This window comes from Globicephala melas, chromosome 18, assembly GCF_963455315.2.
Source record: "Globicephala melas chromosome 18, mGloMel1.2, whole genome shotgun sequence".
Lineage (NCBI taxonomy): Eukaryota > Metazoa > Chordata > Mammalia > Artiodactyla > Delphinidae > Globicephala > Globicephala melas.
Window position 1 is genome coordinate 52,782,392 of NC_083331.1, and position 144,179 is coordinate 52,926,570.

The 144,179-nt window shown below is 38.7% G+C and overlaps 1 protein-coding gene across 2 annotated transcripts; it reads left to right on the forward strand.

The window, feature by feature from the left end:
• Positions 1-13,514: 13,514 nt before the first annotated feature.
• On the forward strand, positions 13,515-77,666 carry NDFIP2 (Nedd4 family interacting protein 2). 2 transcript variants are annotated; one of them, XM_030856924.3, is made up of 8 exons: positions 13,515-13,919; positions 49,524-49,689; positions 53,685-53,818; positions 56,755-56,848; positions 64,781-64,905; positions 69,867-69,933; positions 72,629-72,734; positions 73,009-77,666. In XM_030856924.3, the coding sequence occupies exons 1-7, from the start codon at positions 13,599-13,601 to the stop codon at positions 72,730-72,732; spliced, it is 1,011 nt and encodes a 336-aa protein (XP_030712784.1). In that variant the 5' UTR covers positions 13,515-13,598; the 3' UTR covers positions 72,733-72,734; positions 73,009-77,666. The 2 variants fall into 2 exon arrangements, with proteins under 2 accessions (XP_030712784.1, XP_030712782.1); XM_030856922.3 differs by having other exon boundaries at positions 13,516-13,919; positions 74,145-77,666.
• Positions 77,667-144,179: the final 66,513 nt, after the last annotated feature.

Below are 144,179 nucleotides of genomic sequence, written 5' to 3' on the forward strand. Positions count from 1 at the left end.
AAGTATTTTAAAGGATAATATTTGTTAAGTAAGGTGAGTGTAGCCTTTCAATTAATGCAGAAAAGAAAAAAGTGAAATAAAACATGTATATCACACTCACTTATTGCTTTTCTTGCATTTGATCCTTACCATAGATGATTGTGCAGTTCTCAAATGATATTAAGCTTTTATAATATTAGAAAAAAAATTTAATTACTAAAATTTGCATAATTAATTGAATAAAATTTGGGCAAAAACATGTTACTCATAAATTGATACATAACGCAAACATGCTACTTTTGTCAAAAGACATAATACAGCTCTGTTCAACAGAACTTTCTGCGATGATGTAAATGTTCTGTATCAGTTTTTTCCAATATAGTAGCCACTATACATACAGCTATTGAGCTGGTTGGTATGACCAAGTGGCTAGTGCAACTGGGAAATAAAAATTTAAATTTTATTGATTTTCACTCGTATTTTAAGTGCTTTTCATTAGAAGTTCTGACAAATTATATTTGTCAGTGAAGATGTATATGCCTTTGACAAATGAAAAACATCACAAAGTTAGTCCATAAATTAAAAATTGAAGATTAGAAGTCTAATAATATTTGATCTGAAATACTTTATAGATGATGTTAAAATTTAAACTGAGAAAGCATTATAAGTTATCTACAAATAATGTTACGTATTTTAAATTTAGTCAGTTACATCTATCTTGTTTTACAATTATAGTTTTTAGTGTAACATACCAAGGATTTTTAATAGCTAATAATAGGTAACATTTATAGAATCCTTAGCAAATGTGAGGCACTATTATGGCATTTTATATATACCTAATAATTTTCTATATATTCAGTATGTTAAAGATTAACACATTTAATCCTTATACCAAACCTAACAGGTAGGGACACTATTAATAGTTCCTTTTTTTTTTTTTAAGTAACTTACTCAGGTTGATGCTAGCAACTTGTGGGATTGGGATTTGAACCCAGAAATTTGGCTTAAGTTCACATTCTTAATTGCTTTGCTATAGTTCCTCTCCAGAAATAGTTTGCCTAGAAAAGGATTAAGAAAGAATGATTAATTAGTTATTAAAATGTGTTCATAAGGAGTTCTCATCACTTTGGAAAAATCCTATGCAATGTATTGCATTATAAGGTTAAGTGAAAAAGGATATAAAATTGAATACAGAGAATCATTCACTATGTTTATTTCTCCTTGCCCCCATAAAAAACTATGCTTAGGAAAAAAGACCAGAAGTAAATATTTTGTCTATCTTTTTTATATGTTCAAATTTTCTATAATAAGAAAAATGTTTATGGGACTTCCATGGTGGTCCAGCGGTAAAGAATCTGCCTTACAATGCAGGGGACGTGGGTTTGATCCCTGGTCAGGGAACTAAGATCCCACATGGCGCAGGGCAACTAAGCTCATGCGCCACAACTACTGAGCTCGTGTGCCTCAACTAAAGAGCCTGTGTGCCACAAACTACAGAGCCCACACACCCTGGAGCCTGCGCGCCACAACTAGAGAAGCCTGTGCACCACAATGAAAGATTCTGCAATCCTCAGTGAAGATCCTGCGTGCCACAACTAAGACCCGACACAGCCAAAAAATAAATAAAATAATAAATAAATAAAAATAAATCTTAAAAAAAGAAAAATGTTTATGAAAAAAACTTTAGTTATTAAAATTATAAAGCATATTTAAAATTTCTTTTTGGTTAATATTAATATTTGGTATTAGAGGAACTCTAAATTGAGATTGTTATGAACGTTTATTAAAAATTCTCCTGAAAATTTTGGCTATTTATTTTCCCATATGCTCACTCTGAGAATGACTTAGTTGACTCTGAAGATACTTTTATTTCTAATAAGTTATCAAGTCCATATTCCTTAAAGATATGATTTTACTTATTTGTCTGATAAACAAAATGAAACATTTTTTTCCCTGAAGAAACGAGTCATTGGTAGTCCTTAAGACTGAGCTCTTTGAACTGACATTTTAACCTCTCTAAGGCTGGCAAATAGATTGTGGGTGGAATAAAAAGTACATGTTTCACAAATGACTTTTGTCTTCTTTCATTGGTCTGAGTACTTTAGAAACCAAAAATACCTTTTGGATATGCCATATGTATACGACCTAAGATGACTTTTCCATAAAGCAGGGACTACATTGCACACACTAGTCTGGACTTCTCCTGAAATGTATGTAACAGACTTCTTGAATTGCTTACTATCAACATGAATCATTATGCTACCAGCTGCCATTTACTGAACACTGACTATCTTTAAGGCACTACACGAGGTATTTTGTTATCTTATTAAATCCTTACTCCAGTCCAGTGAGCTGGGTAATTTCATTTCCATTTTACAAATGAGAAAATTTATATGCAAAGAGAAAATTCAACATGGCCAAGGTCAGTTGCTATATAAGTGACAGAGCCAGCTTTCAAATTCAGGTCTGCCAGGGGTAGTAACTGTGAAGATTTATAACATATAACGAAATATTATTCAGCCTTAAAAAAGGAAGGAAATTCTGACACGTACTACAACACAGATGAACCTGAGGAAATTATGCTAAATGTAATAAGTCAGACACAAAAGGACAAATAATGTACATTCCACCTGTATGAGGTACTCAGAATAGTCAAATTCATAGAGACAGAAAGTAGAATGGTGGTTGCTAGACACTAGGGGGAGAGGGGAAAGGGAAGTTAAAGTTTAATGGGTAGGGAGTTTCAGTCTGGGATTATGAAGAAGTTCTGGAAATAAATGGTGGTGATGGTAGCACAACAATGTTTGACTGTATTAATGCCACTGAAATGTACAGTTAAAAAGAGTTAAATGGTAAATTTTACGTTATATATATTTTACCATAATTAAAAGTAACTCATGAAAACTCTTTAGCAGAGTTCTAGCCCATTATAGAACAAATACAAGGTTGAGGATCGTAAAAGTCTCTACCTATAATAATAAATGGAAGTGGGAAGGGGAGATCATTAGTGAGATGACATTTAAGTGGTCAGACCTAGTTCTATTTATATTTAGGATAAATGAGGGAAAATTTCATAGAGAACTATTAGATATTTCCTAAACCTCATTTACAAAGTGTGATATTTTGGTTACCTTTTGGCATATTTCCTTGTTGATATCAAAAATTCTTTAAAAAATAAGACAGCATCCTAAGAATGGATGCTATGCATCTATTACATAGCAATGAGATGAAGGCTTGAATCAATTATAGTCAATAAATCAATAATGAGGGCCTACTTTATGCAAGGTCCCATGTTAGGTACTGAAAGTAGACACATCTTATCCTCTACAGCCAGCCTGAAGGCAGGGGAAGTACAAAAAGCTGTAAAACAGAGAGGTGAGCAGGCCAAACGGCTAAAGCCTTTTGAAGGGAGCATTGAAAGGAATAGACAGAGAGATGGCAGCCTGACACTTACAGAGACAAACATGCTCACTCTCACTCTCTGAAACTAAAGGTCAGATATGAAAATATATTCAAATAGACCAGATGATGATGGATAGTTCTACTAAAGGTCAGATATGAAAATATATTCAAATAGACCAGATGATGATGGATAGTTCTGCACCAATTTATTCCTCCTGACCCTATTTTAGAGTATGAGTCCCCCTGTCCCCACCTTTGGCATTTTGAATACACACATAAGAGAAGGAGGCAGAAAGTGAAGGTTTGGTTATGGTATGGTTATGGTTACCCTTTGTATGGGAGTAGAGACAGAAAGTGGGCCAAGGGTATTTCTGGGGTTCTGGAAATATCCCATTTCTTAATGGGTACTGGTAGCATAGGTTCAGTTTATGGAAAATCTTTGTGCTGTACACTTAGGAATTTTACTTTTCTATATGTATGTTTATTTCAATAAAAAAATTGTTAAAAGTGAAATAAAAACCAACCCAGCAAATCCCCTTTCCTTCACTGATTTGTGACCTCTGGTAAATTCCTTAAGATTCTAAGTCTCAGTTTCCTGATATGTAAAATGGTAATAACAATAGCACTTACAGCATATGTTTGCTGTGAAATATAGTGAGATATATATGAAGCACTTAGCAAAAATGGCGGCAGCTTTCAACAAATGTTAGCCATTATTATGATAATTACAATGGCTGACAAATATACTATGGAATAGTTTTATTCCTGGATAACAACAACTGATGTACTTTCTATGGTTACACAGATTGGAGCTATTACTTATTTTATGATGACTCACGTAGAGCATAAGCCCAGTCACTTGGCCTAGTTGGGAGGCCTAACCAGCTTCTGTGTTCTTTTAGGTAGTCTCTATCTTCCCTATATTGTAATATTTATTCCACATTTTAAGTGTAAAAGGTATTAAACATCACTTTTTTTCTGGCAGTCACTGGAAAATGAAAGAAAGGAAAAGGGTCTTCAGAAACAATTACCCTTTTTATTTGTATGGTTACATTTCCTTTGAACTTCAATATAACCTGTGAGACAGATAAGGATCTGATATTAAATATGAGTAAACCAGTAAAAAGGGATGCACTACTGATACACACAATAACAGGATCAATCTCCTAAACTTCTTGCAGAGTGAAAGAAGCTTTGTAGACTATATGCTGTATGATTCTAGAATAGGCAAAGCTCATTCGATGTGAAAAACGAAACAGTATAGCGATCACCTGGTGGGTAGGAATCAACAGGGAAGGGTCATGAGTGAACTTTCTAGGGTGACAGTAATGTTCTTTCCCAGTGGTCAGGAAACTTTCTCTGTAAAGGGCAGAATAGCAAATATTTCAGGCTTTCTGGGCTCTGCCTCAAATACCCAATTCTGCCACTGTAAATGAATGGCATGGCTGTGCTACCACAAGACTTTATTTACAAAACAAGAGTTAGAATGTAGTTTGTTGATCCCTGCTCTATATTTCAAAAGTGGTTTGGGTTACACAGATGTATGTACTTGTCAAAACTCATCTAATTGGCCATGGAAGATTTGTGCATTTCACTATATGTCAATTTTATCCTAAAGGAAAAAAACCATAAAGAAATATTGAACTCTAGGCTGATGATAAGCATGTGGTTGGCAGTGAGGTACACTGATATCTGCAACTTATTTTGAAAGCTCAAAAAATAAGATGGAGGGGCTTCCCTGGTGGCGCAGCAGTTGAGAGTCTGCCTGCCAATGCAGGGGACACGGGGTCGAGCCCTGGTCTGGGAGGATCCCACATGCCGCGGAGCAACTGGGCCCGTGAGCCACAACTACTGAGCCTGCACGTATGGAGCCTGTGCTCTGCAACAAGAGAGGCCACGACAGTGAGAGGCCCGCGCACCGCGATGAAGAGTGGCCCCCGCTCGCTGCAACTGGAGAAAGCCCTCGCACAGAAACGAAGACCCAACACGTCCAAAATAAATAAATTAAATAATTAAAAAAAAAAAAAGATGAGTAAACCAGCTCAGCAGGTTCAGTGACTTACTTAGGAGCCTCATTGCTAAGATATGGCATAGTTGGGACAAAAGCTATTAGAAAATTATGTGGATCATTCAGGACGTAAATGAAGGCGATTAAGGTGAATAATAAGAGAATCTTTGTTTGAGCAATGGTGTCCAATGGAACTTTTAGTGATGATGCAAGTGTTCTTTATCAGCACACTGTCCAACACGGTAGCCACTAAACACCTGTGGCTAGTGTCACTGAGGAACTAAATTTTTAATATTATTAATTTGAATTGAAATGGTCACATGTAGCTAGGGGCCACTGTATGTATGTGCAGCTGTATTGTCTCAGGAATCATGGTAAAATCCCATGGTCAGGGGCTAACTTTATGTGTTTAGGTCATCTTATATCCCAACCTTATATGAATGGACACGTATGTATGTATGGGGTTGGGATTGTTTGGTGTTTAAGCTTGCATGCATACAACTAATGTTAGGTATCTACTCAGCTTTCAAAGACTGTATTTTTGGAGGGTCCATTTATTGTATTTTAAAAAGAAGATATTTTACTTGTTTCCAAAGCAGCAACCCCTGAGAGAATTAGCAACTATTTCAGAATTAATCCTTTTTGGTGGCAGTACATTTGACTATAATATTTCTTCCAAAGAAATTTTGACATGTTGAGTTCCTTTTTTTTTTTTTTTTTGGCTGCATTGGGTCTCCGTTGTGGTGCGCGGGCTTCTCATTGCAGTGGCTTCTCTTGTTGCGGAGCACAGGCTCTGGGTGCGAGGGCTTCAGTAGTTGCAGCAAGCGGGTTCTAGAGCGCAGGCTCAGTAGTTGTGGTGCACCGGCTTCGTTGCTCTGCGGCATGTGGGATCTTCCTGGACCAAAGATTGAATCTGTGTCTCCTGTATTGGCAGGTGGATTCTTAACCACTGCTCCACCAGAGAAGTCCCACATGTTGAGTTCTTGATGTGTCAGAGTTCTAAATTTTTGATTTTTATTTGTACTGTTTTGGATGGCTATTTCTTGCTGGATGTGGTGGGAACAGTCAATGGAGTATTTTGGATTGTTTTATGAGTTACTGCATTTGAACCAAGCTGAAAGTGGAGTGGCAGTTTCGCAGACAGCACTCTAAGGCTGCATTCACCGCTCTGAGCCTCAGTCTCCTTGTTTTCAAAATGAAGCGCTGGTGATCTGGAAGGTCCCTTCAAATGCTAAAGTTTTATGGCTCCATGAAAACAAACATTTGGATTCTCTCTTTTCCAAACAATTGGATTCTAAAGAAATTTCAGGGGCCTATAGTGAGCCAAATCATCTGCCCCATCCAAACCAAAAATAAACTAAACTTGATTTTCTACTCTATGTGCTATATTTATGTGTATGTGTGTGTTTTTGTAACATTGATGCTTTTCTTTTTAAAAGTCAGTATCTGGATGGTATGGTGTGAATGTTTGTGTCCCACCCAAATTCAAATGTTGACAATCTAATGCCCAAGTTGATGGTATTAAGAGGTGGGTCTTTGGGACGTGATTAGGTTCAGAGGTGGAGCCCTCATGAATGGGATTAACGTCCCTATAAAAGAGTCCCTAGAGAGATCCCTCACTGCCCCTGCTGCCCTGTGGGAATACAATGAGAAGTCAGCGGTCTGAAACCTAGAAGAGGGCCCTCACTAGAACCAGATCATACTGCACTCTGATTTTGGACTTCCAGCCCCCAGAACTGTGAGAAATAAATTTTTATTGTTTATAAACCACCCTATCTGTGGTATTCTGTCGTAGCAGCCCAAACAGACTAAGACGCTAGATAAAGAAGATTTGAGCTTGGTGTCTTTACCCTTATTGGGGAAATAATGCCAGATTTCTCAGTGATCATTCTCTATAAGCAGAATTTACAGATATTTCATGGGAACTTTACATATTATTGACAGGTGAAGTGGGATACATTATAAATATTTTATTTATTCTAGGACATAACTTCCAGATATAAAGGGAATTCCACCCCTCCCCTCGCCCCCCTTTTTTTCATTATCTTGGCTTACTTTGGCTCTGTTAGGCCCTTAGTTTCTTCCCCCCCCCGATTTGAATCTTAAGGCCAGGTAATGGCTATGAATTTTTTCCTAGTTCCAGAAAGGCAGCATCTGGTAAGTCACTCTGTCTAATTACTGTCATCATTTTGTCCCTTCAGATGTTGAATGCCCTTTATCCTCAGTACTGAAATCAGGCAACTTTGTTATATGGTGACCCTACTGTTAATGTTGTATTATGTTGTTAATGGTGAAGCAGCATACTGACAGCAGGCTGTTTAACAAATAAGGCCTGGTTCCTCTTATGAAGAAAGCAAGAGCATGATCTTTAACATGTTAAGAACACCTTGATATGTAGGAGCCATTTTTCTTTCCTAGTATTTTTTACTCTCCCACAGCTCCCACACACTTATAGTATTTGTCTTCTTACACGATGATCACACGTTAGTCAAGAGAAACCTGTCATAATAGGCAACATACTCAGTGCCAGCCCTGCGCTTCTGTGACGAAGGTGATTATCAGGCTTTCAGAGAAGAAAAGGAAACAAACAACAACACAAAAATGTCCTGCTTTAGTATGGTCAAAGAACAGCCTTCCGTATTCAAGGTAAAGCAAAGACCATTTTAATAACTTACAACTTAGCCCAATTTAAAATATGTAAAATCCTTAAGGTAAAATGGCTGTCGATTTGCTCACATTTGTTGCTCATGACCACACAAAGGGAAAATGAAAATGCTAAATAAAAATATTGGAGCTTATCGAAATTCAAACCTTTTCTAATTGTTGCCTGGTGGTGCCTCTATACACAACAGTACTTACACAAAAATAAAGCTGATAGGAAATAACAACATGAAAATTTATTTTAATTCTCTAAGCTAACTCTCTGGTACTTCCTCCCTTTCTCTCTTCTGTTCCCCCCCACCCCGTCCTTTATTATACAGAGACAATTTCTGCTTGTAGCATTTAAATAAACATGTGATAGTCAGTTCTCTTTGTAAACTTGGTTAGGCTATAGTCTCAATTATTCAATCAAACACTAATCTAAGCATGATGTGAAGGTATCTTAGAGATATGACTAAAGTCCAAAATAAGTTGATTTTAAGTAAAGGGGATTAGCCTCGATAATCTGGGTGGGCCTGATTCAATCTACTGAAAGGCCTTAAGAGCAGAATTGAGGCTTCTCTGAGGAAGAAGAAGTTCTGCCTGTAGACAGCAGCTTCCAGAATTCCAGTAGCCTGAGTTACAGATTTTGGACTTGCCTAGCAGGTCCCCAAAACAGGGTAAGCCAACTCCTTGCAAACAATCTCTTCATATCTATCTGCTCTTGGTCTGTCTCTGGTTGAACTCTGACTGATAAAGAACGTTAGCTATGGGGCTTCCCTGGTGGCTCAGTGGTTAGGAATCCGCCCGCCAATGCAGGGGACATGGGTTTGGGCCCCGGTCCGGGAAGATCCCACATGCCACGGAGCAACTAAGCCTGTGAGCCACAACTACTGAGCCCACGTGCCACAATTACTGAAGCCCGCGCACCTAGAGCCAGTGCTCTGCAACAAGAGAAGCCACTGCAATGAGAAGCCCACGCACCACAACGAAGAGTACCCCCGCTCACCGCAACTAGAGAAAGCCCACGCGCAGCAATGAAGACCCAACGCAGCCAAAGATAATAAATAAATAAATATATATTTTTAAAAAAGAACATTAGCTATGTTTTAGAGTCTTTCAACATACTGGAGGAGAAAAAAGAGACAAAGGAAGTAGATACCTGATTGTCAAGTTGCTCGCTTTACAAGATTTCCTCTCTAAAATTGTAGAGCTGAACAGATGACAGGAATGTCAGAACCAGTTAAATAAGGAACACCATGTGAAGCTAAAATGAGGTTCGAGCCTACAAACTGCTTAAAAAAATCCACATACATGGTAACAGAGATAAAACTGCAGTAATAATTATGCTTATTTTCATTTACTAAAATGACGATAGTGTCTTGTATTTTCTAAAATCTACTTTAGAATTTAATATACAGAAAATAATGGCTAGTGAATTTTTATTAGGTAGAGATAGAAATCTTCAGACAGAGAATGTGATTTTACCTCTTTTTGATCATTCTCTAGATAAATATACAAAGTCATACATATTCCAAATGCAACGAACTGTTAGGACCTGTGGTCACACTAACCATCAGTAGCTACTTGAGGAGTAGTTCTGTGTTGTAGAGGAAGGGATATAAAAACTAAAAATCACTGAAGAAGTAAGGAAAATTTGGAGCATTTGCCTACCTGTGATTTAGGCCAGTGTAGATGGTCATGTGCAGGCAATGGCATGTCTGCTGCTCTTTTTTTTTTTTTTTTTTGGCAGTACGCCAGCCTCTCACTGTTGTGGCCTCTCCCGTTGCGGAGCACAGGCTCCGGACGCGCAGGATCAGTGGCCATGGCTCACGGGCCCAACCGCTCCGCGGCACGTGGGATCTTCCCGGACCAGGGCACGAACCTGTGTCCCCTGCATCGGCAGGCGGACTCTCAACCACTGCGCCACCAGGGAAGTCCTCTGCTGCTCTTTAATTGGTGGGAATCTCAACAAAAATCCTACACATGTATACACAGTTTAGCATACCTGGTTAGAGGTTCAGAGGATGATAGGGAGGATAAGAAATTGGTTTACTTCTGGAGCGAATGCCTCTGCTTCTGGGAAGGTAAGAGGGATTCCCAGTGGGAAGTATGTCCAGGCAAAGGGGTCCCTGTGACTTGGCTTGACAGCATCACTTTAAAGAACAAAATCAAAGTCATTCTTAACAGGAAGGCTGTAGATACATTGTGTCCACATGAGAAAATGGTAACAATGGAGGGTACTGAGGGTTATTCTGGAGATGAAACATCAATTATGTGAAAGGGCAGTTGTAGTCATTGAACATAATTTTGATAATAACGTTCTATCACTTTATATCTTATAAAAAAAGAGTTGCCTGCCAACATTTCAGTTCTACTACAAGGATCAAGCCATCAGGCACAGCAATTGTCTTCTGACAGTGTGCCCTGAGGGGGATTCAGGATGGAGAAAACCAGAAAACATTCTGTGCTTTGAATATACTGGCCCTTAGATAGTTAAGATGCACATCTAAGGAAAAATTTCAAAGGACCCCAGATTCTTGCATCTTCCCATACGTAGATAAGCGCTAAAATCATTTTAACTTGAGATGTCTGTTCTTTGTGATTAGCAGTAATCTTTTTATGCTTGACTACATGTTTTTCCCAGCAAAAATAGTTCATAGATATCCTGGCTCCGCCCTTGCCTCTTCGGAGCAGTTCCTCAGAGCTATCTGAGAAGCTGTCTCAGAGCTGCAGTCCTCAGAAAGTTCCGAGTAAAACTTAACTCACAACGTTTTGCGTTTTTCTTTCAGTCGACAATATTGGTACTTGTCTAGGTTGGGCTCTCGAGGAAGCAGATGCTGATATGAAGTTATGAGTGCAGGAGCTTTATTGGAGAGTTAACATCTGTGAGAGCAAAAAGGATTGGGTACGGAGAGCTGTCACATCATACTGCAGAGCTGACAAAATCTCAGCTAGTTCAGCAGGGAACTCTGAAGCAGAGATTGCCCCTTAAATGGGTCCAACGTGAGGCAAAAGTGGGGCTAGACTACTGCCTTGTTTAGTAAACAGCAGGGTGCAACCCTGAAGACAGCATGACCTCAAGGTAGAAAGCCAAGCCAAGGAAACATCAACAAAACTAACAGCTGGATGGCGCTAGGCAGAGTGTGCTTTCATGACAGGGACTCCAGCCATCTTATCTCCATGTCTGTCACACTGGCAGTGTGGCACTAGTTAACTTTTTGGTGGCTGTATATTTGGAGATGAATATTGATTAGGCCAGAACAAGACGTGTTAGTGAAGTGTACTCTAATTCTAAAATCCCACTTGAGTTTATAGTGGTAGACCACCACCAATTCCTTAGGTAACTAGACTTGTCATCACCAAAAGATTAAATATCAAATTGTCACCACCAAAAGATTAAATATCAACATCTCAAATGTTGCTTAAGGGCTCTAGAATGATAAGAATATCATTACCCCCATATCTTCCCCAAAAAGTTGCTCCTAGTGGGACAACTCAGGGCCTCTGCTTGTGATGGCCCATTACAGGTCACACTGGCTTCGTGGAGAAATGGGCAAAAGGAGCTCAGAGTAGCTCTTTGGAGAACAATGAGAATCTCTTATTTCATACAGATCAAGGAGGTGGCATTTAAGGAAGTCAGATTGGCTCTTTGTGACACATCACTTTTTTTTTTTTTTTGGGTCTTCTGCAGAAATTTCACAGTAGTGGTGGACAGAAAGAGACAAGACTTGTTTTGTTTGTTTCTTTGTTCGTTTTAAGGGTGTATTATACCATGGTGCCTAATATAGTGGAGGCTCTGGAGTCTGTCACTACTTACGAGTGATTTGGCTTTGGACAAGTGGCTCTCGGTGCCTTAGTTTCCTGATTTGTTAAACCGGGATTGCAATCGTGCCTACATCATGGAACAGTTGTGAGGATGAAATGAGATAACACGTGCAGTTCCTGGCTTGGGAAGGGCTCAATACGTATCAGCCGTTATTCTACTTCTCTTTCCCCTCTTTCTCTTCCTCCTCTTCACTGAAGACCCCCTTTCCTGTTGAATTTTGTCACCTCTCTAGATTAGCAAAACATTTACAAAACTTGGGAGGAGAGTAAAATTGAAAGAATTTGTTACTCTAACAAGATTTAGGATGTTTGCTTTTTGTCAGGACATTGGTTTTCACCGGTATGTTCCCATTACTGTTCGGGTGTGCTAGGTGTAAAGAATGGCCTCTGTCCTGAGCAGCAGTCTATTTGAAAAACAAATGGACATATAAATGATTAATGAAAGTGCAACTGCATATAAAAGTAAGTTCTAAATGAACCGTACAGACCATAAATGGTGTAGGAATCTAATTTCATTTTGCTGAACTGGGGATTGTTTTGATCATTGAAAGGTGATACCATTTGGGGTGAAATTGTGAGAGTGAGCGCTTGTACAGTAACACAATGAAATGTCATGTTTATTATCTTAGAGTCTAAAACACATTAAGTTAGACCTAAAGAAAGTTTAAGGACATTTAAGTATGACAATATCATTGCCTCTTATTGTTAGCCTATTAATTAACACTCTCTAACCACCAAATGTGTCAAGACGGCAAAAATACGAAGAACTGCTCATCTACTTGAATAAAGCAATCAGAGGAAGGCTTACATTTTTTCAGCTGATCTCTCAATGAGTTTCTCTCTTTATTGTATTTTTGCTATTTTAATTAGGTGATCAGGCCCACCCAGTAGCCTTCTTCATTCCAGGAATCTCCTTTGGCGATTAGGAGGGAAGTTAAGTAAAAAAGATAGCTGAGCCAGGTCACGTGGGATCATCGTTTTCAGGGTATAGAAAGCAGGTCTTTGGGTTAAAGAGTACGCTGCCCCATCATACTCTTCTACTTGCTAGAGAAACATGCTTTGCACCCCGTGGGAGATACTCACACATAGTAGGTCATGTGTGGTTAACCGGATACTGAGATCGTCTGACAATGTTAAACACGGAGTAATTCCTTACTGTTAAACCCTTTGGCATTATTGATATGAATATGACCACAAGAGTCCTATATTGTTTCATTATTTTCTTGTATCCTTCCAGCAACCTAGTGCTCTAGAGGCTAGAGGCCTCTTTCCTTGGCGAGATACATGAGTATGGCTGAAGAGTCCCTGTTGGATTCTTAAATCTCTTACTACCAGGAAGGGGACAAACAAAACAAGCTGACAAGACATCCCTTAGCTCACTGATGATTCTGAATAAGAGTTTTAGGAAGGTCCTAGAGACGGATCTCTGTGCCTTGTCCTAGGCTGGGTGAGTAATACGAGGAAGTGTTGGGAAACAGGGTGACCTGTCCTCAGGTGTTCTAGGAATGCGTCCCCGCTCTCCTCGACATCTGTATCTGTGCGCTGTGACTGTGCCTGCGCGAAACCCGTCCAAACAAAAAGACCAATCAAAGACGGTGATGTTTTTTCCCCTGATCCTTTTGCCACCGCCCACTCCGGACAGGCTGACAACCTAGATTGCTCCCTGGGACTTGCCTGACTTTTCCACCTCCACCCACCCAGCTAAACACCGCCCCCCGCCCCCCGCCAACTCGCGACGCGGATGGGACGGCGGAGGACCCAGCGAGCATGCGCGACCATCCCGAGCATGCTCAGTAGCGCTTGCGGTGCCCCGGACCTTCGGCCCAGAGCTGCGGCCGACGCGGAGGTTTCGGCGGCTTCTGCGGCCGTGACGGGAAGTGAGGTGGTGCGGCTGGGCGACCGCGGCGGCACAAACAGAGGCGGAAGGGTCGCTGCGGCGACGACGTCGTCGACCCGGGTGACCGAGGGGGCTGAGCGCCGAGGGCACTCGCCCGCTCGGAAGCCGGATCCCGAGCCAGGCAGGATGGATCATCACCAGCCGGGGACTGGCCGCTACCAGGTGGTGAGTTTCTGGCCCCAGCCCGGGCCTCCTGCGCCGGCGAGGACCCCGGGATTGCCCCCCGCCGTGGCCCCCAGAGTCCCTTTCCTCGGGTTATTCGCGGAATGGAGGACGTGCTGGCTAATTTATTTTTGGCTCTTCTGGCAGGACCTTGCTTCCTTCACACCTCTCGGATGGAGCCTGCCTGTGGCTCCTTTGAGACCTTTCTTTCCACACCCCAGTCTCCTTCGAGGTCCCCATCCCTCCGCTGTTAGATACCCCTACGCCTCCCTTTAAAACTTGTATCTGTTTTATGTCTCACTTTCTCGATCATTTCGTTATGCCCTGACCCAGACACTTCAGAGATATTCCTGCGGATTGTATACTGGAAATGAGTTCACAATACCTGCTGGGAAGGTGTCGCCGTCATAGATGGAGTCGGTGGGGAGGAGGCAGGTGTAAGCCCTACGTAGGGTGGGAAGTGTATTTGGTAAAAAAAAAAAAAAAATGTGGGCTTAAAAATCGTGCAACTGTAGAGAATAGTCGTGGGGCTGAACTTGTTTCTCAGTTCTAGTTAACCTTGTCATTTTGTCCTTTTCTGTTTTGTTAGAATTAAAAGTGATTGCCGTCTGTTTTCTATCACTTTTTTTTTTGGGGTAGGAGGGGAAACAGGAAGTTTTACTTAAAAAATGCTAATCTTGTTTGAAAATTTTTCTTTAAATACAAGGTTTTCCAGCTTAACCGTATAAACCTTTGTATGTTGAAATGAGTGAAAAGTGCCCCTCTACGTTTTCCGTGTCAAATTTTCTAATTTTTTTTTCTCTGATACTAATTCCGGTGGTGTCATTGGAGATTCCTACGTAAACCTTATTTAAAAAATGGACCCAGCAATAGTTGACTGTTTCGTTGCAGCTAGGTAGCATGTTCTTCTGTAAATTTTGAGGTGGAAATTTAGTTAAACCTATTTACTGAGGGAGAGGAGAAAAACATTAATATGGAGAACCGACGATGCAATTTAATAGTACTGTTTGTGAAATTTACAAATATAGATATGTTAGTGCAGATTTCATGTTTCAGATCTATTTGCAAGGAGACACTAAGTTGTGAAGTAAAGAATTTCTATTAATAAGTGTATTTTGACATATGCAAAGGCTACTGAAAGATGAAATCCCAATGTATGTAATTTTGCTTTTTTTTTTTTTAAGATAAAAGCTCAGGAGGCTTCCACTTCATCTGGTTTACATCCGGTAAAACCTCCAAATGATGTATATTCTGAATTCTGTGAAAATTTATCAGTATTTTTGGAATGGTTTGGAAAATATTTCCAGTTTGGGAAGGCATTTTTCAGGTTGTTAGTGTATACACATTTTATTTTTTAAGGCATTCCTATTTTTGCAGATGTTAGTAAAAATAAAATGCAATAGGTAAATATTGAATACCTATTGCATTTACTAGTGGGATTTCTTTTCTCTAATCTCTTTTCTTTCCTGTTGCTATTTGTTTCCCTTAATGGTGTTAACTGATTCGAATTCTTTCTCTTTGGGGGTTTTGCTTATCAGAATCCACCATGTTCACATATGAAAATCACTGCTCAAAACATTTTTTTTTTTTTTCGGTACGCGGGCCTCTCACTGTTGTGGCCTCTCCCGTTGTGGAGCACAGGCTCCGGACGCGAAGGCTCAGAGGCCCTGGTTCACGGACCCAGCCGCTCTGCGGCATGTGGAATCTTCCCGTACCGGGGCACGAACCCGTGTCCCCTGCATCGGCAGGCGGACTCTCAACCACTGTGCCACCAGGGAAGCCCTCAAAACATTTTTAATTGATGTATTTGTGCCTTAAAGTAATTTATTATAGTGTCACATTTGCTTTCAGTAGTTATGATTATTATTTTTAAGAATTCCTAACACCAAAATGTTGGAAATTGCTGTCAGCTTTAAGATATTTTCTTTTTCTCTACAACTCCTTTCAATGTAAGTGGACAGTATCATTTTTTTTCTTTTTTTAATAAATTTATTTATTTATTTTTGGCTGCATTGGGTCTTCGTTCCTTCATGCAGGCTTTCTCTAGTTGCGGCGAGCGGGACTGTTTGTTGTGTGCGGGCTTCTCATTGCAGTGGCTTCTCTTGTTGCAGAGCACGGGCTCTAGGTGCGCGGGGTTCAGTAGTTGTGACTCACCGGCTCTAAAGCACGGGCTCAGTAGCTGTGGTGCACGGGCTTAGTTGCTCCGCAGAATGTGGGATCTTCCCGGACCAGGGCTCGAACCTGTGTCCCCGGCATTGGCAGGCGGATTCTTAACCACTGCGCCACCAGGAAAGTCCCGACAGTATCATATTTTATTGCCTTTTTTTTTCCCCCCAAACTGGAGATGTGTCCCACAGAGACTTTGGATGGGTGGAGGCATTCCTTCAGAGCAGAGGGCAAAAATCTGCCCTTCTAAAGATACTTCTTGCTTCAAGTAGGTAGGACATCAATTTGTTTTCCTTGTAATGTGAAGTGTTTGAAAATCTTAGTACAGTTTACATTCAGATTTTGATTCCAATTCCTGTGTAATTACATGGTAATTTCATCTGTCTAGAATAACTCTTAGTTTTGTTGAGAATGGCCTGATTAGTAACTTTACCTAGGTATATGCCCCCCACCCCAAACTACTGGAGATGTGTCCTACATAGACTTTGAATGGGTGGAGGCATTCCTTCAGAGCAGAGGGCAAAGGAAAAAAAAAAGCATCTGAGTTGGTTTGCAGCAAGCTAGGGACCAATCTACAGCTTACAGCTCTGGCTTGTATAATGAACACAACTGTTGTGTGGCTGACTTTAACTCAATTTTGTTTTTTTTAAAAAACTCTGGAATGATTAATAACAATGGAGCAATAAACAGGTTCAGTTGTTGAATGTTTAGAGCTGACTAAGTAGGAGACAGGAAAACATGCTTGGTGTTGAAATGGTACACGATATTAATTTTCCACTTATTCATAGAGTTCAATTTTAGCTTTCCGTATTGGTAAGTTAATGGTGATGCCTAGGACCATCAGAATGACTTACTACCATTAACCAATTCACAAGCTTTATGTGGAAACTACTTTTTCTGTGATCTCTCCTCCATTGTTAAAAGTGTCCAAATTTTGTTAAGTGATAACAATGTACAGAGCTACAAATACAAAAAGCCTTGACTTGTTACCCTTCTAATTTCAGAGAAAGCCAGGTAGTTCCATTGTGTTATGGGACATTCAATTTTGTCTGGTAGGAAATGGGCAGTGTTGCCAAACTATGAAGTAGGTGACTTGGCTTGGAACTGTTATACCACATTCTAAGTTTGATGTTCTCCCTTTTAAAGGTTTTGTGTATGTGAACCACCAAGCTGACTACTAAGCTTTCAGAGGTATTCTGTGTATAAGTTAAATTGGCACTGTGGATTGCAGCAGTAGTTTCCCAAACTGTGTCATTCAGAATGATGATAATAGATGGTCTTAAAAGATTTATAATATATATTAGCATATAAAGACATACATTTGTACATTTAAAACCATGAGAGCTTCTGCCATAAAGACGGTGATTTGGATTTGTTTAACTTAGCTCTTCCTAAACCTTGACCACAGATTTTTAGAGAAAACTTTGATTATATTAACATTTCCAAAATGTTAGTTTTCTATAAAAATAATGAACTATCCATACTGTGATGATATAGATACTTTGCTGTTATATATGAATTAGAGTTGCCCTTGATAAATCAGCTGGTAAGGAGGTTGACTATTAATAGTTAACAAAAACCCTCACATCTTTTAAAGTTATCTGGGCTTATATTTAGGTTGTGCTGATTACAATTTGTGAGCCCTTGGCTTAGTTACATAGCATTTTGAAGCCTCAGTTTCCTCATATTAGTACCTACCTCATTAGGATTATTATGAGAATTATATAATGTAGTGCAAGTAAAAAATACAGTGTAGAGACTGGTACATGTAAATATTATGAATAATGTAAGGTAAATAAACTATGAAATATTGTATATATTTCAGTTTTTGCTAGTGACTATGTTTTTGTCTCTTGTTTTATTTAACGACATGAATATCAACCAGTTCTTTGTTGTCCATGTCAAGAGCAGTGAAAAGTCTTAAGATCTGATTTTACCGTGTTTACAAGCTGATAGTCTGTTAATTTTTCATGGTTGCTGGCAGAAAAACAGGAGACTCCCAGGTCAGAAACAAATGACATTATTACTCACAGCCCTGCAGACTCATGAACATCAGCATATTTGTGCTGGTTTTCCTTGTAACCAGGTCCCATGAGGGTGATGGGTCTAATGGAAGAACAGAGTGGATCACAGCTAAGGAACTCAGGACCAAGGGTCTAGCACTTTTTTTTTTTTTTTTTTAGCAAGCTGCAAACATTGTAGCAAATAACAAACAAGCTAGTTCACCTCTCTCTGAGAGGCAGTTAAATGCTGTGGTAACCTTGACCTTCTTTCACACTCAGCAAGAATGTGCAGGGACACTCAGGCCCATAGCAGCCTGCCTTACCCAAGAGTACATTTTATGGATGAGATAATATATGGTGATTTTTAGGTGCAGTTGTTTACTTTTGTTTTCCATTTTAAAGAAGTATTTCAGTCTTTTACTTTATGATGCTCCCTAGTTTTGCCTTCCTCTCTTGGCCCAGCTAGATTCCTTTGATCATCACTTGTTTGTTTCCTTTGAACTTATCAATATCCTTTATCTGGTTTACATTCTTACCACACCTCTTTTACATCATCAAGTTCCATTGCTTAATCTATTAGGTACTTTTCAGTTCTCTTCTTGCTTAAGTTCTTTTACGTTGACATTGTGAACGTTCTCCTTGAAACTCCTTCCTCATTCCTGAAATGAAGGAGCTTTCTACTCTTTACTCCCCTGACTTTCCTTCTCTGCATGAACTCACTTTGTACTTACTCCTCAAATGATACTTTCTATGGCATGGACTATTGTAATAGCTTGCTTAGTGCTTTCTTCCTTCATCTGACCATCCTTCTGTGTATTGTTTGCGCTGCATAAATTGTATTTGTAGAATATAAATTTGATTTTCATTTCTTTGCTTAAAAATCTTCAGTGGCCTCTTACTGAATATCCTCCCTTGCCACTTTAACATTAAAACTTTCAGGGAATTCACTGGTGGTCCAGTGGTTAGGACCCTGCACTTTCACCGCAGGGGGCATGGGTTTGATCCCTGGTCTAGGAACTAAGATCCCACAAGCCACACAATGCAGCCAAAAACAAAACAAAAGAAAAAACTTTCAAATATATACAGAAGTTGAAAGAATTGCAGTTAACTTCCATATACCATATACCAGTTGTAGGGTCTACAATTCCCAACATTTTGTTGCATCTGTGTTATCGTATATCTGTCAATCCTTCTTCTTCTTATTATTATTTTTTGAGCTTATTTATTTATTTATTTATTTATGGCTGTGTTGGGTCTTCGTTTCTGTGCGAGGGCTTTCTCCAGTTGCAGCGAGCGGGGGCCACTCTTCATCGCGGTGCGCGGGCCTCTCACTGTCGTGGCCTCTCTTGTTGCAGAGCACAGGCTCCATACGTGCAGGCTCAGTAGTTGTGGCTCACGGGCCCAGTTGCTCCGCGGCATGTGGGATCCTCCCAGACCAGGGCTCGACCCCGTGTCCCCTGCATTGGCAGGCAGACTCTCAACTGCTGCGCCACCAGGGAAGCCCCTCCATCTTATTTTTTGAGCTTTCAAAATAAGTTGCAGATATCAGTGTACCTCACTGTCAACCACATGCTTATCATCAGCCTAGAGTTTAATATTTCTTTATGGTTTTTTTCCTTTAGGATAACATTGACATATAGTGAAATGCACAAATCTTCCATGGCCAATTAGATGAGTTTTGACAAGTACATACATCTGTGTAACCCAAACCACTTTTGAAATATAGAGCAGGGATCAACAAACTACATTCTAACTCTTGTTTTGTAAATAAAGTCTTGTGGTAGCACAGCCATGCCATTCATTTACAGTGGCAGAATTGGGTATTTGAGGCAGAGCCCAGAAAGCCTGAAATATTTGCTATTCTGCCCTTTACAGAGAAAGTTTCCTGACCACTGGGAAAGAACATTACTGTCACCCTAGAAAGTTCACTCATGACCCTTCCCTGCCCACCAGGTGATCACTATACTGTTTCGTTTTTCACATCGAATGAGCTTTGCCTATTCTAGAATCATACAGCATATAGTCTACAAAGCTTCTTTCACTCTGCAAGAAGTTTAGGAGATTGATCCTGTTATTGTGTGTATCAGTAGTGCATCCCTTTTTATTGTTGAATAGTATTTCATTGTATAACTTGTACGAATATAGGACAGTTTGTTTATCCATTGCTCTGTTGATAGACATTTGGGTTGTTTCCGGTTTTTGGCTCTTACGGACAAAGTGGTTAGGAATATTCTTGTGCAAATCATTTTGTGGGCGTACGTTTTCATTTCTCTTTGGTGGAATTACTGGGTAATAGGGTAGGCGTATGCTTAATTTTATGAGAAACCACTAGACTTTTTTCCAAGTCTGTGTACCATTTCCAAGTGTACCACTTTACACTTAGACCAACAATGTATGGAAGCTTTGGCTGCTTCACCACCTTGCCAAAAGTTTGGTGTTTCAGACTTTTTAATTTTAGCCATTCTGGTGGGCTTATTGGATTTTTTTTTATATGAATTTATTTATTTTTGGCTGTGTTGTCTTTGTTGCTGCACGTGGACTTTCTCTAGTTGCAGCGAGCGCGGGCTACTCTTCGTTGCTGTGTGCGGGCCTCTCATTGCAGTGGCTTCTTTTGTTGCAGAGCACAGGATCTAGGTGCACGGGCTTCAGTAGTTGTGGCACATGGGCTCAGTAGTTGTGGCTCACGGGCTTAGTTGCTCCGTGGCATGTGGGATCTTCCCGTAGCAGGGCTCAAACCCATGTACCCTGCATTGGCAGGCGGATTCTTAACCACTGCGCCACCAGAGAAGCCCAGGCTTATTGGATTTTGAAGTATAAATTTCTGTTCTTAACATACAGGTTCCTTGAATGGACCTTTCCGTACCTATACAATGCCTCATCTTAGCAATCCCACCCCCCTCCTCCCCGCCCCCTTGCCTGTCTTAATTTTTATGCACTAACTGCTGGAGTTCAGCAGGGTATACTTATTATTAGCTTCAACCATAATGTCTTCTCTCTTACTTACTTCCCTGCCTTTACATGTGTTTATTTCTCACCTAACGTTCTGTACCACACCCCTGTGGTTTGTTTGCCTTATAAAATCCTGTTCCTAGATGTAAAAACTCCTACGAAATTATAATTGGAAGAGGGAGGCAGGGTGAGTTTCTTGCATCTGTCATCTCTACATCACGGCAGAGGAAAAGTTGAGAATCACAGCATTAGAGAACTTGTTACACTGAATTGTGTTTTTGTGTATCTTTGTGTACCTTCTAGACTGCTGCTTTTCCTCAGAGGTGCTTCAGGGCTCTGTGAATGTCTGATTTTTATTTCATCTTTAATATAGATTTTAAACTTTTAAAATACTGTAACACAGGAAATTCACTCTCAGATGTGTTTAAAACCAAGTTTCCATAGCTTGAAGATTAGTATTATGTTAATTTGTGTTGCCAGGGTAATTTGGTTTTGAATGGACCCCACATGGAAGTTTCTCTGGCTGTTTCTGTGCATGTAGCAATAGTAACTGAGAGTGTGTCATTAGTTTGATTGAGTACAGTTCATTTTAAAAAAATTATACAAACGAGTAAGCTACTTTAGAGCACCTGAACGGTGCTGAGTCAGATGCTAGCCATCACTTAGGCATATTTGAACAGTACATGATCCAGTAATGGTGTAGTATTTGTGCAGTAACAAGTAAATGCATTGGAATTGTATCCTGAAAATAACATATTATAGATAGTTTATGTGTGTATCTTGTGTTTTGAGTGCCTCTTGTCAGATTTATACTTAAGATAAGGTATGGGAGCAGTTTTTAGATATCATTATTTTTTGTTTGTTTGTTTGTTTTTTTTGCGGGTCTGCGGGCCTCTCACTGCTGTGGCCTCTCCCATTGCAGAGCACAAGCTCCGGACACACAGGCTCAGCGGCCATGGCTCACGGGCCCAGCCGCTCCGTGGCATGTGGGATCTTCCCGGACCGGGGCACGAACAGATATCATTATTGATTAACTGTGAAACTGAGGTCCTATATCTCATTTATTCAATATTAATTTATAAAGTATCTCTGTCAGTCAAATTCTGTTTTAGGTGCTGGTGAACAAGACAGTTAAGTTCGTGTCTTATGGCTCATACTTTGGTGGAGGGGAGGCAGATAAATAAGTGAGCATAATTTCAGATAGTAATAGGTGGTTTAAAGAAGGTAAAGCAGGATGATGGTATAAGTAATACATTTTATCGATAATAAAATAGCAATAATAGAATAATAATATCTTTTTGCATTATGTCAGGAATATGCTGAGAGCTCTGCTATGTGCTTTACACACATGAGCACATTTATTCCATAGAATAATTCTGTGAAATAGGTAATGTTATGATCTTCATTTTGCAGATGAAAAAAATGAGACATAAAGAGGTTACATATATACAGGCATGTGTGTGGATCTAGGTGTGATGGATCTGGTATTCAAATCTTGGTGTTTTAGTTTTATATTGCTTTGTAACTAACTACTCAAAACACAAGCATTTTATTATGTTTCAAGATTCCTTGGTTTGGCTCTGATCAGCAGAGCGGTTCTTCTGTTCCATGTGATGTTAGCTGGGGCTCCAACCATCTGGGGACTTGATTGGGTTGGAACCTCCAAGATGACTCATTCCCTTCCCTAGCAGTTGTTGATGACTGTTGACTGGAAGCTCAGCTGGCACTGTTGAATGTTGATCATTTCAGTTCTCCTCTGTGTGTCCTCTTCATGTGCCCTCTCAGTGTGACCTTGACCTTTCACATCACAGAAGGAAGAGGAAGCTGCCATTCCTCTTAAGGCTTCAGCTTAGAACTCCAGAATGTCATTTCAGCTGCATTCTGTTGGTTAAAGCAGCCGTAAATCCAGCCCAGGTTCATAAGGAGGGGAAATAAACTCCATTTCCCAATGAGGGAGAGGCAGTGCACGTACATGGAGGCAAAAAATTGATGGTGGCATCTTTGGAGATGGTATGCCTCACCAGTGGGTTTGACTCCTCAGTGGATTGGAATCAGGATTATTAGGAAACTCTGTCCACTCTGCAGGTGTGACACTCAGGCCAAGACTTGATTGAAATGTTCTAGCTGATGAGTATTTCAGGTGTGATGAGGGCCTGTGGTGCAAATGAGCTTGTTGGTTTAAGAAATAAGAAGAGAGCTGTGTGCCTAGAGCAAGGTGAAGGGGGATGGCTCAGTGGAATGGGACAAAACAAAGAAATCAATTTTATGATAGATTTGATAGAAGAATGGAACTCTCGTTTGTAATTTTTGTTTCGTGAAAGCAGTCAAGTCCGGTTACATACCTTGCAAGGTGCATTGCCAGATGAAAACGTGGGGTCCCGGCCTTGGGTAGGAAAGCCAGTCTCCCCTTCCGAGAGGCCTGCTGTCTTAGCCCACAGCACCCCCAAGGGATTGCAGCCTCCATGCCAGGACTTGCTAGATACTGCTTTACTTGGGAATGTATCATGGTGACGCCAGCCTGGGATGGGCATAGCTACCACCTTGCCGTACTCCTAGTCAAGAGGTGGTGAGTTGAGCTGAGCCAGGGCGTTCAGCTGCCTGAGAATCTTTCCTGGGGAGGCAGACTGCCTGTGAGCCGAGGCACCAGGTCCCTGGCACATGCTTTTTTGTCCCATTGGAGTTCACTTATAAAACTTGGATTCAAAGATAAAATTATTAAGAATTGAAAGGTGACCATAGAGCATTAAACCCCAAGCATGAGGCCCTCCTGAGGCAAGGTTCCACGTGACTGCACTGGCCATGTGTTTGTGAAGAGGGTCCTGAAAGGAATCTCACTATGACGGTGGTAGTGGTGGTGGTGATGATCTAGAACCAGGGGTCAGCAAACTTTCCGGTAAAGGACCAGATAGTAAATATTTTAGGCTTTCCAGGTCATGTGGTCTGTGTCACAGCTGTGTGCCAGATCTGCTGCTTTAGTGCAAAAGTATCCATACTTAATATGTATACAAGTTAACATGGCTGTGTTCTAATAAAACTTCACTTACAGAAACAGATGGTGGGCTGGATTTGGCCTGCTAGCTGTAATTTGCCTACCCCTGGTGTAGATGAAAGAGGAATGCACCTCATAAAGGCCTTAAGTTTGGGCCTGTTGCAGGATGCTTCTGACAAATTTTTATTTCACTGAGTCTTGAAATAAACCCTTAGGAACGTGGTAAAGATTGTTTTGCATCACTTACTTTTTGTACCTGGTAATCAGGCAGGCACTTGGTCTATCACTAGAATTGGTGTGGAGACCCCAGTTAGAGTATAAAATTTCCTATGAGAACAGCAAAGACAAGTTTCTCATGTCTGATGGAATCTTCATTCTGTTGGAGTGGTCACCTCATTGAGGCCATTTAAAATCACAATACCCCCTTCACAGTACTCCCTAGCCCCATTTCCTGCTTCATTTTTCCCATAGTACTTATCACGACCTGATAATTTCAAATCTTTTACGTGTTTAATTCCTACCTCCTTCTTTCCCCTGAGTGTAAGCTTCATGAGGACAAGTATGTTTTGTTCACTGCTGTATGTTCCAGTATCTGGCATATGGTAGGCACTTAGGAAGTATTTGATAAGAATGAGTGAATGAGTGGTGCTAGCTCAAGAGCAATTCCATAGACTCAAAACGTTGCTTATGTTATTTTATTCTCTTATTTTTATAAGAATTCTTTTTTTTTTTTGCTACTGAGACTTGGGCTCTCTCAGATTGTGTGTGTGTGTGTGTGTGTGTGTGTGTGTGTGTGTGTGTGCATGTTTTGCATTACCTTACAGCTTAACAGTATGTTGCTTAGTGTCTGTGTCTCTCTCCTCCTTCCTTCTCTCCCTCTCTCTCTCCACACACACACACACACACACACACACACACACACGCACACATTTTTATAAGAATTCTTTTTTTTTTTTTGCTACTGAGACTTGGGCTCTCTCAGGTTGTTTGTGATATATGATTGGCCCCATAGGGTTGTTCAGTAAGGAACCCATGAAGCCATGTGCAGTGGTCCTGCTTAGTACCTTCATTGACTGTGGAGTTGTGGGTACTGCTTTGATTTTTCTCATCTGCTTTATATTGCCTACTTAGAGACTATTTTCTTTTTATTCTTTCCTTAATGTCACACCTACATGCTAAAACACTGTCTGATTATATGTGTATTAATAATATATTATTTTAGAATTTTATACATATTCTACATGTGTAGGCCTGACTTAAATTTAAATAACTATGGAATACATTCTGCTGACCTTATTAAATGTAAATTTACTCAAAAGATCCTTGTGATTAAGGCTAGCCTATCTACCATTTGGTTATATAAATCATCCTCTATGTTTTCATGCTATGTTGTTGTTATGGTTTCTTCCAAAAGTTTGATCACTTAGCTGGAATTAAGGTGTAGGTAAAATTCTTGTTAAAGACATGCCAAGTGCAAGTTGGGAAATACTGCAAGTAGTCTAAGATTTACTATCAGATTATTTCAAGGTTTTGACTTTTAAGATTTGAATATCAGCAATTTAGTATTTTAAAAGTTTAGAAATGTGCTGTGGTTTAGTTTGTCTATGATGTTTCTCCAGACTTACCCTTTACATTATGTAAAGAAATTGTGCTATTTGGCAGAGGCTTTGAGAATAAGGAAATAAACTGGATAGTTTTACTTCTTTACTAATTTTGAGGCTCGTAGGACTTGTAGCCTGTTGGATGTTAGACTGAAGAAATCCAATAGTTTTTAGAGAACATTTGTTCTCGTTTGGGTAGGGCATTCATTTATATCAGCATGACTTTTTGTGTGATTTCCCCACAAGGGGAAGGATTAACACTGGAAATAACACTTGAGACCCTTTTAAGTTTTTGTTTGTAACCTTAGAGAACAACATGAGCCTCCGCTAACCTCACCTTGCTTACTTTGTTACTGCCCTGCACGCGTGCCGTGTCTTGAACTGTAAACTGTAATACTTTTGTTCTCTTGCCCTGCTCCTCTCCAGGCACCACTCCCGACCATGATCTCCCCTGCCTTCGGACTCTTCTGGCTTTTGAACATGTGATTGCCCTTTTTTCTTTTCGTTCTGCTTCCTCCGGGATGAATTTCTATTCTTTATTCAAATCTGTTCAGATGTTCTTTTCTCCAGAAAACCTTCCCTCACCGTCTCCATTTCCTCCCTTTTTTTTACCAAGTTCAGTGTATTCTTTTAACACTGTGCACTTATCCCTATCATAGTCCTTATTCCATGGTATGTATTTTGTAGGCTCAGTGGGAAGTAGGGCTTAGGTCTATCTTGTTTATAATAGTATACACTGTAGTTCTGGGCCCATTATATAGTGCCTTGTAAATACTTACTGAAGAAATAAATGAATGCCGTTTCTGAATGATTTCAAGTGTATCCATGAGGTTACTGATATATTTATAAAGTGAACAGTTTTCCAGAGTTCTCTTATGTAAAAGTAACAGTATGTTGCCCAGCCCATACAGTGTTGATATTCTGAATATCCATAATTAGGGTATGTACTTTGCTTTTAGAATAGTACCGAGAAACCTGTTTAGATGAATTCTGGTAGTTTTACATAATTCCTCATCTGACTGGTGACTTGCATTTGCCAGATAATTAACCATGGGTAGGTTATTTGGCTTACTTATGGAAAAAGGAAAATAAATTGTTTCCAGATATTGTGGAAGTAGTTAGTGATCATTTTCTTCAACCGTCTCATTTTACAGAAGACTGCCTGAGGGAGGTTCTGCTTAAGGTTATGCAGCAAAGCTTGGAGGACAAATTTTATTCTATTACTTGTAAACATGTCAGCTGAGCTAAAAGGTCCTGGGAAACAGAACTTTCATTATAGTTAACTTTCTTTAATTGACGGCGATGCCAGACATGAGGAGCATGGATGGTATAGGATGAGCCTGGTAGTTTCCAATCTTGGCGTCTCACTTACAAGCACTGTAACCTTGGGCTGATTACTTAACCTCTGTCTGCCATAGCTTCCTCATCTATAAAGTAAGGATAGTATAGGTACTTCCCTCATAGAATTATTGTGAGGATTAAGTGTATGAAAAGCTCCTAATATTTGGTTAAATTGATAATAAGTGTTCACATTTTATGACTTTTATTTCTTTATTGATTTTAAATTTTTAAATTTTTATTGAGGCATAGTTCATTTACCATGTTGTGCTAGTTTCAAGTGTATAGCAAATATATATTGATATATGTATCAGGATATTGAGTATAGTTCCGTGTGCTATACAGTAGGTCCTTGTTGTTTACGTATTTTACATATAGTAGTGTGTGTATGTTAATCCCAAACTCCTAATTTATCCCTCCCCCACCCCCCTTGTGTATCTGTTGTTAATTCTTTGCAGATCCTCTGGTCATTTTTCAGAATTTGCTTTCCAGCTACGTTTTTTTTTTTGCATGGTCACATGCACTGGATAAGTATTAGTTCCTTTATTTTGTTCTTTGAAGACATTCTTCCTAGAGCCCTCCATCCTCCTGTTTCTATCTGTAGTATTTGTTCTCTAGGCCTAGTACACAGCTGTCATACTGAGACTTCCCTTCATCACTTTACTATGTTGGATCGGCTATTTCTTAAATTCATTTGATTTCCATTTATTTGGGATTTTCTTGTATATCTTTTTAAAAATTTCTAATTTAATTTTTTTGTGGTAAGAGACCGCACTCAGTATGGTCTCATTCCTTTTAAATTTATTGAGACTTGTTTTATGGACCAGTATATTATCTTGGTGATGTATTACGTGTACTTGAGAAGAATGTATATTCTTGAGTTGTTGGATATAGTGTTGTATAAATGTCATATCAAGTTGGTTCATAGTATTGTTCTGATCTTGTGTCTTTACTGATTTTTGTTTTTGTTTGTTTGTTGTTGTTGTTGTTTTTGGCCACATCACACGGCTTGCAGGATCTTAGTTCCCTGACCAGAGATTGAACCCAGGGCCCGCCAGTGACAGTGCTGAGTCCTAACCACTGGACTGCCAGGGAATTCCTTGCTGATTTTTGTTTTTGTGTTATTCTACTAGTCTATAAGCAAGGGGGTGTTAAAATCTGCTGTGGTTATGGAGTTGTCTATCTCCCTTTAATTATCTCAATTTCTTGCTTCCTATGTTCTGAGATTGGTGTGAAATGCCCCTCTTTATCTCTGGCAGTGCTCTTTGTCTTCAAGTTTGTTTTATTTGATATTAATATAGCCATTCCTGTCTTTTTTTTTTTTATTTCTCTTCTTATTTTTTTCATGGCATATCTTTTTCTGTTTACTTTCAACCTGAGTTCTTAATGTGTGCCTTTTGTTGGTGGCATATAGTTAGATTTTGCTTTTTTATTCACTCTGACAGCTTCTGCCTTTTAACTGGAGTGTTTGTATCTAATGCAATTATTGGTATGGTTGGTTTACTTCTACTGTTGTATTATTTGCCTTCTGTTTGTCCTCTTTTTTTTTTCCTCTTTTCATATTTTTCTGCTGCCTTTTGGATCATTTGATCAAAATAATTGTTTTAGTTTCCTTTTCAAAATTTCTATTGCTTTTTTAAGCTATTCCTCTTTATATTATTATTATTAATTAACATTAATAATATTATTTATCAATTATTAATGTTAATATTATTATTTTTATTATTTTTGTGCTTGCTCTAAGATTATAATAACCAGTGAAAAGTCAGGTGTATATATATATATATATATATATATATACACATACACATATATGTTTAACATTAATGTCATATGACTTCATGTAAAAAGTAGAACTTTGTGACTGTATACTGTGTACTCCCTTCCCCCTGCCAAACTTGACGCTATAGTTGTCATATGTATTACCTGTACATTCACTGAAATCCCCAACAAACGTTATCATTTTTGTTTTAAATAGTAACACATTTTTTTTTCTTTTAAACGTTGAGCCTTCTTTTAATTTATTTATTTTTATTTTTGGCTGTGTTGGGTCTTCGCTTCTGTGTGAGGGCTTTCTCTAGTTGTGGCAAGCAGGGGCCACTCTTCATCGTGGTGCGCGGGCCTCTCACTGTCGTGGCCTCTCTGGCTGCGGAGCACAGGCTCCAGACGTGCAGGCTCAGTAGTGGCTCAAGGGCCTAGTTGCTCCGCAGCATGTGGGATCTTCCCAGACTATGACTCGAACCCGTGTCCCCTGCATTAGCAGGCAGATTCTCAACCACTGCGCCACCAGGGAAGCCTGTAACACATATTTTATAAAACTTATGAGGAAAAAGAATCTTTTATATGTACTTAGACTTTTACCGTTCCCTATGCTCTCTCTTCATTCCTGAAGAAACAAGTTTTTCTTTACTATCAATTTTTTTTCAGTCTAAAGAACTTCCTTTATCATTCCTTAAAATGCAGATCAACTCTAATCAATTTTCTTTCTTTTATTCGAAACGTCTATTTTACCTTCATTCCTGAAGTATTAGATTTTTTGTTTTGTGGGGCAGTACTGTGCTCCGTAGCTTTGGGATCTCAGTTCCCCTACCAGGGATTGAACCCAGGCCGCGGCAGTGAAAGCGTGGAATCCTAACCATTAGGCCACCAGGGATCTCCCCTATAGATACATATTTTGGGTGTAGAATTCTTGGCCGAGTTTTTTTTCTTTCAGCCCTCTAAGGTTTTGTTCCATTTTCTTATGATGACCATGATTTCTGATGAGGAATCTGTAGTTATTTGAATCATTGTTTCTCTGTATGTAATATATTGGTTTTTCAGGCTGCTCCAATAACTTTTCTTTATCTTGATTTTTAGAAGTTCTATTATTATGATGTGTCTAGGTGTAGTTTTCTTTGAATTTGTTCTGTTTTAGCCTCACTGAGGTTGAATTTGTAAATTTACTCCTTTCACTACTTTGAAGAGTTATGGACATTATTTCTTCAGTTTTTTTTTTTTTCCTGCTGCAGTCTGTTATTTCCTTTGAGTCTCAAATGACATGTTTTCTAGACCTTTTAAAGGTTTAGAGTCCCTGTGGCTCTATTTGTTTGTTAGTTTATTTATTTTTTCAATCCTTTTTCTTTTCTCTTCTTTAGAATGGATAAATTCTGTCAATTTAAGTTCACTGTCTCTTTCCTCTATCTTCATTGTGCTATGGATCCCACCCAGTGAATTTTTTATTTCATGTATTTTATTTTTCCAGTCTAAAGTTTTTATTTGGTTCAATTTTTTGTTTTCTATTTACCTGCTGAGATTCCCTGCCATTTCATTGATTTCAAGGTAATATTGCTTTACTTCCCAGAACATAGTTGTAATAGCAGCTTTAAAATCTTTGTATGGTAACAGTAATCTGAATCATCCTAGAACTGGCATCTCTTGATTGCCTTTTCCCTGTGGAGTGATTTATATTTCCTAGTATTTTGTATTTCTGGTAATTTTGGATTTATACTGGATATTCTGAGTGTTTTGCTATGGTACTCTGGAAAATGTAAATACTGTCTCCCATTCTGTGTGCAGTGGTTCAGATCTAAGCTTAATTCCTTAGGCCTTTACTCGTCTGTTTTAGTTCAGTCCTACACATGCACGGTTCAAGGGGTAGTGATTTCCCCTCACTTTCTGGCCTGCCTGGGCTCCATTTGTTGCATGCTTCCTCCGGCTAGAAATAGCAAGGGTTCTACTGAGGTTTTAGTAGCCCAAGACAAGGTTCCTCTCCACAACTATGGTTCTGCCTTGCAGCAAAGCTGCAAAAAGAACAAAAAGGGAAAACTCTTTGTGCAGGTTGCTTCTCCAAGGCTTAATTTCCCTCCAAATCCCTATTTTCCTTAATGTTCAGAATGCTCAGATAGTTGTTTTTCATATTTTGTTCAAGGTTATAGTGGCTGTCAGCGGGAGGGTTGGACTGTTGGGGACTTATACTGCCATGCTGAAACTTGAGCCAACTAAAGATTTTTGAGGTTTTTGTTTTTCTACTCCCTGTATTAACTTTCCTTCTAATATTTTTGTTTTGTTTTTCTTTCATGTTGGAGGTTTTCTTTAAATTTGAGTGTTCTTTCTTTGCTTATTTATATTCTATAAGCTGTGTTTGTGTGTTTTTGACTTGTTAATCAAGGCTTGTGTCACTTCTTGGTGAGCCAGCCTTTTCATTGGGGACCTCCCATATGTCAGGGTCTGCCATTTAGTTAGGAAGCTATGGCAATAGTTAGGTAAGCAATAATGGTGGCTTGGATTAGATAATTAGTGGCATTAAAGAGAAGTAGATGGGTGAATTCAAAGGTGTGTGTAGTGTATGTGTGTGTGTGTACTTGAATCAGCATCAGAAATACTCATAAGGGTAATCCTGTGGAAGGGTAGATTACTACCTGTGAATTTTTTTTGGAGGCATCTTGACATAGAAAGAGTCTGAATTTAGAGACAGTAAAATCTGAAATTGAATCCTGTCTTTGCCCCTAACTAGGTGTGTCAGTTCAGTTATTTAAAGTTTTTCCGCCATACTCACCTCAGAGGATTGTTGTAGGAACTAGAGTAGATGCTATACATAAAGTGTCTTTGTTTTGTTTTTTTAAAGTAACATTTATTGGGCCTTTACTATGTCAGGCATTATTCTAAGTATTTACAGGTGTTATTTTTTGTAATCCTTGTGAAAGCCCTGTAAGAAAATAGACTCCATTTTGTAGATGATAAAAATGAGGTCCAAGCAGGTCACAGAGTTGGTAAGTGCTGGAGTCTAGATTTGAGTCTTAAAAAGTTGATTCCGAAGCCTTTGTACTTAACCAGTATGCTTCATATCCTTAGTCCAACGTAGGTGGTTGAGGATAGTCTCAGAACTGTTCGTGCCAGTATTTTGTTAGTTTGCTTATTGGTACATGATATATTCCTACGTAGTGCTTTTCATTGACTTATTAATTAAAAGCAAAAATTACTGTAGTATGTAATGCAATATTTTTAAGTCCTCTTTTATCAATGTTTAGCATGCTAAAACATTAAGCATACTAACATTTATCAGTGTTTTAGTATGCTAAAACATTTAAGGCTTCTCTTTAAAGGAGAATCCAGTCTTTCAAAAGATAAAGTTAAAAACTTAGTTTACCAGAGTTTCTACCCCTCCAAAACTATTTGGTAAATTCGTTTTATTATGTGTGCTGAGATGGGTTTGCTGACAGTTGGAATTTGAGTACCATAAAGAACCACCTATGCAGTTTCTCTCTGGATAGTATTTTCGCTCTGGTTTCTTCAAAGGCACAAGTTGTAACATATTTTTGTCTTGTGCATCTTTGCTCCTAGTGTAAATCCATGCAGTAATGAATTCACGTGTGTGTAAATTTTTACTAGAAAAAGTCATGTCAAGTGTTGTGGAAAATCTTGGTGTAACAGTGTTTTTTTTTTCTTTTTTTTTATTGATAAAATACCTTTAGAAATATGGCATTATAGTGATCATTGTAACATGAGAATAAGTATACAGAAATAAAGAAATCAGTTTAGGGACACATAAATGTCAACTTTTTGAGAGAGAGAGTGTGTGTGTATTTGTATGTGTATTTAGCTTTTGATATTATGAAATTATTCAGATTATGTATTTACTTTTATCAGCCAGTTTTTGAGGCTTTGCTTTGGCATGTAACACTTTGATGGATGAACCCTCTAACTATTGCTGCCAATGGCATCTTGGCATTTTCTGTGCTTCCTGGGTGACTAATCAACAACAGCATGTCTTGGTAATTGATTTTACTGTATTTAGTTTTGCTTGAGGATTCCGTTCTTAGCTTCTCTCTGTTTGCTGAGGAAAGAACAAAACTAACTCTGAAGAAGGTTCGTATTTCAGGCCTGGTCCTTGCTGGTGTTGGCTCCCTGGTTTACCTGTGATACAGTATGCAAACTTTAATTTTCTTTATTCCCCCTGTTGCCACTCTAGTCATACTGTATTATGCCCTTGCCTCAGAACTCCTAGTTGTTAGAATTTAGAAGTTCTAGGGACTGATGGGTTGGGATTTGCACCTATTTCCTGCACCCATGCTGTATTAGGCATTTAGTAACCATTGGTTGAGCGACTGATAACTGGCTGACTGACTGAAAATGAATGAATTGCAGAAAGAAGATGAGGCTCGAAGACTCAGTCAGAGTTATACAGGAGGTGGTATATCTAGAACTCAAATTTAGATTTTTTGGCATCAAACTATCTTCTATTCATTTAGCAACTACTTGATTATCTTAAAGAATGTGAAATCAAACTAGACAGTACACTATAGTAATTTTTTAAACGACAAATGAATGCTTGTGATAGTAACTTTAACAGTATTACATGGGATTAGTTGTCTTATGCCTTTGCAAATGAAACTAAATCAAACTAATTAATGACGTAGACTGGAGCTTCAGTGTACTCTCTGTGTAAGAGGCAGTATCCACAGCTCTGGATTCAGTTTTTGCTAAGACTCTTTAAAGTTGGCAGAGGAAAGTAAGGACCCCTACAAAAGAAACAATGAATAGTCAAAGGTAGGAGGAAAACCAGGGACTTCCTTGGTGGTCCAGTGGTAAAGAATCCTTCTTACAATGTAGGGGACGCGGTTTTGATTCCTGGTCAGGGAACTAAGATCCCCCATGCCGCGGGACAACTAAGCCCACGCGCCACAACTACTGAGCTTGCGTGCCTCAACTAGAGAGCCTGCGTGCCACAAACTACAGAGCCCACGTGCTCTGGAGCCCACACGCCACAACTAGAGAGAGAAAACCCTCACGCCACAACTAGAGAGAAGCCCGCGTTTTGCAACGAAGATCCCGTGTGCCGCAAGTACAACCTGACGCAGCCCAAAATAAATTAATTAAATAAATAATAAAATAAATCTTAAAAAAAAAAAGGTAGGAGGAAAACCAGAGGAACTACTTCGCTGGCAGCTAAAGAAAAACCAATTAGAACTACACTCAACTGTGTTGAATGTACACCATACCCTCCGTATTCTTGGGTTCTGAAATCTGCGGATATGGAGGACAGACTGTACTATGCCATTTTATATAGGGATCTAAGCACCTGTGGGCCTTCAGTATCTGCAGGGTGGGAGTGGAGGGTCCTGGAATAAATACCAGGATATCCAGGGACGACTGTATTCAAGATTTTTGATAGGATGAGTAGGTTCTTGGATCTAACAGTTAGGAAGAAGGTCATTGTTCTTAGTAAGAGCTGTTTGAGTGAAAGCCAGATGGTAATGGATTGGGTAGGAAATGGGAATTAGAAGTGCACAGATTTTTTTTTTCTTCTTCTAGGATGTTTGTTATTGAAGGAAAAGAAGGACGAGATGAGATGGAAATAGTTCAAAAAGCACAAGATAAAAATTTAAATTTTAGCTGTGGGCAGGTTTTTTCTAAGTATGGTGTGAATAAAATATACATGTGGGCAGAGAGAAAGAAGTTAGTGGAGAAAAGAAAGGAGAGACATATCATAAAGAAAAAACAAACAAACAATCCTTTGGGAGGCAGGATCTTCTCTGTACAGTTATTTGGCATTTAGGAGTAAAGAATATAAATGGAAGCCGTACGCTAAATTTAGAGCTTCAGGGGAGAGAAACTGAAGGAGTTTTTGCTTGAAATCCTGTTTTCCTCTGAGAAGTAGGAGGCAAAGATTTGGACTGAGAGTTCCATGGTTGGAAGCGGGGGCTAGAAGAGTGGCGGAGCTGAAACGCCTGCCATGGTGATGACTAGTTCTGATGGCCCTGCTGGAATTGGAAACTAAATTTGTACTTGGCGCCCGTCTATACAGTTACGGGATTTGCTTCTCTCCTTCTACCAGGAGACAGTAGACAGACTCACCCCAAATTGGGTGTTGGTGGGGTAGCTGTGGCAGAGGATATGGGAACTAGGAAATTGAGGGTGAGTGTCATGCAGGTTTTTCACTTTATAGTCCAGGCTACGTAGGATGGAAAGTAAACCAGGTGGCAGCAAATGGAAGGCCCAAGGAATAGACTAAGTGGAAGTAAGGGAGTAAAAAAGGCCAGGAGGTTGTGACCAGGAATTAAGAGGTAGAAATCTAATAGTTTCTAGTAGAAGCAGTTCTAGATGACTCTCAGGTCAGAGAAGTAGAGAACTGATGGAGTTATTAGACCATTCAACTTTGCATATTATTGCTTCCTGTTTCATAGCTGAAGTGTTAAGTTGGTTTAGCTGTCTTGTATTATAGTAGGAATAAAGGTAGAGGAGATGATATTGGAGGTAGGGGGCTGGCTTGTAAGTTTTACTCATTGGGGAATGATTTAGACCCTTGTAAATACTAAGAACAGGATGAGAGAAAGTCTGGCAGGCTGTAGAGACAGTGTGAATTTCGAGAAAGGCTCTTGATCTAGCATTGGCTGTATCCAAGAACATTTTCTTTGTCTTCTTGTTTCCAGATAAGGGGTGGTGGTGTGAGGATTAACATTTTGCGTTTGAGAGGCTTTTGAGGGATGTAGTGCCATCCAGGGAAACTAGGATTTTGATTAAATGTAGAGAAATCATTTTGTAAACTGACTGAAGGTGTAGAGGTTTTTAATGATCATATAGGTCTCTAGTGATAGAGTGGAAGTTAGAAGCTGGGATTGTAGAGTTTTAAATTAATCTGTTTGTTAATACAACATTTTTTTTTCTATTTTCTTGCCATATAGCATTTTGTTTTTTTAACTTTATTTTAAAATAATTTTAATTTTAGACTTACAGTTAAGTGTGGAAAAAATAGTACACAGATTTCCTGTACACCATTCACCCAGTTTCCTCAAATGTTGATGTTTTATCACATATGCTTTGTGATATTTTCTTTGTATATATGTGTATATATACACATACGCTATATTTTTTTCTGAAGCATTTGAAAATGAGTGGCAGACATGTTATCCCTTTACATCTAAATATTTCAGTGTATATTTTCTAAAAACGACATACTTTTACAAACTATTGTGCAGTTATCAAAATCAATGACATTTATGCAATACTGTAATCTATAAACATATTTTACCAGTTTCCCTACTAGTGTCTTTTATAGCAAAAGAAAAAACTTATTTTTAGATTAGAATCTAGTCCATGATTAGCTATTGTGCTTAGTTAGTGTCTTTTTGTCTCCCTTAAGCTGGAACAATTCTTTAATCTTATTTGTCATGGATTACATTAATGTTTTGGAACGATTCATATCAGTTATTTTATAGTATACCCCACAAAGTTCCTTTAAAAAATTATACTTTCACCCATTGGTTTTAGAACTCATTGTTTATGATTACCTGAAAGAGTTATAACGATGGTTGTCAAATGGTGATTTCCTAATTCTGTCATTTCTTCTGCATTTATTATGTAGGATTCTATAAGGAAGAACTCCTGTAGCCTCCAGTTTATTTATTCATTTATATTAGTATGAATTCATGGATTTTAATTTTATTCTATTGATTATTGTCTCATACTATCATCATTTTGAGGCTCAGATCATCCCAGATTTGACTATCTGCTCGTATGTCCTTGTGACAAGTCCCTATCATTTTTGCACTTTCCTACCATATAGCAGTTAGATAATGTGAATGTATCTGCTTTCTAAAGTTTAGTTTGGATGGAGGAAGCACTGTCTATGCTTTATATGTAGGGCTGCAGTGGAAGAATGGTGACCGATACAACAGTTATTGCCACAGTAGCTTACTGCTGCTGTGCTGAGTGCTTAATGAGCATTTTCTCAGAGTTGTTTGTGGAAAGTTTGTGGAGGTTTTTTATCAGCTGGACGTAGAATAAAGCAGTTGGAACATTGGTGGTGTGTTGCTCACAGTGTTGGTGTGCCATCCTCATTGAAGTTCTAAGGAATAGATAATATTACTGACTGTGAAAATAGATTATGTAGACAAATATATAATGTGATTAACAACTAGTTAAGACAGAAGGGCACCATGAAGAAAACTCTTGTTATAGGTGGGAAAGAGACAAAGAGAAAGCCTTTATGAATCATTTTGACCTCCAAATGAGTTTCACTAGAATATCGTAACACTCAAATGGTTACATGCTGGTATTACTTTATGTATTAGTACTGTTAACTGGTTGATGGAAAATAACAAGCATCATCTATCTGGGTTTATGTACCTTTCTTTTCTTGTAAAGACAAGAATGATTATGAAAGGTTATTGAATGGATATAAAGTCTGTGGTGATTTTCTTTCAGTTTTAGTGTCATTGAGCAATTTTATAAATGTCAGTTTTCTAACGTGTAGAAACTTACTCCTGTAAGCATAGATGGAAATCTCTTTATCACATATGTCCTACATTAAGAACAAAAAAAGATTGTTTCATACTTTCTTTCATCTCTGTTCTAGAGAACTTAGAAAAAATACAGAAAAGTTAAAAAAAACCCCAACAAAATACAGTTTTCAAGCACCCATGCTACCCATTTGTCTGTTAACAATCATTTTGAAACTGCTAACAGTTCATCTTATTTAAAATAATATGAATAATATATGATTTACACACACACAATTTTGTTACTTCTTTAACACTGTATCATGAGCATTTCCTATTTCATTAAGTATCCTTTGGAAACACCACCTTAAATGTCTGTATAGGATTCTATTATATTGATACAGTGTGTTTATTTTATTTTGGATGAATAGATTGTTTTTGGTTTTCCATTTTTATAACACTATGATGAACAACTTTACAGAGAAATCCTGTTTTAAGTTTCTGATTAGTTTCTTTGGATGTAGAATTTAAGAATTCTCTTAAAATGAGAATTACTAGGCTAAAGTATATTCTTATAAAAAGTGATATATACTTATTTTTTTAAATACAAGCAGTGTAAGTACAAAAGAAGCAATCTAGGCACCCAAATCTTACCAACCAGAAATAAATTATGTTGACATTTGGTGAACACATTTCCATTTGTGCTTATGGACAGGAATAATGTAATAAGAATGGGACACTACTCTTTTTTTTTTTCTCTCTCCCTCTCTTTATTTTTTTTTTGTCTGCACTACATGGCATATGGGATCAGATCCCAGACCAGGGATCAAGCCCATGCCCCCTGCAGTGGAAGCGTGGAATCTTAACCGCTGGACTGCCAGGGAAGTCCCACTATTCTATTTTTTTTAAATGAGAATACAAAATACGATTTTGTTTGGATTTAACAGCAAGGAAAAAAATCCTTAAAGAACTGCTGAAGTCTAGATAAAGGTTTCTTTACCACAGAGTTGTTAGGTTCTGTAGGATTTCACTAAAATTAAAAGAGTATAAAAATCAGTAAGAAATTGGAGTAATTTTTAAAACCTCATGTTTTAATTTTAGATATTAGAGATTAAATCCCTGCTGTGAAAGATGAGGTGAGTGGTATTAATACTTTCTCTCATGTTTTCTTTCCCCAGTTCCTGATTTTTATGTTGCTTATATTTTTACTTTTTCAGGTTTGCTGTCTGTTTGCCAGCGGCTATTTATTTAGTCTTTAGCTCAATGTTTAGCATTAGTTTTGTCTTTGAAAGGACTCAGTGTTAACCACCATATCTTTTCTCATTGCTTTTCTCCTTATTTACTTTTTATTTGCTTAATTTTATGATTGCCTGGTTTTCATCATGGAGTAGTTTTTCCCAAGGACTCATGGATGGTATATATACTTTATACATGGAAGACAACTTGGCTAGCTGGCTTTTTTTTGTTTGTTTTAATGTAAATATTAAAACTATGAAACATTTCAAGCATAAAGGGAAGTATAGAAAATGATGTAAAAGATATTTCTATATCCACTGTGGAGATAACAGATGTTATCATGTATTTATTACAGTATTTTACTATTTTATACTTTTTCAGCTTGCTTTATTCACTTACCGTGTTTTAAAGATTTATCTATGATGACTCATGTAGGTCTAATTAATAAGTTTAAAATGAATTGTTATACAAATAGTGGAATAATATTTATTCATTTTGTGCTGACCAGACAGTTGTTATCAGTGTCTCACTATTACAAATAGTACTACCATGAGCATTCTTGTATGTGCCTCTTTATGTGCAAGTGTGAGAATTTTCTAATATTGACGTTTACAAGTGGAATTATTGGGTCCTACACACCTTCAGCCTTACTAGGAATTGCCAAATTGATCTGCAAGGTGGTTGAATGAATTTATATTCTTACTAGCAGTAGTTCGACTTCTACTCCATTCTAACACACCGTTTTTGCGTCTTTAATTATTAGAAATATTTACTTTTTAAATTAATAATTTATGTTCTTCCTGTGTGCTGTTGTTTCATTTCTTTTGTCTAATAAAATCTGTTTTTCCTAGAGTCTTCATTTTTATTAACTTATATCAAAAGGTCACCCCTGTTGTGACCTGTTTTTGGTTTTTGTATCTCTATTCTTTAATAGTAAACTACTTTTTGATGGATAAAAGTCCTATGTATGAACATTTATTACTGTTCTGTGCTCAAAGTCACTGATGCTTCTTTCTTCAGTGTGTAGAGTCTCCGGTAGTTTATGCATTGACCTAGCCTTGCCAGCTCTTTGATTTTGTGTTGGGAGGGGGCAGCTCTTTGTGATTTTTGTGACTTTCTTTACTATTGACTGTCTTGTCTAGCTGTGGTAAGAATGTCTCTAGAGTAGTTACTTTAAAAACTTGGGTGATGTGGGGATGGAATTTATATTCTTCTTTAGCGTGTGTTAATTCAGTTATCTGTGGTTTTTGGATAACGCCGTTAGTTTAATTCAGTAAGCTTTGGGGGACAGATATTTACTTATTAAGTTATGGTGATTGCCCGCAAAAGTTGAATGATTAAATATTTCAGGTTTCTACTATGTGTAAAAACACCATGGGAATCATAGAATATATGAGTTGTGATTATTGATCTTGAGATGTTCAGTGCATCCATTACTTGACCAAGCTCTCTCTTGCCTTTTGGTAGAAGAAAAACTCTGGGAGGCTTAGGGGACTGCATATTTAATGTGAAGCTTATTCTGTGTCCTAAACTCTGCTACTTGTTTTAGGGGATACCACGATGAATAAAGCATACTTCCTAAATTTCACATGCTTATGATCTGACTAGGAAGGTAATAATATTCCCAGATCTAATTAAAGGATCTCTAAGCTTCTAGGGACTCATGAAGTACAGCACAAACTTGGAACTGATAGTTTCCTGGAAGGAAATGGTTGCAGTTAGAGTTTACTAGCTCTTGTTTTTTATTCTCATGCCTGAATAGTTTTGCTTTTAAAACCTCTTGAATGTTCAGATTTTGATTGCTAGAAGGGGGCTAATTTTAATATTATTACTATAATTTAATATCTGAGATTCACTTCTCTATTATGAAGTATACTCTTTAGCCAATTTTGCTTTTTAAACTTTACCAGTTATGACATTTCCTGACTTATTTTGGTGCATGCAGGTAAAAAACTTTCTGGAGAATCTGTCAAAGGGTTCTTATTTAATTTGATTATGGAAACAGAAGAGAACCTTTCATTACAAGTTGCCATTGTCATTATATTTATCATTGTTTATGTTGGATAGGATATGTTGACTGAAATAAACATGCACGACATAAACGTTGTGAGTTCAGTTTTTATTCAGGGACCTTACTGAGGACTATAGCCTGAGAGATAGCCTCTCAGCTCCGAGGAACTGCTCCAGAGAGGTAAGGGAGGAGCCAGGATGCCTATGAACTTTATTTGCTGGGAAAACCAGGTAGTCAAGATAAAAAGATTACTGCTAAGCACAAAGAAGACATCTGAAGTGAATGATTTTGGTGCTTTTCTGTGTATGGGAAGATGCAAGAATCTGAGGTCATTTGAAATGTTTTCTTAGATACGTATCTTAACTATCTAAGGGCCAGTATATCCAAAGCACAGAATGTTTCCTGTTTTTCACCATCCTGAATCCCCCTCAGGGTGCGCTGTCCCTGGGCCGTGGCAGTAGCTAATGGCTTTATCCTTACAGAACTGGAATGGCAGGGAACATTTATTTCTTTACAAATACCAGTATGTTAGCTTATAAAAATCAGAACACTGAGCTATTTTGAAAACTCAGGGTTTGAATAGTTTTGTAAATTCAAACATTATCATTAAAATTTTCTTCTGCTTATAAAAAATGCGTAGGGGCACCTTCTCCATCGGGGTTTGTAAATTATGGCCCCCAAACCAATTAAGGAAATCTTAAACCCTGGAATTGCTCTGTATCATTATTTCCACAGCAGTTTTCTATATCCTCTAAGTGGATAATCTTAGCTTATTTTATTGCCCACCTTTGACACAGGCACCCTGCCCAGGAGGAGGGCCAGGCTGGTTGGGAAGCAGTTGCAGTGCCAAAGGAGAAAATTATCCTGACCAACATAGGTAGTAGGGTGGGCTCAGTCCCACCCACATTACTGTGAATCTATAATGAAAGAGGGATGGAAGGGATTTGAGGGAGACAATCACAAGTCTGCCACAGATAACTTAATTGCTTAAGACCACAGCGTAGTCATCAACAAATATATCTCAAAAAGCTGCTTGAGTTGTAGAGGACAAAAACCCAAGTACTGGCCAGATTTGAAAAATGCAGTCTTTTAAAAGTAAACTTGTGGGAGGGAGGGAGACGCAAGAGGGAAGACATATGGGAACATATGTTTATGTATGACTGATTCACTTTGTTATAAAGCAGAAACTAACACACCATTGTAAAGCAATTATACCCCAATAAAGATGTTAAAAATAAAATAAAATAAAATAAACTTTGTACATGCAAAAGAAAAAAAAAAGTAAACTTAAAATATGTTATGTAACACATATTTTGGTATAAAACCACGAAAGATGAGGCTGAAGCTGAACATCTTCCTATAATAAAATATATAGACAGCTATGGCGTACATTATGGTCTTTTCATGCTCAATTCATGTGTGCTAGATTGAGAAATTAGCGGGAGACCAAGAAGGTAAGTGGGGGATGGCAGGGAGCAGTGCCCCGTAGACAGACAACCTTAGATGAAAGTATGAGAAATTGCCAGCCCAGCCGCTCAAATATCTTTTTCTCCTTTCTTTTTTTTCTTTTCTCTCTTTTTTTCCCTTGGACTATGATAATCTGTGTTAAGATCATATTGACCTATTGCTAAAGAGGCATAATTATAGGGCAGATTTGTAAATATGTATTTTCTTAGGTAAGATCTGAGTAAGCTAAATAGAATTTTGAAAAGTGTATCTTTCTGTTGATATAAACATTTAAGAATAAGGTCAAGTATTTGTCATTTAATTAAAGGACTATGAACACGACTAATGAGCGTACCATATAGAGGACTTTGTATTCAAAGAGAGAATCTTAGGATCTAGCCGATTTACATTGCAGTTTTAGCATATAAAAAGGAATTTAACTGGAGGCTGAATTCTTCTGAAAATAGCAATTTATATAAGATCTTTATCCCATCTGTTTGGTTTCTTTGTTCCTTGGAGGTCATTGGGATGTAAATATACTCTAACTCTTTCTCCTTTAACTTACTAAGGTAATAACTAGCTGTTACAGACTTCACAGTACTTGGGTTATAGCAAGGTTATTTCTCCAGTCTTTCCATTTTATACTGTTGTGACTGGTGACCTATATTGCGTTTCCTTTTAATTTTAACCAAAGTTGATTCCAAATACTTTGGAGCTTATTTTTGTAGTGTTCAGCAAGACAGACATAACCTCCAGTTTTGTAGAGCTCTTACTTTAGCTGGAAAAACAGATTGTAAATGAATGAGCACATAAATAATTCCTATTGTAGTAAGTGTGCTAAAGAACAGGGTGCTTTAAGATTGTGTCCTAATCTACTTTTGAGAGATAGGAAAGATTTTCTTGAGGACTTGATTTTTTAAAAAAATGTATTTATGGCTGCGTTGGGTCTTCGTTCCTGAGCCGGCTTTCTCTAGTCGCGGCAAGCAGGGGCTTCTCTTGTGGAGCACAGGCTCTAAGGCATGCAGGCTTCAGTAGTTGTGGCACGCGGGCTCAGTAGTTGTGGCTCGCGGGCTCTAGAGCGCAGGGTCAGTAGTTGTGGTGCACAGGCTTAGTTGCTCTGCGACATGTGGGATCTTCCCGGACCAGGGCTCGAACCCGTGTCCCCTGCGTTGACAGGCGGATTCTTAATCACTGCGCCATCAGGGAAGTCTGAGAACTTGATTTTAAGCTAAGACCTGAACTGTGTGTAGAAGTCAACTAGGCAGTGCAGTATGGGAGGAAAAGAATTGTACATAAAGAGCCTAGAGCCCCTTTTTAGTATGTGATTATGTTTAATGTTGTTTTAAGAAATGAATTAATGAGTGGGTATCTAGGTCAGAAGCTCAGAAGAACTGTCTAGTGTGGCAATATAAATTTGGTCTTATGTTCTTTAATCACTCTGTTGCCCCATTAATTATCCCTCTCAATTTTTCCTTTAAAAAAACAGATACAGTTCCTCATTTGCATTCTTCACATATATTTTTCCTGTGGTTACAGTTTCAGATTGTGTCATTTTTAATAGAAAGTTGTATATACATAAACCCAGGGAAGGTATTATAGTGATATTACATTTTCTGTGGAAAAAGCTTTTTTATCATAGGATATAGTGTTAGGTACATTGTTGCCTGTGAGACATGCCAAACCAGAAATTAGAGGACTTTTGCATTTTGGTTTTATTTTTAAAAATTTAAAAATTCAAAGTAATTTATGCTTAGGGTGAAAAATCAAATAGTAGAGAATGATGAAATCTCTTCCCCACCTGCAGCTCTTTGCTGTTTCTTGTGTGTCCTTCCGGAAATTTTGGTTGCCTATATGTACTACACAAATAATCTCTTATTTATTTATTTATTTATTTTGGAATTTGTAGGAAAAAGCTTTTTAAAAGAAAGTTTTACTGAAATATAGTTGATCTACAGTGTTGTGTTTATCTCTCTCATTATTTAAAAAGACTCAGTTATACTGTATATATTCTTTTGCACCTTTCTTTCAGTTGACATATCATGAGCAGACAGTAACAGTTTAAAAATGAAGTAAGAATCCTTTTTGTTTAAAAGACACTTTGTTATGTCTTCATAAAACATCTGATGATACTTGGTTTTTAACAGTTGTTTTGCAGACTTGTTCAGGTGACAGAGCATCTGAAGCCCACTGTGTTCTTTGTAGAACACCATGAAATAATGATATGCTCTCATACTAACAAGAAAGGTTTTTATGAGCAGAAATATGCCTGTATTATATTATGAAATATAAAACTGTAACCAAACTTCTGTACTTCCAAAAGAAGAAGCTGAAAATTAGACACGGCAAATATTTTTCCTTTAATATTTACTTGTTGCTTATGCGCTCTTTCCTAATCATTTGTATCATTTTCGAATCATTTGCTAATCATTGCTTTATCATAGGCTAGTTCTCAGAAGAAAGGTATCCAGAGACAGCAAAAGTTTAGTGGAAAAAATTTGGTGGGGAGTAAACCTCAAATTAAGATTCTGTTCATTTGCTTAATGGTATGTGTGTGCGTGAGGACGACTGCTGTAATTTAGTGTTATTGGTAGAAAATCTAGCTCCCTTTGCTAAGCAACACTGTTTTGTGGGACGCTGTCTTCTGAGCTATTGGTTTTAACACTTGGGCTGTTTGTAGAAATTTCTTAGCACCTTATCCCTAGCAGCATAGATAAGGTAGCTCACTTTCTTCTTGGGTGACTAAAATGAGTAGCTTGACTCTACAGATTGATTTTACTGCAACACATACCTGTTAGCTTCTCTAAATCAGGTGTTAGATAAGGCAACATTGAATGATAGAGGCTACCAGAGGTTTTTTTCTAGAATCATGTTATCTTAGAGTCAGAAGGAACCTTTGTCATCTACTAATTTTGTACAAAGGCCAAGAATCCCATTATATGTCAGTTGACCGACCGTACAATTTTTTTGAGAATGAACGGGGTGGAGAAAAAGCTAAAGTGAATGGGGCTGTGACACAACAGGTGTAAAGTGGGACAGTCCTGGGGAAAACAGCTGTATGGTCATCCTAGTTATAAAACAGTCTTGCCAGATAGTCAGTCATACAAAATCTGAAAGGACTTGTTGCCCCACAGAAAACCTAGTACTCTAAAAATTAAAAAGTTCTAACTAAAAATTAAAAATTTTTTTTATTGAGCTAAAATTTATCTCCTTGCAACTACTAACTGTTCTTCCCAGTTTTGCCCTTTGGTAATAAATGTAGTCAGAATATGGCAGTATACAACATATATTAGTTCTTTAGAAACTTTTTTAAATAAACAACTTTAGAGATAGCTCGGTTTTTATTTCCCAAAAATCTTACAGTTCTGCCCTGTAGTTCAATTTCTGTGCCCAAACTGAAACAAAAGAAGAGAAAAGAAATGAGAAGAAAGGTGAAAAAAAGACCATACAACTGGCTAACCTACCAGGCCCTGGTACAGGGCACTGTTCACTAAACAACACTTGACTGCACTTCCATAATTCTCATCTTGGTATGTTTAGAAAACATTCACTGAGATCTCTAGCTTCTCAGAAATAAAGTTTCTAGTTATTACATTAGTATTTTATCACCTTAAAATAGAATAAAGGGATATGTATAGGAGACACGCCAATTAAAGTAAAAGAAACAATAGTTTATACACAGGAAGGCTAGACCTCCAGCTAGCTAATCATAATGATTACAGTTTCCTTATCATTAAAAATACTTAATATACATCTATAAAAACTAGCGATAGATAGATACGTTTAACAAAGCCCTCTTGTCATCCTTTTACCCTTCGGACTAAAAAACTGTGGTTTAGTGTGCAACTTTTCATCACCCTGGTCACTAGATTAAAGATATTTTAATTTTCACGTGCTATTGCCCACATTTTTTTCCAGGAGGCTCATAAATAGGACAAGCTGGGAGGATAACTTTTTTTTTTTTTTTGGCTTGCGGGATCCTAGTTCCCCAACCAGGGACCGAACCCTGCTCCCTCTGCAGTGAAACCGCCAGGGAATTCCCTGGGAAGATAACTTTTGAGGTGATGTGTGGATGGAACACAGAGCCTGGTTCATTACTGAATATATGTAGGTCCCACCCCACTCCTCCTCCACCCTTTTTTCTTGCTGTTTAGGTGATTGTTATAGAATGTAAAATAGAACCATTTAACAACATAGCAGCATGATTAAGGAAAAATTTCTACAAATTGGCATTGTCTAATTTGATAAACATGTAACTTAATTTGAACCCTTGTAAGAACTTAGGTAAAAGGCAATCAAATGTCGAAAAAATTAAACAATAGTCAATCTAAGAAAATGGAAATTCTTTTCCCCTGCATCGGCAGGTGGACTCTCAACCACTGCACCACCAGGAAAGCCCAAAATGGAAATTTTTATTCGAGCGAGTCTAAGGATTATAAACCGGGAGACAGTCTTTCAGAGAGCTCCTAGGGCTGTTCTGCTGGTTAGAGGTCAAAGCACAGTTAGTTATTTAAGTTTTTGAGACAAAGTAACATATTGGCAGTTTACATAGTGCAACAAGGTGAGTAGTGGGGTCATTGTGGCTCTTTACAGAATTGAGAAAGGAATGTTATCTCTTAAGGAGTTACCTTGCTGGCACCAGATGGAAATTAATTTTTTTGAGTGAGGAGGCATTCCTGCGTCTTCTAAGGGGATCTAGTTAATGTATAGTGCAGACGTACAATGCACACTAAAGGGGAGGGGGTAGTGCCTCAAATGGCAGAAAAATTTTTATGTTAAAATTTTTCTTGTCCTTCCTTAAAAGTAATTTTGTCTCATCACACAGTAGGTTAATTTATGGAGACACCAAAGATATCAAAATACAGTGTTGCATTTAAAGTAAATTGGAAGTTCTATGCTACAGTGGGTAGAGATTGTTGACTGAGTTATTGGGTTTTACGGTTAACACAGAGCAACTGTTCACTGTAATACATATATATATGGGTTTTTTTTTTGGCTGTGCTGTGTGGCATGCCTGGATCTTAGTTCCCCGATCAGGGATCGAACCTGTACCCCTGCATTGGGAGTGCGGAGTCTTAACCACTGGGCTGTCAGAGAAGTCCCCTATATTATAATTTTGTAAAAATAAAACTGGAGGTATTAGGTAAGGCAGTTGAAATAAATTGGTGTGTTTTATAAGTTCCAAAGCTTTACTTCTGAGATCATATGTAAAAGTATCTGTAGTTATTCTTTTTATTGTAGTTATTTGAATATATTTTGACAGGTTTAAGCAGAGAGTTGGTCATTCTGGGGAGCGTATTTGTATATTTGATGTGGTAGGGGGTGTTTCCTGTGAGGAACTAGAGGAGAGTTGTTTGTCATGTAGGATTTTCTCTTTAGTACATTTCATCTACATTTGCAGTATTAATAGTAGATATGGAAAAGTGGCTTCCTCTTTTTTGACACCTTCATTATTATTTGTTTAGTAATATTAATTACTATATATACTAAATATACTAATATATTCTAAATTACTAAGTATATGCTAAGTATTGATCTGTACTTTATTTGCCTTAACTTGTTCATCTGACATTTTTGCTCTTAAAAGTGTTGTCAAAGATGACTACATTGGGAATTCTCCTGGGTGCCTTGTAATGGGAAACAGAAGATGCTTTATGACACCAGGGCAGAGTGTTGCTATTCAAGAGGGTGCTCATTTAGTGCCTACTTGGAAAAGTGCTGCAAGTAAATAAATGTAAAAGCTCATACAGAGTTGACTTTATGCTTATTTGACCTTAGAATTCAGTTTCTGTGAGTGGATGCTATTGTATCAACTTTGGTGCTGTTGACTGAAGAAAAACACATAACCTAAAAATTGCGAGTTATGTTTTATTTGAGGACCGTACTGAGGATTATAGCCCCAGAGACAGCCTCTCAGATAGCTCTGAGGTGCTGTTGCAAAGAGGACGGCGAGGAGCCGGGGTGCACTGGAGTTCTTGCTGGGGTGGTGGGGGAGAGTAGGGCATGAGAAGATTACCGCTGATCACACGAAACAGACATCTTAAGTTAATGATTTCAGGGCTTTTCTGTGTATGCGGAGATGCAAGAGTCTGGGCTTATCGAAATTGTTCTTTAGATATGCTTCTTAACTATCTAGGGCCAGTATCCTGTTTCTCTCCATCCTGAGCTCCCCTCAGGGTGCACTGTGTGGGGTTGGCTGCAGTGGCTGATGATTTGATGGTGGGCAACATTCATTGTTTACTGGAATGGCAGGCAACATTTTTTGTCCATAGTGTTATGGAAAAAGTTGTCTTCTTAAACTTGAGATGATTTTAGGTTTGTTTATACTGTTTTGTTAAAAGTTATAATACCTTTATGAACTCCCAAAAGTGTTTTGCTAGTGTAATCGCTCACCAAGACACATGCAGACAGCAGTGAAGTAAATTGACCTCCTGTTTTACTTGGCATATTTAAAAAAATTCTTTAGAGGCAAGTGAGTGACTACTTATTGGACTGACAGAGTACCACATAATTTCTGCTTTTGAGTTTATAAAATAAAGTATATTAAATAAAAGGGAAGAAGGGTGGAACTAGTATTTGTTAAATGCCTTCTCTGTGTTAGGCATTATGCTGGATGATTTTCAAATATTATTTTACAATTCTGTGAGGATTTTGGTTGCATTCAGAACTTACATATGGAGACACTGAGGTACAGAGAAACTAAGTTTATCGAAGCTCCTAGAAAGTGGAGTAATAATTCGCCTATTCTTTCTAAAATCCAAAAATGCATTGTATCACAACACACAGATTTGCTCTGTGACAAAATTTCTTTCCCTCCCTCCCTCCCTCCCTCCCTCCCTCCCTCCCTTCCTCCCTTCCTTCCTTCCTTCCTTCCTTCCTTCCTTATAAATGAAGTAAGAGGTGTGCAGCCACACTGCTTGGGTGTGATTCGTGGCTTTACCCTTCCTAGCTGTTGTGATGTTTGGCAAGTTACTCTAAGTCTCTACACGTCCAGGGTGGTTTTGGTTTGGTTTTTTTTCTTTTAATCTGCCAAATGGGGATAACAGTCTAATAATCTCTATCTTACAGGTTTGTTGTGAGGATTGAATGAGTTAAGTGATAAAGATCTCAATATAGTATCTAGCATTTCTTGAACTTTCAATAAATTTGTTGTAATGACGTTTTTCAGAATTTTATGTGCACACTGACTTATTTTGCTTTATTAGTAATTCTTTTGGTACTTGGGAAAACCTCCTCAGAGTATTCCACGTTTTTGGAATGTATATATATTGTTATTCTATTTCATTAATTCATTTTACATTTCTAGTTATTTTAGATACTAGTGTAATAGATATGGTATTGTGGTTGTATTAGAAGTTTTCTTTGCAGTACACAGTGACTGATGCGTGGTAGACGATATTTATTGTAGGATTGAGAGAACTTGAATCTATTTGTAATCATGACTTTTTTCCTCTATAAATCCTAACAATTTGAACTTCATCCTTATTGTAAAGAAACTATAAAAATTCTAAACTTCTTATTGACTGATTATGTCTCTTAAAAATTTTGTTCATCTTTTTAAATGCTATTTTACCTTGTTTTTAGCTAAAAAATGATTCTTTGCCTGAAATGATCTGTAAAAAATTTTTTTTAAGTTGATTCACATTAATGTTTTCATTTTCCTTTGTTCTCTTAGCTTCACAATGAAGAGGATAATTCAGAATCATCTGCTGTAGAGCAGCCGTCAACTTCAAACCCAACACCACAAAATGTGCAGGCTGCTCCTTCAGCATCTGGACTTGAGACTGACTCTTCTCCTCCACCTTATAGCAGTATTACTGTGGAAGTACCTACAACTTCAGGTATTGTTGTTTTTAGTGTGAAACAACTAGTAATGTTTTTTGTTTTTTTTGTGTTACGCGGGCCTCCCACTGCTGTGGCCTCTCCCGTTGCGGAGCACAGCTTTCGGACGCGCAGGCCCAGCGGCCACGGCTCACGGGCCCAGCCGCTCCGCGGCATGTGGGATCCTCCCGGACCGGGGCACGAACCCATGTGCCCTGCATCGGGACGGACTCTCAACCACTGTACCACCAGGGAAGCCCTAGTAATGTTTTTAGTAGCTCGATTTTTTGTTTTGTTTTTACCAGTATGGTTTTGTGTAATTATCAAGTCTGTTAATGGGCTTCTTCGGTTTTATGATTATTTTAAAAAAAGTTTTTCTAAAGGTAGTTTATAAAATATTTCATAGATTACCTGTCTCATTGTTTTAAAAATTAATTTAAAAGTGTAGCTTGTTAAACTTTCTTATGCTTACTAGAATCCCTTCCCAGTGGATTAGCCATATAACTTTTGGAAGAAATAACCATATATACATATATATTCATGCACACATATAATGCATACACACATGAATATATAAACATACCCATGTGTGTGTGTTTACTTATATAGTCGTAAACAAGGTATTATTAATGATGAATGTGAGAATGTGGTAAGTACATGTGAATGGAGGTGAAGCATACACATAATGTCCCCCCCACTCATGGTAATATTTCCTGGCTACAAGGCAGTGATTACTGCTTGCTACTCATCCTTGATGTGATTACTGCTTGCTACTGCTTGATCTCATCCTTGCAGGTCATGCTGAAGAACTACCCTCATCTATTTCTCTGGTCACAATTTGTATTTTCCCAGTAATGCTAAGTTAATCATTCTATGATGGAAGATGCTGAGAGTGAAATTGCAATCCCTTTGTTGTGGCTACTGTTGCTATTGCTGTTTAACAGACTACCTCAAACCTAATGGAGTAAAATAACAATCATTTATGCTTGTTAATTCTCATGGTTTGGGGGGAATTGGGCTTCTTTATGAAGTTCTCTGCTAGGGTCTCATGTGATTGTTGTCTGATGGTGACTCTGGGACTGGAGGTAATTGCAGGCTTCCTTACTCACACGTTTGCTGGCTGATGCTAGGGCCTCAGCTGAGGCTGTTGGCCAGAACAACTATATGTGACCTCTTGTTGTGGCCTGGGCTCTTCACTGAATGGAGGCTGGCTTCTAAGAACAAGCATTCTGAGAGAAAGCCAAATGGAATCTGTGACATTGCCTCAAAAGTCACAGTGTCACATCTGTCACATTCAAGCTGTTAGAAGTGAGTCACTTAGTCTCTATTCAAGATTATTGAGGAATTAGTCTCCACCTCTTCATGGGAAGAGTTTCAAAGAGTATCACCACCACAACTGTATACAGCCTCTTCCCTCTACCACCCTCTAGAGCTTCTCCTTTGACAGTCTGCCCCATTTCAATAAATGGCTCCAACAGGCCAGAAACCTGGGAGTCATCTTTTTGGTACCTTATTGTAAAATTACATGGTTTTTCTCCTTCAATTTTTGTTGTAATGAAATGTATTATTAACAGATTTCTTCTTTAAGCTAATCCATCCCTTTATTCTTAGAATAAATTCTTTTTGTCATCATGTTCTAGTCTCTCCTGGATTTAAATTTGTTAATATTTTTTTAGAGTTTTTGTGGCTTTATTAGTGTGATCTATGACTTTATGTGCTGTCTTTTTGGTTTGGATATTAATATTATGGAAGCAACATAAAGTGAATTGAGAAGCTTCTCATTTTTCTGTGATCTGGAATAGTTTTGATAATGTAGCATGACATTTTTAAAGGTTAGATAAATTTCAACTGTGAAACAAGTGGAGCCTGGTACCTAGAAGTTCAGTTATTCTCACAGTCTCCTCTGTGATTTCTGGTCTTTTTAATTTTTTCACCTGTGCTAAAAGGCCATTCCTGACTATAATTGAGCACAAGAACTGAGTAATTCTAGAATTTGGGGTTTCTGTTTAATGAAAACTGTTGATATTATTTTTCTTCAGCTTTTTAGTCAGTGCTGTTATATTATAGGCATGGGCAGTGCCCGTTTTCTGTGGAGATTATGTTCTTCAGTAGGTCACCTTATGGCTGCTTTTATAGATCTGAGCAACGTCAGTTATAAAAGGTGACATTTGCATAGCGTTGCACAGTTCACAGAGTCCTCTTGAATACTCTTCTATTTCGTCCCATAATAGCAAGTAATAGCCTCGCTGGGTCAGTTTTATGGATGAGAAAGTGGAACTTCACAGTGCTTAAGTGATTTGCTTGAGGTCACATAACTTCTAAGAAGAGGAGCTGGGATTGGAGCTCCCCAGACTTTAAATTCTGTGGTTGAGAACCAACCACTGCCTCAAAGGGTAGAAGAAAAGTAAGGAAAATTAACAAGTGAAAATTAAAGGTGCTCCTTCCCAACTTTCACCTGTTATTGGTGGAGATATTTTTTCTATCTTGGGTCTTAAAATTTTTCAGAAACTTACACATCTATTTTTAATGTAAGGATCTCATCTCCTTGGATATATATATATGCCATTGTTCCAGTTTTAAAAATGTATAGTTTTAATGTTATTGTTTAAATTCATAATCATGGTTTTTACTTAAATTTTGCTTCTACTCCCATCTTCAGAATTAAAGAAATCTATTTACTTGACGGTATATGGTGTTTTTACATCCTAATAATAAGTCTTTTCTAAGAATTTATGACTCTTGTGACTTTTGGTGGATAACATTCAGTATTATGCTCCCACTAACCACTTCCTGTTATTAGATTGAAAATTGCCTAACTTCAGATCCTTAGCTCTTATTGATAGCATTAAAAATACTTATTTTAAAACCTATGTACCAAAAAAAACCCTATGTATATTAAAACACAACAGGAAAAATATTGCTGGAGTGCAGTGTTTTTTCATGTGGAAAATGCAAGAAAATCTGATAAAGATAGGTAAAATTGTAAACAATGTGGAAGACGTAAAAATGCTGTAGTTATGATGGAGGAAACCACAGAGGTGATGTCAAACGTTGTGGTGTGCACTACTTTTAGAATCTGCCTGTTTTTTATGTCGGTGATTCTAGCGTAAGTCTAATCAATTGATTGACCTGTGTGTATGATTTTACTTATACCAAAGTTGGCAATAAATGATGCAGTTTTTTAAAAAAATTAGCAGTCTATATTTAATACTGCAATATACTTCTGGAGATCATATTTCAAAAATAGCTTAAAAATTGGGGAGGGAGAAATTCTTCTAAAAAAGAAAACCTAAAGAACTAGGTAGATGGGGGGAAAATGGGAGAAGGGACAAGAGTAAAAAAAGAGTTAAAAATCATCAATCTTTTAGCAAAGAGAAATACTGAGTTTTCTTAGGAGTTGTTAAAATTGACCTGTGTAGAAAAATTAACGTCTTATATATTATCAAGTAAATATGAGAATAAATAAATAATAAAGTATTTGGAGTCAGGAAATCCCTGGCTTCTGCCGCTTCTTGATTGTGTGAGACTGGGCAAATCACTTAACTGAACCTCAGAGTTGCTAAGGTTAATGTATTTAGCAGTGTTATAGTAAATGGCTAGTGCTGTTTCAGTGTTTGTTACCATTATTCCTGATATTTTTACTTTTTGTCTGTGAGATTATGGGCAAATAAAGTCTTTGAGCATAGCAGTAGGAACATAGAGGATGCTCATATATGGTGAGGTGAGTTTACCTCCTTTGTGTTGCCCACATTTTCAGAGTCTCATTCTTGATGTTCTTGTTTGGTATATCAGCCGTTAGATGACATTTGTCAGTTCTTTCTCTTGATAATAAATATAGGACTAAAATAATATATACATTGTAGTAGTAATTTATATGTTATATAGCTTATAACATAGGACTACAAATAGTGATAGTCTTTAGTGGCGTTCTGTAACTTATTAAATTACGTTCTGGCTATAAACATAATATTAGTTTGTTTTAATGGTTATCTTTTTTAAAAATCCTTTTCTTCAGATACAGAAGTTTACAGTGAGTTTTATCCTGTGCCACCTCCTTACAGTGTTGCTACCTCTCTTCCTACGTATGATGAAGCTGAGAAGGCCAAAGCTGCTGCAATGGCAGCTGCAGCAGCAGAAACATCTCAAAGAGTAAGACAATGTTATCATTTCCTTCTGAGAATATTATTTGTGTTAATTGATATGTAAATTCAGTAATATCAAAAGTAATTCTTTGTGCTTGTAGTGTTTTTAGTATTTACTACTACTTATTTGTGTCACCATTTTTTGGCACTCTCCTATTTAAATTTACCTTCTGCATTCCTTGACCTTCTCATTCGATTTCGAATGGAATTTTGGCCACTGCAATGAGAAGCCTGCGCACCACAACAAAGAGTAGCCCCTGCTCTCTGCAACTAGAGAAAAGCCCGCACACAGCAACAAAGACCCAATGCAGCCAAAAATAAAAATAGAAATAAATAAATTAAAAAAAAGAAAAAAAAGTGATGTCCTATGATAAAATCTCTTGGACTGCTGTTTCAAAAAGAGTATGAAATTTTATATTCTTGCCATCATATTGACAGTGTTTTTTTGGCCTTCTACTGTGCTTTAATGTTTATTTCTTGAATTAACTTGAAATGATATAAAAATTCATTAATATGTATTTGATCATTGCCAGTTATTAAATTGACCATAAGACCATAAAGATATATGATTGCAGAGTTGAAGGGATCTTTTTGCCTAAATAATGAGCAATATGGTTTTGAAAGTCTTTTTTTTTTTTTTTAATATGATTATTTATTTATTTTTGCCTGCGTTGGGTCTTCATCGCTGTGCGCAGGCTTTCTCTAGTTGCAGCGAGCAGGGGCTGCTCTTCGTTGGAGTACGCGGGCTTCTCACTACAATGGCTTCTCTTGCTGCGGAGCACAGGTTCTAGATGCGCGGGGGGCTTCAGTAGTTGTGGCGCACGGGCTTAGTTGCTCTGCGGCATGTGGGATCTTCCTGGACCAGGGCTCGAACCCGTGTCCCCTGCATTGGCAGGCGGATTCTTAACCGCTGCGCCACCAGGGAAGTCCCTGAAAGTCTTTTTCTTTCAGAAAAGCAATATCTGTAGTGAGACTACCATGATCGCATGGAAAGAGCATTGGTATCCTGGATTTAAGCCTGCCTTGACCTAACTAATTATGTGATTTGGGCAAGGCACTGAGCTTCTCTGAGCCACAAAATTGAAAATTAACACCCAACTGAGGTTATGTATATGTAACATGGAGATAGTGAGTTTGTAAATCAGGTCATGTCAATCATTTGATCAAAACTCTGTAAGACCTCCCAGTTCACTCAGTAAAATCCAGGGTCCTTTAGTGGACTCTGGCTTTATTTCTTCCTGTTTTCTCTCTTATTCACTGTGGTTTCAACCATGTTAGCCTCCTTACTATTTTTGTAACATGCCAGGTCTGATTCCCTCTTAGGAACTTGGCACTGGCTTATCCCTCTGCCTAAAACACTCCTCTATGAGATATCTGCATGGCTCTCTTACCTCTCCTTTAATTCTTTGCTCAGTGTCACCTTAATGAGGCTTATGCGACCACCATATTGAAAACTGTAGCCCTTACTAAACATTCTAAACATCCTTTCCTTACATTTTTTTCCCTAAACATCCTTTCCTTACTTTTTATTTTTTGCAGAGCATTTATATACCTTTTGTATAAGTAACTTATTTATTATGTCTTTATTTATTGTCCAGCTCCCCTCACTGGGATATAGGCTTCAGAAAGGCAAGCATCTTTGTTTTACATACATTCATATATCCCAAGTACCAGGAAGCAAAGTCTTATGTAGAATGGGTATTCTATCAATATTTGTTGAATATTGGAGGCAATTAGTGATAACAGACTTTGTATGTGCTTCCAGAGAAGTTTCTCGACATTTATAAGCAACTACAGTAATGTGTTTGTATATTATTTTTGTACACAAAAGTATTGTACTATATAAATGATTTTTACTTAATATATTTTGGAGATTGTAATTTATTTTTAAATCTTTACATTGCTTTTTGATATACAATAATTTATAAATACAATAATTTATTTCATTGATCTCAAGAATTATAAACGGTCTGAGATTTTAGCCTACTTGCAAGGTAACTGATTGGCTTGTCACAGTTTTGTGGATGCTTACAGAAGACACAGGACTGCTGGGTCAGAGACAGGAGCTTTATTATTCACAGCAGTAGTAGTAGCCAGGGTATTAGCATTTTCTCATGGCCGTTTCCTGAGCCTCAGGTCCTGCAGGGCAACTCAGAGAGGGCCAAGCGATGCCTCTGCTCGCAGTGTGGAACTCTGAGTTCAGGGTAACCCAATATTTTCTAATGGCCAATAAGCATGCCTACATCTCTGCTCTGGAGAGAGATACTATTTCTCCCTCCCAAAGCCATCTACTATATAAACATCCTTGAAAAGATAATACAGAAAAAACGTAGCCAATGCCTCTACCTGGGAGACATGTAGAAACATGAAAGACTCACAGAGAATTATCTCCTGACAGTTGCCCACTATTGATGGGCATTTAGATTGTGTCTAAGTTTTTGCTCTTATTAACATTGCTGTAGTGAATTATCTGTAATACATCATTTCTTATAAGTATATTTCATGAGCTGGAATTACTGTGTCGGAGGATGTGTACGTTTTAATTTTTGATAAATATTGCCAAATTGCCAACCATAGAGTTTGTACCAATTTAGAGTTCACCACTGATTATGAAAAATCCTCTTTTCATTTGACACTGATGCAGCAGTGTCACATCAATCTTTTGTGATGTCATTTTCATTAATTCGATGTTATTCAATTTTTATCTTTTTTTGTGTTTACTCTTAAAGTTACTCTTTTTAGGGGTGCCCATGAAAAATTAATACTTGCTAATGTTTTTTGAGTACTTATTATGTATCAGATACTGTACTCATTATCTCATTTTGCCTATACAATACATTGAGGACATTAGATTTTATTTAAATTTTTATCTTTATACTTAAGATAATAAAGTTGTAATTATCAATAGTTTAGTGAGCTATTCTAATAGTTTATGTTTTACAGATTCAAGAGGAAGAGTGTCCAACAAGAGATGACTTCAGTGACGCAGACCAGCTCAGAGTGGGTAATGATGGGATTTTCATGCTGGCGTTTTTCAGTAAGTGAAAACTGAAACTATTTCCAAACTATTTGTTTGCATTTATTGGTTGTGTATGTATTTAAAGTAACATAGACAGTGAGGGAAGGCAGATATTGTCAGTGTGTGTCTTACCTTGTTTAAAATGTAAATTGATCCTGACATTTAACTAGCTGTGATCATATGATACAAATCCTAGAATTTGTTAAAACGCTTATCAGGAAACTTTGTATTGCAGTTATTATGCTAGATGCTGACTGTATAGATATATATATAAGCATATTTAAAGCTAAATATGATTTTGTATGTGAAATGCTGCATGTCCATTTGGGGCTATAGGAGCATGTATAACGAAATGATAAATTCTGCTTTTGGAGCAGAGGACTTCCACTTGAGTGTCTTTAAACAGGAGGACGGTTGGAAAAGGAGATATTCTGGGGAACTGGAACAATGTGATTTGAGACACAGGAGTATGAAGTTCTGTCTTATTTGTGCAGAATGGCGAGTAATTAGAAGACCAGAAACCGTAAAATTTTAACTTTTTGCAACATTCTTAAATTAACATTTGACTTTATAAAGTAGACTTAAGCTACTTGTGGAAAGACTTCATTAGAGTCTTCATTATTTCAGTTCCTATCTCAGGAATGGCACATAGTACACTCAGTACATAATATTATGACACTCAAACTGTTTAAATTGATAAAATAATTTTTGGAAACCCAGTATTCAACTAAGTACATTTATTAGATTATGGTAGGGTTAATTTCTGCCCTCAACCTGGTTAAATGACCACGCTTTCATACCTTCTTTGATAGAATGCTGATTTAATTTATTTCAGCTGTAGAGTTAATTTTGACGCTAGAACTGAGGAATATTTTACCTATGTAAAGTACCACATTCAACTTTAATAACAGACAAAAAAAATAGACAAAATAGAAAATACATACTTCCTAAGTTGAGTTACTTTTGAGTCTGAAAATTCCCTTGCCTTTTCCTCCATTTTCAAATGGTTTCTTGCTTCCTTTCCTTATTTCATTTCATCTACTGAAGAATAGTAGTTGAACCGCTCAGAAATGTGTGTGTGGATGGGCAGGCAGTTACATTTTTCTCTTCAGATTTACTAAATTATATTCAGGTTGGCAATCAGCTAATGTATATGCAATTTTTTTTTTTTTTTTATGTTGTACATGGGCTTCTCACTGTTGTGGCCTCTCCCGTTGCGGAGCACAGGCTCCGGACGCACAGGCCCAGCGGCCATGGCCCACGGGCCCAGCCGCTTCACGGCATGCAGGATCTTCCCGGACCGGGGCACGAACCCGTGTCCCCTGCATCGGCAGGCGGACTCTCAACCACTGCGCCACCAGGGAAGCTCCCTGTATATGCAATATTTATGTCTTGTGGTTTTAGTTACAATTTGTAGTTAGATATGATGTTAAGTATGATGAAAAGGAAATGAACACTTTGGCTACAAATAACTCTGTTTTGTACTGTTAGTCTAGTGAACTTTAATTTTTTTCTTAGTTTAAGTTCAACCTGGTAACCCTTTATATTAATAACAGGCTTCCCACATATTTTCTTTACAAAAAGAGTAGCATAAACATTAATTCCTTTCATGGTTATGTCTTTTAAGAAATCTTTATTGGAAAAAGAAAGAATTTAAATTTATTGTAGTTATTTGTAGTTAGTATAAATACCTGTTGCTTAGCAATAAAAACATGTTATTTGACACCATCTAATTATTTGACTCAGAGCTTAGTTATTATCTCTCCATTTCTATATTTCACTTAACCATGCTATCTTCTTATCAATCTTTATTTTTTAGATCTGACAGCATTTCACTGATACACCAGTGTTGTAAATGCACAGTAACCTAGGCACAAAAATACGGTTGACCTTATTTTTGGCCACTGGTGCTACATTAATTAATATGAATATAAATATTTACATTTAATATATTAATGTAAATTACCTGCCTTTTATTACATTTTTACTAAATTATGTTTCTACAGTTTATATCTTTATGCTTCCTATTCTACAAATACTGCACCAGTATTATAAGAATAAGATTATAAATTATTTTTCACCTTCATTTCCTGATACATTTCTTTGGGTAGGGTGTAGGCCAGTAGTACTTCAGTTTATTTGCTTTAATGAGCATAGATTTATTTGTAGTCACTACCACCTAGTGGCTGTTCTACAACTTGCAACTTGCTATATTTTCCAAACTCTAAACTATCCAGTAGCTATTGTCTATGTTCTGTTCTATTGTCTATTTCTAAGGTCTGGAAATAGATTTTCTTTAGCGTGGTTTATAATTTAAGCATTTCAGGTTATACAAGTTGTGCAAATAAAACTGCAGTGATTATCAATAAGAATATTTCAGTTAAAACCTTCTGTCAGTTTAATTCTTTCCTTCTCTGTTTTCAATGTCTACAATTCAGTCTCTTACCACATGTAACCCTAAAAAAAAGTTTACGCGTAAATTTGGTGAGATAATTGCTTGTCCATGTTCAGAAAATGTAAAGAACGAAATGTGTGTATCCCCTGATAATGTTTTGCTTCTCCTAATCCCTTGAAGTGTCACTGAAAAATGCCTTATGTTTGCCTTATGTGCTTGTATCTGAGCATACTTTTAAGAGATTTTGTCTCTAAAAGAATGGAATAGAAGTCAGTTATATGTTAGTTAAAAGCAAAAATTAAGGTTTGGTTCGTTGGATAATTGACGTTCTGTGGAAATGACCTTGAACTCTAATGCTTAAAAATGTAATGGATTCTGTTTAGAAAACTTTTCTAAGGTTTAGCCTTTTGTACTGTGTGTGAATCTTCACGTCAGCATGCTATAGTAATAATTAATCACCGGCATTATTCCCATTTTAGACTTGAGGGAAACATAATTTAAAAGATATTAAGTTACTTGTACGTAACTTTAAAAAGAATTAGAAAGGTGTTTTGAAACGTGAATTCTGATTTGTAAGAAATTGCCAAACTGTCTTACAGTTCTGTTCTGCATTCCTACCAGCAGTGAATGAAAGTTCCTATTGGTCTGATCCTTGTCAGCATTTAGTATTAACAGTTTTAAAAATTTTAGAAATCTAGGGCTTCCCTGGTGGCGCAGTGGTTGAGAGTCCGCCTGCTGATGCAGGGGACACGGGTATGTGCCACGGAGCGGCTGGGTACGTGCCATGGAGCGGCTGGGCCCGTGAGCCATGGCCGCTGAGCCTGTGCGTCCGGAGCCTTTGCTCTGCAACGGCAGAGGCCACAACAGTGAGAGGCCCGCGTACCACAGGAAAAAAAAAATTTAGAAATCTAATAGTTGTGTGGTAGTATCTCTTTGTGATTTAATTTGCATTTCCCCAACGATTAGTGATCTTGAGCATCTTTATTCAGTAAATTCTTTCAAGTACCTACCATGGATGAGTCATAAAAGTGACAGTTCTTAGAGGGGTTATCTGGGCACTACACACTGAAAAACAATGCATTGATGACTTATTCTGTTCATGTAAAGCTATGTTTTTAGATGAGGTCACATACTGTAAGTGAATCCAGAAAGGGGGGACATCTAAGAATTATAACTACACCTTAAGAAACTCATAATATTTGTGAACATTTTATTGAATTTGTTCTGTTCATAAGAAAAATAATTTTGTCATTTCATTGCTTATAATTTAGTGGAAATGTCTTAAAATTAATAAATTTTTAGCTTTATGTTTTTCTCAATGGCTGATAGTTTAAACAAAGAGAATTGCATGAGGATAAGATAGGAATTTGCCTTTAGGCAGTTCAGAATCAAGTATAGTGAAACTGATTATTCTTTGGGAACTTACTGTGTTTGAAACCTGGTGCATTTATATATAATGAGGATTTTTCTGTGATAAAAAAATTTAATAAGTGCATAATGTTAGTATATTGGTATTCATTCATTTATGATACTCATTTGTTTATTTTCAAAGCAAGTATCAAAATTTAATTTAAAACTTTTTAAACTTTTCATTTCGAAATAATTTTAAATTTAGGAAAAAATTGCAAAAATAGTACAATTGCCATATAACTTTCATTTTCCAAGTGTTAACGTATGTAACTTCAGTCCAATGATCAACATTAGGAAATTAACATTACAAAATACTACTAACTAGTTTGTAGACCTTATTCACATTTTGCCAGTTGTCCCACTGATGTCCTTTTCTTGATCTAGGATCTATTTCAGGATTACACATTATATTAGTTTCTGTGTTTCCTTAGTCTGCCTCAACCTGGAACAGTTTCTTAGTCTTTCTTTGTTTCATAACAACTTTGATTCTTCTGAAGAATACTGGTCAGTTATTTTGCAGCATGTCTTTCAGTTTGGATTTAGCTCATGTTTCCTCATGATTAGATTCAGGTTTTGCATTTCTTTCCTTTTTTTTTTCTTTTTTCCCCCTCAAGAATACCACAGAAATGATGTGTTCTTTTCAGTACATCAAATCAGAAGCAATGATCTAGATATGTCTTAATTACTAGTGATGTTAACTCTCGTCAGGTTAAGGTAGTGTCCGCCAGCTTTCTTCACTATGAAGTTACTCTTTTCCCCTTTATTATTTATAAGTATCTTGTGGCTATTGAAAATTTTAAAGTGTAGCCTTACTAGTTAGTGGATAAACTACAGTGTACAATATTGCCTTCTAGATTATTCTGCTAACCTCTTTGGGTAGGTGGGAGGTGTATATAATGAAAAGATCACTGGATATAGGCATAAAAGACGTGGATGCTCCAGTCCCAGCTATGCTTCTTACTTGGCTTGTGACTTTGTGTGGAGCCTACCTGTTCTCAGTCTTAACTTGTCCTTCTGTTCTTGTCTTCTTTCTTAGGCATGTATATGTTCACCTGCCTCTACTACACATTATTTCTTTTATGGATTTTACATACTTAAGGTTTAGTGTACAATTTATTAAATTCTCTTTTTTGACAACTGAGACAGACATGTCCTAGAGGATGCAGAATTGAATGCTTTGCTCTTTCTGTACTGTAAAGACCTCTTCAGCTTTACTTCTATTTTGTAGGCCAAGGGGCATAAAAAGTGAATCTATTTATGCTTCAGTAGTCACAACTTCTCTGTTTTCCTAGTGCTTAAACCAATTAAAGATGATTAAGTTATGCATTTGTCTATTCAGGCTGCCATAACGAAAAACCACAGTCTGGGTGGCTTAAACAATGAAAATTTATTTTCTCACAGTTCTGGAGGGTAGAAGTCCAAGATTAAGGTGCCAGAAAATTTGGTTTCTGGTGAGGGTTCTCTTTGGGCCTGCAGTTGGCTCTCTTCTTGTGGTGTCCTCACATGACCTCTTCTCTACATGTGTGCAGAGAGAGAGAGCTTTCTCGTGTCTATTCCTCTTCCTATAAGGACACCAATCCTATTGTATTAGGGCTTCACCCTTATAACCTTATTTAATTTTAGCCACCTCCCTAAAGGCACTATCTCTAAATACAGTCACACTGGAGGTCAGGGCTTTAATCTATGAATTTTGAGGGGACAGAGTTCAGTTTATAACAAATTATATCACATGAGCACAATTTATAGGAATTCATACTGCTGGCGGAGAGCATGAAGAAAACATGGTGGCTCATTAACTACTTTTTTGTTCTTTTGAATCTTATTTCTCTTTTGGCTACAATGATACATACAATAGATATCGGTAAATCTGATTTTGAAGAAATTGGACAGTGTTTAAATTATCTTTTCCCCAAAGCTAAACATACACATACTCAGGTGAAAATACACTTTTGGAATGTTTTGCTGTTTTGGGTTTTCTCCATCAGTGCCTCCTATGTTTCATAAACACGACATGCTTGCAAAATGATAGAATGTTTATAGCACACTGAGATAAAAGAGTAAGGTGCTCAGGACTGGTGGCAGTCTGTCCTCTGCCCCAGACCTCACCTGCCTGCCCTAAGGGCTGAGGAGAGACTTATCTCAGCCTGTCATTAACACATAGGTAGCAACCAGTTGGGAATCTCTACTGCTGTTTGGTAATATAAATTCTTTAGTTTAAATAGATATAAAATTATTTTTTGTTATGTGCTTTCCCTAACCTAACACAAATATTAGCCAGTTTGATACAGAGTGGCTATGTGCAATAGATTATTCTATAATGATGGAAATATCCTATCTCTGTTGTACAGTACGGTAGAGAGTAAACAAGCTTTATTTATAGTAGTGTCTCTTGAAATTGTTTTGCAGGAAAGATGGGACCTAGTCTGTAATGTGAAGAGATCATTTTGTATGGGTAGTGATGATGGCTAGCATTTTTTTAGCCGTCACCGTGTGCCAGCTTCTGTACTATGCTTAAGCTCTTTACTTTCTCACTTAATCCTCTTATCAATCTTGTGAAGTAGGTACTTAAAGATCAGAGGACTGTGGCTCAACAGAAGTCAGCAGTGAGTCCAAGGTCATATATCTAGTGAGTGAGTACGATGTGACTCAAACACGAGTCTCTTATTTCAAAATTGATTTTTCTGACTATCACACCATATAGTACAGTTTCCCATAAATGATCAAAAAAGCTGCGGCTAGAAAGTATTAGGAAGGAAGAAATTAACAGGAGTAGGGGCATTACTTCGAAGAAATAGCCATTTCATTTAAACTTATCCTAAAATGTTTCCTCTTTGTCTTTAGAATTCTGAAAAACTAGAATTTCTCTAGGTAATTTACTTTATTCTCCCTGAGGCTTGGTTGGAGATATTTAGGGTAAGAGGCTGGGCACTGAACAAGATTTAGGTTCAAACTGATCTTTAGTTTTATTATTATTACTATTATTATTTTGATGATGTTGCTGTCTTGGATGTAAATAAGGTACTCTGATTATATCTCAAGGACCTATGTCAGAATGGTTTCTGCTATGAGAAATAGAAAACCCTTACTCAACTGTTTTAAATAGTTAGGAGATTATCTCACAAAACAAGAAGTCCCTGGATGAGCAGACCTCAGGCACAGACCATATCAGTGCTGTGGCTCTGCTTTGCTTTACTTCGGTTTTCTTCACCCCCCCACTATTTGGAGTGATGGTTTAATCCTCAGGCTGATAGCAAGCTCCCTGCAGCAGTTCCAGGCATTACAGTTAAACGTGATACCCAGTGGAAGAAGGGCCTTTTCTTCTATTCTTTTTAAAAAACTTTCATTGTAGAAATTCTCAAACTAGACAAGAGTGTAATAAACATCTGTGTATCCATCTCCCAGCTTCAACAATGATCAATTCAAAACCACTGTTGTTTTACCTATATTCCATCTTCCCTCTCCTTGCTGTGTTTTTAAGAATTTTTTCAGAAGTCCTATTAAAAAAAATTCACTGGCAAGGGATTTGGGCCTTCTGTGATTTTCCCAGACAGGACTCACCTTTGGGGGCTAAGTATGGGGTCCAGCCTTTCCTAAAAATACAGGCTCTAGAGGTCGGTGGGTTCCTGGGAAGGGGAACAACAGGTTTTGTTAGGTAAGAAGAGAAGGCAATGAACAGTATCTGCTCTGGGAACAATAGTTTATAATTTATTCGGCTCATCTTTAATATTGCTTTTTAATTTGGCTGGCTGATGATGGCTTAGACTAGACTTTTTGGGTAGGATCACATGGGAGCTACATTGTGACCTAATTTTTAACTGGTTTAAAAATGCAGCTTCAATAACAAATGTATGTATAAAAGAAAAAAAAATGCAGTTTCACCTTTTGGTGATAAGCTGTAAGGTATTGATTCTTGTTGACCAAACTGACAAGAAACCAAGCTTACCCACTTGTTAATGTATAGTAAATAACTAATACATTTGCAAAAGGTAAACTATAGTCTATAAACAAGACTTAATTAGTACAGAATTAAGAGAAAGAACTGCTGTTTCCATTGAGTTATGAAGTATTATTGATGTTTATATTATGTCTCTGTTAATTTGTTTCCAAAGTGTGGTCTTTAAAAGAATTATTTCTCTTGCTTTCAGTGGCATTTATTTTCAACTGGCTTGGATTTTGTTTATCCTTCTGTATCACCAATACCATAGCTGGAAGGTATGGTGCCATCTGTGGATTTGGCCTTTCATTGATCAAATGGATCCTTATTGTCAGGGTGAGTGTCTTGATAGCCTCTATCACTTTTGTCTCTAAAATTAAAATACATAAAATTTCCTATGTGGTTCACAAATGTTCATTTTGTGTATATGAGCTCAATTATTTTGAGACTTATTCTTAACTTCTATCCTTAACTATCATAGTGATCTCTGTGGTGTGGACATTTTATGACTGTATTATATGAGAGCTTGTTAGTATGTGGAAAGAAATTTTTGTTTGTTTGTTTTTAATTAATTAATTTATTTTTGGCTGCGTTGGGTCTCTGTTGCTGCCTGAGGGCTTTCTCTAGTTGTGGTGAGCGGGGGCTACTTTTTGTTGCGGTGAGTGGGCTTCTCCTTGCGGTGGCTTCTCTTGTTGCGGAGCATGGGCTTTAGGTGCGTGGGCTCAGTAGTTGTGGCTCGCTGGCTCTAGAGCGCAGGCTCAGTAGTTGTGGCACACGGGCTTAGTTGCTCTGCGGCATGTGGGATCATCCCGGACCAGGGCTCGAACCCGTGTCCCCTGCATTGGCAGGCGGATTCTTAACCACTGCGCCACCAGGGAAGCCTCAGTAAGTGGAAATGACTTTGAAATCAGATAAATCTGAGTTTGAATCTCATCTTTTTGTATATCAGTGTTCTAACTTTAAGTTTTTAAATTGTTCTGAGCATTAGTTTCTTCATGGTAAGCTGATAATAGCTGCCATTCAGTATTTTTGTGAGGCATGAACATGACATATTGAGAGTACCTTGCTCAGTTGCTGCACAAGTATATGTGCTCAGTAAATCGTGGCTGCCACTATTGTGATATAGTGTAGGTCTGCCTAAAATCAGTTTTAAAACATAAAAATTTCCATTGGTTAGTGAAATTATCATGGACTTAAATATCTTCTCACTGTTTCTTTTTTATTTTTATTTTTTCTTTTTTGGTAACATTAAGAGCTAAAAAAGTACAGTACAGGCCTTTGAGGTGGTTATGAGAACTCATCTTTTTTTCCTTTACATTCCTTCTAAGCCTTTCTTCTCATTTTCCTGTTGTTCCTGGAAATCACCCTCTGTCTATCTCGTATCATTTACGAGGTAGTGTGTAGGGAGATAACAAGAAGTCCTTTTCTTTCTCCTATCTCAACAGCTTTTCTAGCCCCCGAATAATTTTTTGTACCCGTTGTACAGGCAGTATTATTGTTCACATAATCTTCCCCCAGCTCTTTTCCTTTGCCTCTTGAAGGCCCCTTTTGGCTCCTTTTTACAAAGCTTTTCTCCTGATTTCTTTAGGTAAGGCTAGGAAAGTGGCTTTGTTAATTAATAACTCTTCTTAAAAGTTACCCACACATTTAAATGCTATATACAACTAATAAAATATATACTTTCTACAAATCATATATATTTAAACATTGATTTCTAGTTGAATGAGTCAAGTCCTCCTGAAATTTTCAGTAGAATCATATACTAATATGTCGGCTTTTATTAAGTGCTTCACACACTTCAGTTATGCACCTACATTGTCAAATAGATTTTAAAAATTACCCATTATAAAAATATTAAAACTTTGAATTTTATGTGTTTCTTCATTATTTTTAAACTTATTTTATTACTTCCCAGGGTTTCAGTAATCTTCTCATACCCTGTCTCTGTTCAGACTAGATTATAGGATTTGGTTATTAAACAGTTGATTCTTGGTGGGACCTGTGGACTGGCTTCTTCTAAGGTGATTAAAACCTGAGCCATTGTAAGAACTGCCCCCCTGGCAATTACTTGTTTCAATTTCATTTAAAAAATGTAGAGTGGGTTCCCACCATTAGCATAAATCTGGTAGGTATTATGGGGCATGCAGAGATAAAGAGACAGCCCCTGCCTTTGCAGAAGTTATTACTAGAAAATCTCGAAAGAGTTGGAACTAGGTAATGTCCAACCTTGGTTATGTTAGTAATAAAATTAATTACAATTATTCAAATGAGATTTCTTGTCTAAGTCACAGAACACAGAAAATGATTTGATTTTCTCAATTCTCCTAAAGTTATTGAATTGCTAGTATCATTCTACATTCATAAAAAAGAAATTAGTGCATTATATGCAACCTTTGCCTCTAGGATATCAGGGCCTAATTCTCTCTTAGAATCCCAGGTTGAGAAGGGGTTAGATTGTCTAGTAATCAATTCCAGTCAGTGTGATAAGATGGGGACCTTAAATTCAAAGACTGGAGTTTCTCAATGTTTTGTAAGGTATATAAGAGCGTCAAGTTTAATCACTGGGACTGTTGAGTTTCCTTTTAAAATACCTTTACTGAGTTAAGGTTAATATTATACCTGTAGTGTATGTTGAGAATTGATATAAGAGAAGGATTAAAAAAAATCTTTTGTTATGGGACTTCCCTGGTGGCGCAGTGGTTGAGAGTCCGCCTGCCAATGCAGGGGACACGGGTTCGTGCCCCGGTCCGGGTTCGTGCCCCGGTCCGGGAGGATCCCACATGCCGCGGAGCGGCTGGGCTCATGAGCCATGGCCGCTGAGCCTGCGCGTCTGGAGCCTGTGCTCCGCAGTGGGAGAGGCCACAACAGTGAGAGGCCCGCGTACCAAAAAAAAAAAATCTTTTGTTATAAAATAACAGTAGCCACCATTCAGTGAGTACTTACTATGTTCCAGGCATAATTCATTACAGGCACTAAATTCTTTAACCCTGTCTGTATCAGTGATGCTGGAGACAAGCCAGCCATTTTATTGATGATGAAACTAAGAATAAAAAGTCTAATAACTTGCTCAGTGTCCCACAGTTTGTATGTGGATTTGAATCTAGCTTGATTTCAGTTCAGTGCCTGTTCTCCTAATTCTCTACTGCCTCTGTAACACTGTACTTTGACTTTCATTATAATGCTTAAGGCAATAAGTTTCCCTTGTAGTTCGATGCTGAGAGAAAGGTTTTCTCCTGAAAGCCTTGTGTTTCCTTTTATTAGATAATAAGCAATTTATAAATTAACTGCTGCTTTTCTTTTTGTTTCTGAGCTGCTGCGAACCTCATATTAAGTGTAAATATCTTTAGCCCAGATTCTGATATTATTTTTAAGGCTTTTGATGTTTCTATTATTTGTTTTAAAAGGCATATATATTTTATTAAAAACTGACAAGTCTTTTAGAAAGTAGACAGGATGTAAACAATAAAATACTGGTGTCATATTAATAAAATAAAATCAGATGAATTCTTTTTTTTCAAATTTAAATCAGATAAATTCTTATTGTTGGTTAATTTATTTTCCAAAATTTGATTTCTGCAGCCTGCGGTTGACCAGTCAACATGAGTTATTTAGTTATTTTAAAAAAACCAAAAACACAGCTTGGCTCAGCCCTATGACTTTTAGTATTTTGAAACACTTGACAACTTAGTAATGAGCCCAAAAGCTTATTAGTTTATCCTTTTTACATGGTGAGTTTTTCTCTTTGACTTCAAAGTGAAGGTAATTCTATTCTTCACTTGGGAATAAATAAAGAATAGCTGCAGGTTTGTATTTTTGGTGAAGAATGACATTGTTCTTTTCTGGTTGCCTCTTGTCGGGTAATATTATATATTAAATATATTTTAAATATTAGAAATATATATTTTTAAATATATTTAAAAATTAGAAAGTTAAAAATGTATTGCTTAGGTTCTTTATTCCTTTTGTTCTTATAATCTCTAAAACCTGTATGAAAACCTTTTATTTCTAATTATTAATCATTTGATTAAAAAGTAGTGTAGTGCTTTCCTACTTTACAAGCTATATTCCCACAATTTTCTAGTTCTCCCTTTATTGTACATATTTTAAAGGTGTAGGAGTATGTGGGATTTGCATCTATGATGGTACTCTGAAATCTCTAATCTTTGTAATTTCTAAAACTCTAAGCTGAGAACTTAGATCATGGTTCATATATTGTAAATACTTCCTGTGAGAATAATTTAAAAGCTTTTAAAAACAGATTTAGATAACCTTTAGTGGATATACTTCCTCACTAGTAACATTACAATTTGTAAGCGTTTTTGTTATAACCACACCTATAAGATTTTTAAGCTTTTATGGAAATTACCAATGAATAGTTGGAAATAATAACCTATAAAGTTGGAGATAGATACATCTGAGGACAAATCTGCATTTAACAAACTCATTTTTAGTTAAATCAGATTCGGTTCAGAGACCAATGGAAACAGAGTAGATTAAATAAGCAGGAATATTAGACTGATTTAAAAAGAAAACTTTTCGAAGATAATAAATCATCATGTCCCTAGTCTAATCAAGGAAAAGATACCTGTGTCCAATATCATCAAACCCTGCCTTCCGTCTGCCTGTTCATATCCTCACTTCACAGAGAATATAAACTGTCTACCACGGCCACTAATAGGAACTGTTGAAATGCCGCTTCAAGGTTCATTTCGCTGTTCTCAGCTCACTGTTGGGAAATGAATGCTGGAGCATCTAGTTTGAAAATAAAAAGACTCTAATGAGTTGGGGGTCTTTATGTGCCTAGTATTCTTGGCAGTGATTAACAGTAGGGGGTGTATAGAAGGTCAAAAGCTCTTCTTTTTAGAGGTCAGCAGAACATCCCCATCTGATAAGATTAAACTAATGTGGCTTTTGGTGTTAATATCTAAAGCAGCAGGTTGCTGTAGTGTGTTTGGGACGGTAGTTGTGGCTTTGAGAGATTATGAAAAAAGAACTGACATGTGAACTCCTTAATGAGAAAATGTTGGATTCAGATATATAGCACTTATCTTTCTTCTTTACAAGCAGTTTGAAACTATTTTTTGTTTCTAAAAGATTTTGCATAAGTGTGTTTGCTGTTATTTTTTCTCAAATAATTATATGTGTATGTCATTAAGTATTTTTTTCTTTTCTGTGTTTCTTTTTGTGCTTTTTTAAGTGCTAAAGATTATTTGAGGTAAATCATTCTGAAACTAAGACTTATGATTTTCAAATTTAGGTACACAAATACGGTTAATATATTTATGTTCACTCCACAGTTTTCTGATTATTTTACTGGATATTTCAACGGACAGTATTGGCTTTGGTGGATATTTCTTGTACTTGGTAAGTTTATTTTTAATGCATTTCAGTATGACTAATTTGCATTTAGTTTAACTTTGATGTTTCCTAAAAATGTGAGATGTAAATATACTGTTTTATAATTTATGTGGAAAAAAGGTTTTCTGTTGTAAAATTCTCATATCCAAACACTTATATCATCTTGGCTATTCAGATAATTCTATGTAGCATTCTGGATTTCTGATTTAAAATTCAGAGCCTGTCAATTTAAAGAATCAGTGGTTGAATGATAAGTCAATCCTACAAAAGTTGAAAATCCTAAAATGATTAAAAAATAGTTACCTTCAGCATTTATTTTGGAAAATATACATGCATAATTTTCTTTTAATGATCGTAGGAAGTGTTGAGAGGAGGATAGTTGGATATTCTGTCCATTCTTTTATTTTTGGATCATTGAAACATTCTTTACACTTTGGAAGTGTACCCTGCATTAATCATTAATCAGTCAGGCATAAGGAAAGGCTTCATGCCTAATGATCACAGTACTTCTGTTGAGTTTTCTTCTTACAAGGCATGTCTTTTATTAATATTGATGAATTTTATGGATTTCCGATTTACAATCCCTTGTGTTTTCCTCTTTACATATATGATAATTAAGTTAATCTTAAAATCACATGATACCTTTAATCCACATTTCAAATTTATTTACCGACATGAAGAATACATTTTGTTTCTTTTTAGGTTTAAGAGCCCACATTTCTCTAGTAACATAATTATACCAGAAAATAGCATTTCAGTAGGTGGCAGTGTTCTCCTTGAGTTTATATTTAGTCCTGCTGTTGCATCTTTTGGATCTTTGGGGAAACAAAATCTTAGTGGTCGGTTAAGGTCACTAAAAATCCTAGATTGTTTCTCTAATAATTATAATGAAATTATTCTAATGTTGTGATTTTGTTGGGGAGGCAGACTTGTACAAAAGTTTAGCCAGTTTTTTGTATTGGTAATTGTTTTCTGACTGATTCTGTGCTCATTATTGAGTTTCTTCCTTAAAAGTGAAAAAATTGATAAAGTCTTTTAGGTATTTAAGCATATTGAATGAGATACTTGCTTATAAATATTATTAGCGGATTGAGGAGCCTTCGGAAGGCAACTGTGAGACAGAGTAGAATGCAGAGGGCAGCCCCAGTTCCATATCAGAGCCATAATCTAGCATTTAGGGGAATGTGAAAACTTAATTCATGATCAGAATGTTCCTCTCACATAATACTCAGAAGAGTGTTGAGCACATCATAGAATGCTGAGAAACAATAGCTGCTGAGTGATCGGTTTCTAGATGTGAATTGGCTTATTTTGGAAAATGCCTGAGCAGAACAAAATATGTCTTAGAATCAGCAGCTTCATAGACAAAAGAAAGGATTTCACAAATAATTTTGGTGTACATTTTTCAGTAGTACTTTTACGTTTGGATCACAATATCATTATCTTTGAACAGCATCTGGAAGGGCATGAGGGGAGAATTCAGAGTGGGGGTCACAAGTGGAAAGAGGATATAGGAAGCAGATGGGATCAGATTTAGGTGAAACTTATACCACTTGTTTAAGTCATTATTTGTATATCTCTTCTATCTTTCCTCTCTAATTTATTATAACCATGCTTCTTATTTTAGTGCTTCGATTATTGTCTTAGAATTGGGTTACAAATTTCAGTTGAGACTTTACATTTTAAATTGACAGACTCTTCCTCCTGGTGAGGAAAGTTGCATGCGTACATATCTTTTGGTCCCTGCCCTCCCGCCCACCATTACCTAGTTAAAAATTTACTGGAGTCAATAAATGTTGCCCTTAGAATTGTATGCTTAAGTATATCAAAGACTTAGCTCTACTAATAATGGTAATGCTCTTTATACTTAGCTAATATTTTTCACCTGAAACTTTGAAGCATTTCACAGGCTTTGTTTAATTGATTACTAAAGATACCTGTGATTATTATAAATGATTATTAATGTAAATGATTATTATTTAAAAATACTATTTTACAGAGGAGAACACTGAGATAGATAGAAGATACATCTCAAATCATTTAAGAAATCACTAGTGGCTGCTTCCAAAGTCTTCTTTCTTGATTTTTCTCAACTTAATTTTTATTATAAATTAGTCTTTTATTACTTGAAGATAATAACTAATAAGTATTTACATAATGCACATATCTCTAAATACAAATCTTGCAGATGACAGGCACCTGATCTTGCTAGACAGGCTTGTTATTGGTTTTATCCCACAATTGTTAGCAATTACATGCATATGTTCTCTCTTGAATACTTTATATCAGTAAATATGTCTTAATTTGCTTAGTAGTTATAGTAATTAAAAAATTTGGTATAAAATGGGACTTCTATGGGTTGAATCAGTTTAAATGCATTAGGTAGCTTTGCTTTTTAAGAAATAATTTAGTAAGTGTGTATTTTTGTGTAATTTTGGATTTTCGTGGCTGGATTTACTTTACTTTAGATACATCTAGGTGTAACAAATTGAAAGAATTTGGGGGTGGCAGTTAAATTTTATTATATTTCCTTACAATAGATTTGTCATTATAATGTAAAATATATTATGGAATGACTGTAATCCTACACGTTAAATTCCTTAGACCAAGAGGATCTTGTTTATAATTGTCTATCTAAAATGTATTGTGTCCCCTTTCTGTGTAAGAACATAACATATCTGTATTATTTCAACCTTCTCAGGCCTGCTTCTTTTCTTCAGAGGATTTGTTAATTATCTAAAAGTCAGAAACATGTCTGAAAGCATGGCAGCTGCTCATAGAACAAGATATTTCTTCTTATTATAGAGGTAAGAAATATTAATATGTTAATTGTTTATTCCTTTTGTATTCAAATTCACCAGATGCATATTAAATGCTTAATGTGTACTCATGTTGTTTACTCAAATTCAGCATATTTAATAGATTTTTATACTGTTAACAGTCACTTACTGAAATTTAAGAAGTTGTGAACTTTTAAGATAACTTCCATTTTAAAAATTGAATTTCATACATTTTAATTTTTAAAAATGTATTATGAGTAAACTGAAACTTTAAATCAGACTTTTAAATTTCTTTTTAAAGCTTGACCACAGGATGTATACGAAGTAACCACCAGCACAGCATTTGAAAGCTTGAAAAACAAAATATGACAAAGCACTTACACAGAGAGAATGGGCATTTTGCATAAAACAGTGTGAAATTCACATAGATATCTGGTGGATAAAACAAACAAAAAAACAAATCTGATTGAGAAGCAACTTGCCATGCACTGATCTTAACAAACTGGATCAATGAATAAAAGTTGTGTGAAGAAAATAGGAGCTTTGTTACTATTTTCTTAATGTGTGCCAGTTTGTATCAACAACCAAGGCTGCAACTTGAATAAATGGGAATATAAAGAAATGAGCAGAGGTTGTCTTACTGGTTACCCAGTGAGTTTCTGGAGGCTGTGTCTATAGTAAAGGCATTTATTTATTGTGCAGCTAGTAGATCTTCACATGAAGAGACCTCATATCTCTACTCGCTATACTATTGATACTTTTAAAGCAAGTACCATACACTTCATTGATTTGAACTTTTAAAGTAGTTGAACCGCATAAGCAAAATGTCTACTAAAACACTTAACTTCTGGATGTATCTTTAAGTACAAAATGCTTCAAGTTGCTATGACTTAAGTATAAATAAATTGTATGGTTTGTGATTTGGTTGCTTAAATTTTATGCTTATATGAGTTTTACATAAGCTGACATGATTTACTTATTTCTGCTGAAGAGAACAATGATTACAATTGCATTTCTGGATTATATTTAAATATCACTTTAAATGTTCCACTAAGGTTTCTTCCTCCCCCTAGAAGATGTCACATTTTCTCTTTAACTGGTAAAATGTCTTTACAAGCAGTGACCTTAAGAGTTTGTCCATATTACCTGTAAGATAAAAGGCAAAGTAATTTTACTAACTTAAATGATATTCTGTGAATATTCAGTGTGATTACCTTGTTTGCATTTTCAAGAGTTTAAACTCTAATGTAAATATTTTCTAGATGGTTAGAAGCCTAAACTTTAGAATATATTTTGATATATGCTACCTTATGTCATTCTTACCAAAAGGATATTATATACTTGATGTAATACTGCTTATAAGATCAGTTTTCATTATGCTGTCGTTTAGATAATTGCAACTTAATACATTTTAAGGCTAATTCTTTTTGTCCCTAGACTGCATCGACCAGACATTCCTTTCTTGTATCAATGTGAAATTTCCAGATCGTCTGTAAGCCTGCAACTTTAATAAGATAGAAGACTACTAAAAGCAGAAGACAAATTAGTGAGGAAAAGATAGAGCTTCATAACTGAATGGCAGAGTGGTTTATGCTTAAAAGCCATTTCTGTTCATTCTCTTAAATATTTATATTTCATTTGTTTTGCACAGTTGCATATGTGCCCATTTAAAAGATTTGGGTATACTTGAAAGAAACCATAAAGTGGTAGCAGTAAAGTGCAGTCACATTTGATTAATCAGTGTTTGATATAATTGAAAGAGTTGAATGATAAACAATCTTCCAGCGTGTAAATGCCATTGACTTCTGACCTGACATTTAACATAATAAAAATGAAACTATTATCCATGTCAAATACTTTAGTTTCTGGCTCTTAGATTTATCTAGTAACTCTACACTTGAAACATCCTTTGTTATACATAAAGTTTTTTGAAACCTGCAGTGCTGATTATTAGGCTTTGTCAGATTGTTGAACCAATATTTACATCATTATTTAGCAAAACTTTCTGTAAATAACCATGCATAAATTACTTTCTGCATCTTTTTCTCAGAAATTGTGTCTAGATAGATATCTCTTCATTCATTTTAAATTAAGTGAACTTAATATATATAGAAAATTTGGGTGTTAAATATAGTTTTAGGACAAATTTTAAGAAAATGTGGGTATGCCACATGTCCTTTATAAGAAAATCTTTTTTTTTTTTTTTTTTTTTAAAGGGACTTGACAGTTTTAGGGTTTCTCAAATTAGAAGTTTGGTTTTTAGCATTGTTCATCTTAGAGATTCTTGCAGGAAGAGATTGTATTAGATAGTATATTTATTTCATTTAAGACATTTTTGAAAATTAATTTTCTGAATAAGATACTCTCATTTGCATTTTGTCTTTTAAAAAGCCAATAAAAAGTATCTTTAAATATCATTGTAATATTTTTTCCTTTAGATGTTTAGTTTAATTTAGCAAATAAAAACTTGTGCTTTTAATAGCTTCTTGCTTTCTGATTGTAGGATTAACTTGTAAAAATCATTTCCTGAATTGAGATATGTGAAATATCTGTTTTCAAGTTATGGAAATGTGTCTGTGGAATATAGGGTGTGAGTGTTGCGAGAGTGTGTGTGAATATTATTACAACTGGAATCTATTTCACATTCATAAGCTACTACATTTTACAAATCATTTTATGTCTCATCTGTTTTCTCTTCAGTTATATCTTTGCTTTTGAAATGCAACATTAAAAATGATGGGAATTATCTTTTAAACTTAAAAATCAGTTGATACAGCTATATAGAACATATAAAATATATTGCTTGTTTATTATTAGACACTGACTACTAAAAGATACATCTAAAACTATTCAGGGTCATTTTTCCATTTCTGAAAAAATAAAATTTATTATGCTTTATAACTTTTTTTGTATTTCTCTGTATTTTCTGATTTATTTCATTGTCTTTGATAAATAAAACATGTTTTGTTTTGCTAATTGAGCCTCCTATTTTCTTGTTTTCCCTCATTTATTCTCCTCCCCTGCTAGAATTTTTATTGTTTGTTAAAGTACCTGTGTTACACCCATTGAAGTAAAACAATAGCCTGGGGTAAAGAAACAAAATGTTTGATTTAGTTGCCTGATTTGGAAATTAATTAAAGTTAAAATTTACTTAGAAGAAATGTGAACTCGTGCTAGGTCTCTTTATTGCACATTAATTTTCCTGTAGACCTGTACTTTGTTCTTTGTAATAGTTTTTAATGAAATTAAGCTATGATACATAGTAAGTTAAAATATCTAGATCATCTATCATACATCAATTTATTAAAATTTTATTTTTGTTTCTGTGGCGTTAATACTTAGTTTCTGCATGTGGATGTTGACCCAATGTCAAAACTTCACTTTTTGTTTTGATTTTTTTTCCCCCCAAATCTGTAAGATTCAAGTGTGATGTTACCTGATCCTCTTTAATTGGTACAATTCATTGGTAGTCTTAAATCTCATCATCCAATCAGGAGAATCAGAATATTATTTTAAAAAACAACATTCTCTTCTGGATTTATCAGATCCTACATACTTCCCTTCATTTCCTGTGAGCTTGGACAGAATAGCTGCTGTTGTGTTTTGGAGATACTTAATTGCCTTTGCACCCTGCCTTAAAGATTGAAAATCAAAATCCTTGTTAGGGTATCTATAAACAATTTTTGAATGAGTGTGAACTGGAGCTCGGAAGTTAATACAAAAAATATATTACATTATTTCTATTATATTTGAATAAGCTAGTTATGGCCAGAAAAATCCATTTTTATGTTTTTATGAAGTAAACTGCATTTAAGGTAAAAATACATTTTCTATATAGTGTGTTCAGGATACATCTTAGAAATTAAAAGACAAATTCTATTATAGTTGGTTAAAATGAAAATCTCTTTTTAATAGAAAAAAATACTAATCTCTAGCCTTTTGAGTCTATAAGCTATATCCCATGCCTTTGAAGTTCATAAATTTTAACCTGTTAAGATAATAATCACTAATATTTCCAGCAAAACCTCTGATGACAGGAAAAGTGGAGTTCAGAAAGTCCAGTTGGAGAAAAATTCAGGGTTTCTTAATTTAATATAATTATTTTCAACTGGTCTATACTGTCCCCAAAAGCACAAAGGTAATGATAGTGCATCTGATACTGTATTTAACTAGAGTGACATATATATCCTGAGTTTGCTCATAACAGATCTGGTTATTCCTATTTCCTCACCTTATGTAGTGCCTCCTCTCTCATAAGTGTCCTAATTTGGAGGAGAAATTATATGATCACCCTGTATATAACTCTACACTGTGCTGAGAAGTGACTGCCTAAACCCACTGCCCTTTGAGAGAAGTAACTGCAGTATTAGGGCAGGAGTCACCTAATCAGCCCTGCCTAGACACCCGTTTTTTTGGCCTGTAGAACACACATGGTACTATTTTTTTTTTCCTTTTTTTTTTTTTTTTTTAAATAGAAGTTGTATTGGAATGATTCCGCTTATGGTCAATAGTAAACAGTGAGCTTTTTGTATGTTTAAACTGCTGTTAATTGTTATTTTAATTGTTTGCTATTTAATTCTTCAAATAGTCATGAAATATTAGTGTATTATATTCTAAAACCTCATTCTTGATAAAGTTCAACTGTTAGAGGATAATGTGCCATTTAGTATTGAATGTCCTTGCCCATATATAAAACATGTTTTATATGTGTTAATAAAGTTCAGTAAATGTGGAAATGTGAACCTGTCATGCATGTTTTTCAAAATCAGTTTGATTCACAATATATTATCACCACCTTGGCCTCACAAAATGTTTATATGATCAAACTTATGTTACATGAAAACAACTGGCATGGAATTAGGTTGGAGTGTGGGAATATCATTTAACTTGTCACAGTAATTTGTATGTTGGGAGATAGATTGCAGTTTAATTTTAATAAATGCAAAAGCATCAGCTTTATGAAGATAATTTATGTTTCTTTCTACTTTGCAAAAGATTAGTCGTCACCATAGATCGGACCTGCTTATGGGTGTGTGTTCTTATTTGGGACATATGACCTAAAATGCAACCTTCCCTAAAGTTATTTAGAAAAACAGAAAAAGCTCATTCCATACTTCCGTAAAAGTTAAGCGGTTAAAAAGAAAATGTTTATTTTGAACTCAACATGTTTGCTTGTTTTCACTTTTCTTTCTTGATGTTTTCAACTTAGCTTTCTTTGTTTGTTTTTGTTTTGAGAGATTAAGCTACCTGCTTCTAAAAAACCCACTTAGTTTTCATGGAAACCATTTAAAAAAAAAATTCAGCAGCTAAATAGGGAAGAGATAGGGCTATTGCCCCTTTAACAGCTGAGGTTATAGCAAGCCCAGATCACACACTGGTTCACATAATCTTGAAGGTGGTTTTCCTCTCAAGCTTGCAAAACAAAAAGAACAAACAAACCCACTTTATTACTTTCCTACTCCTTCGTGTTTGTTTTAATTAAATCAGTGCTTTACCTTTAGTGACAGCGAGAAGGGCCACAGACTATCCTTCCTTAAAGCAGTTTCTTTTCTTCTTTTAGCTTTACCAGAAGCATAGTGAGATGAGCAAGTACAACAAAAGTTTGCCCAAAGCTCAGAAGCAATCTGGAGGACTCAGAATGTGAAAAGTAACAAATAACCTTGTTGGAAAGATGAACTCTTCAGAGGTATAAGAACTGTACTTGTGCATAAATCCCTAGTGTGGAAATATGTTATTTCGTTTCCATCAAACTTAGTTTTCTCAGCCATGTAAATTCCTGCATAGTGATTTGGTTTGACTAACTGGCATTTGGGCTGTAAACCTTTAATTCCCATTTTATTCATTCAGAGAGAAGACCTAAAGACCCTTAATTGCCAGCAAGCGTTGGTGACCACTCATCCTAATATAATAAAGTGTGAAATATCACTTCCTAAATCCAGATTTTTAAAATGATGAGACTGTGGAAAGCGTCAGTTCACTGAGATTTATGAACCTTCCTTTTTCAAACGGGATAAAATCAAACAAAAGTTTAATAACATGTATACGTGGGAAAGACCCAGAAAAACTGAGTAACTCGCCAAAATGGCTGAAACCCTCACCTTAAATACCATTTTCAGCTGAGAGTTATGAACTTTTAAGAGACAGCTGGGTCGTACATATCCCTAATTCTGCAGGATCTCCAGAGGTGAATTTTTGATTGAATGATTCTTTGAATATCTCTCTAGAGCTGTGATTGTTATTCAATATGGTGCATTATAGTCAACTGGGAATTGGGGGGAAATTAACATCCCAGCCTCAATTTCCAGAGGTTCCAATGCAATACATCTGCCCTGTGACAGCACATTTCCTTCCCATAGTTTGAAGTTGTGGATTTTGGTCTAGTAGTCCTGCTGATGCCTCTCTTATCATGTGTTTCTCTCTATATCTATCTCCTTGTGTACAAGTGATAGGAAGTTACAAGTGTTAGGATCAAGACATAAGTCAGACTTTGCATGGCAAGGAAAAGGCACGTAATACAGATCTCAAACGGTTAATGAGCATTTCTGGAGTTCTTGCTTCATGACCTCTCTCACTGAGAGCCTTCTGGTTTTCCTGCCTTTAAACACACAGCGTGGCTCTCCGCAGGGCTGCATCTGCAGGGCAGTGTGGGAGCGTTGGGACAGAATAGAACTGTTTGTGCTGAGAAGGCAGTTACTTTCTCCATAATCCTGTAAAGTGAGCAGAATTGGATTAATTACCATATAGTTGATTTTTCTCGCCTCAAAAAAGTATAATGTTTTTCCACTAGTATCTTCCCTTCTCTATCCTTGAGGAGCCTGTGGATGATTAAGAGAGGGAGCTTTGTGTAACAGAAAGACTGGGTTTTAGAGCTAGATTACCCCCGGACTCAAATACCAGCTCTCATGCAAGCTCAGGCAATTTGCTTAACCGACACACCTCAGTTTCCCTATCTGTTTGTTGGGAAGCACAATATGTACCTGAGGATTAGGTGAGATTTATGCCAAAGAAAAAGGTAGACACTACATCTTTCGGCTCAGTGTGTTTGCTGACTGGGCTGCCAGTTAGTGTTAGCAAATGCCTCCAGGACCTGAAGTAAGCCCTTGCCTGATGTGGGCATTTTATCTGCCAGTCCCTTTGGAAAGGGTGATTATAGTAGCATCACATTGATCGAGTGCTGGCTCCCTGTATCTCCTCTGTGGCAAGTGGAATTAAAGCAACAGTTGCCTAGATGACCATTGATTTTAAGGGGCCCAGTTATACAAAGAGTGGAAGCACTCCAGCTGGTGGGGCAGAGGAAGCGCACACACGTCTCTGGGCTGAAGCTCGGAAGCCTACAGGCCAGTCCCCTCAGAGTTCCGCTGTGAGCTGATGAGATGCTGTCACTCTATCATTGGTGACTCATTGCTTTTGCTCAGGGAGCCAGTGCACTGAAATCCTGGTTGGGAAGTGAACAGAAAATAGGTTCGTGGGCAGGTGGTTTCTGATTCTAGGATAAATTACTTCACCAGCTTTCTCTTATGAATGATGGGTTCTTAGTCTTGGATTTATTTATTTTTTTAATGTCTATGACTTTGAAAGGGAAACACATAGATTGGAGCTAAGTCCCTTGGACTCTACCGTGATCGTAGTTGGGGTGAGATGTTATTGAGTGTCAGTTCATAGTTCTTGAAGGGATCATGCTGTTGCCGCCACATGAAATCCATCTCCTACCTTATTCCTCTTCCCATCTTCTTCAAAAAGAGCTTAAATTCTCTCCTGCCCTGACTCTGGTCCTTTTGGTTCTTAGACCCCTCTATTATTCCCGTCAAGGCATTTATGACACTGCGCCATCACTGTTGATTTTTGTGTTTCTGTCCCCAGTGGTGGATATTTTCTAGTATTCAGCTTTGCTTGCCTCCCCAGCACCTAGCACAGATCTTGACAAATTGAATGAATGGATGGCTGGGATGGGTGGCATAGCTGCTAGGGCCGGGATCTGTGTGTGTCCCTGGGTATGTAAGATGCTTTCTGTCCTTTAGCTCAGAGGCTAATGGAAGCAGATTTATAAACAGAAAAAGGTGCTAACGTGAGATAGATGGGAACAAACATCATGGGTCTGAGTAATTGATCTCTGAGAGAACTAGGGCACCCTTCACTGCACAGATGACACTGGAACTAGACCTTGAAAAGATGGAAGTGTGCAAGTATGTTTAAACATTTCATATTTTACCATCTCTTTGCTCCTCCTCAGAAGGAACTAATTCTCTTTTCAGTTCCCGTGATACTGCACCTGAACCTCTTCACCTTCTACTCTGGGTCGGAGTAATTTGCATTCATGCCTAGTCACTTCCGCTGAGGGTAGGATCCAGGCCCAGTGTAACTTCTTAGTCCAGTGTGCCCAGCACACGGTTACACCTTTAAAAAGTCAAGTCCGAGATTCTCCACCTGTCGTTGGAGCCATTCACTTTACCGCTTGACATATTACTAACTTCAGAAGCCAGCAATAGTATAAGCACCCTCTTCTCCAAATATACGGGTACAAGAAATATATGGAATCAGTTGTGATATCGCCTTTTCACATATCTCTCAACTCCCTCTCCCTCTCCAGAAGTAACCACTGTTAACTATCATATACTCTCACAGACGTTTTCCACATACATTATTTTACTAGAATGGCCCTGTGTTCTGTGATGTCAGCATGACTTCTAATTTCATCAAGGTGAGATGTTCCCAGGCACAATGTTGGAGAGAATGTGCCTTTTTCTCTATATTCCAGGAGGCAGCTCTCAGGGGATAGTATTATTCTTCCTGCGAATGTAGTTTATTCCTGAGAAATCAAGGCTTATTTCCGTGGTCCTTTAGTCTCTAGATGAACGGTGACTTGTGGCTTCAAGGCCTTTGGGAGCTGGGCTGCTCCAGGATCAGGTATTTGCAGCATTTAAATGTCCTGTCTTATGATCTCTTACAGCTGTTTTGGTGAGAAATTCTCTAGAACCAGGTTATTAGGTGGAAAGGGGTTGGGGTTGATGAGGATAACCAGCCTGGGTAGGTTTAGAGAAGAACAAAATGATTCTGGGTTTAAAGTTAATTTTCCTTGCTTCATTACCAAAATTGTGTCCCAGGGTTCTCTGACTAAAGCAACAGATATTTAAAGCCCCTCCTTTCCTTTTCCCAAATTTTTCCTGCCTTGGGCTCAAGTGTGACATCTGGAGCTTAAGCAGCTATCTTGTGCCATTGAGGCAACAGTTGGTAGACTAAGTATGTAGAGTGGTAAGGAAGGAGGAGCCATGAGGTTCCCTGACATCATCGAGCATTGCACCAGCCATGGACCCACCTACCTTCCAACTTTTTGCTCAATGAGAAAAATAAATTATTTGCTTGGTTGTTATTAGTCAAGTTTTTTACTATTGATACTTAAGAGCAATTCAAACTATACACAGGCATAACTATCTGTTTCCCCAAAATTGACAGGAGAACTGCTCAGGCCATCAGAAGCCACCAAAATGAAAAAGAAGTTAGAAGTCTTGCATGCCCACAGGGTTACTGACCATCTAAGCTCCTTGCACCTGGTTTATTGATTGTCAGTCAAGTCATTGCAACAGCAGTGTGAAAGCAGTGGGTTTACATCTGCTTTACTCTGCCCCTTCATTCTCTTGATTTTCCAGTTGGGAGCCCCACAGAGTGACAAACTTCTCAACAATTGCTTCTAGAGCTGGGCTTAGTGGAAATGTCAACAGCAACAATTTAACCACTGTCTCAAAGATCATTCAGTGCTACCCACACTGGCCATCAACAAAACCTTGCCAGGGGAAGCAGGTGCCATTTTCAAATCTCTGCTTGGTAAAACAACAAACGGAAGTGGCCAGCTGAAATAGGCACTCCCTTTACAGTGATCCAGCTCCCAAATGCGTGATCTCGGTTTTTATTTTTAGAAATGAAACGATAAGTCTGATTCTTCTTTTGAGTCAGGAGGGTTCTAGGTAAAGACCCTGCTGCTCATACGGGCCTAAAGAAAACCCACAGTCTCCACTCTCACCTGCCCTGGTTCTGCCCTCCGGTCTAGTGCGAGGTGGACGCTGAGCTTCACGGGTTGTCCACACCAGGAAAGCCTTGCACAGATGCCTCCCCATAGTGGGTTTGCAGTGATTACTGCGGCTTTGAGTGCTGCCTCATGCTCCCCCTTAATTTTTTTTTTTTTTTTTTTTTTTTTTTGTGGTACGCGGGCCTCTCACTGCCGTGGCCTCTCCCGCTGCGGAGCACAGGCTCCGGACGTGCAGGCCCAGCGGCCATGGCTCACGGGCCCAGCCGCTCCGCAGCATGTGGGATCTTCCCGGACCGGGGCACAAACTCATGTCCCCTGTCCACTGGCAGGCGGACTCTCAACCACTGCACCACCAGGGAAGCCCTTCCCCCTTAGTATTAATCAGAAATACATTTTTCCCCACCCCAAATTCTCTTCCCCAGACAAAAATAATTTTTACCAGAGAAAAGTTAAAGCAATAAGATATAAAGAAGCCCTACAGAGATAAATACCTCTTGTCTGCTCAGGGTCCAGATTCTGAAACTGACCACACTCTCAACTCTGGGTAGAAAAACCCTGGGACTGTTCACACTTCCTTGTTAACAGTGATGACCTCTTCCCTGCCTTTCTCTCCCCCTGTCTCTTCTTTGTTCTTACCTCCCTGACTTCCTGACCTTTCTTCCTTTCCCCCTCCTCTCTTACCATTTCTTGGCCAACACAAACCTAGTTTATCATTGTCTGAAGGCAAGAGTAAAGGCTGAATATAAAATATTCTGCAAGAGAAATTACTTGTAATGTGAGCTTCATCCTGTGTATTAACTTCAGCCATTCATCTACAGTTGACAAATCTCTGGGTCCTCAAATTCTGGGAAAATGTTTCCAATAATGCTAATATCTTACATGTTTGTGAGTTTTTTTTTTTTTTTTTTTTTAAGATTTAATGTGTACTTTTGGAAGGGGTGGGAGGTCACCACTTTTGATGTTTCATCTGTGTGGAGGGAATGTAATTGGTATAACTCCTGACCTCGTCCACCTCTTTATTAGCTCTTCCCCAGGGGAATAATTTATTTCATGGGTAAATCTGAAATGTAAATACCTGGGTATGCTCTGCTCAACTTGTCTTCTTCCTCTCTGCAGCTAATGGTTCACAGGAATTCCAGTTGTGCTCTGTTCTCCAGGGATGCTCTGTTCCACCCCTGCCCAGGGAAGCCAGCCACGGTCCAGTACTACCTGGGGAGAGTACATCTGCCCAATTCTGCCCAAAATCTGCCCAAATTGTGAGTTCCTCAGAAACTCACAATATACATCCCATTAGGTCTGCTGTTGACTAGATGTCCCATTAGCTGTCTTCAATACACATGCCTCAAACGCAAGACTATCTGAATTCTTATATTTGAAGTCTTTTAGGGCAGGATTTTTGGACAGATCCAGCAGGCAGAAAATCAGTAAGAACAGAGCTGAACTCAGCACCACCACCAATCAACTGGATATGATTGATATCATAGACTACTTCATCCACAACAGCACAATACACACATTCTTCTCAAGTTCACATGGAACATTCACCAAGACAGACCACATTCTGGACCACAAAGCACACCTCAAATATCTAAAAGGATAAAAATCATACCATGTTTGTTCTCATACCATGGTGGAATTAAACCAGAAATCAGTAACAGAAAGATAACAGGAAAATCCTAAAATATGTAGAGATTAAACAACACACGTCTAAATAACACATGGGGGTCAAAGAAGAAATCTCAGGAGAAATTTAAAAATATTTTGAATTAAATGAAAATGAAAACACAAGTTATCAAAACTTGTAGCAAAATTCTGATGCAGATGTAGTGAAAGCAGGAATTTTAGTTGTATTTAGTGGGAGGAATAGGGAAAGTATGTTTACTCTGTCTTCCTAGAAGCTGGAGTCCTCAGCTGAAATCTTTTAGGCAGTTTTATTTTATCTAGAACAAAATCTGAAGAAACTGTACCATTTATGAGATGACCACAATTTACACTCAAATTCCATTTAACTTCAAAGCCCAAATATTTTGCTCTCAAAACAGTTCTGACCAAATATGTGAAAGTCTATCCTAGGTAGCATTGCATTAAATCTATATAGATCTAGTTGGGAAGAACTGACATCTTTATAATATCGAGTCTACCCATCCATGAGCACGGAAACTCTCTCCATTTATTCAGTTCTTCTGTGATTTCATTAGTCAGAGTTTTGTAATTTTTCACATATAGATCTTGCACATATTTTGCTAGGCTTGTATCTGAACATTACATAGAACATAGCTAACTAAGAAAAGGTGGAGGGAAGAAGGCAGACCAGCCAGGAACCTTGGGACCAAGGAGACAACATGGGGGTGAGTTCCCTGAGTTTTCCTTGCTTTGTATATCCCAGACATGGAGCCAAAGAAGCCAGCATCCCGGAAACACTAAAGGCCACAGACACAAACAGCCCCCAGCAAAACTCTGATCTCTCTACAAAGGACCAGGAAAGGGCCAACCTAACAAGACAGAAAACTGTTACACAGTAGCCACTGTGCTGCAGCCAAACACACAGAATATAAACATGGTTTCATTGCTACCTTCACCAACGAAGTGAGGAGTCTAGACTTCCATGCTTGCCAGGCTGTAACGAGGCACCCTCCCTCCACTGGGCTGAGAAGGCCAGGTAGGGAGCTTGCACTTGGGTGTCAGAAGAGGCCTAGAGGGGAGTTAGGACTTTTGCCATCCAGCGATAACAACGCCACCCCTCCTCAGGGTTAGTGGACACCGTGTGAGGAGCTGGAATAACCTTCCCTCCTCAGCAGTAATGAGGGGACCCCCTCCTTGCGTGTCAGTGCAGGCCGAGCGGGAGACCTGGGCTTCCACTCTGCCTGCAGTAACAAGGCAGCAACTCCTTTTCCTGTCCAGAGAAAGCCCTCTAAAACAGAAGGTACTCATTAAGATCCAGTCTCAAAACATAATGTGAAACTTCCAGGTTTCATTCAAAAATCTCTTGTCATATGACAGGGATTTCAATTGTGTAGTTAACTAAAAATCTAAACCAGGAAAAATAATGTCAAGAAATTCTCATGTGACTGTTCAAGTAAGTATGTAATCTTATAAGTCATTTAGAGTGGAGAAAAATCCAAGCAATTTTAGTCATTGGCTATTTATTTTAATGTATCTCAAGAATGCTAATAGAAGCAGGTAAAGCCTTATGATTATTAAGCCCTGAACTTGATGCTGTGTGGAAAGTATAAGAGCCAGAGCCCTCCCTGGTGATGGGAGCTTGGAAGGGGAATTCTAGGAATAAGGTTACCCAGAGAACTATGAAGTAGTGACCTTGAATTATGAGACTAAAGAGTCCAGAGGTACAGTGGAGCCCATAAACTGAAATTTTTCTAAAAATACCTGGGAAATAAAGCTAGCAAGATTCTTGGAGGTAGGAATCATTTTTAGCTTTTACTGGAGAAGTGTTTTATGCTTTCCTAAGGAAGCAGATCATCTATTTAGTTGCCCATGTCCATAAAAATTAAAAATGCTTTAAAAAATCTTAGATGTTTCCATCTCTAGTGTATATTGTTGTTGATCATGCCACAGATTTGGGGGTGACTTTTGAAAATCTTTAAAAATGGAAAAGATGACATTATTAAGTAAAGAAAATAAAAAGTACTGCTAATTCCTTAAGTAATTTATTGTACATCCCTCTTCTCCTCCAGGTCCAGCATTCTTTAGCATTCACATATCTGTAAAAGTTGCATGAGAAATGAATAGTTTGTTGAATTGTGTAACCGAGTTTGTCTTCCTTTGATTCTTGAGTGTGTTTACTTAAGGGTAAGGAGTAGCTGAATGTTCATTGAGGAGTTAGAGGGGTATTTGAAAGAGCAATGGTTTACGTAAGCTTTGGGTTCTGCCGACGCTTCTGCCCACCCAGAATGCTCTATAAAACCCAGGGATGAGCCTTCCTGCATTTACCATATAAACTTTAATGAGTGACCTATTTGCAAAACTTGAAACTTTCTTCTTGTAACTTCTTTTTCCTTGTATTTCCCCTGCTGAACCTTACCAAATCTTTCTCTCTCTCTCTCTCTCTCTCTCTCTCTCTTTCATACACACACACACACACACACACACACACACACACACACACACACACACACACACACACACACACACACACACACACACACACACACACACCATACAGCATAAAATCTTAAGTAAAAAGCCAAACCAAAACCAAAACACACACCCTCCCCGCTCCAAAAAAAGAAAAAAAACACCCAGCATTCACAGCAGCAGTCTACAGCACTTTTGTACTGTGATTTCAGAATGAAATTAATGAGGCACATTAATTTTTAAAAATAGTATCTACTTTAGCGAACGTGGCCATTCTAGACATAAAACAAAAGCTTCCTATTAAATGCTAGAGATTACCTAATTGTCGAAGTAAGGACAAAGTGATACATAATGATACTTAGAAGCAAAAGGAATAAAGACTTAAAGTTTAAATGTTGATTTAAAGTAAGCTACTAGAACGCATTAATGCTATTCTCCATCCTTTAAGACAATTTTACAAATAGAGGAAATGTTTTATTACTTGTTCACACAAAGCAAATCCACCCAACCCTCAGTGTTTTTTCCTTCTCATTGTTTGCTTTGTCTTTCCTCTGGAATCTACATACAAGATGTAAAGTAAATTCAAATCTGAATGAATGAAGACTAAAATATGAAGAAATGATTATTCAATTATGTTGAATTAGTAGATCAGTCATTATTACAACTCCCCAAATGTGCACATTTATGACAAAGAGCAGCACAATAAAAACAGGGTACTTTGAGATTCTTTTTGTTGTTGTTATTGTTCTTTAGATACTTTTCAACTATTGAAACCCCAGCAAACAATACCAGTGTAGTTTGACTATGTCATTAAATGCTCTAATGTTCTGAAGAAAACCCACTCTTTTTCCACATACTCTTTAGAGAATAAGAATAAATACTTTTTCAATGAGAAACTCATGTCCCCTATAATTAGAAAACTTCAGTGCTCTTTTAAAAAATTGCAGTAAAATTTAACATCATTTTGTAAATTTTTGAAAAAAAAATCACTCCTAATCTCATTACCTTAATACAATTTTCATTTTGACACTTTCCTCCCAGGTCTTGACCCCACGTAGAGTTGCCACAAATTTTCAGGCAAGTTGTGTTCTCTTTTTTTCTAAAATAGGTTTTACCCTAAATTTTATTTCTATACAATTGTCATAATTGTAATTTGTAGTAGTTTTAATAATCTCATTTATGGGAATTTATCACGTGGAAACAACTCAACTGAAGAAAAAATTCTTTATACAGACGTTCATGACAGCTTTATATGTAATAATTAAATGATGAATACAATAATTGTCCAGCAGCGGTAAATCACAGCCTATAAACTGTATGGAATATGACATCAGTGCTTTTTTCAACAGTAGCCAAAAGGATGAAGATTCTGATCATGGTTCTTTGGTCAGCTCCAGGGACCCTAATGGTCAAGCTGACTGTCACAGCAGGCTGAGTAATCTTACGGCAGTGCCTTGTGTGTTATGTCTCGAACAAAGAACTTCACTTGATACACAGAATGGGAGGAGAAGAGTAACGAATAAGGGAGCCCCAAGGATGGCCCAACCATTCATTGGCATGTAGAGCAAAAGAGAAGCGAAATTTGCCCCCAAATTTGGCAGTGCTACAAGCAGAAATGAGGTGACAAGTTGTAGACTTTATTCTTTCCCATCAAGCTCTTATATAAGGAAGCACTATTGTGGTGAGCTGACCTAGGTCACCTGGCTCTGAAATCCAGGATAGGAGAAAACAACCTGATAGGAAAAGACACTGTGTGGAGGGACTGTATTAAACTGCATTGAAACCCTGGATGCAGGCAGCCTGGGTAGGGCTGTTCCCATATAGGGCAAAATATTCAGCTCCCAGTGCAAACTGGAAATGTTCTTCAACAGAAAGAGGCAAGGTTGTGACTAATGCCCATGTTACTGTTGCAGTCCTGATCTACGTCCACATGAGGACTACGTCAAATTGGCTGGGCAAATTGGAACTTTGGATTTTTGTTGGATAAGGTTGTCCCATTGGAAATATACTTAAGAAATGTTTTAACTTAACATCATATCTTTAACAAAGAACCCTCACAATATGTCAAAATTAAACTGAAAATAAAAATGAATCAGGGTTTTCATGAATAGGTTTGCTGTTCATCAATACATCATCAATAAATGTTCTATTTCACTTATTTAAGATAAGTTAAAGGAAAATGTCTTACATTTTCCCATACTTATTCTGAAATAAGATATCAAAATAATTGCAAACTTTTCTTTAGTGTAACGAGATGATAACCTAAAATATTAATCTATACTTCTTTCCTTGATCTGCCTGTGAGTCATACCATGCGTTCTCTAGCCAGGCAGCAGGGAAGGTAGTACTAAGTGTTCTCAGCGTCTGCTTATTAGAACAGCAATGCCAGGACTATCAAGTAAGGGTCTTGAGTGATAAAAAAAAAGTCAATTTTAGTTTCATGTTCTCAAATGCACATATGACATTCATGGCAGGGACAGTAGTTGAAGATATAAAATTTTGAGTTGTAAGAAAATCAGTGTCAAAAATCAGAACTCTGAAGGACCCAAGTATAATAACCCTGTGACACAAACAAGAGGCATAGAAGAGTATTGGACAGATCCAGGTAACGCCCCAGCCCCAAGACTAGATAAAGTTGCTACAGTTGGGGGAGATGAAGAGAGTCGATAAGAGAGGATACATGGTGAGGGGATACATGTAGTTGTAGTTCATTCCTTGATGTTTTTTGCATCAGTCTCTCTTTTGTTGAGGTGTGCTACTGCTTTGGAGTTTTGGTTGCATTAAGGATCTATGTCAGCGTGCCACTGTACACTTTTCTGTATGTTTTCTATATATTTATTTTACGTTTGTATATATTGTCTATTGTTTATAAGTATTTTGCCCTCTGTCTCCTCCCTTCCATCCACTCCCTTTAATGCCTGGGCCTTCGGCCTACAGCCTCTTATGGACTCACTTTCTTCCTCTGTGGCTTCAGCTTCCAGAGACAGGAAACGAGAGGGGTTCCCCTAGTGTGCTTTAAAACCTCCCTAGAGGTTCCTCAGAGATTTGCCCTCACATTTCTTTGTCATTCACAAACCAGTCACTGACAAAGGCAATCGCATTATCACAGCAGAGGCAGAATTACCCAGCTTCCCCTGAAGCATATGGCTTCCCCAAATGCAGACTAAGGCAATTCTCTCTCAGAAGGAAGTGGAATAAGAAAAGAGGGCACTTGCCACACAACCAAGATTATGGTTGCGATGAAATGATGTGAGATATGTGAAAGAACAAAAAATGTTCTTATAGGTTGAGAACTTTGAAGCGTAAAATATAGGATATTTTCTAACTACTAGCGTACCAGGTTTCAAGGATAACTATGAACAACATTAAAATGATTAATCTTTTTGTAGACATGTTCTATAAAAAACTGGCACTTGAAATGTGCCTCATCCAGTACCCACTGTCCAGAATCCAGTGGAATGTAGGATTTATGGGCAGTCTGTAGCAAGAAAGAAAGTTCTTGTAATTTCTGCTGCTTTACTGTTGCAATAAAAAGTTGCAGGTATTAGACTTGGAAACTGAGGTGGCAAACTAAAATTTCTGTTCCTCCTGTGACCTTGGAAAAATAAAACTTAGGAAGAAATCCATCCATCCATTTGAAGTCTTCTAGGAAAGATTACCTTGGTCAAATAATTTGAGCAAATCAAAAGCATTATATATAGTAATTCTATAATTATTAATTGGTAATAGAAAGATCATTATATTAAGTATAATAAACTTTCTAAATATTTATATTGTCTGATATCTAGATAAAATTAGAGAGCACTTTTATTTTAGCAACAAGATATGGTTTAAAGATTTAATTTATGTTACATAGAAAAATATGTTATATCTGCTGAGAGCGACTTTATATTGTGGCAAAAGACATTTTGGACACATTTCTTTTACTTTGTACTCAGAGCTGAACTTGTGGACTTGGTAGTGTTATTGTCAGTATTATACATCCACAAGGTCTTTTGATGCCAGAGTAAAGAATGGAAAAAATATTAAAAATTTTATAATAGAGTTTTATAAAAGAATGGTGGCTGGGAATGAGGGATGGTGGTAAAACTGAGCAAATGTATATAACTTGGCCATATGTTGTGTCCATTTAAAATTAGAGATCATAAAAAGAAAGAAATCAAACCTCTTATCCTCTTTCAGTCCATAGATTCTTATCTTTTTTTTTTCAGATGAGGTGGGGAGGTAGAGAAAGGAATTATAGACCGAGAAAAGACCCTGGGCAACGGTAAGAAGGTGAGAGAAAACAATATGTGCTAAAAACTCAAGCAGTTTAGTGTTTCTGTGCAAGAAGTAGGGTGTGATGAAAGAAGAGCGTGGAGACTTAAGTGGGACAGGTGACGAAGTCCTAGCACAAGAGATGGGAACCAGAAGAGCTGAAAGAGGTCAAAATGTGGGAGGAGAGAGGAGGCTCCTGATGGATCAAGTTTCCTAATAGGACAATGGGTGATGGAGTTAAGATTCCAGATGGTGGGATCTCCTGGGTGTGGATGTAGGAGAGCTTGTAGAGGATGAACAGGTACGCTCTCAATGCCATTCATCTCATTCACAGAAGACAGTTTTCCAAATTATGGTATACTTACTGATGGTAATAATTGTAAGTGGTGTCTGAATGAACATTTTGAATAGCTGTGTTATAGAAAAAATATCTTGGGGACTTCCCTGTTGGCATAGTGGTTAAGAATCCGCCTGCCAATGTGGGGGACACGGGTTCGAGCCCTGGTCCGGGAAGATCCCACATGCCGCGGAGCAACGAAGCCCGTGTGCCACAACTACTGAGCCTGTGCTCTGGATCCCACGAGCTACAGATATTCAGTCCGCATACTATAACTACTGAAGCCTGCACGCCTAGAGCCCATGCTCCGCAACAAGAGAAGCCACCACAATGAGAAGCCTGCGCACCGCAACGAAGAGTAGCCCCCGCTCGCCGCAACTAGAGAAAAGCCTGCGCGGCAACAAAGACCCAACGCAGCCAAAAAAAAAAAAAAAAAAATCTTGTATAGCACAACTGGGACCCTTCCGGATGTTATTGCCAATGAATAAATAATTAAAAATTAAATGATTTAAAGAGACATACTAAATGATAGTTCCAGGGTAAATGATTAGAGCAAAAATCATGAAGGTGCAATGTGAATGAAGGAGATTGGGAAACCTCACTTTAAGAGGTGAAGTAAGGTGTTGAGCGGAGAGAATCCAGGAAGGTGTGGGGCTGGAGGAGTGCAGTAAAGGCTTGGAATAGCCACTGTGGGAGTGGGCTATGGAGTTCTAGAGCAACGGAAGAATTGATGGGCGGTGTGGTGGGCCCCGTACTCCAGCCAATCTATGTGGCTGTACGAGTTGTTCCAGCAGCCCAGCCACCTGCAGCAAGGATAGTGAAGACAGCATGGATCCCAGGATGGGGTTTTGCTTGGCTTTGAGCAAAGATTGAAGATGCAGGGGAATTGAGATAAACTGAGAAAGGGAGCCCAGTGATCTAGCATGTAGTGCAATTCCATTTCTGGGGATATACCCCAAAGACCTGAAAGCAGGGACACCCACGTGCATAGCTGCATTATTCATAACAGCCGAAGGTGGAAGGAATCCAGTGTCCATCCATGGATGAGTGGACAAACAAAATGTGGTATATACATACAATAGAATATTATTCAGCTTTAAAAATGAATGAAATGCTAACATATGCTACAGCATGGATGAAACTTGAAAACATTATGTTAAGTGAAGAAAGCCAGACACACATAAAACAAATACTGTATCATTCACTTACATGATGTATCTGGCGTTGGAGGAGGTCATTGAGAGGATGTGACCACTGGTTGACCCAGTAACTGGACCAGGGCGGTTGGAGGCTCTTCACACCCTCCCCTGTCCTTTGAGTGTATGTTTCACCCACTGTTCGCACAGTGGGAGCAGTTTTCAAGGATGCAGGCTTGAGAACAATGTGGTGTTGAGCTTATTCAGATGCATACCTGACTAAACCCCGTTAAGGATTCTATACACACTTAAGATGCTGGCGGGCAGGGGCGGACAGCTACTTGTCTTGCGACCGCCAAGGCAAGCCTGGTAAGTAAATTCCCTTGCTTGTTAAAACTGCCATCTACCAATCCGGAGTGGGCTGCCTCTTTCTTTGACTTCTCCTTGCCCTCTGGGTATGGGGGCTAGTTTTAGATTTCACCCGGGAAGCTCCAGAGTTTGCCATTCCACAGTTGGTGAACCAGCCAGGAGACCGAAGAAATGGATCTTGGAAAGAGGCATCTGTAGGGAAAATCCCAGGTTGGCTGTTGACCTCCGTGTGGGGAGGGGTGGCCTGGGTTTAGATGCCCGTGGACCACCGCGCGCGTCTGGGAAAGCCGAGAGCGCCGGCTGGCTTCCCGCGCTGGTTTGAGCTGTGCAGGACACGCCGCGGGCTGGAAGGAAGCGAATGGCTGCACGGTGGGCGGCTTCTGCTGGACTGCTGGGTGGCCACCGATGCCCAGCTAGAGGCTGAAGCTGGAGTTAGAAAGCGGGAAGAAGAGCTGAGGTTACAGGAGGACTAGCTCAGGGCAGGCAGACATGGTGGAGAGCAGGACGCGAGGCTGGAGACCTTAGGTGTGGTTTTAAAACCCTAGGAGGGTGCTACCTGCCACGGCTGAAGGTCCGAGGGCTGGTGACAGAGGCTGATCGGGAGGCTACGAGCTGGAATCCCTGGGAAAGTGAGGAGAGTGAAGGGGAGGATGCTGTGACTGACAGTGAAACGGATGAAATGCCCCCTAAGACATAGGTGCCATGGGACCCTAATAGAAAGGAAAGCAAAAGCACAGCGACAACCCCAGTCGACAGGGCAGCCCCTAAGTCAGGACACGTTCATGATGAGAAAAGTTTCTCCCACTGAGCTTATTGGTATAGCTGCTAAGTTCCAGCGAAAGGGAGGGAAAGTAAACAGGCAAAGTTAGTGTAGCTGTGGGAACAGTGGCATTTTTATGACTGGGTAAGAGGCAGAGAAAATGAGCAACATAGCCACACACCCTGCCCTTCAGTGTTGCCTGCGTGTTCCCCTGGGTGCCGTCACAGTACGTCCTCACTCTGTTACAGGTCGGATTAGTCTAGCCTGTGGGGAGGCTTGGCCCAATGAGGGGGCCCTCGCTAGGCATGTGGGATCCTGGAAATTTATAGAGGAGGTGCGATAAGTTCTTAGGGAGCTGGGAATGAGACAGACCAATCACACCCCTGTTTTTGAAAGCCCCGATCAGGCCACATTCACTGCAGGAATGAAGGCTAAAATACTCCAGTCTGCCACCAGCACCCAGCTTGGACACTGATATCCATGCTGAGCCCCTTGGTGGGCAAGATATCTGTGATGCTAGGCAATCCACTGTTGATCTGGGGGGGAAATGACAAATCCTTGGAACGGGTACGGGCTATGGGAGAGACCCAAGGTAGAAAGGGAGCTCAAAAGCCCGAAAGGCTATACCAAATGGCTGTAAAGAATCTTGTAAAAGTAATGCGGAAGCGAATGTGGTTTGACCTCATTGCTGCCAGGACCCACTTGAAACACAGTGTTGGTCTCCTGTGGAAACCCTTAAAACCTGAACAGTGCAGACCTGCCCATCTGCCCCTACCATCCCTGATGCCCTGCCTGCTCCAGCAGAGGCCTCAGGGATACAGTCCTATTCAGGGTGCCCCCTGCCACCATGCCCCGGGTATAGGATGCAGGCCAAGATCACCTCTTGGTGAGGGCCATTGGAGGCTATCGGAGGCATCCTGTTGAGTTCACTATTCACTGACTCCCCCCAGAAGTAAACAAAAGGTGACAGTTCTGGTTGACTGGAGCCAAATGTACTCTAATACATGGTCACCCTCTGAAGTTTTCTGGTCCCTTTAATGCCATCAATGGTTATGGAGGGCGAAGGTCTCTTTGACACTGCAAGTTGCGTGTTCTCCCCCTCAAGAATACACGAGGTTTTTATCTCTCCAATACCAGAGAACAGATTGGGCACTGATATTCTACAAAATCAAACTCTGCAAACCTCTGTCAGTGAATTCTGCCTCCAGGCTAGGGTAATCAAACCAGTGCTGAGGGATATGCCAACTAGGAACCAGTAAATCTACTGCCCCTGGGGAAGAGTGGTAATTGTCAAACAATGTTAACTGCCTGGGGGCATAAGGAAATAAAAGAAACCATCCAAGAACTGGGTATCTTATGTCCTGCCCTTAGTGCTCTCAACAGCCCAGTATGGCTGGTGAAAAAGCCAGATGGCTCATGGCAGATGATCGTGGACCACAGAGCACTGAACAAGGTACTGCTCCCACCCAAGGGGCTGTGCTCGACATTGCCACCATCTTAGATATCTTGGCTGCTGTCCTAGGAATGTACCATGCTGTACTAGACTTAGCAAGTGCTTTTTTCAGTACACTGCTGGCCACCTAGTCATAAGATCCATTTGCTTTCACGTGGGAGGGGCAACAATTGCTTCCCCAGGGCTACCTGACATCCCATGTATGTCACGGGATGGTAGCCCAAGATGTGGCCCTGTTCGTCTTCCCCACTTCAGAAAAATGGCCTGTTACATTGATGATATAGTGTTAACCTCTGAAGTCTTGTCGCTGCTGCAGGACCTTCTGCAGACTCTACTGGAACATCTGTGAGGGAGAGGATGGGCGGCAAACCCACAGAAAACTCAAGGCCCAGGCACCACTGTAAAGTTTTTGGGAGTCGTTTCGTTGGGCAAGACCCAGAGTGTCCCATAAGCTGTGATTGATAAGGTGCAAGCCTGTCTAACCCCTAAGAAGGTGAAAGAAGTGCAAGCCTTTGTAGGACTTCTGGGGTTTGGGAGGACTTTTATTCCCACCTGGCACAGTGCCTCTGTCCCTTATACCTCCTGGTAAAGAAGGGGCACATGTGGGCCTGGGAATCAGAGCAGCAAGCTCCCTTCAAGCAGGCAGAAATGAACTAGTGAAGCAGATGAAAGCTCTGGGCATCTCCCAAGCAGGCCACCATTTGAATTAGAGGCATGTGTGACTCTGGAAGGTATGGGTTGGGCAGTGTGGCAGAGACAACAGAGGGAGAGAGCACCCCTAGGATTTTGGTCTCAGTTCTGGAAGAGGGCAGAAACCTGATACCCCCAGAGAGCACTAGCTCCTTGCTGTGTACAAAGAGCCCCTCCAGGTACAGCCTCCCATGAAGGAACAATATATCCTGGCAAGAACTTCCCTTCCTATCAAGCGTGGGTTAGAAATACGTTCTGTTGACCTACCTCTGTCATGGCTTAAACTCCCATGTTGCTTAAATGACACACCCGTTTGTCGCACAGGAGCACCCTGCCCGCCAGCCCACTGTCTCTAGAAATGTGGGTGCTTCCAGGCCCTGTGGAGTATGTGGATCCTCCAGATGCCCCTCCCCGCCCCATAGCTGTGGCGGCCCCTGCAACCCTTAGAGACGGAGGGGGGAAACTCCCACTGATGTCTGGCGTGCAGATGGTCTAGTTGGGGGCCATCTGTCCACACGGACTGCAGTCTCTATTAGCCCAACACTGACACCATCTGGATGGAAACAGGAACGAACCGCAGCAGCCAGTGGGCTGAACGGGGCAGTCTGGCTGGCGGTCACTCAGAAGCCCTGGCCGTTAACCCTTTGCACTAATCGTTGGGCTGTTTTAAAGGGGTTAACCCTGTGGCTTGGACAGTGGGAAGCCGAGGGGTGGATGATCATGAATAAGTCCTTGTGGGGTCAGGATGTGTGGAAAGACACCCTCACTGTCTTCCTCGTCCTGGCTCATAAGGTGCTGACACCCCCTGGCAATCGGGAAGCTGCTGCCCTAGCCTGGGTATGAAGCCTAGCAACTGATCCTTCAGTAGACACAGCAGATTAGGGACTTAGAAAAAGTGGCAACCAGAGCACCTGGGCGGGATGGCATGTTGCCAAGGATGCGGCTTGCCCTTGATAGACAGTGATTTGGTTAATTTGGTAACAGCACGTTCTGTGTATTCTAAACAACACCCATGGCAACTGCCAAAGGAGTCTGAAGCCGTTCACTGGAGTTTCCAACCAGGGACAGATTAGCAAACTGATAATATTGGCCCCTCCCTCTCTGAGTGAGGGCTCTAAATATGCCCTGTTTTGTGTGGACAGTGCATGTGGCCTAACCCAAGCTTTCCCCTGCTGCCATGGAAACCAGACTGCCACCATTAGGAGATTAGAGAAGCTGAATACCACGTACAGATAACCTCATCAAACTGATAGTGATCGAGGGTCACGTTTCAAAGGTCATGATGTGCAAGACTGAGTAAAAGAACATGACGCTGAAGGGAGGTTCCATCTCCCCTATGACCTGCAAGCAGCAAGGTTGGTAGAAAAGGAAGAAAGGAATATTAAAGCAGCAGCTTAAATGGCTAACAGGTAAAGCCGCCTTGGCGTAGTGGACTAAAGTACTATCCCAGCCTTTATACATTCGCATGAGCAACCAGTACAGCGTTGCCCCATATGCCCTGGGGACCCCTGCTGAAACACCCAACACTATAAAGTTATGGAAGTCACGGGAAACAACCACTGTCCCGATTCTTACCATGGATCAACGTGCTAAGCTGCGGTGAACACCAGGTCCCATCATGCCTGGGAAAGGCGTTATCCACTGGAATTTGCAATGTGATGTCCCACGAGGATGGATGGATTACTTTGCACCCTGGCCGAGGGGGAAGCCCTCAGTTTTTACTGGGATCCTGTTGTCTTGCTGCACACCGGATCTGCTGAAATGCACTCTACCTGGAATGGCACGTGCAGCACTGAGAGACGGGAGAAGGTGCGGGTCCTCCCGGTTTTGCCTCCCCAGGCCAACATGGAGGGTCTGCACAACTGGGTCAGACTTCTAACGCTGCAGCCCCATTAACATCTAAGGGTCAGGCCACAAGTGTAATTCTTGTAGAAGGGTCTGCACAACTGGGTCAGACTTCTAACGCTGCAGCCCCATTAACATCTAAGGGTCAGGCCACAAGCGTAATTCTTGTAGAAGGGGAAGACCTTCGCATGCAAGTTCTTACTAAATATCTGTCTTTTCAACATTTGACTTCTTCTGCCCTTATGGTGTTTGGTCACAGAATGGGCACCTGATGGAAATAATTTTCTTCAGCGGGCCCACTTGAATGCCTGGCAAAGGAATCAATCCAGCTATTGGGTATGTGAGCAGCTGCCCCTCTCTAGCTTGTCAGGATTGCCACGGTGGGCATCGCCACTCCAGGAAGGGGATTGGAAGGCCCTAAAGCAGTACATTAAGGAAGAACAAACTAGGACTAGCGCTCTTAATTCGTCTGATATCACCCATACTGATCCGGACACCTGGCCTGTGACACACACTATCAATATGCATGGGTGTTCTTTTTCTGTCAGTTAAACTACACAGGCAAGCATCAACCTACTGACCGACAGGGCCCTAAAAATTCCATCACCAGACCGATGGGTAACTATACTCAGACTTGGGGTGGGTTCATGTCACTCACCCAGGTAATAGACATTTGAGCACGTGGGCACCCCTATGTTGGGAATAGAAAAATCACTTTACATAGAACCAACACAATTGTACCAGGAATAAGGGATGGATATCACTGGAACGGTGCAGTCATTCTGTCACATTAAAGGATAGTGACTGGTGTGGCATTGACTTGTTGCACCGCTCACGCCCATGTATTTATAGGGTCACCCCCAGTGGGACCCAGTGGTTACATGGTACACATCTGTGGCTGCGGCTGCCACCTGGGAGATTGGGCAGCTGTGCCCTGGGTTTTCCCTGGGTGCAGGAGAGAATCCACCCCATAGTAACAGACATTGCCAGCCTCCCTCTCCTCAAGGCCAGGTGCGCATGTTCCCTTTTCCACTGGTACAATCATTTGGCCACCATCTTTGTCCCTTCCATTGGCCTGGAACAAGGCTTAAGTAATACCTGGCAAAGCCTGTCATTACTGAATACTGAAATCTCTAATGAGAAAAGCTGTCCTCCAAAACAGGATGGCCTTGGACATTATTACTGCCTCGCAGGAGGCACCTGTGTCATTATCCAAGCAGACTGTTGTGTGTTCATACCTGATGAGTCTGCTCATGTGTCATCTTTATTAAATCACGTGAGGACACTAGTGAACACTCTGAATGATCTGACCCCTGGCCTAGGGGACTTAAAAAATCAAAAGTTTGGATGATGGAACTCTTAATGGAAAAATTCTTACTTATTTTGGGAATCATTTTCTTAATCTGTCTTTTCTCTTGCACGTGCCTGTATCATTGCTGTGGTATCGGCTTCCAGTACAGCCAGAGGGCCACCGAATGAACTACCTCCACGCTAGTGACACCCCTCGCTGACTGCTCAGGGCACATTGCAAAAAACGAGGGGCCTGTAAAATTGTAAGAGCAGGTTGTGAGGCGTAGCGGGTTGGAGGAGGTCATCGCGAGCACATGACCGCTGGTTCACCCGTGAACTGGACCCGGGCAATGGGAGGCTCCTTACCCCCCGCCCTGTTCTGTGAATGTATATTTCACTCACCATTCCCACACTAGGAGACATTTTCAAGGACACAGGCTGGAGGGAGCAGTGTGTTGTTGAGACCATTTGAATGCATACGTGACTGAACCCCCTTAAGGCGTCTGTATAAACAGTTAAGATGCTGGCGGGCAGGGCGGACAGACACTCATCGTGCGGCCCCTAAAGACAAGCCTCATAAGTAAGTTCCCCTGCTTGTTAAAACTGCCACCTACCACCCTGGAGTGGGCTGCCTCTTTCTCGGTCCCTCCCTGCACCTCCGTGTAAGGCGCCGGTCTCAGATTTCACTGGGATGCTCCTGAGTTTGTGAACCAGTACCTAGGATGGTCAAGTTTGTAGAGCCAGAAGGTAGAAAGGAAGCTACCAGGGGCTGGCAGGAGGGAGAGCGGGGAGTTATCGTGGATGTGGAGCTTCGGTTTGAGTTTGGGATGGTGAAGAAGTTCTGGAGACAAATGGTGGTGATGGTTGCACAATACTGTGAATATACTTAATGCCATTGAACTGTACTCTTCAAAATGGCCAAAATGGTACATTTTATGGTATATATATTTTATCACAATTAAAAAAAAAACTCAGACCATGAATGTATTAATAAGAAATAACCAATTAATAAGAAATAACCAACGCGGTAACACAGTATTGATGTCTTGCAGACTCTGCCTTTACCACTTGGGCCCCTGAAACAGCCCTGACTGCACTGAGGGTGTCACAAGATCTTTCAAAAGCTTAACTCTCTTCACTTCTCAATTGACTCCCCTCTCAAAGAGACTCAGAATCAGGCCTGGGTTGTGTAAACGATGCCTGTCCTTGTTCTGTACCTCTCCCTCTCCTCAGGAGCCCCAGCCCACTGTAAATATAACCTCCACCTCCTTCTTTAGCTACTTTTCTTGTCCCCACCATCACAAGAAAAGCCAGGAGATCACATGCCAATCAGTTTAAGAGGTACCCACAGGGGTCACCAGCTCCCCATTTCAGGATCCAAGTTTGAGCCAGGAAGGATCCACTAGTAATAGAAAGACAGATCATAGTATGCTGAAATTAACTTTTTACTTTGTGTTTATTCCCCTTACAGGAAGCTAGTAGAAGGGAGGGGCCTGACTCAAGTGTGTGTATTCCTAGCGCCTAAACCTGTGCCAGACATATAAGAGTAGGCGTTCAGCAAATCTGTTCAGCTGACCTGGGGATATTCAAGCCAGTTAAACTAATTGAACTAACATCGAGTAATCCCTATATTACTTATCATGCTGTGTAACAAATTACCTGAAACTCAGTTGTTTAAGATAAAAATAATCATATATTAACTTTTATGATTTTGGTGTGTCCAAAATTCAGGCATAGCACAGGAGAGATGGCTCCATGGTGACTGAGGCCCCAGTGGGAAGGCTTGAAGGCTGGGGGCTGGAATCTTCTGAAGTCTCATTCACTCACATGTCTAGTGCTTGATGTTGGGTCACCACCTGTGGCCTTTCCATGTGGCCTAGGCCTCTCCCCAACATGGTAGCTGGGTTACAAGGGTAAACATTCTAAAGGAAAGAGAGAAAGCCATATATTGCCTTGTATAACTTAGACTCAGAAATCACATTGCATCATTTTTGTAACATTTAGGACAGTTACAAGGTGTGTCTGGGTTCAAGGAAAGGGAATGTGGACCCTAATGGAGGTGTGTCAGTGTCACTTTGTAAGAAGAGTGGGATGGGTTATACATTAAACGTGGCCATCTTTGTAAATTACATTTGCCATAGTGACTATAGTGGGTCAGGCCCTGTGTTAATGCCTTTTCCTAGGCTTTTCTGTAGAATATCTACTTAAGTTCTTTTAGATGATTGAATAGAAATTAACGATAGCAACATTCTTTTGCTCTTGTTCTTCTAGTTTGAGTTCTCATAAGTCTAAAAAAGCAGAAAATAATTGGCCATCTTCTTTATGATTCAATGTTGATTTACTTATTAATGTGCGTGTTCAACAAGTGTTGATTGAACACCAAAAAGCCAGGCACTAAGGTTGGGTGCTGAGGAGAGAAGTGAACGAAACAGAAATGGTTTCTGCCCATGTGAAGATTGTGGTCTGGCTGGTGATGGAAGAAGGCCTTGTGGCCATCATTTTATGTATGTGCAGAGTCAAGACAGAGTCAAATAATAGAATCATAGATTGATAAGGATCTAAAAGACTTTCCTGAAGACCACCCTTCTTTCTTGGTAGGGCCATGTCAACCAGATGGCTGGCCATTCTAATTTTAAAGCTCTCCAAGATATGAGAGGAAGTTTCTGATGAAAAAGCCTCATGGCAATTTAAGCTAATTTTTCTCTTATGTGGTTTCTGTGAAGCCACAAAAGTAGTCAGGTCTCTCCTTATAGACACTTGTTACATATTAAGTAGTTTTTATTGATCACTTATTAGCTTTTTCCTTTTCTGGATAACCTTTCTCAACTTCTTAACTTTTCTTCATGGGGTGATTATCTATTCTGTAACCATTTAAATATTTTGTCTTCTTTCTGTAGGGAAACTCAGACTGTACAAAGAATTTTGAATAAAGCCAAGAAGCCAAGAAAGTGAAAGGATAGCTTTCAGGCCTACAAATGCTGTATTTCTGTGAGTACACATGGATCCCACTGACTCTTAATGGGACACCAGATTGTTTGTATGTATCTTGAAGTTCATTGACTCTTTGATTCCTCTTCTTTGTAATGTGGGTTCCAACTCATGCTTGTAACCTTGCTCTAGTTTGTGCTTTGCTCTTTTTAAAATTTTTTATTTTTTATTGAAATATCGTTGATTGACAATATTGTATTCGTTTCATGTATACAGCAAAGTGATTCAGTTATACATATATATTTTTTTTCAGATTATTTTCCATGATAGGTTATTATAAGATATTGAATATAGTTCCCTGTATAAATCCTTGTTGCTTATCTATTTTGTGTACAGTAGTTTGAATTTGGTAAGCCCATACTCCTGGTCTATCCCTCTCCCCCTCCCTTTTTCCTTTGGTAACCATAAGTTTGTTTTCTAGTTCTGTGAATCTACTTCTGTTTTGTATATAGATTTGTTTGTATTATTTTTTAGATTCCACATATAAGTGATATCATATGATATTTGTCTTTCTCTGTCTGACTTCACTTAGTATGATATTCTCTAGGTCCATCTATGTTGCTGCAAATGGCAATATTTCATGCTTTTTTATGACTAATATTCCATTATATATATGTATATATATATATATACACCACATCCTAAACCAATCATCTATCAATAGGCACTTGGGCTGTCTCTGTGTCTTGGCTGTGGTGAACAGTGCTGCTATGAACATTGGGGTGCATGTATCTTTTTGAATTAGAGTTTTCATCTATTCAGGATGTATGCCCAGGAATGGGATTGCTGGATCATATGGTTTGTGCTTTGCTCTTTTTGTGTGTGTGTGTGTGTGTGTGTGTGTGTGTGTGTGTGTGTGTGAAGTGTTTTGATATTTTTGTGCTTTGTTCTTAAATGTCCATGTTAATCCCCACCATCAGAATTAATGCCTTAATTAAAATCAGTGCTGGGATCCTGTTTCCTTGTTTTGCTACTTTAAATATTTTAGCATACTTTCTGCCCTAGCTTTGAATGTTTGAATTTAATGTGTTTAGAGAAAGCTGTTCTAAACACCCTTGGAACTAGTTTCATTCATTCAGCATTATTGAGCACCTACTAGGGGCCAGCCACTGTGCAAAGTGGTAGGGGTCAAATGCTCAGCAAAACCAGGCGTGGTCCCTGCTTTCTCAGAATCTAGTGTCTGGTCAGGGAGCTAGACTTAATTAACTGAGTTACATACCAAGAAAATGCTTGCTTAATAAGAGACAGAACTGTGTGCTGTTATAGAAAGATGTTAGGCAGAGATATTCGGGCATTTTAGTCAAGTGAAATTTTAATTTTTGAACAGTTTTAGATTTATAGAAAAATTGAGACGATACTACTGAGCTTTCTTATCTACCTGGCACACAGTTTCTCCTATTGTTAACATCTTACATTAGCATGGTATATTTGTTACCATTCATGCACCACTATTGATACATTATCATTAACTGAAGTCCATAATGTATTCAGATTTCCTTAGTTTTCACCTCATGACCTTTTCCCATGTGGATTTTGTCTAGAATACCACAGTACACTTAATCATCATGTCTCCTTAGGCTCCTCTAGGCTGAGACACTTTCTTAGACGTTCCATGTCTTTGCTGACCTCGACAGTTTTGAGAAGGTGCTGGTCAGGTGTTTGGTCAGGTGTGTGTTTGTAGAATGTCCCTCAGTTGGAATTTGTCTGCTGTTTTTCTCACGATTGGACTGGGTTGATGGGTTTTTGGGAGGCAGACCACAGAGGTAAAGTGCCATTCTCATCACATCCAATCCTTGTGACTTATCAGTGTTGATGTTGCCATTGACCACCTGATGGCGGAGGTCGTGTCAGGTTTCTCCACGGTGAACTTACCCTCATGATCCCACGCCGTCCTCCTGGAAGGTCGTCACGGTGCTCAGCCCACACGTACGGTGTGGGCAGTTACGTGCCACCTCCTTGAGGGCAGAGCATCTCTGTAAATTATTTGGGAATTTTTCTGTGTGACGGATTTGTCTTTTCTCCCCCAGAAAGTTTATTTGAATAACCAGCTTTGTCATCTTACAGCCACGTGACCTCTGGCAAGCTGCTTTACCTTGATGAATTTGTCTCCTTATGTTTAAAATCTGTCTTCTTCACATAAGTTTTTGAAATATGGAAGTCCAGAATGCTTTGTGCTTTATGAACTGTGACTATACGAGGGCTTTAGTCATTGTTTCTCTTAGTTCATATTTCTCGTTGCCCGAGAGAGCCTTTCCTGGGGGTGACCTGTGGGGTGCTTTCCCCCTGGCTGTTGGGGAGGAACCGTGGTTTCAGGGCGTGGCTGCTGGTCGGGGACACAGACCCTCGGGCCCTGGCTGGCAGTTCTGCGTATCTTGAAATTTCTTACCTTTCTGCCAGGAAAGCTCCTCACCTGGGTGATGGCTGTGGTTAAAATTACCCAACAGAAAGCTGTTTAGGGCTGTTAACCAGGTCAGAGGTATGAGGAAGAGAAGGGCTTTTTCTAATCAGGGAACAGGCAGGAGGTCAGGAGCATTTTGGTCCCAGGATTTCAGTCGAGGCCACCTTTCCTACTACCCTTTGGGGCATCCTCTCTCTCTCTTTGCTTCTCCCTCAGACTTTCTTAGGAATATTTTTGGTTTCAGATCTGTGCAAGTTCCTCACGCAGTTGCCCGTTGTGATTAGGATGATTGTCTTTATAAAAGACACGGGAAAGTCAGGTTGGAACAAGGCACGCGGCACGGTCTCTGCAGAGGATGTTAAGCGTGTTGACTGGAAGCCTGCCTGCCAGGACAAGATCCCTCTGCGAACACGGCACACAATCTGCTATTGTCTCTGGGGATAAGACGGTGCCAGTAAAAAATGCGAAGTCCCAGCCAAGAGGAGGAATACTGCCTCAACTGCTTCACCACTAAACGTCATTAGGGGAAGGGGGAGAGAGGGCAAAAGCCCTGTCCTTGGTTTTCAGCATGCAAAGACACCCAGAGCACAGACGTGAGTGACCAGAGCAAAGCCCGTCGCCTGTCCTGGTACCGTGGAGCCAGTGGTTCCCTCCCAGGTTGGCCCCTGTCAGAGCTCCTCTCTCCGTTCGGAGCCTTTCTGATGCTGCCAGTGGGGAAAGCCAGGGGCCCCCTCACTTTCCTTTCTGCCTGCTTGTCTTGGTCCCAGAAGCTGTTACCGCAAGGATATCCCTGTTCCAGGACTTGGTCTGCATATCCCTTATGCAGACTGCCAGGTTGGCAGTATTTGGGGAAATACTGGCTTCAGCCACTAAGGGGGTACAGGACTGAGCCTCTGGGGCAATGGTTCCCAATGGTTCAGAGTTCCCTCTTCTCCCTCAGGACAACAGCCTTCAGAGGAGAAGTTTCTGGGTCACCAAGATGCTTAGCTAGGTCCCATTCTAGTTTCGCGCACTACAAGTTTGTCTGTGGTGCTTTGTGGACTGTCTGTGGTAAAGGGATGTGCAAATCTGCTCTGGTTTTAAAGTTTGGGTCTGATCCTTTCCATATCCGAATCGTAACTGGGTCTGGTTCCATGATGGTTTCTTTCCTTCTAGTTCTCTCTCTCGAGTGTGTCTGCTCACCTTCCAGGGAAGGCTGGACCTCACATGTGAAAAACTGTAGAAAGGATCAAAGATGTTCTCTTTCTTCAGAGAGAATTTCTTTAGATTCTGGAAGGCAGGTAGTAGACAAGCAGATCACCTTAAACCAATTAGGGAACAAGCTGACTTGGGGCCGAGTTCCAATCTTTAAGGCGTCTCTACTTGGCATTTGCCCTTACTTGAAGGTGTAGGAAATCTCACTTGAAACCCTGAAATGTTTGCCTGGGCACCTCCACGTTGGCAGCCCCCATACTCTTTTTTTTTTATTTTTTTGATCTCCCAGTGCAGTAAGGCTGCCAATAGCTCTGCTCAGTGTTTCAGCCACTTAGCAGAGCACCTTTTGGATCTACTTCCTCATCTCTTGGACTGCACCACAGACGAAGGGATGAGTGTCTCAAGAGCAAAAGCGGCTTATTTTCCTGTGTTTCCCTTCTCTCTAGGATCTTGGTTCCTCACACCTTGGGTCTCCTGATGGTCTTGAGCTCCCGTTGTTGACTCTCCTGTCCCATGAGACCGTTCACCGTTGTGCTCAGTTTCTTTGCATCTCAGCAGCCACTTTCTCTCCGGCTTCTCAATTAACTTTCCTTCTACCAAGGATCTTGACCCCCTCAAGCTTTTGGCTACTTTCGTAGTCCTTCAACATAATTAAATAGGCTGTGTGTGTGTGTGTGCGTGTGTGTGTGTGCGTGTGCGTGTGTGTGCGTGTGTGTGTGTGTGTGTGTTGTCCGGCTTTTCTGGTTTGATAGAACTGGTCTGCGATCAGCCAGATAGCAACATCCTGCCCTCGTTTTAAATGCCACTGGTGGAAATATTCTACACTTGCCCTTCCTTCTGCCTTGTTTTAAGCCTTTAGTTTTAACCCAAGGAACCAAAAATATACTTGTTTGACTTATAGCTTAAATGTAACAGGTCTCATATTTGGGATTGTGGATGTGTTTCTAAAGGACAGGGAGTCCATATTTCTTGCTTCTCCCATTGTGACCTACAGGTTAAGTGCTCTAGAATAAAAGCATTTTATAGTTACCTTCTTACTGGTGAGAACTTCCCACTCCCTGGGAATCCAGCTGAATCATTCGGGGTGTCAGCCAGCCAGAGTTTTCCTGCCTGACACAGAAGAGACCATCTACATCTCACTTGAGATGAAGGAGAAAGGAAGCCAAAGGACAGATCCCTTCAGTTTCTTCAGCTCTAAAATGAACAGGATGATGCTAGATGATCTTAAAGTCCCTTCTGTTGGCGAGCCCACCTTCATTCTTTGGTTCCTTTATTAAGGATTCTGTTGATGTCTGCATTTTTGTTTCCTCTGGCTGCTCACATGTTCAGTGGTACTGTAGTCTGGGTTTTGACGTCTGCATTAATTCTGTGCATCACTATCTGAGTTTCTTAGGGCTGCCATCACAAATGACCACAGATTGGGTGGCTTAAAACAACAAAAATTCATTCTCTCACAGTTCTAGAGGCCAGGAAGTCTGAAATCAAGGAGTCAGTAGGGCTGGTTCCTTCTGCAAGCAGAGGGAGAACCATCCCGTGCTGCCCTCTTAGCTCCTGGGGGCGGCTGGCAGTTCTCGACTTTCCCTGCCTTGTAGATGCATCACTTCAATCTCTGCCTCCACCTTCCCTCTGCCACCTTCTCTGTGTCTCTACATCTGCTCCTCTTGTAAGGACACCAGTCCTTGGACTTAGGGCCCACTCTGAATCCAGGTTGACTTAATCTCAAAATCCTAACAAAGACCCTATTTCCCGTTGGTCACATTCTGAGATTCTGGATAGATGTGAATTTTTGGAGAACACTATTCAACCCTCTTTAACCACCGAAGTCAATCTTAAAGCAACAAGCTTTATGAGGCAGGAATTATGTATGTCTTGTTCACCGCAGTGTCCTCAATGCCCAATTCAAGGCATTTAATATTTATTGAATAAAAGAATGAATAAAGTGGAAACAGGGTCTAAGTGGTAGGAGCTCAGTACATGTGGCCAGCTGTGTTCAAATTAAGATGTCATCATGGGCCAGTCTTCTGTGGTGCTTGCTTTTTGTGAGTTTTTAATGTATTTCTATAAGGTTTTATGCTCCATTGGGTACATGGAAATGCAGTCCCTTAGTGAAGGGTGTACTACTTTGCAGTCTACTTTAAAAAAATTCATCTTTATATTATTTCCTTACTTTTACTTTCTTTTATTCTTATTTCTCTTTCTTTTGTTTCCTTCCTATCTTCTGTTGGATGAGTTTACTACCACCAGTTACAAGTCCTCTGTTTTCTGCCCAGTTCTCCTTCCTTTTCAACTCTTTTTTTCCTTTTTTCAACTCCTTTAATTGTGCTTTTAAAATATAAGTATACACACTGACATATACAAACTACTATATATATATGTATATGTATACACATATATATGACATATGCACACTACTATATGTAAATAGGTAACTAATAAGGACCTACTGTATAGCACAGGGAACTCTACTCAATACTCTGTGATAACCTATATGGGAAGAGAGTCTAAGTAAGAGTGGATATATGTATATGTATGGCTGATTCACTTTGCTGTACAGCAGAAACTAACACAACATTGTAAATCAACTATGCTCCAATAAAGACTAAAAAATATAAATGGATGTGGAATGTAAATAAATAAACATATACATATATATAATAAATATATATTTCAGTAAGACTTAGATGAAAGGAATCCCAAGCGTTTAGGTAGATTCTAATCTGAAAAAAACAGAATGATACTTACTGATTTTATAATGTTTCCCCGAAGAAAGAAGTAGCTCATTTTGTATTTTAAATTAGTCATCAGAGGAAAAGAATTCCATGTTTTCCAGCATCCAGTCTTTTAAGGTATTACTGTCTGCATCGTTTCTAAGTATTAAACTAGGACATAATGAGGGAGGCAACATTATACATAATAAGCTGCTAGCCATCCAACTAAGAAATCCTTTCTCACGCTATTTCCTGCAGGGTGAGATTGTACGGATGCCTGCAAACATAACTTGCCGCACTGTTTAAACATCCCTATTACCTTTCTGAGCTTCAGATCTAGTTCTTTGATTTGTTCTCTCAAGCTCCTTAAGGCTTCTTCTGTGCCAGTTTGGATGGTATTTAGGAATCTGGATGAATATGCTCATTATCTAATACAAAAGTGACATAAAACACTCCTGCCACGAACTCTGCCACATAACCATACCCTGCTGAACTCCCGTGATTCATTCGGTACTAGATTAATAGCATTTATGTTATTCATAGATCTCAGTTGACCTTGATCTGCTAGAAACTCCCGCCTTTTTATCTCTGTTCCATACTGGGGAGGTTTTGTCCCACACGAACAATGGTTCTTTTGTACATCAAAGCACGTGCCCCGCACCCCGGCAGCATCTCGAGTTTTAATTTTCCTTGCATGCATAATATGTATCTCTCCTCTGTTCAAAGTCTGTTACTTCTTACCTATGTTTAATTGATGGATAATAGAATTTTCTATTTATTTCGCAAACGAAAAGTACTTAAAAATTAACCTTTCAGTATCTGAATAATAAAAGAAAGACTGCAGCTTTGTGAATGAAAATGTTCACAAGTGATTTTGTCTTCTCTTTTTCAAATTTAAAAAATGCAGAGAAACGCAGAGATTAAGTCTCACATATCTCTGTTTGTCCAGCATCTCTCAAATAACAGTATTTATTTGTCTCGGAAAACAAAGAGTTTTAAACACACTGAAATATCTGTATTTAGGTTGAGTATTAAATATATATATAAACACACACGCACAGAATCTTTCTATGGGAAAGATACAGACATTGAATGAAGGTTTGTGGGCAATAGTTGAGGGTTTAATTCAGTGAGTCAATTCTGCCATTCCTTTTAGAAAACGTCTTTGAAAAGCACTTACCAAAAACCAAACAAATATGCACAAAACAAAACAGAATCTAAAAACAAAACCCTCATAACACAGGAATTAGTCTGTAACGTGAATCTTCCCTACTCTCAATAAGATACCTTAATTATAAAGTATCTGCTTTAGTGGGATGAATTGGGAGATTGGGATTGACATATATACACCAATACATATAAAATAGATAACTAATAAGAACGTGCTGTATAAAAAAAAGAAATAAAATTAAAAAAATAAATAAAGTACCCCCTTTAATTAGCTTACTTTTTTGTAATCAGTGAATACTTACCTGGTATTTAGTAGTTCTGTGTAAAATATTTGTTCTCCAGCAATTATTCTAGTGGCAGCAGTAGGTGGGTAAAATCTTCTAAAATTTTCTTTCAAGGAGTCCAATTCAGAGTGTTAAACAGTCTCTTGTTTTTACTTGTGGATTCAAATTTTTATTAACTTATTGAACGTATTTATTGTTCTGGTATGTTACTTCTCTGTGAGAAGGCATAACTATTTCTGATAGCAAGATGTGTAGTGAGAATTGTCTACCTTACTTAAGAAAAATTATCCGAATTCTTAAACTTTAGTGTGAATATATGGCACCTGGGTAGCTTTTTACAAATGCAGATTCCTGGGTTCTGTCTTGAGAAATGGTGATTTAGTAGATCTGGGGGTAAGGACCCAAGTCTGTGTTTTAAGAAATCAGCCCTGTTGATTCCAGTGTGCTGAGCTATAGATCATATTTTGAGAAACATTGTTTTAAAATATTGTGGAGCAAGGAGCTTGGTTCTATTGCTGGGGAACTTAGAGTCCGCAGGTTTGAAGGATGCAATGGAAATGTATTCTGGAATGCTAATGTTGCACCTGGAGATGAAACAAAGATACATAAAATATATAAACCAGGTAGAAGAAATATTTCACAGGTCTGGATTTTAATACTTTGTCAAAAGCAGGAAGGGAGAACCCTTGTAGGGACTGGTTTTGACGGTGGTATGGAATGCAGAATGTTGGCTGAGCTGAAATGGTGGTAGGGCATTTTCCTCTTTACCTCTGTTGGGCTTATTTAAAATGAGCTGGGCCCCACGATTACTCATGCAAAAGACTGGGACAGGCTAAAATGGCTCCATGGGAATAAAATTATTCGCCAACCCATCTATGCTTGTTTTTGTTTTTTAAGTCTTCCCATAATTGTGCCATAGGGATACTTTGGAAATGAAGTGATTGAAATCAATAGTTTAAAACTCCTCCAGGGATAAATTTCTCATTTCCCCAGATGAATAGATGTGGGCTACGCATAGTCTGGATTAACATAATTAGTGCAGCGCCTGTTTTAAAATTAGATCATATAGTTAATTGTTTTTCACCTACATTTGGCTTTAGTTAATTACAGGAGATAATAGGTGTGAAAGTGCTTGGCACAGAATCAGGTGTATGTTAAGTACTGAGGTCCAATAGCCTGTTTAGGATCGCCTCTTGGATAACTTGCAGCCATCTCAAGCTCAATATAAGCCAAACTGAACGATCTTCTCTGCCTCTTCTTCAGAGGTTCCCTAAACCAACCAGTTGCTCAAGCCAGAAACATCTGTTTCATCCTTGATGTCCTTCTCCCCTCCGAGTTTTATCAATTACAAGCCTAACTGATACACATCTCTTAAGTCATTCACTTCATTCGTTTATTCCTCAGTAAACCAAACAGTTCATGAAGTTTCTAGGCGGCTTATGTGTAATAGACCTCAAGGTCCAAAGAGCTTAGTACATACAAGGAGCAGAGAGGGTCGGTGTGTAAGCGGGGAGGAAGGGGGTTCCAGAACGTGAAGGGCCCTTTAAGCTGTCTTAAGAGTTTTTGAAATTTTATCCTAAGGACAATGGGAAAAGTTTGAAGAGTTTCAAGTGTGGGAGTGACATCATCAGATTTGAGTTTTAGGAAGAATACTCCCTTCCTTTCTCTGATTCCATTTGTCACAAGACTAGATCACAAGCATTTTCCCCCTGGAGTATTACAACCAGTTTCCTCGCCTCGTTCCTTCTCTCAAAAGCATGCTCCAAACTGCAACCAAACAGAACAAAACCCACAAAAAAACCCCTAGAAATCTGAGGTTCCCACTCTTGTTTCAAATCTTCTAATGATTTCCCAATGCCCCTAGGATACCATCCAAATCCCTTGACAGGGGTTTCAAGGTTTAGGTTCCTGTTTACCCTTCCAGCCTCTTCTCTCACCACTTTCCCTCTCACACACTCCAGGTATGCTCAGTTTCTTTCAGCTATTCTAACGAACCGTACTTTCTCTCACCCAGACCTTCCTGTTCTCCATGCCTGGGCACCAATCCTGCCCAGCCCCATTTGGACGGTGAATTCAAGCTTCACTTCTATAGTTTTTTGTGTTTTTTTTTTTTTGCGGTGCGCGGGCCTCTCACTGTCGTGGCCTCTCCCGTTGCGGAGCACAGGCTCCGGACGCGCAGGCTCAGCGCACGGGCCCAGCTGCTCCGCGGCATGTGGGATCTTCCCGGACCGGGGCACGAACCTGTGTCCCCTGCATCGGCAGGCGGACTCTCAACCACTGCGCCACCAGGGAAGCCCACTTCTATAGTTTTTGACTCCGTGAGGTTTCCTGCTCATGACCGCCATCTTTCCTAGTTGTAACATTTATCACTTTTCCCCCGCTCGTCCTGGTTGGTACTTCACCACAGTTCCTCACATAGCCCTGGCCACCCGGCAGGCTCTCAAGACACATGGCAGGTTCTCAGTACACACCTGCGGAATGAATAAATGAGCGAATGCCTACTAGCTGCCTTCCCTTTGCTTTTTACATCATATCTTCCTTCTAAGAGTTCACTGGGAAAAGGAATATCTCAACAATGACATACTTGCTTTGTGTTTAGATGACAAATTTTACAGGGTTGGGAATAAGGGTAACCACGTTAAATTTTAGACAGGGATGTAGGATCTGATAGATTTGGCAAACAAGGAAAGACTTAAGGGAAATTATTTCTCTTCTAAATGAGGGATGCTAAATGATTGTTATATGGAACCGATTTAATCCTTTGCCTAAGGTTTTCACTTATTCCTTTCACAATCATAATAATTATTATTTGAAACATGCTTTATATTTTATAAAGTGCTTTCCAGACACCTAATCTCATTATCCTAACAACCCTATATTATTATTACCCATCTCATGCATTAGGAATTTGAGACCTAGCAATGATGCAAAGTGATTGTTCAGCGTAAGTGGTAGATCAGGACTTGAACCCACACCCTGACTTCAACAGTGCTCTTCTGCTGTATCACACTCCTTCCCTAAACGCCTGAAGGCAAGAACCAAGATAGTTACTTCCGGGCACGGTTTCATGTGCATCATTATTTAATTCAGTAAAAGTTGAAAACAAATGGGAGGAAAGGAAAAACAACAGGGAACTTGACTGCTTTGGCTGAGAACCAGATGCATCTCTGAAATATTTGCCTGTAGAAGGAACCCTAGCAGTGTGGCAGATGTGCCCCACCTGATGTGATTCTCACTAAGCAGGTAACCACCTGAGGAGGAAAACTCTTTTTTTTTAATTAAAAAATTTTTCTTTTTACATCTTTATTGGAGTATAATTGCTTTACAATGGTGTGTTAGTTTCTGCTTTATAACAAAGTGAATCAGTTATACATATACATATGTTCCCATATCTCTACCCTCTTGCGTCTCCCTCCCTCCCATCCTCCCTATCCCACCCCTCCAGGTGGTCACAAAGCACCGAGCTGATCTCCATGTGCTATGCGGCTGCTTCCCACTAGCTATCTATTTTACGTTTGGTAGTGTATATATGTCCATGCCACTCTCTTTGTCACAGCTTACCCTTCCCCCTCCCCATATCCTCAAGTCCATTCTCTAGTAGGTCTGTGTCTTTATTCCTGTCTTACCCCTAGGTTCTTCATGACATTGTTTTTTTCTTAGATTCCATATATATGTGTTAGCATACGGTATTTGTCTTTCTCTTTCTGACTTACTTCACTCTGTATGACAGACTCTAGGTCCATCCACCTCACTACAAATAACGCAATTTCGTTTATTTTTATGGCTGAGTAATATTCCATTGTATATATGAGCTACATCTTCCTTTTTCTTTTTCTTTCTTTTTTTTTTTTTTTTGCAGTATGCAGGCCCCTCACTGCTGTGGCCTCTCCCGTTGCGGAGCACAGGCTCTGGACGCGCAGGCTCAGCGGCCATGGCTCCCGGGCCCAGTAGCTCCGCGGCACATGGGATCCTCCCGGACCGGGGCACGAACCCACATCCCCCGTATCAGCAGGCAGACTCCCAACCACTGCGCCACCAGGGAAGCCCACCACATCTTTATCCATTCATCCTATGATGGACACTTAGGTTGTTTCCATCTCCTGGCTATTGTAAATAGAGCTGCAATGAATATTTTGATACATGACTCTTTTTGAATTATGGTTTTCTCAGGGTATATGCCCAGTAGTGGGATTGCTGGGTCGTATGGTAGTTCTATTTGTAGTTTTTTAAGGAACCTCCATACTGTTCTCCATAGTGGCTGTACCAATTCACATTCCCACCAGCAGTGCAAGAGTGTTCCCTTTTCTCCACACCTTCTCCAGCATTTATTGTTCCTAGATTTTTTGATGATGGCCATTCTGACTGGTGTGAGATGATATCTCATTGTAGTTTTGATTTGCATTTCTCTAATGATTAATGATGTTGAGCATTCTTTCATGTGTTTGTTGGCAGTCTGTATTTCTTTTTTGGAGAAACGTTTATTTAGGTCTTCTGCCCATATTTGGATTGGGTTGTTTGTTTTTTGTTATTGACCTGCATGAGCTGCTTGTAAATTTTGGAGATTAATCCTTTGTCAGATGCCTCATTTGCAAATATTTTCTCCCATTCTGAGGGTTGTCTTTTCGTCTTGTTTATGGTTTCCTTTGCTGTGCAAAAGCTTTGAAGTTTCATTAGGTCCCATTTGTTTATTTTTGTTTTTATTTCCATTTCTCTCGGAGGTGGGTCAAAAAGGATCTTGCTGTGATGTATGTCATAGAGTGTTTTGCCTATGTTTTCCTCTAAGAGTTTGATAGTTTCTGGCCTTACATTTAGGTCTTTAATCCATTTTGAGCTTATTTCTGTGTATGGTGTCAGGGAGTGATCTAATCTCATACTTTTACATGTACCTGTTCAGTTTTCTTCCAGCACCACTTATTGAAGAGGCTGTCCTTTCTCCACTGTACATTCCTGCCTCCTTTATCAAAGCTAAGGTGACCATATGTGCGTGGGTTTATCTCTGGGCTTTCTATCCTGTTCCATTGATCTATCTTTCTGTTTTTGTGCCAGTACCACACTGTCTTGATTACTGTAGCTTTGTAGTATAGTCTGAAGTCAGGGAGCCTGATTCCTCCAGCTCAATTCTTCGTTCTCAAGATTGCTTTGGCTATTCGGGGTCTTTTGTGTTTAATACAAATTGAGAAAGTTTTTGTTCTAGTTCTGTGAAAAATACCAGTGGTAGTTTGATAGGGATTGCATTGAATCTGTAGATTGCTTTGGGTAGTAGAGTCATTTTCACAATGTTGATTCTTCCAATCCAAGAACATGGTATATCTCTCCATCTATTTGTATCATCTTTAATTTCTTTCATCAGTGTCTTATAGTTTTCTGCATACAGGTCTTTTGTCTCCTTAGGTAGGTTTATTCCTAGGTATTTTATTCTTTTTGTTGCAGTGGTAAATGGGACTGTTTTCTTGATTTTCACTTTCAGATTTTTCATCATTAGTGTATGGGAATGCCAGAGATTTCTGTGCATTAATTTTGTATCCTGCTACTTTACCAAATTCATTGATTAACTCTAGTAGTTTTCTGGTAGCATCTTTAGGATTCTCTATGTATAGTATCATGTCATCTGCAAACAGTAACAGCTTTACTTCTTTTCTGATTTGGATTCCTTTTATTTCCTTTTATTCTCTGATTGCTGTGGCTAAAACTTCCAAAACTATGTTGAATAAGAGTGGTGAAAGTGGGCAACCTTGTCTTGTTCCTGATCTTGGTGGAAATGCTTTCAGTTTTTCACCATTGAGGACGATGTTGGATGTGGGTTTGTCATATATGGCCTTTATTATGTTGAGGAAAGTTCCCTCTATGCCTACTTTCTGGAGGGTTTTTATCATAAATGGGTGTTGAATTTTGTTGAAAGATTTCTCTGCATCTATTGAGATGACCATATGGTTTTTCTCCTTCAATTTGTTAAGAGGGTGTATCACATTGATTGATTTGCGTATATCGAAGAATCCTTGTATTCCTGGAATAAACCCCACTTGATCATGGTGTATGATCCTTTTAATGTGCTATTGGATTCTGTTTGCTAGTATTTTGTTGAGGATTTTTGCATCTATGTTCATCAGTGATATTGGCCTGTAGTTTTCTTTCTTTGTGCCATCCTTGTCTGGTTTTGGTATCAGGGCGATGGTGGCCTCGTAGAATGAGTTTCGGAGTGTTCCTCCCTCTGCTATATTTTGGAAGAGTTTGAGAAGGATAGGTGTTAGCTCTTCTCTAAATGTTTGATAGAATTTGCCTGTGAAGCCATCTGGTCCTGGGCTTTTGTTTGTTGGAAGATTTTTAATCAGTTTCAATTTCAGTGCTTGCGATTGGTCTGTTTATATTTTCTATTTCTTCCTGATTCAGTCTCGGCAGGTTGTGCATTTCTAAGAATTTGTCCATTTCTTCCAGGTTGTCCATTTTATTGGCCTAGAGTTGCTTGTAATAATCTCTCATGATCTTTTGTATTTCTGCAGTGTCAGTTGTTAGTTCTCCGTTTTCATTTCTAATTCTATTGATTTGAGTCTTCTCCCTTTTTTTCTTGATGAGTCTGGCTAATGGTTTATCAATTTTGTTTATCTTCTCAAAGAACCAGCTTTTAGTTTTATTGATCTTTGCTATTGTTTCCTTCATTTCTTTTTCATTTATTTCTGATCTGATCTTTATGATTTCTTTCCTTCTGCTAACTTTGGGTTTTTTTTGTTCTTCTTTCTCTAATTGCTTTAGGTGCAAGGTTAGGTTGTTTATTCGAATGTTTCCTGTTTCTTAAGGTAGGATTGTATTGCTAGAAACTTCCGTCTTAGAACTGCTTTTGCTGCATCCCATAGGTCTTGGGTTGTCGTGTCTCCATTGTCATTTGTTTCTAGCTATTTTTTTTATTTCCTCTTTGATTTCTTCAGTGATCACTTCGTTATTAAGTAGTGTATTGTTTAGCCTCTATGTGTTTCTATTTTTTACAGATCTTTTCCTGTAATTGATATCTAGTCTCATAATGTTGTGGTCGGAGAAGATACTTGATACAATTTCAATTTTCTTAAATTTACCAAGACTTGATTTGTGACCCAAGATATGATCTATCCTGGAGAATGTTCCATGAGCACTCGAGAAAAATGTCTATTCTGTTGTTTTTGGATGAATGTCCTATAAATATCAATTAAGTCCATCTTGTTTAATGTATCATTTAAAGCTTGTGTTTCCTTATTTATTTTCATTTTGGATGATCTGTCCATTGGTGAAAGTGGGGTGTTAAAGTCCCCTACTATGAATGTGTTACTGTGGATTTCCCCTTTTATGGCTGTTAGCATTTGCCTTAGGTATTGAGGTGCTCCTATGTTGGGTGCATAAGTATTTACAATTGTTATGTCTTCTTGTTGGATCGATCCCTTGATCATTATGTAGTGTCCTTCTTTGTCCCTTCTAATAGTCTTTATTTTAAAGTCTATTTGTCTGATATGAGAATTGCTACTCCAGCTTTCTTTTGGTTTCCATTTGCATGGAATATCTTTTTCCATCCCCTCACTTTCAGTCTGTATGTGTCTCTAGGTCTGAAGTTGGTCTCTTGTAGACAGCATATATACGGGTCTTGTTTTTCTATCCATTCAGCCAGTCTGTGTCTTTTGGTGGGAGCATTTAATCCATTTACGTTTAACGTAATTATCGATATGTATGTTCCTATTACCATTTTCTTAATTGTTTGGGTTTGATATTACACGTCGTTTCCTTCTCTTGTGTTTGCTGCCTAGAGAAGTTCCTTTAGCATTTGTTGTAAAGCTGGTTTGGTGGTGCTGAACTCTGTCAGCTTTTGCTTGTCTGTAAAGGTTTTAATTTCTCCATCAAATCTGAATGAGATCCTTGCTGGGTAGAGTAATCTTGGTTGTAGGTTTTTCTCCTTCATCACTTTAAATATGTCCTGCCAGTCCCTTCTGGCTTGCAGAGTTTGTGCTGAAAGATCAGCTGTTAACCTCATGGGGATTCCCTTGTGTGTTATTTGTTGTTTTTCCCTTGCTGCTTTTAATATGTTTTCTTTGTATTTAATTTTTGACAGTTTGATTAATATGTGTCTTGGCGTGTTTCTCCTTGCATTTATCCTGTATGGGACTCTCTGTGCTTCCTGGACTTGATTAACTATTTTCTTTCCCATATTAGGGAAGTTTACAACTATAATCTCTTCAAATATTTTCTCAGTCCCTTTTTTTTCCTCTTCTTCTTCTGGAACCCCTATAATTCGAATGTTGGTGTGTTTAATGTTGTCCCAGAGGTCTCTGAGACTGTCCTCAGTTCTTTTCATTCTTTTTTCTTTATTCTGCTCTGCAGTAGTTATTTCCACTATTTTATCTTCCAGGTCACTTATCCATTCTTCTGCCTCAGTTATTCTGCTATTGATCCCATCTAGAGTATTTTGCATTTCATTTATTGTGTTGTTCATCATTGTTTGTTTCATCTTTAGTTCTTCTAGGTCCTTGTTAAATGTTTCTTGCATTTTGTCTATTCTATTTCCAAGATTTTGGATCATCTTTACTATCATTATTCTGAATTCTTTTTCAGGTAGACTGCCTATTTTCTGTTCATTTGTTAGGTCTGGTGTGTTTTTATCTTTCTCCTTCATCTGCTGTGTGTTTTTCTGTCTTCTCATTTTGCTTATCTTACTGTGTTTGGGGTCTCCTTTTTGCAGGCTGCAGGTTCGTAGTTCCCGTTGTTTTTGGTGTCTGATGCCAGTGGCTAAGGTTGGTTCAGTGGGTTTTGTAGGCTTCTTGGTGGAGGGGACTAGTGCCTGTGTTCTGGTGGATGAGGCTGGATCTTGTCTTTCTGGTGGGCAGGTCCACGTCTGGTGGTGTGTTTTGGGGGTGTCTGTGGACTTATTATGATTTTAGGCAGCCTCTCTGCTAATGGGTGGGGTTGTGTTCCTGTCTTGCTAGTTGTTTGGCATAGGGTGTTCAGCACTGTAGCTTGCTGGTCGTTGAGCAAAGCTGGGTGTTGGTGTTGAGATGGAGATCTCTGGGAGATTTTCACTATTTGATACTACGTGGAGCTGGGAGGTCTCTTGTGGACCAGTGTCCTGAAGTTGGCTCTCCCACCTCAGAGGCACAGCACTGACTCCTGGCTGCAGCACCAAGAGCCTTTCATCCACACGGCTCAGACTCCTTAATTTGGGATGATTCGTTGTCTATTCAGGTATTCCACAGATGCAGGGTACATCAAGTTGATTGTGGAGATTTAATCCGCTGCTCCTGAGGCTGCTGGGAGAGGTTTCCCTTTCTCTTCTTCGTTCGTACAGCTCCCGGTGCTCAGCTTTGGATTTGGCCCCGCCTCTGCGTGTAGGTCGCCTGAGGGTCAGACAGGAGGGGTTAAAGGAGCCGCTGATTCGGGGGCTCTGGCTCACTCAGGCCGCGGGGAGGGATGGGTACGCAGTGCGGGGCGGGCCTGCGGCAACAGAGGCCGGCGTGACGTTTCACCAGCCTGAGGCGCGCCGTGCGTTCTTCCGGGAAAGTTGTCCCTGGATCCTGGAACCCTGGCAGTGGCGGACTGCACAGGCACCCCGGAAGGGAGGTGTGGGCAGTGACCTGCACACAGGCTTCTTGGTGGCGGCAGCGGCAGCCTTAGCGTCTCCTGCCCGTCTCTGGGGTCCGCGCTTTTAGCCGCGACTCACGCCCATCTCTGGAGCTCCTTTAAGCAGCGCTCTTAATCCCCTCTCCTCGCGCACCAGGAAACAAAGAGGGAAGAAAAAGTCTCTTGTCTCTTCGGCAGCTCCAGACTTTTCCCGGACTCCCTCCCGGCTAGCTGTGGCGCACTAGACCCCTTCAGGCTGTGTTCACGCCGCCAGCCCCAGCCCTCTCCCTGCGCTCCGACCGAAGCCCGAGCCTCAGCTCCTAGCCCCGCCCGCCCCGGCGGGTGAGCAGACAAGCCTCTCGGGCAGGTGAGTGCTGGTGACACCGATCCTCTGTGTGGGAATCTCTCCGCTTTGCCCTCTGCACCCCTGTTGCTGCGTTCTCCTCAGTGGCTCCGAAGCTTTCCCCCTCCGCCACCCGCAGTCTCCGCCCGCGAAGGGGCTTCCTAGTGTGTGGAAAGCTTTCCTCCTTCACGGCTCCCTCCCACTGGTGCTGGTCCTATCCCTATTCTTTTGTCTCTGTTTATTCTTTTTTCTTTTGCCCTACCCAGGTGTGTGGGGAGTTTCTTGCCTTTTGGGAAGTCTGAGGTCTTCTGCCAGCGTTCAGTAGGTGTTCTGTAGGAATTGTTCCACGTGTAGATTGATTTCTAACGTATCTGTGGGGAGGAAGGTGATCTCCGCGTCTTACTCCTCCACCATCTTCCCCCTCTCCTGGAATCTCTCTTGAAACACTTTTTTGTCTAAACGATTTCTGCATGTGCCATACATTGTGCTGATGATTAAAGGGCCTCTCCTGCTAGTGTTGGAGTGTCTGCTGCAGAGGCAGAGGGTGGTTGTGGCTCACCGCAGGGACAAGGACACTGGCAGTAGAAGTTCTGGGAAGTACTCCTTGGCATAAGTCCTCCCGGAGTCCGCCGTTAGCCCCAGAAAAGAGCCTGAGGAAAACTCTTAAGGAGGGAGGCTTCCAGCTGCTGTCAGAGTTTGCAATCTTTAATAGCCAATCAATCAACAGAAGAAGATAAAGATTCACCTGGGCACTTAATAAGATGAAAGGAAAAATAGAAAGCAGAGGTTGAAAAGAAAAAGAAAGAGATAATTCTTGTCCTGATGAAACTTGTAATCTTTGAGGGAAATATATAAGCCCTCAAACCTCTACCAACACCATGAGAATAGCTATAACTTAAGAACAGATGATTTATGAAGAGTCTGTGCCAGTGGTTCTCAACCTTGGCTGCACATTAGACCTTTAAAAATTCTTTAAAAATTCTTCTGCCCAGACTGCAGCCCAAACCAATTAAATCAGAGTCGCTGAAGGTGGGACTCACGCATCAGTAGTTTAAAAAACTCTTCAGGTGATTCCAATGTTCAGGCAAAGCTTAAGTGTGAGAAATACTGCTCAGAATACTCTTTTAGCTGATTTAAAAGGAGTTATCCCAATCTTAGTTTTACGATCCCTGATGCGGTATTTCAGATTATTTTAATGAGTGCTGAGAAATTCCCAAAATATTGAACCAAAACTTCATTTGAATCTACTTTCACTAAGTGAGCACATTACAACAACCAATGTCCACTAGAGCACTCATTAAAGCCCAGCACAAGGCTAACAGCTTTTTCTAATTTATCTCATTTAAACCACAGTCCTTCCTTGGTATCTTGGGGGATTGGTTCCAGGACCCGCGATGGATATCAAAAGCCACTGCTACTTAAGTCCCAAGGTGGGCGCATCCACGATTTTGCGTGCGGAGACTCAGCCAAGGAGGGGTAAGTAGTACTGTCGTGTTTATTGAAAAAAATCCGCGTACAAATGGACCCCTGCAGTTCAAACCTGTGTTGCTCAAGGGTCAACTGTAACTGAATACTCACAGCCCTGAGGTTTCATTGTTATCTTGTTTGATGATGAATAAGCTGAGGTGCAAATAAGTACATTACCTGTTTAAACTCATATAGCTCTCAAGGAGTGGCAGAGACAGAATTTGAACTCTTTTGCCTGAATTTACGGTTATCAGTTTTTAAACCATTCTGCATATTCACCAGGGAAAAGAGATGATATTAAAGCAAATAACAACAGACCTTATATCCAGATAGGCTGGGCCTTGCTGGGACTCACTTTACAGCTAGAGTACATAGACTTAGGTTTCATTTCTGCTGCTACTTTCAAAACCTTCAAAAATATAATTTTTAGGCCTCAGTTTTCTTAATTAGAAATGGAAGATGATGTTATTTACAAATTTTATGTATTTTTTTTCATACATACTTGTCCTTGTTGAAAAATTCAGAAAGTTCAAAGAGGCATTTAGAGAAAAGTGAATCTCCTTTCAGTTCCTATCCCCCAGCCACTGGTTTCCTCCAGAGACAGTGGTCTGGAGGTTTTATTGTATTCCAACAGGGAGAATGGAATGACCATGATCGATTTGCACACTTCAAGACTAATCTCCTAGGGCTGGGGAGAGGATTAGCGAAGTACGGCCTGTTAGCAAAACAGATGTTGGAGAACGATCATCATATAGAAAAGCAAGAGTGCTGCCATGGTTTAGATGACTTGTCACTTATTTAAGCAATGCCCTACTGATGGCAATTTCCAAACTTTTGCTAATACAAACTATGTTACAGTGAAGATCTTTATGTAAATATTGTTTTGCACATATGCAAGTATTTCCACTGGATGAATTCCTAGAGGCGGAATTTCCATAAGTATGTGCATGTAAATTTTGATAGATATTGCCAATTGCTTTCCATGAAGTTTGGACTCATTTACACACCAGCAGCAATTTAATTCCTGGTTCACTATATACTTGCCATCACTGTACCTCATCAAACTTTTTGAACTTTGCTAATCTGGTGGGTGAAAAATGGAATTTCAGTAGAGTTCAGCATTTTAAAATTACTCTTTATTGAAGATCTTTTCATATTTTTAGGAGACATTTGTATTTATTCTTCAGTGACTAATCTGCTTCTAAACTTTGCTTGCTTTTTGTTGGTCTTTTCTTATTGATAGTTAGAAGCTCCTGGTATTAGAGAAATTAGACTTTTTTTTGACATGAATTGCAAATATTATTCTCAGTTTGTTTTGGGCATTTTCTTTCTTTCTTTTTTTTCCTTAACTATTACCTCTCTGATCACTAGACAGACTGCAGATTAAAAGCTTTAACCCTACTATGGACAAATACATATAAGGAAATATATTCTGAAAGTTTTCAGATTAACTAAATTTTCAGTGGCCCACATGTTTAACCACCCACATCCATAAAATCTCAGTTGTGTTGTGTTATAACGTAAGTTTCCGTACTGAGTTTTAAAAAGTTTTGTTTTAAGGTTACTTATTTATTTAACTCTAACTTGGATTACAATCTTTTCTAAAGAATGATGATTAGATCCAAAATTAGTTCCTTACCACCATAGGTATGGTGTCTCAAAAGCATTTTCCACAAACCATTTTGTATCACATTACACAATAAATAAGTATATCTAGTGTTTTTATCTCTCTGCTTCTTGTGAGTATGCAGCCTATTCCAAGAATGCCACTTTTCTTTTTATAAAAAATTACTTAATAACCCCTTCATTCATTTCACCCATTCCCCATCCCCTGTTCCTGCTCTTGCAACCACCAATCTGTCCTTTGCATTTATGAGTTTGTTTTTTGTGGGGGTTTTTTGTTTGTTTGTTTTGTTTTTGGATTACACATATACAAGAAATCATATGGTATTTCTATTTTCTGAATGACTTCTTTCACTTAGTATAATGCCCTCAAGGTTCATACATGTTGTTGCAAATGGCAAGATTTCCTTCTTTTTTATGGCTGAATAATATTCCATAGTGTGCACGTGTGTGTGTGTGCATGCGCACGCATGTGTGATGTGTGTGTGTGTATATATATATTTTATATCTCACATTTTATTTATCCAGTTATCCATTTGATGGACACTTAGGTTATCTTGGCTATTGTAAGTAATGCTGCAATAAACACAAGGGTACATATATCTTTTTGAGTTAGTCTTTTCATTTTCTTCAGATAAATACCCAGAAGTGGAATTGCTGGATCATACAGTAGATCTATTTTTAATTTTTTAAGGAAACTTCATACAGTTTTCCACTGCAGCTGCACCAATTTACTTTCCCATCAGTAGTGCACAAGAGTCCCTTTTTCTCCACATTCACACCAACATGTTATTTATTGTCTCTTTGATATAATATCCATTCTAACAGGTGTGAGGTGATATCGCATTGTGGTTTTGATTTGCATCTCCCTGATGATTAATGATGAACATGTTTTCATGTGCCTGTTGGCGATCTGTATGTCTTCTTTGGAAAAATGTCTTTTCACATCTTCTGCTCTTTAAAAAATTGTTTTTCCTATAAAGTTGTATGAGTTCTTTATATATTTTGGATATTAACCCCTTATCGGATATATGAATTGCAAATACATTCATTTGTTCAGTAGGTTGCCTTTTCATTTTGTTGGTGGTTTCCTTTGCCGTGCCAAAGCTCTTTAGCTTGATGTAGTCCCCCTTGTTTGTTTCTGCTTTGGTTGCTTTAGCTTTTGGTATCAGATTCAGAAAATCATCATCCAAACCTGTGTCAAGGAGCTTACCGACTATGTTTTCTTTTACAAGTTTTATGGATACAGGTCTTAGGTTCAAGTTTTTAATCCATTTTCAGTTAATTTTTGTGTATAATGTAAGATAGTAGTCCAGTTACATTCCTTTGCATGTGGCTGTCCAGTTTCCCCAACACAATTTGTTAAAGAGACTGTCCTTTCCCCATTGTGTACATGAATTGCAAATAATATTACCAGTTTGTTTTTAGCATTTTGACTTGATTTAATATATATATATACACATATATTTTTTTACCATATAGAAATATTCTATTGTTATTTCATCAAATTTTGTGGTTATTTTTGTTGTTTTATTTCTAATTTTTTATTTTCTTTTTCATTTAGTTTATCTAATTTAAAAAATCCATGTGCATGATTATTAGAATTAAGCTAAATTTACATACTAATTTAGGAAAAATCCAAGTTGATACTTTTGCCTTTCTATCAAAGAGCATGGTATATCTTTCTTTTTTTTTTTTTTAAACCTAGTTTTTATTTTTAAACTAAAGATGTTTGATTCTACTTCTCAGGACAAATTTGTATTTAGGAAATAGGAAAAAGTGTAATTTGAATCCCCCCCACCAACTCTTTTTTGTTTATGATCTTTAGATTTGGTCAAAATATTTTCCTCAAGTCACTCACCAATTTTGTAACAGACATTAATGGAAAAAAATTAAGTTTACTGTCATGAAGGCTCGTGAATACTTGGTGCTGGAAGTCTGAGAGGGTAGATGAGTCCTTGCAATGCCAAGTCTACTTTTTTGTACTGAGAGACTTGGCTGGGAAACATCAACTATAAATACTAACTAAACAGTCCTTGCGATATCACAGCAGAGTTTTGCAAGTTCTGCTGGTGTGTCCTGTGGCTGTATTTCCCAAAGTTTAATATACCTTGTTGTGGCCTTGAGACTTCAACAGCAATGCCAGGTCATCCAGTTCAGGTAACACCATGGCAGTCAGCATATTAACATTTCATAACCAGCCTGCCAACATTCAAAAAGGACAACCTAAACAAATACTTATTTACTTGTTTAAATCTTGTCTTAAATTCTGCAAACGAATCCTGAACCTTTTTGAGGTCAGCTTGGTGAGTAATAAAAATATTCTTATCGGTGTTGGGCATGCGCTGTAATTACAGTGTCATTGTTTGGGAAGTACGGAGATTATGGCTAAATAATCCTTTCAGTTTGTAAGGAGCCACTGTGTAATCTTATGAAATAGTTCTGCCATCTTCACATGCTCTGGCTTGCCATTAAGTAAAGAACTTCCTCTCACACCTAACCAAACTTTCTGGATTCCTCACTGCTCTAAGTTTTAGAGTGCCTGTTTCTCAGAGATGTACTTGTTTCAGTCGAAATTCTTCCTATTTGTACCACATGTGCCGACACCTCTATTCTAGAGATCAGCACTTTTTCTTTTAAAAAAGTATGTTTAATTGATCGTACTTTGGGGACAAATGGAAAATTTGAGGTTAGTAGTACATTAACCTTATTAATTTGCGCAGATTTTTTGGGTAAGATTTATTATTTGTTTTAATTATTTATTTATTTTTGGCTGCGTTGGCTCTTATTTGCGGCACGTGGGATCTTCATTGAGGCCTGTGGGATCTTTTGTTGGGACGCGTGGGCTCTTCGTTGCGGTGCGCGGGCTTCTCTCTAGTTGTGGTGCGCGGGTTCCAGAGCGTGTGGGCTCTGTAGTTTGCGGCACGTGGGCTCTCTAGTTGAGGTGCGTGAGCTCAGTAGTTGAGGCACTGCAGGCTTAGTTACCCCATGATGTGTGGGGTCTTAGTTCCGTGACCAGGGATCGAGCCTGCATCCCTTGCATTGCAAGGCAGATTCTTTACCACTGGACCACCAGGGAAGCCCCTTGTGCAGATATTTAATTTGGGAAAAACCTCCTGAAATATATTTGCTACCTTTTAACATTTTGCTATATTGCTGCAAAAGGTCCAATCAGGACCCATCGGAAGTAAACCTGAATTTCAAAACCAGGTAGAAGGAGGGCACTGACTGCTTTTTATTTATTTGATGCTGCACAACTTTGAGGAACTCATCCCACTATCTGCCCATTAACTTGGCCAACTTTAAGTGTTTTTCTTGTTGTTTGTTTGTTTTGATTTGATTGGTTTTGTTTTTTTGGTCCTCTAGGAAGAATCAGAAAGATGGAGTGATTGATTGTTTTGGTGACTAGGTCCAAGTCCCAAATAAAACAGGGTTATGGGATAGAGAGGGACTAGGGGATAGTGATAACTTTAGGTAGCATGTTCAGGGAAACATAGGCTATCTGAGCAGAGACACAGGCTCCTGAGGGAGTTAGCCACATGAAGACATGAGGAAAAACTTCCCAGGCAGAGGAATAGCTAGGGCAAGCCCCTAAGGTAAAGTCAAGCTTAGTGTATTCAAATGGAAGGTGGCAGTCTCAGGACAGACATCAACTCTTAGCAACAACATTAATGTCTTGCTAACCATTGGTGATGGCCACTTCTGTGAGCTACAGTGATGTAGCCACCATTTTTGGCCTCAGCAGTGACAGAGCTGTCACTATAGAACAGGAGAGAAAGAAAATGGTGGATGGCAAATTGTAGCCAAGAAGGCCCTTCTTGGGGACTTTTCATTTGTTGAGGAATTTACCATGGGTTGCACTTTCTCAGTTGGCATAGAATTGGAGAATACTCTTCTCATGACCCTATTTTTAGCTCCAGGATGTGTTCTCTGGAAAGCTGGGGGTTATATAAGAAAGAGTCATTTAAAGAGGACTTCTGTATTTGTTGGAAAACCATTGTCAAGAACATTAGCTATTGAGCCACACAGTATAAAATCCTAGATGATATTAATAATACTATTTTAGTCAAGAAATTGATGTGCTTCCACTTCTACATTCAAAGGATCAACATAGGTGATTGTGTTTCTTATTTTATCCCTACCTCTCAGGATGATCACAGATAAATTTCCTTCTCAGTTATGTTTTTAGAATATTTGCTTTCTCCTCAATACTTAAGTTTTTATTTTACAATTTCATTTCTTAATCAGTGTTAAGATGTCTTTTTCTGTTGGGTTCTTCCAAGCTTTTTTATTTTTGAGAAAGATGAGGGACTTAAATAAAACATTTTATGGTAACACAATATTGTATTATAAGTGTCCTAAGTATTTTCTATACTGTGCATTATGGCACAAGGATTTTTCTACATGTCACTAACCTTTTACTTTGAAATACTTCTCATTCTTGAATAGGAAAAAAGAGAAATTCAGATGATTAGATTGAGTTCTTCTTTGTCTTTTGCCCTTTTTTTTTCAAATAGAAAGGTTTGGAACACTGGCCATTTTGAGAACTGAGTGCTTTTAGAAAAATTATACAGCCTAGGTGAGGTTAGACGTGTTTTTGGAATGAGAAACTTGTTGACTGAGTAGAAAGAGTTGAAAGGAAGTTCTGAACTAGAAATATGAGCCCATGCCCTCCAAATACTTCCTCTAATATATTTAGAATAAAAATTTCTTTAATGTGATGTTGAGTTCTATTTTTTCCAAACCATTCTATTCTTTTAAAAACTTCCTGGTATAGCATGTGACATTGTTTTTCCTAAATGTAGCATCTGTTACCTCTGATATTATTCATGTATGAATAACCAGTAAACTTGATGGCATAGAAAAAAATTACTATTTCTTAAAATTTCAGATGTGCTAAGATGAAATTACTAAATAAGTAATAGGAGGGATCCACCTTGTATTATGTCACTATTTAAAGAAATCTTCACAGATGGGATGACCTTACTTGTTGACTTTGTACTTGAACTTATTGGTTTTGATTTGAGACTCAGGGGAGGATTTATTTTCCTTATTGGGAAAATCTTAGAGCACAGTCTTGTGATAGTTCCTAAATAACAGTTTCAATAATTTCTACAGTATGAATAACTCGTTGAGAATATGTATTTTTCTTTGTCTAAGTCAATTTTTACACAGAAATAATAAATTTTCTTTTTCCAGTTCAGTAAATCTCAAACAGACAAGGTTATACTATATAACCCGTTAACTTATCAATGGAAAGTTCCAGATCTAAGTTGCTAGTTTGTATTTGTAATGAATGTGCTTAATATGGGATTATTGCATAAACAAATCAATGAACAAAAGAAATAATCCTCCTTCAAGTTCTGACCCTTTTGGGCCTGGTTCTATGTCTCTGTTTGTTACAAATTAGAAAATCACCGACATCTCAGGAATATTTCCCCCACAGTCTGAAGCACAGTTGACCAATGACATATGCTACAGATGGTAGTTGCTGTAGATCTGGTGTGGGCATTCTGTCTCTGGCCAGCTTCATATGTATGCTAAAAATGTCTGAAGTGATCTGAGATAGGTTTCACACTGAGTCTTGCCTTGTACAAACTTAGTCTAAACTTGACAGATTTCTTTGGAGTGTTGCTATATAAAATGGTGACATACTATAAGTCACCTAGAGCCACAAGCCTCCTCAATTATACAGGTATTAAACATCTGAAGATAACTTTTGAGAACTTTGTAGTGTATTTATTCTCAATGTTATAAAAGCTGGCACTGTATACAAATGAACCAATTTGTGCATGTCTACAAGAAATGTTGTATCAGTTTCACTTGAGGTAGAATTCTCTTGGAAACCAATAAGTAGTATTCTTTTTGAACATTATGTTTGTTATGATTAGAAAGTTACATGTTCTGCTTAGATTCACTAATCAAACTTCAGAAGCCTTGAGTGTTTCCTGGAGGTAACCCTGAGCCACAAACCTATGTTATGATCCACCCCATTTTAGAATATGCTCCATCTTAGAACACAATACTCTGTCAACATTTTTTTCAACTTGATTTATAGAAATTTCCTTGTTTTTCAGATTAGAGCCTTTGTAAATGATCAGGTCAACTGACCATTTTAATAGGTGGAAGGTAGTCATGGTTGCCAACTTAGAGGCTTTTACAGATGGAATCAGCTCCCAATTTATTTACTGACCCAATGGCACAATGGACTCCACAGATCAGTTTCAGTATTTTGGAAGGCTTTTGTGATTTAGGACATTGCTGTGTTCACCAAAGCAGAATTTGAAAAATTTACACTCAAATATACATTTCAGAGTTCATCTGCCATCTGAATGAAATCCATTAATGATGTTAGTACATTAACATCAATAGCTCTGATTTCTCTTCTGTAAAATGAGGAAGTTAGACTGAATGAGTTCCCAAGTCTATGTGAGTTCTAAAATTCAAGATTTTTAAATATAATGTAGCTGCCATTGCAATCTTAAAATTTATAAGATATAGTAGACTCTTGATATTCAGGAGGGTTGTGTTCTAAGATCTTCATGAATTCCCCAATTCTTGGATATGGAAAAACATCACATTTCCTAAGTATAGCTTCATGACGCAAGTTAACCATCTCTTCAATATTAGCTGAAATTTTATATCTCACTTAATGGACATCAAAAAAAGTTGAGTGTGCACGATGAATGGTAGAGAAAAAGAAAGATTTATTCAGATAGGAGTGCTGGGCTGTTTCCTAGATCTCAAATCTGGCTTTACATCGCTTTGATCTTGGGAACTGAAAAAAAAATACTGGTGCTCAGGCTTTATCTTAGATCCATTGATTCAGAATCTGACTGGTAGGTAAGTACCCAGATAGCTTTAGTTTTAAAAAGCTGTGATTCTGAGACATAGCCAGATTTGGGAAACACATGTAGGTCTAGCTAAGAGATTTGCTTGAAATTACCAGCCTTGTTATTTGGTGCCTTGGGAAAAATACATGTCACTGATTTGAGTTATTCTCTAAGAGTTTATACCTCATGTATTTAATCCTTGAATGCCAAAATTCTACAGTCAGGATTCACAGTACCAGGTGGTAGGAATCCTGTATTCTGTTTGGGGTAGATCACATCTTTAAGGGATGTTAAGTTTCAGGCTGCATGCTTTCCAAGAGAACACTGACCTCTTGAATGTGCCATCTGGTACCTCCACTCCATGCTACCCTATTTCAGGGGAAATGTGTCAGCGCCTTTAGGTGGCAAGTTAGTTAGATCATTAACAAGTAATACGATTCTTACATTATCATTCTTACCTTATTGAGAATCAAATCCATCTTAATTCTTGTGGGTAAATATATACAATTGTGGGTAAAATATATATTTTTATTCCTGACCTCATTTGATATATTATGTTTACTGTTTAGCTGACTTTTGCATGACTGATCCAATATCTATACCATTTTGGAGGGCTATTATCTGCTTTCACATTAGAACATAAATTATCCCAATAACCAAGAATAGATACAATAAAAAAGACTGGGCTTATCACTCTAAAATACAAATATTTAATAAAATTCTAAGGGCTTGTTTCCTTTTTTGGAGGTAAGTGCTAATTTCGAATTAGCATTATATTATGAAGAGAGTAAGTGGCTTGGGCCAGCCTAACATCTAAAAGAAGGCCCAGCCCACAGTAGAGGCTCGATAATAATTTATCGAATAATTTAATATGTTTGATTTGAGTTTTGACAATGAACACTGTTTTGAAAGTATATTTAAAAATTTCATTTGTGTTCATTCAACAATTTTTTGGGATGATATACCTGAATGACTCGGGGTGCATCCGGCCTCAGGGACTTCAGAGACTAAAACAATGTTAGGTCTGCTATCCCCGCTCTACTTCTCTCTGCTTGTTGGCCACATTCTCCCTATTTCAGATGTGCTTCCTTCATGTGGTTGAGAGCAGGAGGTCATGGCCACAGGCTGCTTTAAGTTAGTGACCCCCCCACCCCTTGGGAAGAGGGAGCTCCTTCCTGTGCAGGGACCACACAGGTCCCTGCTTGGGTCACATGCCCACCTCTGTGACTAAGGGCATGTGTGATACCCATGACTGATGAACTGGGATTAGAAGTTGGAGCCACACAGAGTGGGGAGCAGGGGGAGAGTGCAGTAGTTCCTCAAAGAAGCAGGAGTGTTGCTACAAGAACGTTGAAAATGAGACCAGGCAGATGAAAGAAATAGGTATCTGCGACACACCTTCCTGTTCACTGGGGTCCGAGCTAGAGGGTGGTCTTCCTGCTTTGAGTGCACTCAGTGAAGTGGAGAGAAAGACATGTAAACTGACAAATAGCAGTTCAAAGGGGAGGTGTCTAGAGGGGAAGGTTCAAGGTGCCATGGCCCAGAGAAGCCCGCTTATCTTGGGGAAGACTGGAATCCCTTCTCAGAGAGGATGTCATAAAGAGTGAATTGGAGTTGGCAGGGAGGGTGTGTGTAGCACTCAGTAAATATTTGTTGGGTGAATGGATGAAAGAAGGTTGAGATAGCATTTGAGGCAGAGTGATCAGCTTATATAGAGGCCCAGGCTGTGAATGGTTGTCGTATTTGGGGAGTGGTGAGAAAGACATCGTGTCTGTCCTTTCAAATGAGAGGTATTTAGAAGAGAAGGTTGGGGGAGGAACTGAGTCTTGAGAGCTCAGCAGGTCCTTTCATTTATTCAACAAGTATTTTTTGATATGGCAAATACCTGCCAGGCACAGATAATAAAAATAAAAAGAATAAATCTAAAACAATTAAATTTTGTTTGGTATGTGAGAATGAAGAGTCATGTGATCAGATTTGAGTTTTAGAAAGAAAATTCTGGCAGCAATGTATAAATGTGTCTTTCCAAGGTAAGGGAAGATAGTTATTCATTTATGCATTCATTTTTACCATTTATATTCCACTCTGGCATGCCCACGTCTCTGAGTCTTTTGACCCCTTCTTTACTATTAACCATGATAGTTGTGGCATTTCTACTCATTTAGTGAGTGCTATCACTTTCTCCAAGCTTCCCAGAGCCGTCCTAGCAATGTATGAGTATTATCTCCCTGGATCCTTGCCGGTATGTGAAGTTGTGTATCACAGAAGAGTGCTGCCATCCTAGAAACTCTTTCTAGTCCAGTTGTATGTTCTGCTCCTATTGATGTGGTACTTGGAATTCCATCTTGTACTCCTCCAGTATCTGCTCGTACATCTTTGGGCCCTGAGGCAATATTAAGGTATAATCTCTTTGCTTTGTTAGCAGATCCAGTACTTCTTCAGCAGGATTTTATTTTGACTTAGTCCTAGTTATTGTCTGGTGGCCAGGAAGTGGGAGTAGATCAAGAAAGCTGTGTGTGTGTGTGTGTGTGATCTTATAAGGCAGAAGTTCCTTCATAATTTTTAAGAAAGGGAGGTCTGTCACTAGTGATGACATATTTAAAATCGTTTACAAATCAAATGGAGTAACTGTGGCTCAGGCATCCAAAATGGAGCCGAGTGGCCATTATGGGTGTGGTTTCAGACATGTTTCTGCATCACTGAGAACTTGAATTTTCTGAACTGTATCAGATTCAAGGATACCAGCTGTTCTCAAAACAGTTATCTGCTACCAGCTCCTAGCTGCAACCTTATGGTCTTGAGGTCTCCCCTTGTCACTATGTGACCAATCCTTGTTTAACAAGCACCCTTACTTCTTGCCAGCTCCAGTCCTAATTCTTGACAAACAATTTGTGCAATTTTGCAGTTTTTCCCTAGATAAGCCTCCTCTGCTTTGTAGTCCAGTGGAACACAATTCGAATGCTTCTCGAATCTCTGTCTCCCTGGCTAGAGTCCTCAACTTGGCTTGAACAAAACTCTCTTCTATTCCTCATCATAGATTGTTTAGTGACTAGTTGCATTGACACTAGCCTTTAACAGGGAGGAGTGGACCACTTCTGCAGGCCCAGAAGGCTCAGGAAAATCTTAGGATTTAATATTTTTTTTAATGTATCCACTCAGGTATCTTCACCCCGTATCTTACGTTCCCACTACTTCAGAATCAGAGCCCTGACCTTGGAGTCATGAATGGGTCAAGATTGAGAATACAACCTCTCCTGGAGCTCTGCTGCTCTTAAAGTAATTCTGGGGTTGGATCCTAAATTTTTCTTGCCTTCTGGTTGTAAAAGATGAGAGTCTCTTTGTGTACAGCTTAAGGAGTTCCCTGGCGTGAACAGTTATGCTTTAATTGGTGACAGTCACTCTCAGGAGTTTATGGTCTTTCCCCAAAGCATCTATTGATCCCAGCAACATGCATCCAAATGTCTGATATGTGGCATCAGCGCATGCATTCCCGGGCATGGAGGCCCAGATCTCCACTTGGGAAAGTTTTAACAATTGAAATGCTACCTGTGGGAGGGGCTTTCTGTGCTCTCCCTTCTCCCAGTGAGGCAGTCCTTATGTCCAGCAGGCCAACTGTTCATCCTTATACAAAATCCCTTCCCGGATAGGACTATATTTATAGTCCTTAAATATACAGGACAATGTTTAAGCAACAGACCTTTCATGATTTTGAAGACTTTTGAGAGAGGAAGCATAAAGTCTGGATTACTGGTAGCATTTCTTCCACATGCAGTATTTACTTTTGCTAAGTCATTTTGTGACCTTGTTATTTCTAACAAAGCCTGAATTATTATAAAAAAGAACAAAAAGCTTACTTTATAGAATTCCTTCCCTGTTACAAATAATTTTGTATATTCTTTCATATTTTTACAAACATTTTCTTATTTTTGTCATTGCCCACTTTTAAAGACAGGACACCGAGGCTTTTAGAAATGACTTATCAGAGTCCACACTTATTGCTTCCTAGAGCGTTTGACCTTTCCAAATACTACAAGACTTTGGATTTGTTGATGGTCTTTTGCAGCCAGATAATTTAGCAGTGTATCTATAATTCAGGAACAGAAGGAGGAGTGGGGAGAGTGGAGGAGAGAATGTGAAACTTTCTGAAATAAATCCAATTACATGGCATAAAAGAAGAGAAGCCTCATTTTGCCTTGGGCAGCAAAATACCTTGGACCCATGCTGGATATAGGAAGGGGGAAAAAGACCAAAGGGATGTGAAGAATTCAAGAGATTTACCCCGGGGTAGGGAAGTGATCCTGATGAAATGGCACCTGAAAACCACATTTGTTCTGGGAGGCCGAGACCAGGAAAGATGTAGACGTTTTCTTGGAAAACATTCCGACAAGGAGTCAGGGAGATGATTGAGGGGGCTGGAGGGACTGACTTAAGAGGACACGTAAGGGAATTAAATAGGTTCATCTGGGCTTAGCGACAGCAAAGATAGGCTTTGATAACCATCTGCAATTATTGGGATGTATAAATACCAAGGAAGGTAACGTGCTGCTTGGGGTGGAACAAAAGAGTATAATTACCTGAAAATTAAGGCAACGAAAAGAAACCTGAATATGAAAAAATTCATGTTTACAAGAGTGTTCATGGCAGATCTGTTATAAACTTTGCGGCTTTAAAGGACCAATTTACCAGAGAGAGAAACTGTAGAAGCTAGTTTATTACCTCAAAAAAGAATCTGGTTTTAATGCTATAAATTGTATTGAACCTGAATTTAACTATTATCTAAAAGAAAAAAAGAAAACACTACAGGAGTGCACTAAGCAGATGACGTGGTTATTTAGCTGGGTGCCAAAGATGCCCCTTTTGCCATTTATTCCTGACCTGTAGAGTGACCCTAGGTGACGAGAAGACACTGGATGTTCTCTCCAGCAGGGAGGTTCAGTGACCTAAGGAATGGTTGACAACCAGAGACCCCTAGAATGGTCAGCAACGGGGCAGTGGTTGCGCAGGGCTGTGGTTTCTTCTGTGTGCCATGAAGAAGGAACTATGCCTTGTCAAACCATCTTTTGTCCTTGATGGTAACGTTTAACCTTCACTTTCAGATTCTGTCCTTGACATCTGCTATTTTGAAGTGCAGTCTTTACCTCTTTGTGCATTGTATGCTGTTTTTGATAAGCTGGTTAGAAAATTCTCATATTTTGTGAATATTTGCATTTCTTAACTATTACTTATAAAGTATTTTGAGATGGTGTATAGAATTCCTGATACATGCTTATTTTCACCTACACCCATTAGGGGCTTATTTTCACCTACACCCATTAGGGGTTGATTTGCTTTTGAGAGGAATTTGAGTCCAACCGTGGTGAAGGATTAGTTTCTTTAACCCTCAAATTTTTGTGGGCTGATACACTTTTTAGAATACAGTGAAATTAATTATGAGAAATGAAATGAAAACTCCCAGGACAGAGATCAGCTCTGTGCTCTGTGACCACCTGGAGGGGTGGGATAGGGAGGGTGGGAGGGAGGGAGACGCAAGCGGGAAGAGATATGGGAACATATGTATATATATAACTGATTCATTTTGTTGTGAAGCAGAAACTAACACACCATTGTAAAGCAATTATACTCCAATAAAGATGTTAAAAAAAAAAAAAGAAAACTCCCAGGACATAAAGTACAAACCCTAATTTATTTTTTAGATTCAACAGACAGAATGTGCTTTGTAAATTGCTATAAAGGTTTCTCAACACTCAGTTCTGTGCTCCACAGAAAAGTCTAGGGTTCTACATTTGATTTTTGCCATTTGCTGATCATGGTGCCTGTGGCAGCTCATTTACCCACCCAGCGCATGAGTTTTCTTACCCCTGAAATGGATCTAACAGCTCCTGCTCTTTCTCTTGGGCCTGGTGAAGGTCATGTGGCAGGAAGGGAGGAACTTGACTTGTAACTAGTGAGGTGCTGATTTCACGTTACAGACCATATGGGTGAAATGGTTTCTGTGGGATGTGCTTGAGATAGTTTTTATTTGTTCTAGAAAAGAAGTGAATTTTTCATTGAGTTAAATCTTTTACAGTTAAGGAATTTCCTTAAATTCCAAACTACTTAATTTTGAATGTTTTTCTTTAAGGAATATTTTTTTTACATTTAACTGGGCAGTCAAATCTTAAAGCCAGGGAGCCATTGGTGTAGGTCTCAAGACGTTATGTGTGTCAGGATAAAGTACAGGATTTTTCAAGTCATACACATTGGCCCCTTGCCCCAGATTCTGACACACCTCCTTCTCCCCAGGTGGGATATAATTTTTCAAAGTTCATATGTTATGCCTCTTCCCTAAGGTTTTTGTAAGTGTCTTATAGGTACACATTAAAACAACAGAAGGGAGGAGGGATGGGGCAGGGTTCTTTAATAGAATTCAGTATCTTAGTAGGAGACGCATCACATTTTTGTGGTCAGTCTTCCCATTCAGCAGGAATGTGAGGGACTTGATATGGCAGTTTTTCGTGATTGCAGGTCTGAGGCACAAACATAGGATTAAAGTGGAAAGACTAGATTGTAGCAGCGTTGTTCACAACAGCCAAACGGTGGAAGCAGCCCAAGTGTCCAGCGATAGATGAATGGATAAATGTGATACATGCTACAACTGAATATTATTCAGCCTTAAAAAGGAAGGAAATTCTGACACATATGCAACATGGATGAACACTGAGGACATAATGCTAAGTGAGATAAGCCCGACACAAAAAGACAAATACTGTATGATTCTACTTATATGAAATACCTAGAGAAGTCAAATTAATGGATATAGAGAGTAGAATGGTGTTTGTCAGGGGCTGGGGGGAGGGAGTTGTTGTTTAGTGGGTATAGAAATAGAGTTTCAGTTTTCTGCAAGATTAAACGAGTTCTGGAGATTGGTTGTATGTCAGTGTGACTGTACTTAATACTACTGAACTGCACATTTAAAAATGTACAGTTTATGTTATGCATATTTTACCACAATTAAAAAAAGAATATAATAAAAAGTCCTAGGAAATTAAAAATTCCTGTGGTTTCCAAATCTTTTTTCTTTAATTTATGACCTTGCATAATCCACTGAATGATTTTTGAACTGTAATAACCTTGGTATTAGGACATCAGGAATATAATTTATACAATTAGAAATATTATCTCTCCAAATGACCCTCTGCCCATCATCAAGACTGTGTAAAGAGGGTTGTGGAAAGGCTAAAAAAGGCTGCTGGAACTTATCCGTTTGCTGGAACACATAATGCGTATATCACTTTTCTCTGATCTTGGCCATGGTAGGGTACAGATCTCATTAAGTTTTTCACTATCCTTTCCTCAGTGTGTTTTCTTCACGGGTTTTCATTTCTGTCAGTCACTGTCACCTGGCACTTCCGGTCTCATCCCTGCTTGACAAGGGTAAGCCAGGTGATGATCTGCAGTTCTGTTCAGCTTTATTTTCCATAGATTTCTCCTGATAACCGTAGCATGAACTCTAGAGTATGTGTTAGGAACTGAAAAGAAGACAAAAGGTTTTTATTAGCATTTGTATTCCTCCATTCAGTAATTTTCTGAGGGACAAAAAGTGCCAATGTCCTCTATGAAAAAATATAGTTGGGAGAAAAGCATTTTTTTCTCTTTTGCCCTACATTAAATAAAATTCAAAGTGTAATCTTACTGATGACATCTGCCTTTTATGCTGTCTCCAAATCAATGTTTTTACTGTTTCCCTTTATCCACATTTTAGAATATAATTAAATATTCTGCTGTGGGGAATTGCTGCGGTTAATTTGCTCGTTAAGCTTCAGTAGACATTCTGGGAGTATTTGCATCTGCATCAGGTGTTAAAATAAAGATAGATAATGATTGCTTTTACTCAATTATTTTGTGTTGGATAGACATAAATATGACCAGTGTATATCTTGATTAAGCTCAGATCATAACGGAAAAATAAATGTAAATCCTCTGTGCTAATTATGGCCCTTCCTTTTCTACTGCACAGAGGATGATGTTGGTTAAGTGTTATCTCCTTTCAGAGCATTGTTAACCAACTCATTTGTCCAACTCAGCTGATACATTATTTTCTCGGTATTTGGAGACCGACATACTAAAAGACCACAGGGAACTTTATTTTGCTATTTTCAATAACTGGAGCAGATTATGAGTAGTTCCCTTAAACCAAAGTCCAAAGCTTTCTAACAGTTTGTAGGACCCATACCTTATCCTGAGTTAAGAGGTTCTGAAAATAAAGCAGCTTTCCAGAACTCATATTTGGGAACAGTTAGCAGGATAAGGATACCACCTGCACATCGTAAAGTCCGTTCTCGCCATGAAACAAGATGGCAATTCCTGCTAAGCTCTAGGGATGGAGTGAGCAGAGAGAGATCACTGACATGGAGGGGATGGAGGGGAGAAAGTGAAAACTGAGGATGGGCCTGTGTGAAGCACAGTCCTTTCCCATAAGTTCACACATCAAGGACAGACTTGGGTCCGGCTCTAGGGAGGGGTCAGTATGGACATTCTTCTCTGCCAGGGAGAGTTAAAGGTACATTCTGATAGTTCCTTTTCAGTGATGGCAATGCTCTGTATCAAAAGACAATCGCATTATGAATTTGCGTTTCGTATCAACGAAAGGGCCACCAGAGAATTGAGGCCACAGAAACACAGACTGAATTCTGCAGGAACCAGCTGGAATTGAGAGCTAGGGTTCTTCCTCCAAAGAGAGCTTTGAGCAAGAACTAGGATCTGGCTACCTGAAGAAAATGTTTTCAGAGCCCAGTTACAAATGTACCGGGATGCCCGTGCTCGCTGATCCAGGGAGGAGGTGGCAGCTGGAATGGGGTTAGGACAGGTAGGACTTGCATGAAGCAACGTGAGGTAAGATTGAGAAGGGGATGGGCTTGATTTTTCTCCCCTAGTCCTTTCTCCCACCCTGTAGTCAAGTCATTTGACTCCCACCTGCTGATCTAACCTTACCTGAATTCCAAGGTTTATTTTTGACTTTAAATCAGAGGTCCCTGTAGGACAGGGTTTCTTGACTTGGCAGTAAGTCATTCCTGCTGATTAGGGGGCAGTGATCTTTTAGTTCTGATAACTGAGCTTCACTGTCTCAGTAACTTTCTGGAACTCTATTGTCTTCTTCTTAGAGCCCCCAAAGTTATACAACAATTACTTATTGAGCACCTACTATCTACCAGTCATAGGGAGTACAGCAGTGAGTAAAACAGATAAAAATCTCTCCCTTCCCGTGATCTCTAACTCAGAGGTTCACCTGTCTGCTGCTGGTGTCCTTATGCTGAAGCTAATTGATCTGTCTTGATTGCAAGCCTCTTCACCTGTGGGTCCCTTATGGCTGCCATTCCATCCAGGTGTTTGATTCCCTCCTTTTAGATTTCCTACATCTATCCGACTGTTCTGCTGCTACCCACCTAGGCTCTGGCTCTCTGACTCTCATTCCAGCACTGGCTTTGCCCCACTCACTCCCCACCCTTACCTCTGTGAGCACACCTGCTTCCAGGTGTGTCTTCCCGAGTCCGCCTCATTCATCCTGGTTAACACGATCCAGGACGTAATGCCAAAAGGATGATCGTTTTCCAAGTGCAGTGTCATGAGAAAGTGTGTGGGCTGGAGACACATCTCGATTCAAATCCAGCTCCACTATTTAGCAAGTAAGCCGAAACAAGTTGCTTAAACTTTCTGAGTCTGTTTCATTATATGTGAGTTGCTCAAAATCAGGGTATTTGAGAGGTCTAAAAGGGAGACCACACATCACAGAACTCAGTGATGGTTCTGTCTCCTTTGGACAGCCTCTTTGTATCATTTGATAGTGACAATAACCACGGAGAGAAAACAGAGCAGGGGTAGAATTCCTATTCTGCAGATATAAAAACTAAGCCTCAAGAGGGTTGTGAGTTACATCAAATAGTTATTGGTCAGAGGAGGAACTAGTATGAAAAGCCAAGACTTCTAACTCTGTTCAGTGCTTTTTTTCATTAAACAGTACTGCTTTTACCCGCCCAATAAATAAATAAATAAAATGAAACAATATAAAACTGCAAAAACAATTCTACCACTACTTATTATATTTTTAAAAATCTTGGTTAAAATGGCTAAATAGCTTGTGATTCTTCTTTGCTTACTGTCAACTTTTTCTTGTTAATCTGAACATAAATACTATGTAGGAAGGAATAAGAGTCATTGTTCAATAACCAAAATGTATTTAGTTTTCACCACGTAGCAGGTCCTGAAAGTATTTTAAATGTTGACTCATTTACATTCCTTATCCACATTTTAGGATAATAGAACTGAAATAAAGAGAACTTAACAGGAGCCTGTGTTTACAGAGCTAGCAAGTGGTTGATTGTGTTTGACTAAAGTCTGCCTGGCATTGGAGATTAAAACTGCTTATTTTCTTAATTATCTCTTTATATAAATATTGAGTATACTTTTAATTTATTGCTATCTGTCTTAGCATTTTATACTGGTAAGTTAAATATCTGTTTATACTAACTTGGAACGAAGAGCACAGAGCCAGCACAAAGTGAAAAGAGGACTTTGGGTTTCCAACTTACTGCTAACAGGAACAAGCTTAAAATTCTACTCTGCTATAACCTTGGGCTATTTTTATGGAAAAGGAAGGATGACTCAGAGGGTAGAACCAAGAGCACAGAGCCAGGAGTTACAGAGAATTATTCCCAGGGAGTAGGACTAGACTGGGCTATAATCAAGAAAGTGGTCCTAGCATGGGCTAGGTGGCAGACAGAAGAGGAAGGGAGGAAAAGAACTGTAAAGGAAACAAGCACATCACTTATTTCATATGATTTTATAGTCTTTGTGCAAGAAAGGATTTTTTAAGACGTTAAACATTCAAACCATACATAGAATAATTGATGAATTACCACATTAAAATGAACAACTTTTGATAACTACAAAGAAAATGAAAAGATGAGCAAAAAGCTGGGAGAAGATATTATGAACATCTACAACTACAAAGGATTGGTACTGTAAATATATAAAGAGTTCCTACTAATAAAGAAGAGAGACATACACAAATTTCCTCAATAGTAAAGTAGGTAAGACATGAACAAACTTGTCTTTTATAGAAAAGGATACTTGACTGGCTGACACACATATGAAAATGTTTACTTTTATTAGTAATCACTAAAATGAAGCATAAAACTCCAATGAAATACCATATAATACTTACCAAACTGGCAAAAATGAAAAGTTAGATAGTACCAAGTGTTGGAAAGGATGTGGATCAATGGAAACCTCATCCACTGCTGGTGGGAGTGTTAACTGGTAGAGTCTCTTTGCAAAAGAGTTTACCTCTATCCAGTAAAGGTAGAATTTGTGTTTAGGACCCTTTGATAAAACTCCTGGAAGAATTCCTGCACGGCAACATTATCAGACATGTACAAGAATGTTCATAGTAGCATGATTCTGAGGAGTTAAGAACCAGAAAAAAACCCCTAAATGTTCACCAACTATAGAATGTATAAATAAATTCTGGTGTATTTGTACTATATAGCAGTATATATAAATGAATGAAAGCTACAATGTCAACATAGATGAATCTTAAAATATATTAAGTGGAAGAAGCAAATCATGTAAGCATGCATATTCCATGATTTTATTTATGTAAAGCTCAAAGCTGACAAAACTAACAAATTGTTTAGTGATCCACATATACAAAGTAAAACTATAAAAGGAAAGGAATGATTAATAAATTCAGGATGGTGATTGTCCTTGGAGGGAAGGGAGAGGTGTTCAAGGAGGGGCACCCAGGAGTCGTGTGCTATATTGGTGACATCTATTTCTCTATATACATTCTATATAAAATGTATACAAAAGAATGTTTTATATACTATTTGGTAGGTAGATTATAAAAACATTTTTTAATGAAAGAAAAATATTGCCTGGAAAATAGCTATTTATTAAAAACCTCTTGCTCTTGTAGCTTTGTGACAAAAGCATAGACTATAGTCTCTCCCTAGTTTGTTACTTAAAATGACCCAGGATTTTTTAAAAGAAGACATTTCACTGTTTAAGAATGGGGTCATGAGTTTTGAAGCTGTTTCTCTGATCAAGAGAAAAAAAAAAAGTGAAGATAATAACTTGGCTTTGGTTCCATCCCACACTTAAGTTACTAAAGAACATTAGTCCACACTCGGCCATCTGCCATGCAATGTGCAACCAGGGCAGGGAAAGTAACTTCTGTGAATTCAGAGACTTATCTCTTTGACATTCTGGCCCAGAAAAGAGAAACAGAAATATAGTACTGTCCATTGAGCCAACATTTTCCCACAGTCTGTTTCAAATTTCATAGCTTTTGTTACAAGTAAGTTGATAATATCAGTCCTATTCCCAGTGGGCAAATGTTAATGTCATTTAAATAGAATACGAGGAGGGGATTTGATGAACCAAAAAACTTGCTGAAGGTATTGAGACATTGAAAGCGGAGAATGCAAGAAGAAAGCAAAGATTCTTTGCCCCACCATTTTGCAAATTATTTAACCGTGTGCTTGAGGGAGGGAAAGCAAAGAGGGTCTGTCTTTAATTATTTTGCTTTACTGTAAGTAGGTGTAACTCTCTCTAGAACACCGATTTTATTTTCTTTCCTCTTTCTCTTTCTCTGTCTTTGCTTTATTCCTTCCAATCTAAAATAATTCCTCTGAATATTCTTAGTTATAAGAATTGGATAGGGACAAAGTCAAGGTTAAAGATTAAGTGGGGTGGTTATAGATTTGTTTTTCCCTTTTGTTTCAAATACTGATCACCGCAGGCTGGGTGTGAGAATAACTTTTTTCACTGCCACTTGCTTCAAGACTTAGAAACAGAATAAGCAAAGTATGTGACCTAAATTGTGGCTTTCCGATAGAAAGACTTTCTGTCAATTATCTTTTGTAAGTATTAAGTCAATGTTAAATGAGTGACAGAACTTGAGGAAACAAGAAAATGGGAATGTAATATGGTCTTTTTTGATGTATGAGGTCCTGTTCTCACAAACACAGACGTGGCTGTGTTTCTTCTATTCATATCTGCGTGCATGTCTGTGCAGCACAAAGTGAAGGCGATATTTGATGAGTATTTAGGATATTTTATGCACTACTAATTTGAATGCTTGGACTTACTACTTTTTGTTTGGTCGTGTAAGAGGATAAAAACATCCATGTTCTAAATTCTAAAATGTCATTCTGTGGTTTGGAAATAAGATTTTTTACGGTATTTCAGTTATAGGTAGTAAAATAAATAATTCTGCATGGTTGCTAAAAGGAATAGCAAATGCATTGTATCAATTATTTTTTAAAAGACCTCTACTCATGCCAAACAAAGAGTCACAGTAATTCTACTTTTCTTCTTGTAGAAAACAATTGGGATAGATTGAAATTTCCTAGGAATTTTTGACTGCAAAACAAGTTTCCATATGAAACCTGATTGATTCTCCAAAACCATATTCTAATTAGAAGAAATGGAATTTAAGAGATTGAAAAATGATTATCAACATGGGATGATACATCAGCAAAAATAGTTTCTATTGGCTTGAAAATTTTACCAATCAGAATGTATTTCCAAAAAAAAAAAGAATGTATTTCCAGAAAACTATTAAAATATGCAAATTACTTTGGGCAAATAAGACATTAATTACAAACATAGATATTAGCATTCCAGCATGAGTTTGTTTCTCAAACTCAGGAGCAAAAGTGAGAGAAAAAAAACGTGAATAAGTGAGCATTCACAATAGGATAAGAGAGAATTAGAATAATTGCAGTGAGAATGAGCCAGCTTGGCACTTTGCTTTTAGATCCTTTGTTACTCTTCTTGCAGGGTTTTCCATTTTAACATGGGATCAAACTTTTAAATTAAAGGGATTAAGCTCTTATTGGGGGGATTTCAGGCTTCACCCAGTGGGTGAGAGAGTTATCTGGGGAAGATATTGAGGCATTTTTCATGTCCCTAAACTCACACAGAGGAGGCAGCTACTTATTCTCTTTCTGAGAGATGATTATAAACTTCAGACTCATTATCTTCTGCAGTTTGTAAACAGGCTCTGAAGGCAGTTTCCAGGAAAGAGTTCTAAGTTGAAACTGGTGGTTAGGGGCTAACTAGCCCCCTGAAGTATACTTTGAAGCACAATACCATATGTTCTGGTATATCTGATAAGAGTCCCATTCAAATATTTCCACCTCTCAGGAAGATTGCCACATGGAAACAAGAATAGGAAGAGTTTTGAAGAAGGAGAAAAAACTGTTTGAGTTTGGCTCTCATGCTTATTAGTTGGGTGACTTTAGTCTCAAAGCCTCTCTAAGCCTCAGTTTCCATACCAGTAAAATGGGAATAAAATCTTTTGTGTGGGGGTGGTCTGACATTTATTAGAAAACATTTCCTGAGCTAACACAGTGGGTCGTAACAGAATTCTGATATTTAAGGAAGAATGAATGACACTGACCGTGTCTTGCTCAGAATAGGCAAACAGTGAATGCAGTATTGGTACCTGTGATGTCAACCCAGACCAATTACTGGGCATCTTCAAATAATTATCAAAAATGGGTTAACAGAGCTTCCCTGGTGGCACAGTGGTTGAGAGTCCACCTGCCGATGCGGGGGACGCAGGTTCGTGCCCCGGTCCGGGAGGATCCCACATGCCGCGGAG

What these genes read in the sequence shown, in the direction of transcription:
- NDFIP2 (XM_030856924.3), top strand. Translation starts at nt 13,599, where the DNA reads ATGGGACGGCGGAGGACCCAGCGAGCATGCGCGACCATCCCGAGCATG. An exon ending in GGACTGGCCGCTACCAGGTG is followed by an intron (nt 13,920 to 49,523) that starts GTGAGTTTCTGG and finishes TTGTTCTCTTAG; the next exon opens with CTTCACAATGAAGAGGATAA. An exon ending in TTTCATGCTGGCGTTTTTCA is followed by an intron (nt 56,849 to 64,780) that starts GTAAGTGAAAAC and finishes TCTTGCTTTCAG; the next exon opens with TGGCATTTATTTTCAACTGG.